At 47.6% G+C, this 106,510-nt stretch overlaps 5 protein-coding genes across 6 annotated transcripts; 3 read left to right on the top strand and 2 right to left on the bottom strand.

The window, feature by feature from the left end:
• Positions 1 to 3,301: 3,301 nt before the first annotated feature.
• On the bottom strand, positions 3,302 to 4,734 carry TOMM5 (translocase of outer mitochondrial membrane 5). The gene is made up of 2 exons (XM_075078719.1): positions 4,443 to 4,734; positions 3,302 to 3,782 (listed from the first exon to the last, which is right to left on the bottom strand). The coding sequence occupies exons 1-2, from the start codon at positions 4,561 to 4,563 to the stop codon at positions 3,748 to 3,750; spliced, it is 156 nt and encodes a 51-aa protein (XP_074934820.1). The 5' UTR covers positions 4,564 to 4,734; the 3' UTR covers positions 3,302 to 3,747.
• Positions 4,735 to 38,706: 33,972 nt separating this feature from the next.
• Positions 38,707 to 65,001, top strand: FRMPD1 (FERM and PDZ domain containing 1). 2 transcript variants are annotated; one of them, XM_075079271.1, is made up of 15 exons: positions 38,707 to 38,808; positions 39,620 to 39,777; positions 41,845 to 41,947; positions 42,353 to 42,398; positions 44,873 to 44,980; positions 49,078 to 49,173; positions 51,786 to 51,911; positions 53,030 to 53,149; positions 53,459 to 53,595; positions 54,416 to 54,542; positions 54,937 to 55,032; positions 56,264 to 56,446; positions 56,893 to 57,040; positions 57,747 to 58,550; positions 59,826 to 65,001. In XM_075079271.1, the coding sequence occupies exons 1-15, from the start codon at positions 38,708 to 38,710 to the stop codon at positions 62,168 to 62,170; spliced, it is 4,698 nt and encodes a 1,565-aa protein (XP_074935372.1). In that variant the 5' UTR covers position 38,707; the 3' UTR covers positions 62,171 to 65,001. The 2 variants fall into 2 exon arrangements, with proteins under 2 accessions (XP_074935372.1, XP_074935371.1); XM_075079270.1 differs by having other exon boundaries at positions 59,823 to 64,416.
• Positions 64,397 to 69,796, bottom strand: TRMT10B (tRNA methyltransferase 10B). The gene is made up of 8 exons (XM_075079274.1): positions 69,608 to 69,796; positions 69,376 to 69,484; positions 69,132 to 69,256; positions 68,350 to 68,502; positions 67,494 to 67,572; positions 66,581 to 66,648; positions 66,158 to 66,281; positions 64,397 to 65,128 (listed from the first exon to the last, which is right to left on the bottom strand). Exons 1-8 carry the CDS (start codon positions 69,758 to 69,760, stop codon positions 65,022 to 65,024), a joined length of 918 nt encoding a protein of 305 aa, XP_074935375.1. The 5' UTR covers positions 69,761 to 69,796; the 3' UTR covers positions 64,397 to 65,021.
• Position 69,797: 1 nt separating this feature from the next.
• On the top strand, positions 69,798 to 79,631 carry LOC142050546 (uncharacterized). The gene is made up of 5 exons (XM_075079275.1): positions 69,798 to 69,928; positions 73,025 to 73,189; positions 75,863 to 75,962; positions 78,517 to 78,647; positions 79,293 to 79,631. The coding sequence occupies exons 1-5, from the start codon at positions 69,878 to 69,880 to the stop codon at positions 79,575 to 79,577; spliced, it is 732 nt and encodes a 243-aa protein (XP_074935376.1). The 5' UTR covers positions 69,798 to 69,877; the 3' UTR covers positions 79,578 to 79,631.
• Positions 79,632 to 80,111: 480 nt separating this feature from the next.
• Positions 80,112 to 103,984, top strand: DCAF10 (DDB1 and CUL4 associated factor 10). Its single transcript, XM_075079273.1, has 7 exons — positions 80,112 to 80,490; positions 84,691 to 84,804; positions 94,456 to 94,653; positions 95,088 to 95,290; positions 96,101 to 96,208; positions 97,344 to 97,489; positions 100,255 to 103,984. The coding sequence occupies exons 1-7, from the start codon at positions 80,186 to 80,188 to the stop codon at positions 100,621 to 100,623; spliced, it is 1,443 nt and encodes a 480-aa protein (XP_074935374.1). The 5' UTR covers positions 80,112 to 80,185; the 3' UTR covers positions 100,624 to 103,984.
• The last annotated feature ends 2,526 nt before the right edge of the window (positions 103,985 to 106,510 follow it).

Consider the following 106,510-nt stretch of genomic DNA (forward strand, 5'->3'; position numbering starts at 1 on the left):
AGATGAGGAGTTAGAGACCCAAACTTGAGATAAACATGGAAAGAATTTGTGAATAGAAGCCTGGTTAGTGCTGGCAAACTATACTTTGCTGGCAAGCTTCTGTATTTTAGGTACAAAGCTATAATGATGGTAATGTTATTTTAGAAAATGCCAAGACACTGAAATAGCTGCTCTGAGGAGCATGGGTGCATGGAGGTGTCATGTTGAGATGGTCACATGCTGGACTTCGGAACATCTTTGTTTTCATTCCTATGTCCTTTACCTAAAGTAAGCCTGCAACCTGCTTGCATCAAGTTAACTGTAGTCAAATGGACAAGGACTCCACGCTGAAAGTTTTGACACAGGCCTAGACTGTCTCCAATACTAGGACTTGCATCACAGGCAGATGATGGAGGTCCCTGAGACACAGCAGAAAGAAAATTCTCTTATTAAGAGCCCAGAATGTAAAGGGGGAAAGAGTATCTTCCTCCTACTGCCAACAGTCATAGTCACCTGAGAAAAGGTACCTACAGGATAACCTGAGCTCTGAGCTTCATTAGGACTTACATTCTACTTGTTTTGTTATCCTGACCCTATACTTGAAAGAGGCACTCTGCTTCTGCTTGGAAGTTCTGTAGCTGTTTCTCCAGGGTCTGAGATCACACAGCAGCACATCTTGTACTTTAGCAGGACAGGCCATAGAAGTGAAGAGGGAACAGATAGGAGTCATTGGCCGGACTGCAGCCTGACATCCCTCCCCCCGCCCCCCCGCCGCTGCATCTCTCTCTCCTCCTTGGAGAAGAAACATGCAGTTGCTTGGCATATCAGAGACTGCAGAAAACCACAGTCACAAGAAAAACGTCAACCATTTATTTTCTTCTATTTTAATAAGAGGATGCCTTCATCTGTCAATGTGCCTGAAAGCAACTTCCTAGAAGAGTCTTTAACAGCTCCCAACAGCCAGTTTGAACTCACACTTGAGCAAGTATATTTCTTCACTATGTAGAACTGCTGACAGGTCAGCTGTGTGTAAGCCTTGAAACATGCTTGGAAGTGGACAAAAATGAGGTGCCATATACACAATTTTAAGGACACAGTAAAGTGAAACTGGCTTGCTAGAGACCTTCACATCCCTAAACTTCCTGAGGACTCTAGAGCCCCACCTCTGACCCTGCACATAGGCCCAAGATCAAAAGGGATACCAGTGTCCCAGTCTCCATAGCTGGGCAGAAGATAGGAGGGGAGACCTTACTGCTCTCTACAACTACCTGAAAGGAGGTTGTAGCGAGGCACAGGTCAGTCTCTCCTCCCAAGTAACAAGCGATAGGACAAGAGGAAACAGCCTCAAGCTGCACATGGGGAAGTTTAGGTTGGATATTAGGAAAAACTTCACTGAAAGGGTTGCCAAACATTGAAACAGGCTGCCCAGAGAGGCGGTTGAGTCTCCATCCCTGGAGGTCTTTAAAAGAAGGTTAGACGTGGTGCTTGAGGATATGGTTTAGTGGTGGACTTGGCAGTGATAGGTTAGTGGTTGGACTCAATGATCTTAATGGTCTTTTCCAACCTTAATGATTCTATGATTCTATGACTGCAGATTCTGGCTGGCCGAGGCAGAGCCAAACTCTTTAATGTATCTCATTACTCCCATCATCAACATTGTAACTTCAGTGCAGTTACCTGCTCCATTAGTCAACTGGATAATATTCAATTATTCAACTACAATTTAGTAACTGCACTTGTTCCATTTTACAAAGATGTCAGAGAAAATGAGCTCAGGAATATCCTTGCTTTCATTTCTCAGTAAAATCCGGAGAATTAAATAGGACTGGGTTATTTCATTTGACTGTAGTGAGCATCCAAGGCTCCAGGGCCATGTGCCAGCTCTTGTAAGAAGTCTCCAAATTACTTGGCTACGCTTCCAAATTAACACCCAGCTTCCAAGCCTCCCATTCATGAACTGCACTTTCATCCCCTGCCTGTCTTGGGGAGGCTTTTTAAAATACATCTGGCCTGAAGCTAAGAGGCAATATACAGTCCTCAGTGTTTGTCTGCACTCCCTCTTTATCTGTCCCTCTTCCAGCTCCAAACCTACATATGCTTCAAGAACAGCTTTCTGCAGGTGAGCTCAAGCTCTGGCCAAAATGGGAAGATAGACATTTCCAAGGGTCAGTCTCTCCATTGTCTGTAATTCCTCTCTTCTCTGATGCCAGCCAGCAATAAAGCTCTGCCTGAACTGACCTAACAATCTTTTCCCCCTTGCTTCTCATAGAAGAATTTGCAATCACAAGATCTGGTCAAGCACAACGAATATTCCACGATGCTTCATACTGGTACCGTGCTCTCAGCCAAGGGCACAGTACAGTGGAAGAACAGATTCTTCCTTCAGCTCAGCAAGCAAGCAGTACAAAAAAGCAAGCAGTGCATTTGCTGCAAGTGGCTCTGCAGGCACTTCCCTAACACTAGGTGAAAATCATTTCAAGGAGTTAAATACAAGCCTGAGAAACATTTAGGTCTCTCTGGAGACTTGGTGTGCAGCTGATGTAAGGATATAAAGTCAAATCCTAGATATACCTTTTAAGGCTTAGACAGAGAAGTAACCCAAAATGGCTGAAAATCCAATTCCTGCTTTGGCAACTCAGTTCAGGGTCTTCTTTAACAGATGCATACTAGTAAGCATCAACCCCAGAGCTTATGAAATCACTTTTGGAGAGGACAATCACAAGCCTCTTCACAAATCAAGCTGCTTCTCTAAGGAAATACCCCCTATTTTGACATCAGTGTAAGCAGTACAAGATAAGAATATTGCAGGTGGCCTCTGAGTAAAAAGGACCACTCCTGAACTACCAGAACACAGCAATTTGTCATGGTAAAAAGAGCTCAGTTCAGGATATGACAAAACACCACGAGTACTGGCATGAGGCAGTAACAGGCATTGTAAAAAATTCTACTGTGACTAAAATTAAGTAACTAGCTCACAGAAGAAATATGGCATTGTCCTGCTTTACTTTGCATAAATTCAAGATCCAGGAGGTTCTAACTGAAGGGGAAACTAGCACAGGCCTGCTGGATAAAGCTGAGCTGCCCTTCCCCCTTTTATTTCTGAGTCTTAACTATACATTCATGTTTCACAGCTGAGTTGCTACACATTTAGCAACCTGAAAAACACATCATTGCCTTGTCTTTTTCACTCTCCTTGCCTTCCCTCAATACAAGTTGATTTTAAAGATGGAGGTGAAAGCAAGCTTAAGGCAACAGCAAGGGAAATAATACCAAATGACCTTTAGTTTAAGTGATGATTTTTAAAATTAAATCACTACCAGAGTTAAGTGACACAACTGCTCTTCCATTTATTTAAAAATCAAACTGCTTTTGAACTGGATTCATTAAACACTTCATTTTTCATACAGGTTCAGTAAGGTTGATAGCCATAGCATGTGGCAGTTTAGAGGTAGCTGCATCACAAAATGACTTGTTAGTGGTTAACACTTTGTACAAAATGGAGACTAAATTTTTTTTAAGCAGCACAAGAAATGCTTCATCACAAATCATTGCTTGATGATACTAGGGGGTGTTCTGTGACCACAATTCATCTGCAGGACAACAGATGTCTTCCCCATATTAGGCTATCATTTTCAGGTCAGACATACTTAAATATTTTTAAACCATTTAGTACTGGATGCCTGCTTCTGGCACAATGTTTAATTAACAAAGAGGGCAAAACAGCTACAGTCCATTTTATGTTTTCATATACTGCATCTTCTTAAGTGTTCATATACTGTCCAGCTTCTTCAGGATGAAAGGAGCTGAAAAGAGAAAGCAGCATGAACTTAACTCAGCAGAAGAAAACAAGAAGTCTGCAGCAAGTCTGTGGTGAAACCGCAGCACATTTATGCGGCATTTAAACTATTCAGACTCCGGGTGAAATACCACCCTCTGCCTCCCACATGGTCCATTCTCTCCCTGCATGATTGCTTTGACACGTGAGGCAGCATGATTCAAGGGAGGCAATCAGGTATGCCTGCTTATGCTGCAGATCAGAGCCTTGCACCTGTTCTCGACACCACTGGCGGCGGGGGGCACCCAAACATGACTTTTCGTTTGCTGAACAGAAGGGCAACCCGCAAGGAAAGTTGCAAGCCTCTGATGCCACACCCTAAAGCACTGCCTACAAGACAGATAGTCTGGCCCTCTTTCCTTCACGCTCTAACGAAGTACAGAAGCACTGTTGCGCGCCCAAGCCTAGCCTTTCAGGCGCCTCAGGCCCCCGCTGGCGCTCTGGAAACCCCGCTGCGGTGACGAGCCTCCCCTGCTCCCCGGAGACGCGCCCAGCCACCGGCGGCTCTCCGCCACAGCTCCCGCGGGCACAGAGGCGGCTAAAGACGCCCCTGCGGCACACCGATCCGCCCCGTCCTGGGGCGTGCAGGCCCCGCTCCGGCCCCGGCCGCTACCCCCCAGGATCTTACTGATCCGCAGCAGCGCAACATAGATGAGGAAGTTGCGGACTGAGGTGAGGACGTCGCGGCGCATCTTCCGCTTCAGCTCCTCCGGGTCCATCTTGGGGCCCAGGCCCTCGATGCGGAACATGCCAGCAGCCCACTGCACCACCACCCCTACAGCTCGCAAGGAGGGACACGCGCCGCCGCGGGAAGGGAGGCCGGCTCACGTGATGAAGGCGGGCCCTGGCGGCGACGCATGCGCCCGGAGGGGCGGCGGGGCTACGCCGGCCCAAGTGGAGCGGAGGGATGGGGGTTGGCGTCTCCTCGCCTGGGGTCCTTGAAGGGAGAGTGCTCTGCTGCTGCTGTCCATGCCGCTGCCGCTGCCGCCGGGGGGACTCTGTCGGCCCGCAGCCGTGGGGAGGCGCGCTGCAAACGCACCCTCAGGGTCCTTCTGGCGGGGCTGCAGGGAGACCTGCTGTGCCGGCGGGACGGGGCAACCTCCCAGACGTGCGGCCCTGCGGCGCGGTCCTCCGTTCGGAGGGGATGCGGCGGCCGGGCGCCAGCTGGGTGGCCTTTACTTCTGCAAACTGACTTGGTTCCCCTTCTCGTTCAGCAGTTTCTGCTACTTGCCATATGGGACTCCATACAGCAGCCTTCCATCTCCGATACTTTCCCACCAAATGACAGGACCTATCAGTGAACAGCGCATATTGCTTCTTATTTTCTGGCAGTTTGTTACATGGTGGGGCTTCTTCAGCACGTGTCACCTCCTCTGGTGATATTCCAAAATCTTCACCTTCTGGCCAGTCCATGATCACTTCCAAGATTCCTGGGCAACTGGGGTTTCCTGTCTGAGCTTGTTGCGTGATCAGTGCAAACCATTTACTCCATGTAGCATCAGTTGCACGATGTGTAGAGGGGACCCTCCCTCTACATATACAATATCCAACCCAGCTCCAGCAGTCGGGGTGCCAGGAGGAGCTGTACTTCAGTACCAACCATGTCTGAAGCAGCTCAAACTACTTCATATACTGCCAATATCCCTTTTTCAGTTGGAGTATAGTGGGCTTCAGACCCTCTGTATCCACAACTCCAAGACCCTACGTGTTGCCTTGAGTCTCCCGTGGTGCTTTCTGCATTCTCCCCAGCAGCGGTGTAGAGCACATTTTTTACATCTTGTCCCACCTGGACTGGCCCAAGGGCTACTGCATGGACTATCTCCTGTTTAACCTGTTCAAAGGCCTGTTGTTGCTCAGGGCCCCATTTGAAATCATTCTTCTTCCGGGCCACTTGATAGAGGGGGCTTATGATCAGACTGTAATGTGGAATATGCATTCTCCAAAAACCCACAACACCCAAGAAAGCTTGTGTTTCCTTTTTGCTAGTTGGTGGAGACATGGCTGCTATTTTGTTGATCACATCCATTGGAATCTGACAACGTCCATCTTGCCATTTGATTCCTAAAAATTGGATCTCCTGTGCAGGTCCCTTTACTTTGTTTTGTGGTGAAACTGGCTTTTAGAAGGATTTGGACTATTTTCTTCCCTTTCTCAAAAACGTCTCCTGCTGTGTTGGCCCACACAAGGATATCATCAATGTATTGTAGGTGTTCTGGAGCTTCTCCCTGTTCCAGTACAGTCTGAATCAGTCCATGGCAAATGGTAGGACTGTGTTTCCACCCCTGGGGCAGTCGATTCCAGGTGTACTGGACGCCCCTCCAAGTGAAAGCAAACTGTGGCCTGCACTCTGCTGCCAGAGGGATTGAGAAGAATGCATTAGCGATATCAGCTGTGGCATGCCATTTGGCTGCCTTGGACTCCAGTTCGTATTGAAGTTCTAGCATGTCTGGCACAGCAGCACTCAGTGGGTGAGTGACTTCATTCAGGCCACGATAGTCTACTGTTAGCCTCCACTCTCCATTAGACTTCCGCACTGGCCGTGTGGAACTATTAAAGGATGAGCCGGTCTTACTGATCATTCCTTGGCTCTCTAAGCAATGACTGAGCTCATGGATGGGAATCGGGGAGTCTCGGTGCAATATTGCTGCCAGGTCACTGTTGTGGCGATCAGCACCTCTTGTTCTTTGATCCTCAGCAACCCCACAACAGAAGGGCCCTCCGAGAGACCAGGCAAGGTGGACAGCTATTTACTTTCCTCCGTCTCCAAGGCAGCTACACCGAAAGTCCACCACTGGTACCCTTCTGGGCACTTGGAATATCCTTTCCTGAGACAGTCTATGCCAGCGATTCACGGAGCCTCTGGGCCAGTCACAATGGGGTGCTTTTGCCACTCATTCCCGGTTAGGCTCACTTCAGCCTCCAAAACAGTTAGCTCTTGGGATCCCCGTCACACCAGCAATGCTGATGGGCTCTGCCCCTATATTGTTTGATGGCATTAGGGTGCACTGTGCACCAGTGTCCACTAAGGCTTTATACTCCTGCGGGTCAGATGTGCCAGGCTATCGGATCCACACAGCCCAGTAAGCCTGGTTATCGCTTTCCTCCACCTGGCTGGAGGCAGGGCCCCTCTAGTCCTGATCGCAGTATTTGCCACTCACTTCTGGTAAATGCAAATCAGAAACATGTCTATTAAGCTCAGAGAAAAAAAATCTGTCCTTCTACTCTGTCTGGAGAACTGCTTACTGGAAACTGGAGCAGCATCTTTCCTGGAAACCACCCCCCGAGTGATTGTTTTATCTTGCAACTCACGTACTCATGCTTCTAGGCAAGGTAGGTTTTCCATCCCAGTTCCTCATCTCCTCTCTGTGGTCACACAGGTAAAACAATAGGGTGGCCCATAGTGTGTATCCTCTCTCTTGAGCAGAGGGACACTTACTCCTAACGGCTGAGATGCTGGTCCGTACAGGTGAGGAGTAGGAGATAGCTTCTTTGAGCTGCTGAACCATCCGGGACAGTTTTTCTACAGCCAAGACAAAGGAGGAAGAGATATTTGCTTCGTAATCCCATAGTTTATCAATCACATCCGCCACCGTTGGTGCTTCTTCGTCTTTCTAGGACATTATGGCCAATGAGTTGGCATATGATAATGGTGCACTCTGTACAAGCTTCTGCCACATGGATCATGTGCACTGGGCTTCATCTGGATCTTTGGATGGCCGTTGATCATCCAGGTCACCATAAATCACCTCAAGCATGGCTAATTCCCTCAGGTACTGGATACCTTTCTCCATGGTTGTCCATTTTCCTAGGCAATATATAACATCTTCCTTGAAGGGATACCTTTCTCTCACACTGGACAGGAGTTGCCTCCACAGGCTGAGGGCTTGTGTCCCTTTTCCAATTGCTTTGTCAATGCCCTCTTCCCTAGAAAGGGATCCCAATTGTTTGGCTTCCTTCCCCTCTAATTCCAGGCTACTGGCCCATTATGCCAGCATCATAGCAGCCAGGTGAGAATGTGCTCACCTGAATGATGGCCAAAATCTTTTCACATATCTCACAGCTCACTCAAGGATAGGGTTTGGGTGGTTCTGTTTCTTGTATTAGTTGTTCCTTTTCCTCCTCCTCTCCTCATGATGGCCCTGCTCTTCCATCATCTCTGAGTTGACTTTTTCTTCCAAGATTTCTTCTTGTGTATAGGGGTGATGGATGCTGGCACAGATTGATCCTCTGGTTCAGCTGCAGTACCTGTCGCCAGAGCTGGAGTGGCTGCGACTGTGGTATGTGTTGCAGAGTTGGGGTGGCCGCCGTACATGTCACTGGAGTTTAAGTGGTCATGGTGCCTGTCTCTGGAGTTGGAATAGCCTTAGTGCCTGTTTTCCCTTTCTTTGTCTTATGTTCGGAGGCCTTCTCTTCCCCTTGGGAGCACTGAATACTGGTTGAACAGGGGTCAGTAAGCATGGGTCAGGCCCCAGCATGTTGCAGTGATCTGTGTCTCTCTGGAGTTGCTGGGGTGACAACATGCTTCCTCCAAATATTCTACTAGTTTTTCAGGATTCTGCACTTGTTCAGGGGTGAAGTTCCAGAGCACTGGAGGTGCCCACCGTGCTAGGTATTTGCCCATACTATTCCAATATGCCCTGCCACTCATAACTGTTGAGCTCTGGGGCAGATGTCTGGTGATATTTTTTAATTGCCTATTAACCTTAGAGAAAACTGAAACAATCTGCCAAAGAAATACCAATAGATGTATCTTAACTTCCCAAGGATGTTCAAGATACTGAAAAGGTGTTGCAATGAAAGAGCAGGCTTTATAGAAGATGGTAGCTAAGGTGCCATTCTGTATTTCCTCCATAAAAAAACTCTCAGAGGAGGAGGTATAATTGCTAATTGTGTCCAGGAGGTGGTACCCAATGTACAGTAACGGCTTGAATATAAACTTCAAATACCAAATAAAACTCAAGGCCAGTGTTTTAAAAACAACTCTGCCAGGCAAAACATCACTAATCACAGCAGACCACAAAAACCAACACCAATCTTGAACAGACACAGCAAATACAAGACCATGGTGCAGACTGGATAAACTAATATTGAGAACAGAGTCTATGCAGTGACCAGCAACTGTTATTATCTCAAACCCTTTGTGCCCTATGTTGGGCGCCAGGAAGGACTGTCGTGGTTTAGTCCCAGCCGGCAATTAAACACCACGCAGCCACTCGCTCACTCCCCCCACCCCTGTAGGTTGGGGGAGAGAATTGGAAGCGCAAAAGCAAGAAAACTCGTGGGTTGCGATAAGAACAGTTTAATAATTAAAATAAAATAGTAATGTAATGATAATAATCACAAAAATGATAACATGCTAAAAAGGAAAATAACAAGAGAAAGAAATGAAGCCTGGAAAAAAGGAAAACAAAAAGCCACAAGCGATGCAACCTCTCACCATCTGGCAACCAATGCTGCCAGTCCCTGGCCAGCTCTTCCCAATTAATATAGTGGACATGACATTACATGATATAGAATATCGCTTTGGCCACTTTGGATCCACTCTCTTAGCTGTGTCCCCTCCCCTCCTGGCTTCTTGTGCACCTGGCAGAGTATGGGAACCTAGAAAAGTCCATGACTACTTAGCAACAGTTAAAACATCAGTGTGTTATCAACATTATTTTCATACGAAGTCCAAAGCACAGCACTGTGCCAGCTGCAGTGAAGAAAATTACAGTATAGTAGGGAGCAGACATAGACCAGCCCTACATAGTAATGCACAGAGAAACTGTACTATGCCTGTCAACTCTGTTGCAAGTAATAGTGCTTGGAACATCTGTTACTGACAAGGTCTGTGGCTAATGATGGTTCCCAAGGAGCGGGAGATACATCTGAATGATGGATAGCAGACCAGATGCTTGTCTTGGTGATGGGAATGCATCATATGGGATGGGGAGGTGGACACAGATGAAACAGAGCCTGCTTTTGTGGATTACACCTTTCGACTCTTCAAAGCACATCACAGCACAACAGCCTCAAACTCAGCAACTCTGGCCATGTCATCACATCCCCTGCTGCAAAGTCCACTGGCTTCCCCATCTGTGTGGTACTACTGTGTGAGGCGTGCATGAGAACACAGTCCTGAAAAGCAAACTAGTCTCGATGTGTTTGATCACTGGAGAGAGAGGCTTATAGCTGCACCAGGCAGGAGCAGAGGTTACTTTGCTGGCCCTTCGGAACTCTTCCAAGTGCCTGTCTCCTGCGTCATCCATTTGCAATGGGTCTTAATAGATACCTGTTTTTTTCTAATTGCAGTAAAGAATTTGTGTGACACTGAGTCAATGTTCATCTGGCTCTGCTAGCTTTCCTGAATGATGCACCGTCTCCTGAATTATGCACCGTTGTCTTTGGTACCACTGCTGATCTGCAGTTTGTTACTGCTTCAGCTAGTAACTGACTTATCTGTGCTGCTTCATTTAGTACGAGGAGCCTTCACCCCAACACGGGACTTCATCGTACAAGTTGTTGTACAAAGGCAACTGCCATTCCCAAACAAATCCAGGGAGACCGTTGGAGGCCAGGAATATTTAGCAGGTACAGAGGCTGAAAGGGCCAGGGATCTTGGCTTTGGAGAGGCCTCTTGCCAATCACAAAGCCCCCTCTCTGGGAGCTGGTCACTGGAAGCTGGGCCGTGGATGAGTTTCAGTCAGGATAATGGATGACATGAATGCTGACTTGAATTGTGCCTTTTTTTTAGGGGTAGGAGCTGGTTTAGGCCTGAGACCAGGCTCACTCAGAGAAGTGTGTATGCAGTCCTCAGCCCTCACCCTTGACCTCCATCTGCACCATACAGGCTTCAGCCAGCCAAGCCCTACATTTCCTGCCCACGGCAGGCAGGCAGCAATGCTTTCAGGAGGACTCTTCGAATGCCAGGAATACTGCCAGAGATGGACAAAGGTGCTAGTGATGCCTGGAGAGGATCAAGCAAGCAGGCGGTGTCTTGTGGCTCTTCCTACCACCCTCACAAGACATCTAGGTTCCACAGCCCACCCTGCTCTGCCTGTGCTCCTTGGGATGAGGCAATGCACAGCAGGCAGATAACTAAAAAAAAGGGATTTCTCTGAGCTTAAGCTGCCTATGAGGCAAAGCCAATTACAGAGCACTGCTTTCATTGTGCAAGTGATTAATGGGGCTAATTACATCTCCCACTGGCTGGGGGAGCTTTTTTGCTTTTCTGTGCTACCTCAAGGGCCCTACCCAACTTTGCAAAGGATGACCAAGGGGAGTGTTCCCGAACCACCCTACTCACAGCATATTTGCAGGACATTTGATCCCAGTCCCCAGTACAAATGAAGGGGCAACCTCTTCTGGTCATAGAAGTTGTGAGACTGCCCTCCTGAGAGCTTTATAGGAGGAAAATACAACAGAACTGCCCAGATCTGCAGCTGACATAAACTAGCCTTGCTCTGCTGGCTTCCAGAAAATCTCAAGGTTTAATTCTGAACAGTGGTTTTCTCTGATCTTTGCTAGCAGGTCCCCAGCCCATCTTGGCAGAAAAGCAAGGAGCATCGTCCTACATTTCAAGGCTGCTGTTCTTCCCAATCTTGGTTTGTATTTGAAAAGCAGAAGTGATGCCGTTTCCTCAAGCATTGCTCTGGAGAAGATAAAGGACCTTAGGCAAATCTGGGCAAAGCTGAATCAAACATGACACAGTATTGAAAAGAGAGTGGAGCAAGGAGAAGACAAAAAAATGCTGTTAAGGAGCAATGTGAGTGAGGACTCTGCCAGGACATTGACTGGAAAGTTGGTACCCCAAGTTGTTCCACTGGAGCTACGCATTCTTCTTGTCCTTTTGTAAGATGTGGGATTAGAATCATTTAGAATCAATTAGAAACATTTCCTTTGGGAGACATCCACATTGGCTAGGCAGGAGTCTTCAGATGTGGAGCAACTGGCAAGGAACAGAAGGCTTTGGCTTTCAGTTTTGACAGCAGCATGAAAAACTTCCTGAGCTGTTCTTGAAATGTTTGTGGCAATTTTCCAGAGTGCCCTCCAACCTCTACACTGTGCAGTTTTGACAGCTCATACCATGTCTTAGTTTTACTCAGTCCTGTAACTGCATGATAATTTTACTGTTCATTTCCTGGGTCTACAGGCAGGTTGCTAGCCACTGACTGGGCACTCAGCAGAACATGGATGACAGCACAACATGGTGTGTGGAATGGCTGCATATGGCAGGTAGCAGTGTGAAAAGCTGACAAAAGTTGCAGATAATGCCACAAGGGACAGCTGGATCTCCCAAGAGGTTACGGGCAGTGGTGTGGGGAAAGGCCACACTTGACAGATAACTGGAGTTAGGTGAGCAGTTCTGCAGTAACTGTGTCAGTAGTAGACATAGTGCCAAGATAACATATGCAACAGTATCATAAATACCAAACTGGACACAGATGTTAAAAAAACCCCTATGATGCCAATGGGGAAAATATAGTTAGAAGCCAGTTGTTCCTTTGGGACAAGACTGGGACAAACAAAGGAAGCACAAGGATTGTGAAGAGGAGGGTCAAGAAGCAGGAAAAGGGCGTACCAAGGTACACAGATACTGTGGCCAGTGCTGCATGGAGGAAGCAGTCAAGCAGCCCTGTGTGTGATCACCATTCTAGAGCAGAATCTTAAAACAAACCTGTTGTTTTGGCTATAGAATGCATATCAAACCTGCTGTCCTGGTCAGGAGGATGAAGGGGAAGGCAGGTTGCTTTGCCTAACAGACTTGAGAGCACCCAGTGAATGGATTGACCTTCCCAGTATTACCATGTAGATGCACCTTCTAGGTGTGATGGCTTTGGCAGCTACCTATCACTTCCTAACACTGTTTAAAAACAGGTTAAGTTTTTTCTATCCTTGCTGAGAAAAGATTGACAAGGTGACACAGAATAAGAATTTGCACTGGTTTACATACCAATCTAGCAAGGAAACCAGTTGATTCCACGTGTCCACCAGTTAAGGTCCGCATAAGCCAAGGTGCATTTCACATACTGAGAATAGGCATGGTCTGGCTGCCTCTTAACCTCAGTGACAAAATCACCAAGAAGCAGACCCAGGTCCAGGCATCCCGCTGCATGCACAATAAAGAAAGCAACATTCTTTTGTGCCTACGATTCAGATAACTTGTTTGTGCCTGAGTGAGGAGCTTTAGTTCTGACTTCCTGCCATTGCTGTGGGTGGAATCTGCAGGATCTAGGTGCAAGCAAGCTCTACAGGCCAAGGAACAGAGACTTCAGGTGAAAGTGGCAGGATTGTTTGCTGGGTGGGAATACAGAGAAGAGGGACTGGCTGGGCAAGGCTGTCCGGGGACCTGAGCTAGGACATGCTAGTGAAAACTCGGACTTCCTGCCCCAGGGGTTCTCCCCCTCCCATGAAGTGCTGGCACCGGTGCTCAGGTAAGACACAAGTAGTGCAGAAGGCAGGGAAGAAATAGTGCCCAGACATTAAATCTGCCATTGAGTGTCTTTTCTGACACCTCATGCAGGTTTGTGGGGGGTAAGGAACTCACCAAGGTGGCTTGATCCTCCTCAGTGAAGATGTTTTGTGAAGTGGTCCTCCATACACTGTTCTGGGGTGTTTCTCCAGGGCTGCTTCCACATCCTGGAGATGGCTCATCAGCCAGTTGAAAGGACAGCACGGCCTTCCTTTAGGCAAGGCAGCATTAGGCTGCCCTGGCCCCTTGAGCATCTACCAGTAAGATCCATAAAGTGCTAGAAACCTGCCCTCCTGGAGTTGGATCAGGATGTTTATTACTGATGCACATCAAAGGTGTTTTAAAGGCCATGGGGAAGCCTTGCAGAAGCACTAGGGGGAGGCAAAGTAGATAGTGCTGGAGCCTTGGTGCTACCGACCATGTTGACCCTTTTATCCCATCAAAAGAATCGATACATAGAATAACAGTAGCATTTGTCTTTGTGCAAACAAAAATACTTTGTCTGGCCAATAAATTTCAGCTTGCCATTCTGTAGTCTTACTCTATGGGCTCCACACAGTCAGGTAGACTGTGCAGAGATACATTTTCTGGGCTTCATCAAACCATCCCAAAAAACAAATTAATGTTACTGCCAATTCAAACTGAAGGGACAGTTCCCACCCACCCCACTGATGCCTCCCAGCTTCTCAGGCCTGGTGTAAAGGGCTATGCCAGCTCTCCTAGTGCATGGGTGCACAAATAGTGTGCATGGCCCTTGCTGCTGGAGTCTGATTCTCAGGGCATTGGCTCACCAGCACCTTGCAGCTGTAGCATCCATACTCACTGCTTTCAGTTCAGCTGGTCTAAAACCAGATGTGGCTAAAGACCAGATGTATGTTGGGTCTAGGACTGACAGATCTACTGCAGGCAGTGCTGCAGAGGCACATGAGAAGTTATGGGTATCTACCCAGGCTTAGCCAGGGCAAAGGGTGTCTGAGTTAGGCTGGCTTAGGCTCATTCATTTAATGCAAGGCAGGTTTCCCACATAAAGGAGAATGATTTGGCAGCCCCTCCCAAAGATGACTGCCCTGGCAGTATTGCCTAAGAAGCTTGGTCTGACTTTTCAGGCCACAGGCTGTTTCATTTCAGGACAGTCACTAGTGAACAGCTTTCCACTTTATTTCCTGTGTTTTCTAGCCTTGATCTGCAGCCTCTGGTGTGAAGGTCAGGAAAGATGACAAGGGCTGTTATATAGGATTGTGCAAATTCCCAGCAAGTTTTTCTGTTCAAATGGTGCGTAGCTAAATGCAGCTGTTCATGGTGTCTGGAGCAGCTGTACAGCGAAATCAGTGCCCGTTGCTTACTCAGAAGTCATACTGTCCAGGCCTACAGTAACAGATGCCCAGAGATGGCATTGTCTTCCATCCAGTCATGCCCTCTCCTCAGTTCTGAGGCAGGTAACATCACCCTCACCTCACTGCAAATAAAAAGTCTGCAAGATAGACACATGACTATACGTGGTTAGAGCTCTGCCTCTGACTTCACTAGGTCTTAAGTCTTTTCAATTAATTCCAGCCAGAAGCTCTGGTATGGTTTGCAGCTAATGGCAGCTACTTAGGGCCAGGAAAGTCAGCACTGCCTATCACACCTTTCCAGCAGGACTCTTGATGACTGTACAAGGGGGAAGACTCTCTGGCACAGATAACTTCATTGAATGACAGACTCCAAAATAGAAACTGCATCTACTCCTTCTAACACTGTGCTGTAGCAGAGCTGTCAGCTGGATGGCTAATCCAAATGGTTAATGGCAAGGAGCTTAAGCCGAGAAAGACTTTTAGAAATACATCACACTGACCTCTTCCAGGAACAAGTTAGGAGACTGCATAGATTCTTGTGCAGGGGTACATTTGGCATAGTACTGCTGGGGAGAGTGACATCCTTAGCTGACACTAGGACTGTGGGAGAAATGTTATTTTTCTGCAGAGCAAGTAACAAGAAATAAGGTAGCGTTCAGGCCCACAGGGTATCCTGCTTGTTTTGTAAACTGGGTGATAAAAAGGGGCAAAACCACACCAGAGCAGACTCTCCAGCAATGTAAATCCACATAGTGCTGTTAAAAAATGGCAGAACAACTCCAGGGCAGGAGGACTCATGCCCTCACCTCATCTCTGCTTTGATGTGGACACAATGAAAAGGCACAGTGGAGCCCAGAGAGACACAGTGTGAAGAGACAGTGCCATCCACATGACTGGCTGAGTCTTTAGGGTACCTTGGGCTGGAAGTCTCCCACTTCACAGTAGTGTTGTGCTTCTCCCCAGCTCCCTGATCCCCTTTGCTGTGGGTCGTATCTCCCCAGCAGCCTCACCAGCTACATCCTGCTTGATGGGGACCTGGGGCAGGAAGACAGTCCCTGAAATGTAGCAGGAAGAAAAGGAGCAGCAGGAGAGTGCTCTCCTGAGTACTGGTCTGGCCTCTGCCCTGGGACCTTTGCATGCTCACCACTTGTCTTGACACCTTGAAAGCGGCACCTTGGGCCAGACTGTGACACAGAAAACCATAGGCTGGTTTTCTGTGATAGAATTTCCTTTACCATCAGAGGTTACCATCCCACCGGCCATCCCCAAGCCAGCAGCCTGGCAGCCCTGCCTCAGTGATGGCAGCTTGGTGTATGACAATGTGGCTTTAGTTCAGTCCTTTCCTCACTGCCTGGATTGGCAGGCAAGTTAGCACTCAGGCATCAGAGCTGACTTTTCTCCTCTGAGAGGGAGCGCACCCCCAACAAGGAGTTCTTCTGCTTCTTCTGGCCACTTCTTCAGGCCACCTCTGGCTCTTCTCTGAAAGCCCGGAGCTATTCCTGTTGTGGTTGCTCCCCAGACCTGGAAGGAGACCGGCACAGCAGCCTCAGACTGCAGCATGCAAGGGGCTAGTGGCAATGCTCCAGCCTCCACTACCTGCTTCTGCCAGACCACTGGAACTGGTTTACCAGCAAAGAAATCATCTTTAGCTGCTCCCTGTCAGGGAACGCTGACAGGACCACTGTAGATGGTCCCTCAGGAAAACTGCTAGAAGTGGAGTTGAATAAGCTAGCAGGACAGACTGCACTGACCTAGGGCAGGGCATGTCCAGAAAAGCATCATGACCAGAAAATCATTTATACACTGCCGGCCCTTTTTATCTCCTTATCCCTCTGTTTTCCCACGCTTGTTCTCTGCAAACCATGTTGATGCCTGCATTTCCCTGCATTTGGTTCCTTCTCTGGCTATCCTGTAATAAGCCTGGTGCAATTCTAGAATGCTCTTCCCTTCCACGCTGTAGTGTCTCCCTTAGCCCTGGCAGTGACCCCTGGGGCTGTGAGGTGCTCAGGGGAGGCTGCGTGTCGCCAGCCCATGGGGCTGAGCTTCCCTGGGACTGGGAGGAGCTGGGTGGGGACTCATGGCTGTGAGGGTGACACTAGGGATTTCCTGCAGCTTGGGGCTCTTGTGTGTGCAGACAAGCTTTTCGTCACCAAAGTTTGCTCTCCCAAGCTGCGATCTTTCTTCTCTGAGAGAGACAATACTGAAAGCGATATTATTTGACCAGTCATATCGGAATCCACCTCAGTCAGCCCATGTGAGGCCAGATAGTTTGAAATCACACATCAGTTCTCAATTCTGGCATCCCAGGGATGTCCCCAAGACTCCAGGTCTGTTTTATCACCCTTCAGCCAGTTGTATCATTCTGCTGTGGTCTGGGTCTACGGCACAAAGGGTTCATGGTGCCCTGGCAGTCCTAGCACTGCAAGGGAAGATGTCTCTTCCTACTGTCTCCCATTAACCTTGGGAGGAGCAGAATGTGGCTCTGCCAACAAGTGGCTCTCCTGCTCGTGGAGCTGCACAAGCTTCTGCCCAACTCCCTGTGCTGCTTTCTATGCTCAGGTGGTGAAACCAGCCCTAAAAGCTTCAGTTGGAAGTGAAGAGAAACATTAAAAAGCAATGCCAGAGCCTCAAGGCAAACATTTCAGACTTACCATCCATTTGTCTATTATCTGGGACAGGGAGAGAAAGCTAACAGGAAATATGATCCCTAGAAACTGTTACACATGATCACAGCATGTTCTGTCCATGCACCAGGCAGCTGAACATGATTTCTGATGTCTTCAAAAGGTTTAATGCACTGACCTTTATGCTGAAGGGAACCAGAAATGGGATATATTTGTATAGTTTGTCTGTATCACTTTAAGCAGCAATTGTTACTCTAAGTAGAATATTATGCTACCTGTGTGCACAGTTTGAGTGAGTTTGAACCTTCAGGAGAAATGTTTTCTGGTCACTTATATCATTAACAGAAGTGTTTCTCTTGTCATGCTCTCTCCTTTTTGCCTTCTAGCACAGATTAAAAAATGTGGGTTCCTTTTTGAGCTGTCATTGAAGTACATTGTTAAAGGTGTAAGAAGGAGGATGGAAATTTCATGGGCAAATTGTGGACTGTTTGTACATGAGTTTGGCTCTCATGTATTTGAGCTTTTCTGCTTCATCTGTTCATTTGTCTGTTCCTTGCTAAGGGATCTGAAAGCTTAGAGCAGGATGCCTGCACAGCAGGCTTTGTAGCTTCTCAGCAGTGTCGCATGGCCTGGTTTGCTGTCCACACTCAAGAAGCCAACTATTAGCAAGAGCATCATAGTGTGCTGTAAACAGGCAGGACATGCACTTCTTAAGCAGACAGAGGCAGGCAATCTACAGGAGAGATTCAGAGAGATGCCGTGGCTCAACCTACGGCCTGGCCTGCCGTACTGGTCTTCTCAAAGGGGAGAGAAAGCTGGTGCACACAGAAAGGCTTGGTCAGATACATGCCCTTCTCAGGTGACATTTCTCTGGATGGACTCCAGTGCAAACATCTCTGCAACGTGTCTTTCTCACCTCTTTGTCTTCTGAGCTGCTTTGTCTTCCTCTGGTCACACATGCCATGTTGTATTTTAAGAAGATATTATGGGTGGCTGCATGGTTTTAGCTGGGATAGAGTTAATTTTCTTCACTGCAGCTGACATAGTGCTGTGCTTTGGACTTAGTGTGAAAAGAATGTTGATAACACACCAATGTTTTAGTTGTTGCTGGGTAGTGCTTATTCTAGTCATGGACTTTTCTAGCTTCCCGTGCTCTGCTGGGTGCACAAGAAGCTGGGAGGGGAGGGGGCACTGCTAAGAGAGGAGATTCAAACTGGCCAAAGGGATATTCCATATCATGTAACATCATGCCCAGTATGTTAACTGGGAGGAGCTGGCTGCAGGAAGGAGACAGCAATCATGGCTTGGGAACAGGCAGCATTGGTTGGCGGGTGGTGAGCAGTTGTATCATTTGTGTTTCTGGTTTTTTCTTTTTCTTTCCTTTTCCATTTTGTTATGTTATCATTATTGTTATTATTATCATAATCGTTATTTTTATAATGATTTTATTGTAATTATTAAACTGTTCTTATCTCAACCCACAAGTTGGTTTTTTTGTGGTTTTGCTCTTCTGATTGTCTCCCCTGTCCCACAGGGGTAGGGGGAGCGAGCGAGCGGCTGTGTGGTGTTTAGTTGCCGACTGAGGCTGAACCACAACAGCAGCATAAAAAAAAAGCATGGCCAGCAGGTCAAGGGAGGTGATTCTGCCCATTTATTCTGCTTTGGTAAGACCCCACCTGGAGCAATATGTCCAGCTCTGGTGTCCCCAGTGCAAGAAAGACATGGCCTGTTAGAGCAGATCGAGAGGAGGGCCACAAAAATGATCAGAGGGATGGAACACTTCTCCTCTAAAGAAAGGCTGAGAGATTTGGGGTTGTGTAGCCTGGAGAAGACAAGGCTCCAGAGAGACCTAGTTGCAGCCTTTCAGTATATAACGGGGCTGATAAGAAAGATAGGGACAGGCTTTTTAATGGGGCCTGTAGCAATAGGACAAGGGGTAATGGTTTTAAACTAAAAGAAGTTATATTCAGACTGGATATAAGGAAGACATTTTTTACCATGAAGGTGGAGAAACACTGGAAGAGGTTGCTCAGAGAGGCTGTAGATGCCCCATCCCTGGAAGCATTCAAGGTCAGGTTGAACAAGACTCTGAGCAACCTGATCTAGCTGAAGATGTCCCTGCTTATGGAAGGGGGGTTGGACCAGATGACCTTTAAAGGTATCTGCCAAACCAAACCATTCTATGATTCTAAGGTAGTTCGGATCACGCACATAATGCTCAATGACCTTTGATGGGTCAAACCTCATCAGACAAATGGGCTGGGTTGCAGCAGCAGAATGACATGGCCAATCATACATAGAGGGCTGAAGGATAAAAGTGTGCCTTGTCTGCAGCTTTATCCTGCAGAAGGCCAGGCAGAGTGTCAGGGAGCTTGAGCTGGTCCTCCACAGCTCATGGAACCAAAAACCTGCAGCACACAGACACTCAAACATGGCTGAGCAGCCCTGCCACATCCAGACTAAGAAACTCTCAGAGAGGGGCTGACTAATCTGCTAAGTTCCATTTTTCAAGTATGTGAAATGTGAACGTTTTTTCCTCCTTCACAAAATCTTAGTCATTCTTCTTCAGCAGACACAGCTTTCTGGATCCTTAAGCCCAGCAATTCTAGAACAATTACCTGGATCATGGAACATGGAGATGGGTTCACAGGTTCAGCTCATGACTAGGAAGGGCTCCCAGGGATTTGGTATTCTTACATTCTTCATAGGAACAGCTTGGCAGGCAAGCAGCAAAGAGTTGGAAGCTTCCAAATAGTTTTGAAATGTTTTCCCAGACAGAAGGCTTTTTTAAGTCAGCTGTGACATGATCAAAACATGGGCAATGAATAATGCTATTTAGAGACAAAATGTCTTGTAACTTTCTGGACAAATGTTCCCCAGGCTTCTGAAACTTACAGTAATCAGAGAAGAAAAACCATATGCTCAGTTCCACCACACACAGGCACAAATCTAATACATTTTGCAGCTTGGCATGAAGCACTGATTTCTCGTGTTAGTGAATACCACTTTTAATCCCGAGGAAAGACAGCTATGTCTTAATTTCTTTTTTGAATTGAGCTTCTGCTTCCTGTGATGATAGCTTTGAAAACACCATCCAAGGGCACTCGTAGGAAGGGAAGTATGGTGCAGATTGTCCAGGAAAGCTGCATGAATCAGCAGTTGATGCAAAACCTTTTCCTGGGCACTGTTTAATGTTATATTACTGACAGATGTCAGGCCCCAGCCTCATTTTTGGTTAAGTTCAGTGACCACAAAGTAGTACTGATCATGAAACTCAGTTTTTACATCAGCAGAAAAGAAAAATAATCGTAGTTTCTGTGGGAGAGTTGATCTGGGGGAAGAGCTGCCCCTGAAAAAGGAGCAGAAAGAGCAGCAAAAGTAAAAGCAGAAGGACCCGCAGTGCAGAGTTACTCTGGCTAATTAGGGAGTATGAAAGAGCAAAACCAGAAAGACACAAAACAGAAAAAATCAATACCTTTCAGTAGGTGAGTCTTCATTTCCTGACCAGTCCTGTGCTAAATAAAGAGCTGCAGGCAGTAGCAGAGGAGTTTAAACACAGAGCAGGGCAGTTTTACAGCAAAGCCTGGTGTCAGAGAAGGAAAGGAAGAGCTGACACAGTGGATGTGGGTTCCTGTGTTCCCGTTTGTGTGGTGCGTAATGAAAGCTACACAGTGCCAGGCAACCTCCAAGCAGCTTTGCACCCACTTTCTTTGCCCTTGGCACCACCAAGCCATTTATGCCCAGAGTACCAGTAGCACTGCACACTGTGTTACATGATAAAAGTGGCTCTGCACACCCACAGAGGAGCACAGAGAGGAAATGGCAGAGTGGGAAACCCAAATGATACTCTGCACTTTCTACTCCCAGGCCCATACAGGAGTCATCAGCCCATCAGAGATGCACCTCCACAAGCCACACAGGCCATTGGGTACACAAATTAGGGACACAGAGGAAGGGAAATCCTGCTCAGGGCCCTTCCAGGGCTGTCCCAGGGAAGGCTCAGCCCCACAGTCCAGGCATGAAACCTATCAAAATGATTCAACATCTGAGCACCCTTGGGACCAAGGGGGGTCCCTATCATCAACATGGGACATGCTGTGGGGTGCAGGGGAAGATCATTTCAGGATTGCACAGGCTTATTACAGGATACACAGTGGAGGAACCAAATGTGGGGAAAGGCAGGCATCAGCATGGTTTGGGGAGAAAAACATGGGAGAAGAGGGATAAGAAGCTCAGGCAGGTTAATCCTGCTATACTATCAACAGAGAGGAAGTGGAGCAAGTCATGGATGTTACAACGGAACGAAGCTGCGTCAGGGGAAGTTCAGACTGGACATTAGGAAAAGGTTCTTCACTGAGAGAGTGGTCAACCACTGGAACAGGCTCCCCAGGAAAGTAGTCACGGCACCAACCCTGTCAGAGTTCGAGGAGCATCTGGGCAACACTCTTAGTCACATAGTTTAGTTTTAGGTAGTTTCTATGATTCTTAGGAGTAAAAAGGGCCAGCAGCATGTAAATGGTTTTCTGGTCAGGATGCTTGTCTGGCCATGCCCTGGACCAGGTCAGTGCAGTCTGTCCTGCTGGCTTATTCAACTCCACTTCTAGTGTTTTTCCTGCATGAGGGTCTCTCTATGTGGCATGTGCATGTGTATCAGAGTGGCCCATGTGTCAGTGGTGCAGCACCTGGAGTGGTGTGGGTGTGCAAGCCAGTGTTCAAGTGCTGCTGACAATCCAGCTGGACAAGCAGCTAGGGATTTAGAGGTGTGAGTCTGTAGGGATGAGACCACCAGAGGGACTGGCTACTGGAGGGACCAGGGCAGTCCTGGGCAGCTCTCTAATGTCTGCGTGTCTGTGCTGGTGTGTGCAAGAAGGTCTGATCCAGCAGCTGGAGTGGAGCCATGGCCTCTGGGACTTGTATGTGCTTGAAGGTGCCAGCACCTGGGGAGACTGGGACCCAGGGCAGCTACCTGGCTGACAGTATCAGTGCCTGGCAGCTGGAGGGACCCACATTGTACACACAAACACACACATCCACACACATATATATATATATGTGTGTTTCCCACTAGGGGACCTTTATGCTGATCAACCAGAGAGGAGAACAAGTTGAGGCTGCTGGTGCTGTTTCTATTTGTGTGGTCATTGAGAGTATGTCAGTATTGCTCTGTGTGGATGGCCATGTAGGTACACACTGTAGGCCTGTGTTTTTATATGTGCCTTTGGGGAATACATTCTCAGTCTCCCTGCTGGTTGGACACAGGGGCAAGGAGGTGCAGCAGCTTTGCCTTTATCAGGATGCTGGATTTGGCCTCTCCAAAACATTGCAGAGGCTGGGAAAACCTGGGACTTCCTTGGAAATGTGGTGTAGAGTCAGAAAGAGCCACTCAAAGCCAGTGCAGGTGCAGCAGAGGTGGTGTGTGGTCACGTGCGGGGCAAGAGGGGCCAGACTGGCTGCAGCCAGGCGCCGTCCTTCGGCTGCCCAATTTTCTGTGCAAATGGGACGGCCTTAGTTGTCTTTAGTGGCGCGGTTGTGGTGGGTCCAAAGGCGGGTTCTCTTTGGGGACATGCCGCCCACCACGAAGGGGCGAGCGGGAGGGGAGGGAAGGGGGGGCAGCGAGCAGGGCACAGGTGGTCCGCCCCCCGGGCGGGCGGGGCGGCGGCCCCGGGGAGGTGCCGCGCCGCGCCGCGCCCCGCCGCCACGGCCCCGCCTCCCCGGACAGAGGCCGCACCTTCCCCGCCGCTGCCGGCGCTGGCTCTGCGCTCCGCTCCCGGCAGCAGGTAACGGGAGAGCCGCTCTCTGCAGCGGCGGCGGGATTGGGCGTACTGTCCCAGGAGCACCGGAACTGCGGGACCCCCCGGCCTCGGGCGGAGGCGGCCCAGGGAGACCCCGGCAGCGCGGGCTCTTGCAGGGGCCGCGCCCCACGGCTGCCCCGCGGGGCTCCCCGGGCGGGTCTCCCCGCCCTGCAGGAGCCCCCGCCGCGGAGCGGGCTGGGCGGCGCGGGGCCGGCGGGGCGGTCGGGGCCGCGGGGTGGCTCGTGGCGGCCGCGGAGCTGCTCCCGCTGTGGGAGCGGGCGGGCTAGGGCCGGCCCTCGGGCCGCCGCGTTGGGCTCCCTGCGCCTCCTCGGGCGCTGCCGCCGCTCCCCGCGGGCGTGCCCGCGCGCGGCGGACTGGGTCCCGCTCGGTCCCGCTCGGTCCCGCGGCCGACGGAGGTGTGGAGCAGCGCCTGTCAGCCGAGAAGGTCAAAACTGGCGTTTTGGCTGAAAGAGGTGTTGCAGTAAGTAGTACTGCTGTTTTTGCTCCGCATCGACCGTTTCTCAAAAGCCACGTGTTAAATTGCTTTGCTGCTGGAGTTTATAGCCAACTCCAGGGATGTCTGCCCCTGAACCGTCTGTCATCAAAGAAATGAGTGCTGCCGCACAGGCTTAGCTGGTGGCGGCCGGGCTGAAAGAGTGGGAGAGATTGTGCCACACTAACACAGGGGTCTAGCAGGAAGACAGCGGCTTTGGGGTTTGGTCTAGTATCCTGCTTTTATCTTTTATCAAGAAATACCTGCTTTGCTGGGTGGCAGCTGCTTCTGCTATGTCTGTGTGAATGAAATGTTCATGACCTTAAATTTTATGTGCCACTCTTTTCATTTAGGTGACTTGTTTAGTGGTTTCTGGCCTGGTCTTGCCCAAAAAATAGTTTTCTTTTTCATGGGAAGAAGATATATGTGCTCCCCCACCCACCAAACAACAAAACAAGCAAACAAAAAGCCCCTAACACCTCTCTGTTGTGGAATTCACAGTCAATTATTTTGGCTTTTTAACCACAATGGGAAAATATTGTGAGAGAAATTTCACCTGAGTTCAAGGGAGCAGAAGGCTGAGTGGCTTTAACATGCAAGCATGAGGTGCAGCACTCTGTGGAGAGTTCCTTCATTGCCAAGGGCAGTGGTCTTGCTGAGCAAAGGCAGGATCTCTGTGGGGCAGCTGGAGCACAGAGATCAGAACTCTCTGAAGGACAGCAGATAAGGTCAGAGTGGCAGTGGGTGTTTGTCTTGTAGGTGTTTACAGATTTGTGTTGCTGGCTGAAGTGATTGGATTTGCTCTATCTGTATACATTCATGATGGCTAACTACTGAAGACACCTGCCAGCTTCTGCCTGGATAGCCTGTTCTGGATGTGCACGTTGATGTCCACCTCTTGAGCATCATGCATTTTTGCAAACCCTCTGCAACAGCTTGCCAGTGGCTCCCTTGTTGAAGGCAGGTTTACTACAGTAGTGGGAAACTATCTAAAGTTTCTCCTTCCTGGCAGATCTGTCAGAGACTTAACCCACCAGTGAGATGTGGGAGATAATGCTGAATGGTTTAAAGGGGTTATAAGAAAAGAAATGTTAGGATACCAAATTAGTTATGGGTGTTTTGTCCTTGAGGAGCAGTTCTGCTGGCCCAGAAGAACCTGCAGAATGGAAACGGAAATGCCAGTCATGTTAGATAGGAAGCCCTCAGTGAACCATTTGTTCTGTGTTACCACTTTTTGTGGTGCTGTTCCCACTCCCATATGGGGCAAGGCAGAGAGAGAAATGTTCAGAGGGCTATCATACAACCTGATAAAAATCCAAGCTGGAAAAGAAAAAAATTATGGAAGTCTACAAGGCAGCATTTCATTCTCCCTGCGTAAAGTTCAGCTGACATCAGCTAGAGAGGCACCTAACCCTTGCTCCATCCCTCCATTTGTGAATCAGCTTGAGCAGCTCTGGCAAGACTGATGAGTAAGCTCTGGGACAAAATTGGGTAGGAAGGCCAAAAGCAAGGATGCACTGGAATCATTGCAAGGACACAACGCAGCTCGAAGAGGAGGCTGGTCCTCTATCCAACCCCATGATACTAAAGAGGTAGTAGGTTAATGTCGAGACAGGTCTTTCTCAGACAAGAGTAGAGGGATAGGAGGGCTCTGGGTGGACAGGGAGCTTGGAAGAAGCTAGTGAAGCCTCCCAGGAAATGGCAGGTGAAGTTCTCTTACACCAAAGCTTCTCGGTCATGTCCTGTACCACCTGCTACCGCTATGGGAAAGAGTGGCTCAGCAGCAGAAATGGCAGTGTTTGGGTGCAGCTGGGCTTGCAGCCAAGTGTGGAGCTTGCTGTGGTGGTCACTCCTTTGCTTCTCTAATTTAGCAGGCACATGGCACGTATTTCCAAGTGTAGTGCTGCCTGATTTATCCTGGATTTCACTCCTCTAAGTCTAAGTAAATTGCCCTCTAAATGCTTGCTAAGCAAGCTGCTAGCAAATAGTGCAGTGTGTTTAATGCTGTTTAGTTATCTGGGCTCTAATGATTGTAAAGAGCCTGGCGTTTTTAATGCTGAAGACAAGCTCTTAGGCTTTTGTGAAATGGCTGTATATGCAGCATGAAATTCCTGAATCAATATTTTTTTCCAGTGCATATATTTTCCCTTTCTTTACTCTTCCTCTCTTGGTGTTTGCCAAAAGGCTGTGCAGAAGTGGTTTCCCAGCCTGTAGCTGTCGTGCATGGTGAAATCAGAGGCACACACATACAGGTCATCTTTACCAGCAGGTATGGAGGAACTCGTTGCATTGCCTGCCCTGAGCTTGTATACGTTAAGGTGAGTTTTCTTCTATGCAAACAATCCCAGGAAGACACTAGAAATACTCCAGGGTGCTGACTTTACAGGCATGTGTCTTGGTTCAAGGTCTGCACCAGGACACAGAGATCAGTGTCAATATGTGGATTTCTGCACAGAATCATTTTTTTTCCTGTTGTGCAAATTGCAAGTGGCATTAAAGTGTTACTAATGGGGCGAGCTGCTCGATTTTGTGGTATTGTGTGTACAGGGGCTGGGGAAGAGGATCTGACTACACACTCAGAGGCAATTCTTTTCATCCCTGTGAAAAGAAATTACTCTTGGAAAGATAAGTCAGGAAATTAGAGGGGAACATTCCTTCTGTGCTGGCAGTTCTTGACCAGAGAGATATAGCTGAAGGGATGAAATTCTTCACACACTTCCACACAAGTCTATTTTTAGAAGTGAAAGCTATTCAGGAGGAAAAGTATTGATTTTTCTCCTTTCTACCTTGAACATCCTGTTTATCATTTTCTTCCATTTGTGCTTAATGGACCATACACAAAGCTATTCTTACTTCTCCCCTTGTACTCAAAATGTAAGAGCCAGGCAATTTGCTAAAACAATTTTTATTTGGTGCCTGAAGTTTTTGCATGCTATGTCCAGAATCCCATATTTTAAAACTAATTAAGATGTGAAGCCTCTGTGCAGGAAGCCAGAGCACAATGAGGGTGTAATAGTACAGGCCAGACTTGCAAATGATTTCAGAAAGAAAGGTAATAGTTGGCAGTGCCCTGCAGATTGGCTGGGGTGAGCAGCAGTGAATGGTTAACTTGTGTTCCTGGTCACTAATGACTTCTGTTCACCAACAGTATGTCTAGTCAAGCTAAAAGAGACAAAGGGACCATCTTCACAAATATCTGGGAGCAATAAGTGTGATCTGGCAGCGCTGGTCACCCTGCTTCTCTGATGTTTGTCTGTTCTCAGGCAAACTACAAGATGTACTCCTGCCTCCCTGGGTCTGGCCAGGTGATACTTGGCTTTTGCTTAAAGATGCCACATGATGGATTCTTTTGGGCCTCTTGGAGGACAGCCGTGCTAGGTGATTGATACAGAAGGAGCAGCTCATTTGGAGCTTCAAGTCCATCCTTCGGCTTGCCAGCAGCCACTGGTCACTTCTGTTGTTCTGCTGCAACAAGGCCCCGCTCCAGGGCTGGGTGTGGGGCCACCTTGCCAGCAGCGCTGGCATCAGGACCAGGCAGTGCTGAGTCTGTGTCCCTGCGGGTAAACCACCTGTCTGCAGGTTGCATGGGGTCTCATGCCATTCCTCTCCTCCATGGGCACCTCGTTCCCAGGCCGTGCTGCTCCCAGGGTGCATCTGCTGCATGTCAGGTTCCCCTGTGAAGAGCACCTGAAGGGAATGGCTGGGGCTCTGAGAAGCTTTGTCCCAAGTGGCATGCACCTGTGAAGATACTGTGGTCTTTCAGAGCCAGAGTGTCTCTGCGTAAAACCTGACCAGTGCTGTGGGAAAGAGGAAGGTTGGAGGACTCAGGTATTCAGAATGTGCAAGTACAGGCAGCACAGGCTGTCTCTGGATGTGTCCCTGCTGTTCCTGGGAAGCCTCATCTGTGTTCAGCAATTCCATCATGCAGGGTTCAGCAGCACCATGGCCTAAAGCAGAATCTCTCATCTTCCCTGGATTGCCAAATGCTCAGAATTCTCCAGCTGACTGGTTTTGACTTACGGCAGGTGGAAAGTTTCTTTTCCCCTTCCTTCTTTTCCCCTTCCTTCTTTTCCCCTTCCTTCTTTTCCCCTTCCTTCTTTTCCCCTTCCTTCTTTTCCCCTTCCTTCTTTTCCCCTTCCTTCTTTTCCCCTTCCTTCTTTTCCCCTTCCTTCTTTTCCCCTTCCTTCTTTTCCCCTTCCTTCTTTTCCCCTTCCTTCTTTTCCCCTTCCTTCTTTTCCCCTTCCTTCTTTTCCCCTTCCTTCTTTTCCCCTTCCTTCTTTTCCCCTTCCTTCTTTTCCCCTTCCTTCTTTTCCCCTTCCTTCTTTTCCCCTTCCTTCTTTTCCCCTTCCTTCTTTTCCCCTTCCTTCTTTTCCCCTTCCTTCTTTTCCCCTTCCTTCTTTTCCCCTTCCTTCTTTTCCCCTTCCTTCTTTTCCCCTTCCTTCTTTTCCCCTTCCTTCTTTTCCCCTTCCTTCTTTTCCCCTTCCTTCTTTTCCCCTTCCTTCTTTTCCCCTTCCTTCTTTTCCCCTTCCTTCTTTTCCCCTTCCTTCTTTTCCCCTTCCTTCTTTTCCCCTTCCTTCTTTTCCCCTTCCTTCTTTTCCCCTTCCTTCTTTTCCCCTTCCTTCTTTTCCCCTTCCTTCTTTTCCCCTTCCTTCTTTTCCCCTTCCTTCTTTTCCCCTTCCTTCTTTTCCCCTTCCTTCTTTTCCCCTTCCTTCTTTTCCCCTTCCTTCTTTTCCCCTTCCTTCTTTTCCCCTTCCTTCTTTTCCCCTTCCTTCTTTTCCCCTTCCTTCTTTTCCCCTTCCTTCTTTTCCCCTTCCTTCTTTTCCCCTTCCTTCTTTTCCCCTTCCTTCTTTTCCCCTTCCTTCTTTTCCCCTTCCTTCTTTTCCCCTTCCTTCTTTTCCCCTTCCTTCTTTTCCCCTTCCTTCTTTTCCCCTTCCTTCTTTTCCCCTTCCTTCTTTTCCCCTTCCTTCTTTTCCCCTTCCTTCTTTTCCCCTTCCTTCTTTTCCCCTTCCTTCTTTTCCCCTTCCTTCTTTTCCCCTTCCTTCTTTTCCCCTTCCTTCTTTTCCCCTTCCTTCTTTTCCCCTTCCTTCTTTTCCCCTTCCTTCTTTTCCCCTTCCTTCTTTTCCCCTTCCTTCTTTTCCCCTTCCTTCTTTTCCCCTTCCTTCTTTTCCCCTTCCTTCTTTTCCCCTTCCTTCTTTTCCCCTTCCTTCTTTTCCCCTTCCTTCTTTTCCCCTTCCTTCTTTTCCCCTTCCTTCTTTTCCCCTTCCTTCTTTTCCCCTTCCTTCTTTTCCCCTTCCTTCTTTTCCCCTTCCTTCTTTTCCCCTGGCAGCAGCCGTCTGTAGGTGAAAACCTGGGGTTCCAATAACATTAAAAAGCAACAGTGCTTTTTTTTTTTTTTTTTCTGGGCAGGCTTGTAGTGGTGGTAATTCTTTTCCTGATATTACAAAGAAGTGCTGAGCATCAAAGGTTTTTCCATTTTGGATGAGAAGGAAATAATTCTAGGACTTGGCAGCACTTTGTGGGAACTGAAGCTGGGGCACATGATGTTTCTGACATGGATTGCACCTCCTGAAACACTTCATGGCTTTCTTACCACATGATGTGCTCCTTTAAGACTGAAGGATATAGTGCATTGTGGGAAAAGTCCGGTCAAGGACTGTGACTTCTTAAGTAGCTGCAGAAGGTGTCAGAAATGACAGTCCCTCAAGATGCTGCACTCTGTCCAGTTCACACAGTGTGGGTCCATTTTCCTGAGGTCAGAAGCTAACTCTGAGGATGGGCTGCTGAGTGGGCATGGTGGTTGTCTGTCACTTTGTTGCTTAAGCTGCAATGAGCCACTCAAGCGCAAAGTGCCTTCATTCTATATCAACAAAAGCCTAAAACCCAAGATGCATTGATGGCTTGATGAAAAATTAATTAAGTCAGACTGGTGCTTTTGCCAAAGGTAGTTGGTTACAATAGCTGACAAGCCACAACTTGCTCACCTGTTCACTGAAAGCATGGGAATCCAAGGTGGTGACTGTACACAGTGGTGCTGTAATCGGATGGTGCTGAACCTGCCTGGTCTTGCTTGGCAGAGATCATGTGTTTCTGGCACAGCACACATTTTCTTTTCTGGCTGCCAATGGCAGTAGATGAACCAGAGAATGTTCAGAAGACTAGGATTGTGCTGGTGTGCTGCCCCTGACCCTCCTGGAGAGATGTGGCCCATGCTTCTGCACAGTTCTAGCTCACAAGCTTGCTGACCCACTGGCTGGTGCTGTAGGGCTCCTTCCCTTTTTAACCAAGTCTAAGCTCCTCATTTTCTGGGTCGCAGCTCAGCTTGCCTAACCTGGAGACGCTGGGCTGAAAAGCTCAGGACTGCCACATGGTCAGAAGGACATCAGCTTGGCTGTGAAGTCCTTGTTAAGAGAGCAAGCCATCCTGCGGTACCAAAGCAATTAGAACCAGGGTCCCAGAGGTGATCAGACAAGCAGCTGACATAAAAGTGTGGAGGATAGACACTGCTGAACAGACCTCAATCCCATTAGTGACATCTGGCAGTACTGGGTGGGGTCATGGGTTGTTTTCTTTGTGAGGAGAAGCAGTGCTGCTGTAACGTGTGAGGGGACTGACAGCATGACACACACAAATGTTTGTGGCCTTGGGGAGGATCCTGCTCTGGACCCTCCTCCTTGGGCAATGGGATGAGCCCCAGATGGGCCCATGATGAGGTAGCCGAGGAGGGGGTTTGCCTGCCACCCCAAGCATAGTCTTGCTTCCATTTGCTCCTTTACTTTAAGTTACTGCCTTCTGCCTAATGGTGGGAGGGTACAGGATCGCTTTGATCTTGTGTTTTTTCTGGTGGATGTTTACATCTCTCTTAGGAAGGACAGAGGGCTGTTCCACCAGCACGTTCAGCCTTTTCAGCAATAAAAGCTACAGTTTGGATACTGGCAGGACTGTGGACTTATATTCCTCTACTCTGCCATGGTAAGGCAAAGGTGAAGTAAGACATGATGAAATGCACAACCCTGTCTTGTATTTTTCACAGCTTGTTCTGGAAGTTGGCTTCCACAGTTGTAGTGTGCAGCATCCTCATAGCAAGGCATGCACAGCACAGACGCCTCTGCTTTTTGTCCAGGGGAACTGCTGAAGTTCAACATCACTGTGATTACTTTGAAGCCCAAGTGCTCTGGTCTGGTACTAGCCATCAGTCAAAGGATAAGAGGAAAGTTAAGACACTGAGGCTGCATTAGCAGAAATGAAGGGTGTTAGTACCAGCAGTCTTGCTGCTTTTGGGAGACTCATCAGCCCCATAAAGGAATATTTGCAAGAGGACACAAGGCCATCTTTGAAGCTGGGAGCCCCTCCTGAGGAACAGCAGACTCCTTTTTAAAGATCTAACCCAGTGCGCAGGTTTTGACCGTTTGTCCAAAAAGAGTTTTGGTTTCAATGAAAAGCAAAGGGGACCAGCACAGAGTACTGTATTTACACTTCAGGCCACTCACTGCCATTGAATCTTACTGCCTTTATTTTCAACACCACAAATTTTGCCTGCAAGCCCTAAAGCTTTTCCGGTTAAGGGAGACAGATGTGTTGAACTTGTAGACACATCTGCAAAAGGAATGGTCTCCCCCACAGCTGCTATGGAGGTTGCTGCTAGTGTTAGGGTCCCTGGCATGGTAGGGTGGCCAGAGGCAGGGTTTCTGTCTTCCTTGATCAAACCACCTTGTTGCACATGGTGAGGCCTCCTGTGAGGGCTGCATAGGATTAGCTGGAGCTTAAGAGGCCAGAGCTGCCTGCTGTCCTGATTATCTCTGCCGTAAGTATTACCGTAGAGTAGCTGGGGAGCTGACCTGAAGATGGGACATGGAAGAAGCCTTAAAGGCCCTTTACTCCCTTAGTAAAGTCACATATGAGGCAGGAGTACTGCATTAATCTTTGTGTAGCTGTACTGGCTCCTGATATGTGCTCCTCAAACCCAACAGAGAGCAAGTTAAAATAATTGGGTACCTGCTTCCAAGCCTGGCTTCATCTTCCATTGGCACCATCAGCAGGGCTGGCAGCAACAGTGGTAAGGCAAATGCTGGTCATCTGCTTTTCTGGTAGAAGAGAGTATTTTGTAAAGAAGAAAATGTAGTTGTTCTGCATCTGCTCTAAATACACATATTCTCACGGTAATATTTGTGTCATAGCTGCTGATTCCCAGTATTTAGAACAAATTAGGCCCCAAATTTCAGGACATTTAAAACCAACAAAAAAACTTGAATTCTTCTCTATTTCCCTCGTAAGGACACACCTGGGATCATGAATAAAGGGTGATCAAGGGTGGTTTTGTTGCCCCTGTAAAGGTCAGATACTTCACTCTCATGGTAAAAATTAAACCGAATATGAAACTTCCAGCCATCAGTATAACTCTAGATCAGGGTCTCTGGGAACATCAGTATGCAGGTGGCTGGGCTGTAATGGGTTGTTACTGCTGATGTGAAGATGTTGTGTTCCAGAAAGATCTTGTATGTGCACCCTCTGTGTTGCACACAGCTGGGTGTCCTCCCCTCCCCTGCTGAGTCCACTCACCTTATGTCCACAGGAGGTTTTGGGAGCTTTGTTGAGAGGTGCAGGTGCAAGGGAGTCCTGAAAGGCAGAAGAAAGGAATGTTCCTCAGCTGGCTTGATGACCTCTGGCAATGTCTGTGGGAGAAGGTGGAAGATGGGACATCTTTCTCACTGTGTCCCAGTTCTTGGAGCTCAGCACGGACAGCTGGAATCAGACCTGCCCCTGATCTCCTCCCATCTACTTCCCCCTAGGCTTCCCGTTTTTCTGGTTGCTCTCAGGTAGCCTGTCTAATATCTCTGGCAGAATCAAAAAGCTGTATAAGAAAAGCCACCATGCTGAATATCCTGAAGTGAGCCAGAGGTAATTTAACCTAGGTTATCCTTGTTCTCTCTGCTGGTTACTCTGAGGAAGTCTGGATTTTGGCGTGGTGTTGTCTCAGCAGTGTGTGCTCTTGCAAGGTGCGATGGGAAGAAAATTGCAGCAGAAGAGCAAGGATTGTGTTCCCACCGATGGTTAGATCCTTCTTAGCCTTCAAGGGGTGCTTGCCACATGCATAATGCTCTGTATGTTGAAGCCTTGTGGCATGGGCAGTGAGCAAGTGAATCACAAGCAGCAGACCTCTGTTCACCCTGAGGAGCACTGAAGTGTCCCAGCTTTTTGTCAGTATCCATTACTGTACTGTGCTTTAGGGGCTGGGGGAGGACAGTGCACATTATACACTATTTGGATTGTATTATTGCCTTCCTTGAGATTGCCACACTACTGACTGGCATCCATTACAAGAAGTACTTACTTAGATGCTTCCAAAAGCACAAATGAGTGAAGATACGGGTGGACCACATCCAGAACTGTTTTATGACAGCTTATTGCAACTTATTTCTGTTCATGCAGTTCTCTGCCATCATTGAGTGGAGACCTGCTGATTCTCACTACTGCTTCTGCTGTTTTGATAGTAGTGAACACTTTAAAACAAAGATGTAATTTCATAATTAACCAGTAAAACTTTAGTAAATCAGAAAACTTCAGTTTGATGAATTAATGTTTTCCATGTAAGGACGTGAAAAAAAATGAGGTATTCTCCTTGAAAGCTGGTTTGATTGTTTGGGTTTTTTTTTTCCCCTTGCCAGTCAATACTGGGCTAGCTGGCTGAATACTCCTCCATTTGGTGCCTTCTGTGTGATTGTGCAGTCAGCACACACTTCTTCACAGCGTCATCTCCTCGTGTGGTGGGCTGCTACCAACTTTCCACTCCACTTTGGGGCAGACAAGAACTGAGTGATGTGAGATCAGGTCTATGTTGTCCTTATTTGCAGCAGGGATGGAATATATGAACCTGCTGTGCTGCTGCAGTGGCTGAAAGGGAGGCTGTGGAAAAGGAGGCTGGTGGGGAAGCAGTATTCTTGCTGCTGTGGCAGGGTGCATGATTTACAGAGAGTGAAGGGTGGCAGTTCTCCTTGTCCTCTGCTCCTCCATGCAGGAGACAATGCACATCCCAACACTGTCTGTTGTACCACCATGTGGTTGCATGCTCTGAGCTTTGCCAAGGCCCTGATCTTCATGTTACTGTTGTTCCTGAAGAGCCAGAATCACCCACCCAGGTTTCCTTTGAGACCCCAAGCAATCGCTGTCTAGATGGGTCAGTTGGCCATGCAAATACCTGGCAAGTCTGTTTCCTATGAGAGATTTTAAGGATCTTTGTGTATTAGGATCCCAGCTCACTCAAGCTGCTTAGTGACGTGCTGAAGGGCTTGGCTCAAAAATAGTTGCAAAAGGGCAGGGTGGAGGAGGACTCAGGTCTGAGCTTTTGTAGGACATCTTTGAAGCAAGGAAGAGGTGCCAGCTGTACATGCATGACGGGTCTGTGCAAAAGGCTGGATAATACTGTCCCACTCAGCACACATGCAGGTGTTTATGTGCCCTGGGGGGTCACCATGAGAAAGAAGGCAGCTACTTTGTGTTTTCACAGATTCACAGAATGGTATAGGTTGGAAAAGACCTCTAAAATCATGCAGTCCAACTGTAAACCTAACACTGCCAGTTCACCACTAAGCCATGTCCCTAAGCACCACATCCAAACATCTTTTGAATACCTCCAGGGATGGTTGCTCAACCACTTCCCTGGGCAGCCTGTTCAAATCCATGACAACCCTTTCAGTGAAGTAATATTTCCTAATATTCAGTCTAAAACTCCCCTGGCACAGCTTGAGGCCATTTCCTGTCATTGTATCACTCATTACTTGGGAGAAGAGACTGACCCCCACCTCGCTACAACCTCCTTTCAGGTAGTTGTAGAGAGCGATAAGGTTTCCCCTCAGCTTCCTCTTCTCCAGACTGAACCACCCCAGTTCCCTCAGCCGTACCTCATAAGACTTGTGCTCTAGACCCTTCCCCAGCTTTGTTGCCCTTCTCTGGACACACTCCAGCACCTCAATGTCCTTCTTGTACTGAGGGGCCCAAAACTGAACACAATATTCAAGGTGTGGCCTCACCAGTGCTGGGTACAAGGGGCGTGATCACCTCCCTACTCCTGCTGGCCACACTATTCCTGATACAAGCCAGGATGCCATTGGCCTTCTTGGCCACCTGGGCACACTGCTGGCTCATGTTCAGCCAGCTGTCAACCAACACCCCCAGGTCCTTTTCCTCCAGGCAGTTCTCCAGCTGCTCTTCCCCAAGCCTGTAGCATTGCATGGGTTTGTTGTGACCGAAGTGTAGGACCTGGCACTTGGCCTTGTTGAACCCCATACAACTGGCCTCCGGCCATCGATCCAGCCTGTCCGGATCCCTCTGTAGAGCCTTCCTACCCTTGAGCAGATCAACATTCCTGCCCAGCTTGGTGTCATGTGCAAACTTACTGAGGGTGCACGCAATCCCCTTATCCAGATCATTGATAAAGATGTTAAACAGAACCAGCCCCAACACTGAGACCTGGGGAACAGCACTTGTGAAGAGCAGCCATCTGGATTTCACTCTGTTCACCACAACTTTTCGGGCCTGGCCATCCAGCCATTATTTTTACCCAGTGAAGAGTACACCTGTCCAAACCATGAGCAGCCAGTTTTTCCAGGAGAATTCTCTGGGAGCATTTGGCACTATTATAGGAGAATATCTGCCTAAACTGCCTCTCCTAAGTCTCCTATTGTTTGGCTCAAAAATTCTGGTTTGGAACAAAAAATTTGCATCTTTTTTTCTCTTCCAGTATTCCATTTTGGGTTTTTTAAGCATTTATGCTTGTTCTTCAAGCTTTTCCTCCTTGTCCTGCAGGTTGAGACTTTCTTCATAAATTCTGTTTTGTGAAGCACAGCAGAAGCGTAGAAAGGAAAGGCTGTCCCTTCTGTAAAGAAATAAAAGATATGGGGCAGGGGTAGAGGGTGGAACTGCACATGGAGGTAATGAGAAAGCCCCAGAGAACAACTGATCTCAGTGCATCAGTAGCTGAAGCAGGTGACTTCTAGGCATCGAAACAGAGAGCCTCTTAGGAGGAAGAACCAGCTGCAAGCAGGACATTCCCCATGGCTCCAAGAGGAATGTTAGAGCATTTGAAGGGATGTGGGAAAGCCAAAGAACTTTATGCTACTCAGAAGAGAGATTAATTCAAATTCAGAAGGTGGTTGCAGTGTCTATGGAGCCAACTGTCAGAAACACTGAAATTCTGAGACTAAAAGGGAACATACTAAGCATAGACCTTGCTTAGGCAAGACCAAGCTCAGGCCTTGGTTTGATATGTCCTCTGTGTGTCTTTCAAGCTGCAGAACTGCTGTGCTTCTACTTGTTCTGTACTGGGTTATTTCCCAGTCACCTTCTGGAAAGTGAGCAGATTTCCCATCTCTACAAGCTCTAGTTTACTTCAGAGAACACAGCCTGATTTCAAGGGTACTCATTTTTCGTTCAGAGATGCTGCTCAGAGGCAGATATCGGAGCAGTGTGGCTGAAGGAGCAGTTTTGAATTGTGTGGCATAAGAAAGAACAGCCAAGAGAATACTCAGTGAAAGAACTCCTGGTTGAATTTCATGGTCCTGTTTTCTGTCCATTGCTACACAGGCCAGTAGTGAAATGGGCCAGAAATGGGCCTCCATCCCTGGGACGGAAAGAGACATCAGCAAATGTTGGTCTTGTCGTCTCGTCCTTGTTAGAAAACATGAGTTAGGGGGAGTGTTGTCTGTTGGGAGGGTGCTGAGGAGAAGAGGTGCAGCTGTTGTTTTGTGCCTCATTTATGTCAGCTTCCAGCCATCTCTCTTATATCTTGTTATTCTGAAGTTAACTTACTAATATTTCTGCTACAGCAGAGCTCCTGCAATGGACCAGCAGCCTGCTGTCCTGTGCACTGTTCCAGCATAACAATGTCCTCAGTGTGCAGAACTTACTGCCTGAGCAGAAGACACAAGAGAGAAGCTCAGGACACACAAATCTTGCAAGTTGACCAGAAGACATAGGGTGAAAGGTGGCTATAATAATTCTGTTTCCTTGCTGAAATACGAGTTTATATTCTTCATGACTTCTTGTAGATGCAGACGTATTTTCTGTTTCATTTTGTGTTTTCTTCACTTGCAGCCCACAGTTTTTTTTCCAGTGTTTGAATGAGTAATGAAAATTATATGTGGCAACAGGCGTTCCGTGTCTTGGAAGGCGCAATGTTACAGTGGCAAATGACCTGATTTGATAGAGGAATTGTAGACCGTCAGGTTCAGTTTGGGGTCTGGAAGCTGATGTAGCCTTTACATCTTCAGAAGAAGGAATGTTTTTAGGTGTAATTAAAGTCAATGAATCAACCACATTTGAGCCAAACCCTCTAATGAGGCAGTTCTTCAGGTCAGTAGGACTAAAAACATGCCAACAACAGCAGAGGGTACATGCACAAGGAGCAGGTTGGGTGAGTTACTATTTTCATATTGTTGAACTAGAGCTTTTAAAAGGAAGATACAGGGTGAGCCACTCACTTTACTGATTCCTGGAATGACATATATTTGCAGAGCTCCAGGACTGGTAGACGTCAGTACACTGGACCAGTTTTATCAAAGGCAAATTTGAGCTTATGGCCTTAGTTTAGAAACTGCTTCTGCTAGTGCAAATAGCAATGTGCAGCAGTTTGTACTAGCCACTCAGTTTCTTGCTTCATTACTACTCTCTGTAGAATTTCTGTGGCTATATTAATCTGAGAGGATATCTGTCACAGGGAGGGAATACACCAGCTCTCTGCCTCCCCAAGGCAGCCAGGAGTTGGCTGTAAACCTCATTGTTGTGCCCTGAAGTGTCTGGCCCACTGAGGCTGAAGGCTATGTATTTGTCCCTGAAATAATGGTCAAAGGAAGAAGCGTGTCTAGTTTGGATCAATGTACAGGTGGGTGTTACCAAACTTAACTGTTCAGAGATCCCAGACTAAAATAGAGAAGGGCTTTCCTATGACCAGATACGATAGCTTTCTCTTCTTGAGAAAACACATCAGTGTATCCAGAAACCATGAAAAATTAGTACAGAGGTTAATCATAGAATCATAGAATCATTAATCGTTAATTCCTGCCCAACTTGGTGTCATCTGCAAACTTACTGAGGGTGCACTCAATCCCCTTATCTGTATCATTGATAAAGATATTAAACAAGACTGGCCCCAATACTGAGCCCTGGGGAACCCTGCTCGTGACTGGCTGCCAACTAGATTTCACTCTGTTCACCACAACTCTCTAGTGTCAGCCATCCAGCCAGTTTTTTACCCAGTGAAGAGTAGACCCATCCAAGCCATGAACTGCCAGCTTCTCTAGTAGGATGCTGTGGGAGACAGTGCCAAAGGCTTTGCTAAAGTCCAGGTAGGCAACATCCACAGCCTTTCCCTCATCCACTAGGTGGGTCACCCTGTCATAGAAGGAGGTCAGGTTGGTCAGGCAGGACCTGCCTTTCATTAAGCCATGCTGACTGGGCCTGACCCCCTGGTTGTCCTGCATGTGCTTGGTGAGCTCACTCAAGATGAACACTCCATAACCTTCCCTGGTACCAAGGTCAGGCTGACAGGCCTGTAGTTCCCTGGATCCGCCTTCCAGCCCTTTTTGTAGATGGGTGTCACATCAGCAAGCTTCCAGTCGTCTGGGACCTACCCTGTTAACCAGGACTGCTGGTAAATGGTGGGGAGTGGCTTGGCAAGCTCCTCTGTCATCCCCCTCAGTGCTCTCAGGTGGATCCCATCCAGCCCCATAGACTTGCAAGTGTCCAGGTGGAGCAGCAGGTCGTAAACTGCTTCCTCCTGGATTAAGGGGGGTTTATTCGGCAATCTGTCCCTACCTTCCAGCTCCAGGGACTGAATACCCTGTGCGTAACTGGTCTTACTGTTAAAGATTGAGGCAAGGAAGGCATTTAGTACCTCAGGGTACCTAAGGGGTACTGCAGGGTACCTAATGGGTCATTCTCTGCCATGAGAAGCTAATGCACTATGACCACCAACAGGGCATAACCAAAAGCAGCAGTCAGGGAAGACTGCATGTTAAAAGGAAGCACAGTAAGTATTACAGATGGTAACATTATCTGTTAAAGCACATGGTCTTCTCAAAGTGCCAATGGATCTCTTTGTTACAAAAGAGTTGTGAATTGGCATTGGTAAGCCTGAACAGTGTCTAGAAAATTTCCTCAATCTTTTATCATTCTGTTTTCCTGTGATTTCGGCACTTTCAGGTAGATGGAAGTTTTGGAGACTAACTTAATCCGGACACGCAAAGCATGTGGAATAGAGCAAATGGTAGCGAAATGGCTTCATCGCTCTCGGGATGGCTCATCCAGGTAAACATGTTTTTTTGTGAAAGGAATATCTGTTGATTACCTTTGATCAGAGGCAGCACAAGCTTGTTGCCAACAAACAAGGGCAGTCACAGATTGCAGATCTTCTTGTTTCAGTTGTTCTTGGGAAATATGCACACAGTAGTCCCTAGAAAAAAACCCAGTGTTTTTAAGCATCCCCCTTGGTTTACAGGGACCGATGATCCTCCTTTCACCAATCCTGGTTTTGTGAGCCACATCTGCAGAAATACAATACTGCTCAATGTGAAATGTGCTCTTTTTGAAGATGGGGTTGAACTTCTCTCTGTATTTTGACATTGACATTGGCCCATGTTTTTAGGGCAAAACTGGGTTGCATTTACAAGGGATCCTGGCCCACAGCTGCTTGACTTTCCTAAGGTCTGTGATTCAAAATTAAGCTGGGCTGGATCCTGGCAGAAGCAGAGCGCTGTAAATTCTCTCGCTGCCTTGCTGGGTAGAGGTGTTGCTGTGATCTGTGGAGGTCAGGGCTCGGTGCAGGGCACACCTGGAGTTCTGCCTCCATGTGACCACTGGGCTGGGGTGGCTGAAAGAGTTGTGGTTACAACCAGCTGGTGCCACTGGGCTGATGTCTTCAGCTTTCTGTGGAGCCTGGGGGATCCCTGCTGGTCTGCACGGTGCAGAGCCACCCATGGGTATCCAGAGAAGTGCTGGCCTTTGTTTACTGGTGCAGCCCACTGAAAGTTGCGGGGTGTGTATGTGTGTGGATCTATTCCCCTTCAGTAAAGTGTATTCTGACTGTATCTTAAATAATCACTGACTTCTTGTCTCACAGGAGCAGGCCATCTATGACAGACAGCACCAGTGACGGCAGTGGCCAGCCTGCCAGCCATGTCAAACTTACTGTCACAGTATACAAAGATTTGGTCCTCCATCACTATGGCTTTGAGATTTGTCCAAACCTTCCTCTTACGATTGCGTCTGTCACTGCAGGTAAGCACTGTTTCCTTCTCCCTACAACCACAGGTGTGAGGAGCCTAAACTTTCCCAGATGGCCTTAAAGATGAACTCCTGCCAGGTATTCATGAGTTTCTCAGGTACCCCTGGCTGGCATGTGATCCTTGAATGCTGAGGGCAAAACCTGTGTGTCTGTGGCGTGCAGAGTGCTTGAACATCTACCTGATTCTGATGGCATGGAAGAAATCTAAGCCAATGGCAGCTTCACCACTAATCCTTTGCCTGCACTTTGGCACAGCTGACCTTCAGGGTTACAAAGATCTGCTTCAAAGCAAAGTTCTTTCTGGTGTTTGATCTGAAATGCAGAGGGAGAATTTAATCTAATCTTGGTTCTTATTCTGTATTGGCCCCGGTGATCTGTTGTCGAAAATGCTGTCTGAGCTTACAGCCCTGTAATGCAGAGAGGATCACTGCTAGTTATAGGCAGCCCAGGGGAAATTCTGCTGAAGTCAAGCAGATCAACTCTTCCAGTTGTAAAAGGGAGGGGTATAACTCTGCTTTTAAGGTGGCTTGGGGGTTTTGAATAAAAAACTGTGAATCTGTTTTTTATTTACTTTTTCTTTTCAATGGGTACACAAAAATGCCTGTTTTTTGCATGTCAGTGTGAGTGTGACAGCCAGAGAAAGACTGTGCCTGAGCTGTGCGTGTAGGTGTTGTGGAGGGTGTGGCTGGAGGGCTGGCCTGGACTCTGCCTCTGGCTGCCCATGTGGGTTGTGGCATGTGGCATGTGGGTTGTGGCCAGCTGCTTGGGGGAACGGCCTGTCCAAGCACTCTGCTTGTGGGATGTTTCGCATAAAGGCACTATGGTATGGTCACTGTCCTTTCACAGTGCTTTTGAGTGAAATTTTCTCTTTTTACCCCTTTCATGTGAAACGTGGCTAAATTAGCCAAGAGTCTTGGGGTCTAAGAAGTGGGGAAAGAGGTTTTGTGTTACGTTTTTCTTTTTCCTAATCAGAAAGAATCAACATTTTTTTAAAACTGAGGCACAAAGGAACCTGTCCTTTTAAGTCCTGTCCTTAGCTGTGGGAGCCCATGGCTGAAGGCCCTTATTGCCTTTGTGTTTTGGCTTTCCTGTATGCTCCCTGATGCCAGGATCTCCCTGAGGGACAGGTGGTGGGTGGTAGGTGGGTTTTCAGGCAAACCTATCTGACAGAGAAATTCAGTAGTGTGCCTTGGCCAGCAGACTGATCGTGGTGGAGCTGGAGACTGCATGCATGCTCCTCCTTCTCAGACCAGCAGTCCACCTGCTCCTTAGCCCCTTGGGTCCTGTGGCTGCCACTCTCCTGGAAAGCAAAGCTCAGAATCCATCTTTTTCTCATGTTATGGGTCCTCCCAGTGGATAGCGTAGTTAAGGAGACCTCCTCCGTGTCGTTCCAAGTTGCAGAGGGGACTCACCATGCTGGGAATCAAGCCCACATCTCCCAGAGACTGCTGCAGCACCTTGGTCTGGACAGCAGCATGCTGGGAGTGCGAGCCGTGGCCTGTGGTCAGCCGCTGGGATGTAACCAGCAGGGTCAGGCCAGGTGCAGACCCCACAAAGAGGGAGTACTGTGCTGCGGCACCTGCCCAAGGCCCCTGGGAGGCCTCTGGGGAGGGGCAAGGGACTGCGAAGGAAAAAAAGAAAAAGCAGAAGAACATTCTTCCCAAACGGAACGGCAAAGCAGTGCTGCTACCCCCAGCCCTTCTGTGGTTTCCCAAGAGCCTGTGGGCCCTCCAGCTGCACCCTGGGTAGGCAGTGTGTGAGGACGGTGTGGTAAGCTGTGGCAAGGGAAAAGGCATGCACAAGAGTGATCTTCTGTAGTGCAAGGGCAACTTGTGGGGCTGGAGAGCAGCCTGGGTGAGGCAGCATGGACATGGCCAGTGGTACCCCAGCTGGTATCAGGGCCCAGCATCCTTTGGCCGCTTTTTATTTTCCCATCCAGAGGCAGTTGCTGAGGCAAGTGGGTGCCAGGTAAGAAGAGGGGCTTGCAGTGAGCATCCCTCATGGGAGCAGTCCTGCCAGCGTGGTGCTGTCCTGACTAATAGTGTGCTGGTTGCGCACAGGGAGCACCGCTGAAGGGAAGCTGCAGACGGGTGACCAGCTCCTTCTGATAAATTCTACCATGGTGGACAACGTGTCTGTCGAACAAGCGGCTGACATCATCAGGTATGGTCCCACGTGGCCCGCAGGGATGAGGTGGCAGAGGGCTGAGAAGAGAGGTGCAGAGACTGGGTCTCACCCAGGGTTGCAAAAGTGCACAGCTGTGTGGGGCTGTGGAGGAGGACCTCGCTGTCTCCCGGGGTTCTGCGCTTGGTGGGTGCCTGCCCCCCAGGGATGAGTCCCAGTGGCAGCCAGTCCTGCAGCTGAAGGGCCCAGCAGCCCAGGAGAGAGGGGATCCCCTGCTTTCCTGTACCATGGTGGTGCTTGGTGGGCTGCACCCTGCCTGGCTGAGAGACTTCCCTTACGGGGGGGGCAGAGGGGCCAAAGAACTCGCTGGCGCATCTGCTGTGACAGTGGAGAGGAAGGTGCAAGCAGCTGCTGACCCTGGCTGACTGCCTGTCTCTCTTACAGGGAGGCCGGTGACGAGCTCCTCCTAACTGTCCTGCGCTGCACATCGGTAAATGGCCTTTCTTCAGCACTCTCAGCACTCCCAGCAGCACTGACCAGATGTCCATGGCTGGCAGTGCAGCCCGCAGGGAAGGTGGGGTGGGTGGGCCAGCATGCAGGACGCAAGGGCCTGACCAAAGCCACGAGGGAGCTGCGAGTGCCCTCTGCTTTCACACACACCCATTGAAGAGGTTTTGGGTAGAATCAGTGGTAACTCCTCACAGCTTCCCTGTCATACAGAGAGGCTCGCTGAATGGTTTGAGACCAATTCCCTGGAGCTGGGGGCTCCATCAGGAGCTGTGAGGGCCCAGTGGGCTCCACAGGGGCCAGGAGGCCACAATGACTGGGATGCAGGCAGGTCTACTCAGCCAGCTGTGGACCGACCACAAGAACAGCCTGGAGTGCTTCTCACGTGCTAGGGCTGTCTCGGGTGTGGGGACCCCCTGGACATGAAAGGCACGTTCTGAGGCTGCAGGCCCAGCGTCTGTCCTAGGTGCTCCCTGGAAGCTCTTGAGGTTTTCCATTTTGAGTGCTGGAAAATTTTATCCCTTTTTCTCCAGGCTCCATCTGTTTGAGGGTTGGGACCTGGGTGTGGATCATACTTTGGGAACAGAAGTGAAATTTTAGTATGAAACTTTGGTGCTGATTGCCCATTCCTGTGGCATAGAATTCCCCAGGAGGCACGAACTGCTGACATGATGTGTTTATCCATGTGGATTTCAATGTGTGTAAAAGCTGAGCTGCAAAGCAAGGACAAAATTGGGTTTGTGTGCTTTTTGGCTTCTTGTGATGTATGAAAGTGGCCTGAGGGGGATTTACCCCTGCCCCGCCCCAACCCAGAAAGCATTTTGAGAGTGTTTTTCATTTGTTTGGAGGGTTTTTTAGTTTTATTCATTCTTACAAACAAGAATGGTGAGTCCTTGAGAAAACTTACTGGAACTTTCAGGTTTAAGGTCATGAGGTTTCTTGGCCATTCAGTAAAAGTACATTAAAGAGAAAAATCTCTGAAATATATTTTTCCTGCCCAAAGTTTCCAAGGTGTTGGCATTCAATGAATGTGCACAAAGCCAAAGTAAAGAGAACTGTAAGCAAACCCACTGTCTTCCCTCTTTTGTTAATCTGATCTCCCTTGCCTAGCACATTGACCATCAGTCTTGCCAGTGCTTGAGCTGACTCTGGAGATCAAGGAAAAAAAATCAGAGTTAGTTATGCAAGACCTGAATGCCTGCCAAAAAGGGGAAGATGCAATGGCTTTTCAGAGAGAAAAGGACTTGGAAAACCCTTCACAGGATTTGGAATACCCTTCACAGGCCTTCATGCATTGTTGAGAAGCAAATGGGGCATGAACCCATTTTTGTTTTTTCCTTTGCAGGTCACTTTAAGGACACGTCCAAATACAGCCAAGGCTGATCTTGGGTTTGGGGTTGGCTCTTGCCCCACTCTGAAGGCAGCTGTGCTTAGCGCTGAGAGGTAACACCTCCCATCAACAGATACCAGACCCTCTGCCGGGGCTGCCCTGGCCACACTAGAAAGGATTTAGGAGGCCTTGGCCCTCCTCTGGGCAGCTGCGGGGCGTGATGGTCCATACAGCCTGGCAGACTCTGGAAGGGCTTGCTGCCCAGGCACAGAGGCTCCTGCCTGCCTTCCTTTCTCCATCCTTGCCAAATGGCCTTGGGCAAGATTGGGCTGTGGCAGGTTGGGACAGCATCTGTACCTCTGGCAAGAGTGTAGGAATTGCTGTACTTTGAAGTTGTCTGGAAGGATACTGAGGGATACTGCCTCTGTTCTTCTTAGGGAATATCATGCTTTACAAGAGCAGAACATTTGGGCACAAGAACTCAGTGGTTCCTAGGCTCATGTGGTGCCTCGTGAGCTTGGTAGGCCCCTGCCATGATGAAAGCATGGTTATGTGACAACAGTGCAAAGAAGTCAGGTTGGCTTTTTAGTCTTGGGCTGTTTTCTTAAACATTTGCAATATGAGAGTATACTCTAGAAACCCCACTGAGCTGGAAAGTGCTGCATACATGGGTGTGTTCTTGCAATACACTGACAGGGGTTTTTGTTTATCACTGCAAGGCACTCTGTATGTGTTGGTTTACAGTACTATGTAGCCCCACTGCAAGGCAGCTGTGCATAGACTAACAGCTGTTCTGCAGGATCCTGGCTTTGTTGCAGGAGTTGGGAACATGCCTAAACACAGTAACTAGTTAACAGGCAGTGAAATTAGGAGTGTGTACAGCTTGTGTTGTACATGTGTCCAGTTGTTGGACAGCTGCGTTCAGGTTCAGAAAGCAGCCACCACTCAGGTCAAAAAGGTCTGTAGGAAGCCTGGAGGCTGAGAGGCTCCTAACAACACCTATTCCTGTAAGAGCGAGGCATTGTGGTGTGAGCAGCTTCAGCACCCCTGCCTGTACTGTGGGCCTCTGCTTCTCATACGTAACTGCAACAGACTGAACTGCCAACTGAGTGCTATTGTTTTTTCAGGGCGGGCCTAAGTCATCATTTCTTACTGCAGAGAAGAGAGCAAGGCTAAAAACAAACCCTGTGAAAGTACGCTTCGCGGAGGAAGTGCTGGTGAATGGACACACACAGGTCAGTGGGGCATGGCTGCAGCCAGGTGCTGTGGGCACCACATGCTCGGAAGGAATGGGTCACTCCTGCAGACAGACGCCAGGCTGGGTTAACAGGGCAATGACCTACAGAGTGGCTGCACCCTCAGTGTGCTAGTGTGCCCTGGGTATGCATCCAGGTATCTGCTCCCAACTGGTTTCCTAGGCTCACTGGTGATCGGGGGGAAGTACTGGCATTTTCAGAGGATTTTACCTTTGATTTGCTTAATTAGACTAATGGAAAATACCTGCATGTACTACTTTTGTCTTTTTACCATCAGGTAAACTTTAAACCAGCATTACACAGCTTTGGGATGTAGTAGTCATATCCTGAAGTGCTCGTCTCTCCATAGTAAACCTAGACTGAAGTTTGGTCATGACAGATCGAACTCTAAAGATGAGAGGTGAATCCTGCTGCTGATGCCAGGTTTATTTGCTGTCAAAGTAGCTGGGGTACCTCTTCCTGGCCTTCAGTGGTGTTCAGGTAGCATTGTGTTCAGGGAGTTCGGTACTGGTGACTTTGCTTTGCTGTTTAAATTTGACATATGTTCTCTAGCTGATAGGGTGACAGCTTGTTGTGTTTCATATTCTTGCAGAGAGTTTCCACAGAGCATTTGCAGCTGCCTCCATAATAGACCATCTGTAAACTGAGCCAATCTGTTCTTACGTGCAACAAGATCATGGCTTACTGGAGGAATGCTGCAAATTTATAACAGGGTTTCTAGCATTGATAACAAATGAGCTGGGTAGATATGGGTCTGCCTGTAGTAGAAAAGGCCAAGCAGTGAGAACACTTGTAGCTTCCCTGAAGTGAGAACAGCTCTTAAATGGCTCCTTTTTCTTTCTGTGTAACTTAGTTGAATGTGGTTGGGATGGACTGGGGTCAGTTGGGAGTCTTTAACTCTGTTGAGTTTTCCTTTTTCCCTTTGGAATGAAAAATTTCAGCAGTCAAAACCCCCCAGTCCTGTTCCCTACTCATTAGTGCTGTTCAGTTTTTCAGGTCTGATGAAATCTTGCTTCCTTGTACTTTGCAGTGATTATGAACCAGCCACTAGGCCTTTTTCTTCTTTTCTAGGCTTCTCTTGTTTCCCATCTCTGGTGGTAGGGAGTTCTCCTGGCTCAGCTCAGGCAGAGCTTCCCTGTGGCAGATGTTTCCTCTTCTGCCTTTGCACCAGGGCAGAGATGTAGCCAGAGATGCTATGGGTGTCACCAGTCTATTAACAGGCGCAGTGATAATGCTTTGGCAACTGTGCCTGACTGCAGACATGTTGGGACTCCTGCTCTTTCTTTGGCCTGCTCTCCAGAGCAGGAGAGCATCAGATGTGACTCCTGACACATTTGCCAGTAAGTCTCTCTAGACTCTGGGATCCTTTCCTTCCTGCCAAGTTGTTGTCAGATATGCTGGAGCTGCTGCACGGCTCATCTCTACTCTACCAAGAGCTGTGTTCACATCCCTCAGATCTTAATGACAGGTCTGTCTGGGATCCTGCCCAAGCATTATGGCAGCTGGGCGACTCTTCCCAAATAGAAGCCAGGTACTGGACCCTTCACGTGGTTGAGAGATGTGACACACAGGACACAGAGCTCACAAGGCGGGGAATAGGAGGATGTGCTCTGGAAGTGGTACCAGGCAGACATGACTGAGAGGCCTAGGGCAAGCCTGACTGTGGGATACAGCCAGACCTGAAAATGCCAGAAGTCTCTGCTTTTTCTTAGTTGGATGTCCACACTAGTATCTGCCTGGGAGCTTCCATAGAGCTGTTTCAGCCAGAGCCTGGGCACTGGTGTTGCAGCCCATGGAAGTCTCAGATCTGTGCCATTCACTTACTGATTGCAAGGTAGGTCTTGAGAAGTCCAAAGAAGGCACTTCCAGAGGGAACACTGTACTTTGCACTTCCTATGAAGCCTCTATCAATATTCTGCACTTTTGAAAGTGCAGAGGAGGGACACAATCAATAAATAGTTTGCCATTCATTTAATGAGAACATAAAGGTAAGAGAAATTCATTTGTGTGTTGGGGTCCCACTGGTGTTAGCTTACCTTTTCACCAGTTGGATACAGACCTTGTTTTGAACTGTAAAATATTAGCACAAAGGAAGAGTAAATAAATTTGTTGCATATTTATGACTTCTTTTTGGGAAAGCACTATTCACCATAGAAAGCAGCTACTCTGCTTGAGTGTTTTAGAGCTGCTCTCATTTCAGCGAACTGATGTATTAAGACAGGCAAAATAGGTATTATGGTCCTGAAAGACTGCGAAGCCTCCTGTTTCAGCAAATATACTACTCTTGTCATCTTAATGGAGCATTGGTAAATGATCTTTGTGGCAACTGGAAGGAACCCAGAGGCTGCCTTCTGCAGTTGAAACCTGAAACTCCAGTTTGGGAATATAAATTGTTAATAAGCCTCAATTCTATCCAGCCTCCATTTTCTGTTGCAAACTTATTATGTATTTCCATATAACTGACAGGTCCCTCAGGATCCTCAGGTCAGCATCCATCAGTCTATTATCAGGAGCTATGGGCCTCACTGTAACATGGACCTAGCATGTAACAGGGGTACAGTTGCTTAAGTCATAACAGAACCTTTCACAATCAATTCATAGTAGTCTATTAGAGCCTGGTCAAAAGGAGACAAATCCTACCTAGGTGTTCTGGCCAGCTAGTTGGATCTGACAAGGAGAGTGGTGGTACTTAATTTTTGTATGATTTATCTATATAGAGTTTAAGTTCTGCAATGTGCTGGTTGTTAAAGGACCCATTTGTATGGTAACCTGTAGCTGTAGTGCTACCAGAGAAAATGTGCAGTTGGTGTAAACCAGCATCACTTTTCTGAATTTTCTGAAGTTTGGGAGGACCCAAAGCCTGTCAAAGACGTGATGTGTTCATGCTACTTAGCACAAAGGAGTTAGAGCTTGAGTTCAGGAATCCTGGCAATGTTCACTCTCTTTTTTTCCTCAGTGATGACTGTAGGAAGCTTGAACCCCACAATACAGGGAGGGGAAGAACAAGCAGTAAGATTCAGAAGTGTTTTGTTTGTTCTTGTAGTACTTCCAGGGTATGTAGGTTCTCTATCAAGAGGGACCAAGGTTGTAAGATTTATAAGGTGTCGCACAGCAAATGAAACATATGAAAGATCACCTTAGAAATGCAATTTTAACCTTGAGACTGTCATGACAGGTAGATAAACTCTTTAAGATTGGAGGAACATGCTGGTCCCAGAACATAAGAAAGATATGCTGAATGGGAAGTCCACAGGTGGAGGAGTAAACCTTCTCAGCACTAAGCAACAAGAAGAATAAGGCTGAAAACAAGAAGGAAGGTGCAAATGAGCTCTACTAAAGGAGTAAGGTGGAAAGCTGGAAGGTGCAGCTCTAGACAGCCCCAGAAAGACAGAGGCCAAGTTCCCAGATCCTTCTCAGAGCACCAGATGGAGGTGCTTTTGCTAGGGGAGTCATTGCTTTGTCTAATGCATTTGAGACCTATCTCAAGAAACTCTGGTGACATCATCTCCTCTTTGGAAAGCCCCAGAGTCACAAATCTTAGAGGAATGCTCAATAAAAGTACCACTGCATGTTTAGCTGAATCCTACAGCCTTCCTGTGGTGTGCAAAATCTATTCATGGTAGCATTGAGGGTTTGTGTAGCTCTTGAGTTGGTCGTGGCTGCTACTAGTGGGAAGGTGGCAGTGTGGGGGTTAGTGCTGCCTGGTGCCCACTAATGGAAAGACGTCTTTTCTGTGAGACATTGATGCTTTTCTGGTAATGAGCAGGGAGGATGGCTCTCAGGTTTCAGTATTTTCCAGATCTTCCTATGCCACGTGGGAACTGAACAGTGGCATATCTGGAACATGTGCAGCTATTGCACTGGCTGCAGTGTTGTGGGAGAGGCATTTGTTATGCTCTCTTTCCCTTGTTCCGTGCCAGAAGCGTAATCAGGGAATAAAGCTTGGTGCCACAGAAGAAGATTGCAAAATCAAAGAAAGATTTTCATTTATACCAGGATGTGCTGTGCCAGGCAGAACAGCCTGACGCCTGGAGGCTTAAAGTCCAAGGATTAGTGCTGTTCCTTTTGTTCTGCAGGGGAATTCTCTTCTTTATATGCCCAACATTCTCAAGGTGTACTTGGAAAACGGACAGACGAAGGCTTTCAGGTTTGAGACGAGCACTACTGTGAAGGTAATGATGCTTGGTTATCTGTCTTTGTTCCCACCACCTGAACTCAATCCAGTAGCAAAGGTGGATGCAGTGGAACTTGCAACCTCTTGGCTGCCAGCTAGTGGGAACAAGATTGTCGGCTGATGCTGAGCATGCTGGATTTTCCATGCACCTCCTGTAGAGGAGGTGTTGCTTTCATTCACCTCTGTTTTCTTCTCAGCAACCAATTTTCACAGAACTTGCAGGAACTTGGCTATGAGACCACTACAGCTTTGTGAAGTGTGATTGAAGCTGGGCAAGAAGCCACAGGTTGGTGAGGCACTGGTAAATCAGCAGCTGTCCACACAAATGTTGCTTTCCTTGGAAACTACATGGCAGAATGAAGAGGAGGTTGTTTAATATAGCAGTGACAGTGTGCATCCCTGAGAGAGAGAGCAAGTCTCCTGGCTTGGGACCTGGACAGCACAGTCCAGGTTTGGATATCATGTGAACTCAGCAAGTGCTACTGTGCCAGTTGTTACATAAAGTGCCTGCCTGTATTCCAGCCTCATTTCTGCACTGGTGAAGACATTTCCCTGTGGAGACGTGAAAACTGATTAACCCCTCAAGATGGAAAAGCAGTACCACCTCCATAGCATCACTTGTGCTAGGAGGCATTATAGACAGGTTATCGTCATTTTCTTCAAAATGCAAGGCGCTGCTCTCCAGAGCCATTAATCTAGTACTTTCCATAATTGCCATGGTTAGACACAGGCTTACAAACTTTAAGTTTTTCTAGGCTGATCTTTTCTAGCAACTCTTTAGAGTTGCTTGGTGTTTATGTTGGAGTTAATAAGATTTCCCTGTGCACAGTGACTGGAGGCCATCATTTCTTTAAAAGATATATGATGTTGTGGTTTAGACCCAGCCAGCAGCTAAGCACAATACAGCGGCTTGCTCACTGCCCCGCAGTATGATGGGGGAGTGAATCAGAAGAGTAAAAGTGAGAAAACTTGTGGGTTGAGATAAAGACAGCTTAATAGGTAAAGCAAAATCCGTGCATGCAAGCAAAGCAAAACAAGTTCGTTGACTCCTTCCCATGGGCAGGCAGGTGTTCAGCCACCTCCAGGAAAGCAGGGCTCCATCATGCATAACAGTTACTTGGAAAGACAAACACCATCACTCTGGATGTCCCCCCTTCCTTCTTATTCCCCCAGCTTTATATACTCAGCACGATGTCATATGGTGTGGGACATCCTTGGGGTCAGTTGGGGTCAGCCATCCTGGCTGTGCCCCCTCCCAGCTTCTTGTGCCCCTGGCAAGGCATGGGGAACTGAAGAAGTCCTTGAGTAGTGTAAGTGCTACTTAGCCACAACTAAAACATCTCCGCGTTATCAACGTTATTTTTAGCACAAATCCAAAACATGGCCCATACTAGCTATATGAAGAAAATTAACTCTGTCCCAGCTGAAATCAGGACAGGTGTCCTACAGCAGTGCAGTTACTATGGAAAAGATGCACAATGGACAGACATTCTGGAGTTATTAGGCTGAAAGCATATTAAGGGGAAAAGCAAGGAGATTTTATTTATAACGTACTGAAAACTTTACTCAAAAATGAGGCATTTATTGTCTAGTTCATCCAAACTTCACAAAGCTATTGTGGTCTCTCATGTGAGTAAGTCTCTGCAAGTCTTGGGACTTGGAGGGCAGAGAAAAAGAAAATAAATAAAGCAAGGACCTGGAACAATTTTTTCCCTACTGGAGTTGAGTACAACCCTCACCCATGTCCGCACAGAAACACTCAAATGGGTAAAATGTTTCCTATGGTAGGTGTTCTCAGACATTCCTCTGCTCTTTGAGAGATCCTTGCTTAAAACCGAAATGAGTCATTTATGTTTATCTCAAGAGGCTTGAGTGAGTCAAAGGAGTTCTCTTTAAATTTGTACTCAGTCAAGCCTTATGTAATGTTTTCTGTTTGGCAGAAATAAAACTAGTTATTTTCATGACATAGTATTCCAGCAGAATTCTCCATACAACTGAAACACTTGTTTGTTGGTGGGGAGAAGTGTTTTTCACCAGTTCTTTGTAGTTCCTTCAAAAGCATCATAGAGTTCTAGAAAGCTAGAATGGTTAACACCAAACATTTGGATGAAGGGTGACAGAAAGTGCTCAACAGCACCAAACTACAAACTGTAAGGTTGAAACTTTCAGCACGAAGCAGAAGAATTTTGTTGCTGAGACTTCCAGCTGGGATAGCACAGCTGCTAACTGCCAAGCTTGTGCTTGGTGTTCCAAAGTGGTGGCCATCTCCCATACCTCTACTTCTGATAAACTTGCAGGCTTTCTCTAACCTTGAGACCTCAGAGGTTTGTCTAGGTCAATGTGTTCAGAAGCTGTCAGTGAAGAGGGAAAGGCAGTATATCATATAGGTGCTGTTTTCCTGTGAAACAGTGCTAAAAATTTTGCTCTGTGTTGCAGCACCAAGCATGTTTTGACTGTGGACAGCTTTGTGTCTGGCCACTGCAATTTCAGTGTCGTCCTACATGGTTGCCAGCAGCAGGCTACAATCATCCACATTCATGCAGTGTGCTAGCAGTGCTCAGCAACTGTGTCTAAATTCTGTTTGACCATCTATGTGCCTTCCATTCCCAGGATATTGTTCTTACCTTGAAGGAGAAGCTCTCTATCCGGAACATCGCACACTTTGCCCTCGCTCTGGAGGAGCAGTACAATGTGGCCAAGATTCACCTGCTGCATGAGGAAGAGCTCATCGAGCAGGTGAGGAGAACCCCTCACATGCCCCCACAGCCATGCTGGAGGGGGGGCACCAGCACCAATGAATTGCAGCCAGTGAGGTGCAGAGAGAGCTCAGCTCTGCAGGTGTCACAAGAGGGAGTGAGCTTGGCCCGATCTCCAGAGTTGCTGTCCTCTTTTCTCTGCCTATTGCATGTGTTACCACTGCATTAACCAGAGCCCCTGAAGAAATGGTACTTTCAGAAGCATCTCGCTCTGTTTAGAGCGCCCACAGGAAAAACTGTGGGCTTGGACTGTATAGAGCAATCGGGAATCAGCATGCTTCATGCTACCTGTCAGATAGGCCCATCTACAGAGGACTGTTTGAGAAAATCTTAAAGTAGCTCGTACCCAGTTATTTACAGTTCTCTAGGTAGTCAGAGAGTTAACCCAGCCAAGTACCACTTTAAATTCTAAATGAAAAGTTTGTGTCCTGCAGACATGAGGTTAGCTCTGTTAGTAGTTCTGTTGCTTTGCTAGTAATTCTGGGCTAATCTAATTTGTGAGAATGTGCCTGTTTGGGAGTCTCATCTCCATGCTGTTGACTGTTGGTTGGTGAGCACATTGAGTCCATTGAGCACATGTGCCTGAAAATGTCTGCTTTGTTTCAGTTAGTAAGCCTGTATGGGATATGCCCAGAATAAAATATGCTAATGTATAACCCAGGGGTCTTAACATTGTATTGACATTATAATGATGATCCAAGTGTCTGTTTAGGGCTGCTATATCTTATGACTGAACTTAAAAGCAGAGAAGCTTGCCCCTTCCTCTGTCATTATCATATGACCTTGAAGACTCTGTCGTGCTTATACTGCAAGTATGTGAGACCAATGGATAATTAATGAAGTTTTGTTGTCAAAGGACTTCCAAGCCTACTGCAGGGAGAAGCAAAAACCAGAAAAAGAATCAAATATAAAATTACAAACACTAGCAATGTCTCCTTGTATTTGCTAAGGACAATGGCTAATCTGCAGCCATCCCACTTGCCAGTAGATTTAAATTATTTCTGTGAGTTCATACAAGCCAGAGGCTTACTATTCATTTATGAAGGGGGGGACTACAGCAGTAGCTAGCTGTGGCATGATGCTGTTTGTCTGTTGCAGGTGGTCCAAAAAAGAGAATCTCAGGACTACCGGTGCCTCTTCAGAGTTTGCTTTGTCCCAAAGGATCCCTTAGACCTCCTGCAGGAAGACCCAGTTGCCTTCGAATATCTCTACCTGCAGGTGAAATCGAGGCATTCCATGCTTCAGGATCTATTCTCACCCAATTCTCATTTCTGCTTTAAACCAAAGTGTACTTCTGGCCAGTTCAATTATATGAATGTGAAATGCAGAGCACTTAAGAACAGAGCATTTGGATTCAACTTGCCTTAAATTCTTGAATCAATTTAATATGCTTCACTTTTTAACAGAGTGAGGTTGAAATGAGCTGAGTGGATCCCTTTATTTGACGCATGGTAGTCATATTAGAGGTCTTATTCTGACTTTTCTTGAGCTTCCATTATCATGCTAACTCAGCTCTGTTTGTTCCAGAGCTGCAGCGATGTGCTTCAGGAAAGATTTGCTGTGGAAATGAAATGCAGCGTGGCATTACGTCTGGCTGCTCTGCATATACAGGAGAGGATCTATGCTTGTGCTCAGCCGCAGAAAGTATCCTTGAAATACATTGAGTAAGTTCCCAAATTTCTGTGTTATGTTGTGACTAAGCCTGCCAAAAGGAGGAGTCGGCTAAAAGTGGCATCTATGTTTGCCTGGTGTTTAGCTCTGGATAGAAGACCTCTGACCCAAAGAGACTGTGGTCTCAGTTGTGCCAGTCATTGTAGGGTGAGGTGGCTTCTCCCTGTCTCTAACCTGCTGAGCTTCTTGAATAATATGGACAGTATAACATCTGGGCCTGCAGATCTGGGAGTTTCTGATCTGCAGCTAGAGCAGGGATATGAAAACTGCAAATCTGTTGCATAGTTATGGTTACCCAGGCTACTCCTGCCAGTATGCTAAGACTTGCATGCTGTAGTTGAGATAAAGGATAATCATCAACTTTGTATGGCCAGTACTTCACATCTCTTCATCCACCAGAACTCTATCAGGAACATCTGATTTCAGTATAAGTGACAGGTCCTGTGAAGTAATGGGACCTGGAAAAAAAATAGCAGAAAATGCTTTCACAAGCAGTAGGTGTGCTGTGCTGATTAAGCTTGTAGATTGTCTCCTGTATAACCATATAAAAACAGGCATTCTGCATGAAAGTGTGTGCTTCTCCCACCCCACCTCCTGACCCAGTAGCAAATGCACATAGAAGTGAATTCAGGTGAGGTAGTCATGTTGCATGAGCTGTCCAGACATGTTACAGCACCCTAAGGCTTGGTGTATCCTGGACTGGTTGGTGCCTTTGCCCTTCCCTGCCTCTGACCAACTGTCCTTCTGCACATTCCTACATTACCGGGACTACATAGCTGGGACCTCCTTTGCTCACTTCTGTCTTTTTGGCAGGAGGGACTGGGGAATTGAAAACTTCATCTCACCAACTTTGCTTCAAAACATGAGAGGAAAGGATATCAAGAAAGCCATCAGCTACCACATGAAGCGGAACCAGGTGCTACTGGACCCTCGGCAGAAGGTAGTGTGCATCCCCTGGGTTCAAGGTGCCTCCCAGGATGGTGGCAGCATCTCTCAGGGCCAAAGAGGCAATGTTTTTCCTCCATGGGTCTCCTCTCTGTAGGACCACCTGGGGCTTTTCTCCTATCTTTTCCTCTTGTAACTTCCTCTGCTGCGCATGCACCCTAACTTCCCTGCACAGTGAGTTCTGTTGCAGTTTCTTTGTGGGTTGCCAGATGGCAAATGTGGTAATGTGGCATGGTCCTGTACGGATCTGTTGCTGATCCAGACCAAGCTAGATGTGTTGGTCAAATACTAAGTCCTGTATGAAAAAACCATCTAGCTTACAGGCTACCTGTCAAACCTTATTCAACCGTCACATTTCTAAACAGTATTTCTTCTCTTGCAAAATGAAGCATATGCTTGCAGCAGTCCAAGTGCGCCTGAGCTACCTGCAAATACTGGGAGACCTGAAGATGTACAATGGGAAGATCTTTAATGCCACCCTGATGGTATGAGTGCTGTTTATTTATGTAATTGGGTTTTGCCATACTGTCTTACTGCCTTGCTTTGTGCATATCTTACTTGGTCAATAAGTGCAAAGATAGGGCAGAAGAAGCAATTTTAACCCTTTTTCTTCCCCACTGGGTAAGATCATATCTTAACCAAAGCAAACCCTATCTCAAGCAGAAATGTTTAAATATTTTTTCTAAATTGCTTGTTGATGTGAGACTAGCAACCTCTTACTGAGTCTCCCTCCCTGTCTTTGCTTTGATGCTCGTAGAAAATGTAACATTAGCTCTGGTGATGCTGTTTCAGCATTTTCACTTTTTCCTGGCCTGGGACGTCATGGTAAATACTCATAAGTGACTCTGTTAGGGTAACTCAGCATAGTTCCATTGAAGTGAATAACATACCAGCCTACACAAAAATAACATATTTTTCTAATCGAAAGTTGTGACTGTTGCTGTGTCTAGCTTTTCTATATTGTAAAGTACTTAAGAGATCTGGGGGTGTGTGTGGAAAACTCTTGAAAAGATACTGGCCATGTTTAAACCTTAATGTAAAAAAAGAACATGGCTCTTTTCACAAAAGGTTTCTTGTTTGGTTGGTTTTTTATTGCCTGTCCCCACTTGGCTCTGTACTGAACTGTAGACCACAAGCTATTTTGTACAGAGAGCTGAGCAGCGCAGGCAGTTCTGTACCAGAGGAGAACCTTACTAATGGGTTGCAGTAATGTCTAGGTTTACACTTGTATGCAAATTTAAATACTTCTGCCAAATTTTATGGGTGTTAATTCACTTTTTTAAGTGTCTGATCCTAACAGAAAGTGTTGACATTTCTTCCAATACTAAAAACACCTTCCTGAGGTTTCTAGTCAGCTCCAGTAGGTCTCACTAGGTCCATCTGGCGCAGCCTGCCAGGTGACGCTTCTGATAGCAACCTGCTGCTGACCACCTCTTTGGATCTGCTAGATGGCTGGTGCATCTCTGGGGCCACCTGCCTTGGGGGCACAAGGGAACTGGCAGTTCCCAAGTCAGAGAGGAGAACGGCTGGGAGCAGGTGACCTGACAGCCTGTAAGTAACAAGGGGCACAGCCTTTGCAGCTGGTTGCAGCCCAGTTGTAGAGTCCAATGTTAAAAGATACCACACAAGATTGGGTGACTGAGGAGTCCCTGCCCAGCACAGGTGAATGGGTTCCTGCTCCAATTTTGGCTACAGATTTAACCTCTCCCCCTACAGCTACAGGACAGAGAATCATATGTTGCCTTGCTGGTGGGTGCCAAGTACGGGGTGAGCCAGATTATCAATAATAAACTCAACATCATAACAAGTTTGGCAGAGTTTGCAAACATCAGCAGGGTGGAGCTTACAGAGGAGTCTGAAAAAGTGAGCATGGTGAAAATCTACCTGCAGGATCTGAAGGTAAGCGGTGCTTTCATGATGGCCAGTGTGTGGCTGTGTCAGGGCCAGAGAACAAGGGGGGGAGTCCTTCACACCATCTATTCTTTTCAAAATCTGACATGTAGCTGATGGTGTCATCAGTACAAAAGGCTTAGAACAGACTTGGAAGGGAAAGCTTGTAGGAAGAATACAAAATTACTGAAGAAATGTGATTGTTCCTGCTGTCCTCCATCAGAGAGACATATCAAAGAAACAAAATATGAGAAAAACAGTTTCTCTTCTTTGTGCCCTGTGCAAAACCAGAGTGCTGTGCAATGGTGGCGGTACAGGAGAGAGGGAATGTCTTTGCAGTGTGGACGATGTTCCTGCTGATTGTGGTACAAGCAATATTTGTCTGTTCTAACATTTTTTACTGTTTTCTACCTCCCTCCCTGCCCCCCCCCCCCCAAAAAAAAAAAAAAAAAAAGCTGCTGACTCTGCTGCTGGAATCAACCAGTGCAAAAGATCTTGTCTGCCTCGTCATTGGCTATTACAGACTGTTCGTGGATGCAAATGTCTCCATATTTACCTGGGGAGAGAAAAAACAGCAACTGCACCGTGTCTCAGCTGAAGAAGGTTTAAAAAAAGACCCGCCATTTTTTTGCCAAAGGATGGGGAGAAAGTGGGTGGATCATCCAGCATTAGAGGTGTCATTCCTTCCTGGGAATAACATCATGCTAGAAAAGTAACCCAGGGGTGTGCAGTGGCATCTGCAAATTATTAAGACTGTCAGCCTTGTTGCAGGGGGTGCCAGGTTTCCATCAACCCCAGATGTGTCAGGCAGGAGAAGAGCAGCAGTGATGGTTAGCTTTTCCCAAGAAGTGAAGGCCGAGTGCCTGTTATCAAAGTGGCCAATGTCCCACTGAGCACTTGTGCTCTTCTACCAACCTCCTGAACAACTTCCCCTCTGCTGGCATACCTTGGCCAGGAGAGAGAGGATCTGTTTGCCATGTTTTCCTGTCCCTCATCAGGATAACTCCAGCCTTCCTAGGGGTTGCAGGCTGAGGCTTTTGGCAATGAGTTAGCTGGGTGCTGTTCTGCCGCTCCTTTGGCACTGCTCTGCAGTAAAACCAGGCAAAGCAGGCAGGAGGGACCAAGCCTCCACTGACAGGTTATGGCCCTGCCAGTCGGATTGCATCTTCACCTTGTTTGCTGATGAACAAGTGAGGACAGAGCTCTCTGGACTTTGAGTCCCGGCTGTGCAGACAAATTCATGACCCTTGTCTGGCTGTTCCTCCTTGCCACTGCAAAGGACTGGCTGATAGATATGTTTAAATTCCAGGGTATGAATCTCGAACCTGCAGTGACTCTGAAGACTCCTGGGAGCTGGATTCCTCCTCAGAGCATTGCTTGGGCACCCGTATATCATACAGCAGCACCCATCCTGTGTGCAGCGAGGAGGAGCTGGGAGAAGTCCACAGCCTGGAGAAGGACAGCACAAAGCCCCAAGCTGGAGAGAGTTACCAATGCGATGGAGGTGGCAATGCAACAGACAGCACGTCTGAGGCTTCAGATTCAGCCAACACCGAGAGCCGAGGGTTTAAGACAAGTGGCTCCAGTGACTCTATGGATGCACTGGAGGAAGATGAGTTGGAGGCATGCTCTTCCTCCAGGCCGGAGTTCTTCCACTTCTACACACCAACAGTGCAGGAGATGAGTGGTTCAGACAAGAACCTCTTCCCCATTTGTGCTGCAAGAGGCTCCAGGAGAGCAGATAGCAGAGACTACTTCTGTTTCTTGCAAGTACCACATGCACAGGAGCCTGGGTGTGAAGACAGCCCCTCTGAGCAGAGAGTGGAGGACATTGATCCATCTGTGCTGGAGCCCAACCGGTCTGAGATAAACACCATGGGCTATTACAGCCTGTGCTACAGTGTATCCCCTGCAGGCAGCATGGAGAGGAGCAACATCAGTCACAGCCCTCAGAAAAGTCCTTGGAAAGATGGGTCTGCCCAGGAAGAGGCACCATGTGGAGCAGAGGCAAGTGACCTAATTTTGGACCCACCCCCCGGCTTTGGTGACACCAGTTCTGAGGAAGAGTTCTATGATGCTGCAGACAGGCTCAGCCCTCCAGATGCCCTGGCAGGTAAATCACACCCACTGACTGCCGGTCACCTTCCTTCCACCTTCTGGGCTAGGGTGTTGCCTGTTTCCCTTGTCAGTCTTCCTGGAGGGATCATCTTTTTAGCTCTTCATAGTTTTCGCAATATTTTTGAAGGACCTTTGAATACCCATTCTCCATAAGCCACTCTTCAGCAGAAATACAGTGGATGTGCACACGGGTCAGAGCTGCCACTTTGCAGGGAGATTTGTCATCACATCCAAGCATTGGATCCCAGAAAAAGTCAGGTTTAAAATTAGTTTGGCATTCTGGCAAGTCCACAGGTTTCTGCAGGAATTCCAGAATACTGATGTATGGCTTTACCTAATCCTGAAGTCAACATGCTGCATAAGTAAGTTCTGCGCATCCTTCTGTGCAGCTGAATCTTTGGTGATGAAAAGAGTTGTAAGTCCCGGAACATAGGAAAGATGCGTGTCCTTGCGCTGACAGGGAGCTTTATGGCAAATGTTCCCACTGTCAGGCAGTACCTTCACTCTGCTATCTTTCCTCAGGTTGAGGAGAGCTAAAAGTTGTAAGACATTATTTTTCCATGCACCCCCAAGATCAAAAATAATTTTCAGGTTGGGGCATGTTACGTAACTCAGTCAAGGAGTCCTGTGGCTGAGCAGCTCCCTGGTAGTTTTATTTTTTAAGAAAGGAGAAGATTCTTGCTTCTGAAATAATCTCTTTCAACATTAGCTGAACCTCTTAACAATTTGTTTTGTGTAGTTAGAACAATTTTGGGTTTTGCTTTCATGCATGGTAACAATACCATGTTCAGACAAAAAATTGTAATCTCAGGAAAATTTTATCATCTAAATATCCAGGCTGGGAATTTCTGGTAACGTTTCTATCCAATGTTAATAAATCTACAGCTGTAGGCAGTGGTCGCTATAGCTGCTGCTAATATCACCAAATTTAACTTGAGAATTATAGCTGTACCTGCAGTCAGATCAAGTGACTCCAGTAAACAAGGGTAGAGACTATCCAGCGCCCTGTATCACTAATCCTGGACTTCAGTTTTGCAACTGCAGGCCCAGACTCTTTATTTTTCTTGACATAGCTGGTTCCAAGTAGATGCTTGACCCTACCATAAGAGACAGTTTCCTTTGGCACTTGGGAGCCAGGCTTTGCTGCCAAACATCTATGTCTGCAATTGCAGGACCTGTGTTAAGGGCTTTTTGGCCCATTGCGTAGATGCATGGATATTCTTCTGCCTGGTGCTATTTCCTGACCTGTGTGTTTCTTACTTGCCAGCAGGCTACAATATGACATCCCAGGAGGGTATAGACAACTCCTCTGGCATCCTAAAGAAACCAAGGTGCTACACCCTTGGGGAAAACCTGACAACAAGGCAGACAGCAAGGGAGAAACAAAGAAAGGAGAAGGAGCTGACATATGCCAAGAGCCTGAGGAAGAGAAGATCTTTCCTGAAAACCAATTACACCTCACAGGTCACTTTCCCCTTGGCTTTGCCGAGCTCTCTGCAGAGCTGCTGCTCTTGGCCACTCCCCCCACCACTCCTACCTCAGCCCCCCACTCCACTCTCCTCAGAGAACATGAAGACAGATGCAGAGCTGGGACTTCCTCCTGCCACCCAGGCCCAGAGAGACACTGCTAGCACAAACCCATCCTCTGACCTGATGGAAATGGAGCCTGACACCATGGAAACAAAATCAGTGACTGACTCGGTGGTTTCTTCCATTTCAGCTGTTCGCCTGCAGGGTGACCAGCACAGGGAGGAGACTGCAGGCAATGCCATACATGTGAACAGTGGCCTCCAACCTTCACATGCTGTACATCCACCTTTCTTGTCCCTAGAGGGAGCTGTGTCCCTCCCTGGGGGGCAAAACAGAGCTTCCCAGGAAAGTTCCTCCATGAAGAGAAATACTGGGTGTCTGAGTGAGGAGAGCTGTGTGACCAGCAGAGGCTGGATGTCCCAAGTGGTACTGGAGGAGGTGGGTGAGGTGGTGGCAGCCCAGCACAGAGCTGGTGATGTACCCCCATTCCTGGGCCAAGAGGTGATCTGCCCTGCTAATGAACACACCCTGCCGCCATCAGCTCGTGGCCCCAGCGTGGCCTCTGCCCATGAGGTGGCCCAGGACCAGCAACTGCTCCGCACTGCTGGGAGGCAAGCAGCATGTGAGGAGCCTGTCCCAGCTCCCTGTGAAGAAAGAAAACCTAATCATTCCAGCCATGCTGAAAACAGCAGTGACGGTGCCTTGTCACCAGCAAAAAACAGACAAGTGATAAACAAGGAGGCCTTATGGAAAGTGCACAGTAAAAATCACATGGGTTTTCCAGATGCAACCCAGCTGTTAACAGATTGCAGCAGCACTTCAGGGGTTATAACTCGCCTCTCCTGGCTTTCATTTGGGGTGAGAACAGACCTCACATCACCCAGCCCATCTCAGGAAAGGGCAGATATCCCACTAGAGGTTTTGGCCTCTCAGAAGACCAGTTGCTGCCTGGGGATTGATGCTATCAGGAGGGAGATGCAGACATCCCCAGCTGGACCACCCTTTGACAGAGAGTTGGTAAGCAGCCAGGGGCTGGATGAAGGAGAGCCCAGAAAAGAAGCAGGAAATGTGGCTCACAAACAGCCATGGCCTATTCAGACTCTGCTTCCCAGAGAACAGGCTGCTGTGTTGAGGAAGGTTTCTCCTCTGACTCCATCTCTAGGGCTTTCCACCTCCTCAAGCTCAATTCCCATGGACTCCTTGGGGGAAAGAGCAGGAGACCATGGGGCTTCAAAACACTCCTTCTTCTGCTTTAACCAGAAGAAGGATGAGCAGACCCGTTCAAACCCTATCATGACTAGGTCCTTGGGTTTTTCCACAGGGAAGACAACATCGCCACCACAGCTTGGGATGGACAAATGCAGTTGCCAGCTGTCCTATATCAGCTGCTTCCACAGGCCTGATGACAGTAGGGAGTCTGAAACCACTATCCCCATGTGCAGCATGTTTCTGAGACCCCTCACCACCCCACCATCCAGCAGCTGTAGTCTTCCTGGGACCCCTGTGGACAGCTACCCAGTCTCCGTTGCTAGGGATGTGGCATGGTGGGACTCTCATATCCAAGCCCTCAGCCGGCTGAAGGACCAAGCACAGATGAGCCCTGCAGATTTCTCCTGCTTCCTAGCCTATACCACAGAGCTTCAGGTGCTTGTGGGGAAGCTTTCTGGGAACCAAGCAACCCACCTGCAAGACCGATGTGCAGAGGAGGGTGCTGAGAGCAAGGGTGCCCTTGGCTTAGCCTCCCAGGACCTGCTGTCCAGTTGCCAGGACTTCCTGAAAACAGACCAGCCCCTCAAAGAGCTGCAGGGTGTGCTAAGGGTGACATTCGACCACCTGGTTCAGCTGGCAGTGGCCTGCTTCCAGGTGACACACTGCCAGCTGTGCAGGCAGAGGCAGCACGAGCTTGGGGCTGCACTCATGGATGTGGTAGCCACTTACCACCAGCTTGTGCAGGCTGTTCACCAGCAGCTTCACAGGCAAGGCTGCCCAGACCTGGGTACCAAGCTCCTCGCCCGCCAACACACAGCCCTTACAGCTGCCATGTTTTGTCTCATGCAGCAGTTCAGGGTACACCCATTGTTGTGACAGGGTTTGGTGGCACACAGGTGCACTGCGTGGGGAAGAGCCCAGCCATGTTCCTGCTGTCCACTACCACATGCTCCGCTACAGGATGTTTTGCCCCACAGCTTGAGAATGGTCATAGAAGGGTGTGTCTATGCATGTCTGCTTAGCTCCGCTAAAAGCCACCCTGTCCAGGGTGTGGTCATGGGCCAGGGCATAGCGCCCTCCAGCCTAGCTTTGTGTAAGTCTGTGTACACAATTCAGATGTAATATGCAAACTCATAGAGTACTTCAGTGGCTTATGTATCTGCCTGGGGTTTGCCCCTCACCTCCAAAAGGCCTTACAGGTGGCCAGTCTCAAGGTGTTGTCTTAGCCTTCTTCTGTCACCTGTGGAGAAGGACAGCTTTTTGGCATGCCTTTTCTCCCATTGCTTAGTCTCCAGGCAGACTGTGGAGTAGAGTGATGTCAAATCCCACTCATGCTTGACAAGAAGGAACCCAGGCTGCTTTGTCCACCTTCTGTGGCTGAGAGTATGTCTGGACTTTGAACGGAAACCAATCTGGGAACAAAGCTATCCTGTATTTAACTGCTTTTCCTTGCAAGGGCGGAAGAGAAGGTTGTCCCAGGTGAGGGAGACGCCACCATATCCTGCTTTTCTGATACGCTGTCTGTGTGTCAGCCAGCTCTTCTATTTCCATTTGCTGATGCTTGAGAGAGTCCCTGATTAACCCCCTCCATGCTACTTAAGGATCCTTATCTTCCAGAAGGAATAAATAAGTCCTGAGACTGAAATGACACCTTCACAGCTGTGGAGATGACCCATGATCCTGGTGTCCTTAAGCAAGGGCAAGCCCCTTTTCCGAACATCTTCAGTAACTCTTTTTCCATCATGTGTGGTACATCCCTAGCTAGTTATGAGCTGTCTGCCCTTAAAGGATATCCAGCTATACACCCCTGGTGAATCAGCACTCTAGTGCTGGAGGCATGACCTCGGCATCCTCTGATGAAGAGGGCAGAGGCTGGTCCCTGACTGCTGGTGTCTAACTGAAGGCTTGTTCGGGAGCAGCTGCTTTCTCTGAGGGAAGCCTGCAGCAGGTGTGCTGTGTGACAAGCTGGCACTGCAGCAGGTCAGTTGCTGCCACTGAGTGTGCTCAGGATGGAGCAGTCTGCACCAGGGAGCAGAGAAGCATTGGCTGGCCAGCTCTGCCCATACACACTACATCTCCCCAAGCACCTGGGAAGCATGGGGACAGGATTGTCCTGTGGCTCCGCAACATCTGAGGGAGGCCACCCCTACCTTTTGCTCATTCTTTAATTCTTCCAGAGGGGCTAAAGGGCAAGTCCTTGCAGCTGAACTGTGGTGTGGAAAACAATGGAAGCTGGGACAGAAGGGAGTGCTGCAGCGCTCCCTAACCAGGCAGACTCTTAACAGCCAGGCAAGCAAACACAAGAATTTGGCAACCTTTAGCAGTCCTACACCAAATCCTCCACAGCCGCTACTGTAAGCGGCAAGCTAGCTAACCAAGGGGAGTCTGCTTTCCTGGCCACAGAGGGGCCAGGGTGGCTTAAGTACCTGCAGCCACTGGGGAAGGTAGCACTGCCAGGTGGTTTGGGTTAGTGTATGCCACTGGCTAGCAAAGTCAGGGGCTCAGAAACTTCAAGTCTCTTACACTGAAGCCCAAGTGCAGACCTCCGATTACAGACCAACAGCTGATGAGGAGAGGGACACAGAGTAAGAACTGGAGGCACCCCTGGGACACCAAAAGAGCCCATAGGGCATAGCAGAGCAAAAGGCACCGGCAAACACAAATTCAGGCTGTGTGGGGAGCAACAGCTTGTATCCACCAACAGTTTCTGTTGCAGGAGGCCTGACTGACACTATCTTATAGGCACTGAATTCCAGGTGTAAAAGGCTCTTGCTGTGAAGGAGAAATGAAAACACATAAGCATATGAGATAGGAATTTACCTCAGAAGACCTTCATATCTTTCCACGGTGGTTAGACATAGTCATTGACTGTGAGGGTTTGGGGTTGTTTTTTTTTAGCAACAGTGGCTGAGGTAATAGACTGACTTAGATGCATCAAGAAATGCTTTCTGCTGTGGCCGTGAAATATGTCACTGCTATTTGTGCAGGGCCCAGTCAAATCCCAGGTACCTTACCAGGAGGAACATCAGGGTTAATGAACTTCACACATCAGTGTATGATGATGTGCCATGCATGCATGCATCAGTAACTGTAAAGACACAATGACAGTTTAAAAGTAACATTTTATTTTAGATTAGATGCACAGGATTAGCTAGAGGCTTCTACAGCTCACCAAGTCTTCAACTTCTTTGAAGTTGTTTGGACATGGCACACCTGGAATCTGCTTCTCCACTGGGGAATCACTTCCCACCTTGTGATCCCCAATTGAAACACCACTGTCCTTTTCATGGGAAGGACTTTTCCTTGCCAGTGAGCTTTGCCATTCTAACTTCACCTTACTTATAGTTTAATCAGGTGAAAGAAATACCTTAAAGCTCTCCTCTGTATCCCAGAACAAGTATAGATGCAAGAGTCAGAAACACTCAAACAACCAAGTGCAAAGTAGGAAAACTGTATTCCTGTCAGTTTTTACTTGATTGCAGGGCTCCATCGCCTTATAGTTTTGTGTTCAAGGGGAAAAGTAATTTCCAGCATTCTACTGCTGAGGTAGAATGTGTCACTCTCAACAAGGCCCTTAAACAAGATTTCAGCAGAGCTGTTTTCTCTATGCACATTCATGCCAGTGCCTCTGCTTCAAATTTGGAGTTTGCCTCTCTTGTCTGCACAGTTCCTTAACATCACAAAATAAAGAGTTTTCTTGTGCGTTGTCATGCTGAGGTATTTCCACTTATTTCACTGCATCTCGTAGCACATAGCCTTTTCCAGATGAGACTCCAGCTTTCAAGGCCGCTGGCCAGCTTTGGGTATCATAGTAAGTTGATAAGACATCAAAGACTGTCAGGAACAAGAGAGATGTACAATGCTGTGATAGCAGTATCGATAGTAAACTCTATAATACACACGCCACTGGCTGCAAAACACAAGGGTTTGCATTCCCTCTCATTTAAAATCTGATGAACAAGTGTTTGAGGCAGCTCATCTAAGGAGCAAATGACTATTTTGAAGATGACTTTTGGAACTCTGGCTAGGAAAAGCAGATACAACTGAAGCAAGCTGCCCCCTGTCACCATTTTGACTAACCTGTACTGCTTTGTCCATGCTGCTGATGACAGTACACATTCTGGGTCATACCTACTCTGCTTCCACCACTGCTTCTCAAGATGGTGTGTCTCTGTATTGGAGCTCCCTTGGGGGGCACAGTGGTCTCTAGCAGTTACGGTTGGTGCTCTGCAGAGCCCCCTGCCAGCTCCTCTGCCTTGTGCTGATGAAGACGGCAATGAAGTCCTCACACCAGAGGTAAGAACTTACTAGAGCTGGCCTCCTAGGGCATGAGCCCCTCCATAGTCCCTAGCAGAGGCATGTTCACATTGCAAAGCCACAGACTGCCAGCAGACGAGGAGGAGCACAGGCACATCCATGGGTGTGACCAGCTGGCCCAGCCCATGGCCATGACATGGAGCCATCACAGTGGTACAGCACACAAATGCTCTAACCTGGTGTTTTGAGCCTTGCCTTGATTGAGCCTGACAGAGGCCTGACAACTTCTGTCCTTCTCCCTTGCCTGGGACCTTGTGCGAGTTGTAGCGACAGCCGCCTCCTCCCATCTCCCCACACTAACTGTTCACTGCTTCATGCAAAGCAAAAGTTATGCAAGTCCTGCCCCTCTGAGAATGGGCTGATGCAGAGAATCACACAAAAACTTAAAATGGGGGCAGCAGGGTAAAACCTAGTAAGAGAAACCTCTGTCCCAGTGTTTCCCCCATTACTCAGCACCAGGCCTCCATTTTGAAAACTCTGCTGCTTGATAGCCTCCCCGCCTTCCTCCAGCCCAGGCATGTAACAGGACATGGCTCAGCCTCTCACCTTGATTAATTGCCAGTGTCTCTGAGTGGTAGTTCTTGGTATTAACATTTTTCACCATGTACTCGCGAATGGGGAGGCGGGCTGTTTGCAAGGACTGCTCTTGTGCCCTTTGCAGAGTCAGCTTCTGCAGGGGAAACAAGAACAAGTTGGCCAAACTTGCACATGCATAGCATGCATATAATTTTGGGTACAATCAGCTACGAAGCCAAAAACTGTTCTGGGGCTCATTTCACGCAGACTGCTGCAGTCTCTCTCACGTGGTGCTGGATCCAGGCAGAACCTTGAGGAAAAACAGACGGTGGCACAATACTGATGTCTCAAATCGAGGCAGCAGCGCCACTGAGTGCCACCAATGGGATGTCTCTGCTCTCATGAGAGAATGGGGCAGCCAGCACTCTCAGGTTCCAACAGGCTACTACTCACCTTGTGAATACTTTCATCCACCAGGCCTCCGAGGATGTACACTTTATTTGGATCTATATCTTCAAGCACTAGAAACAAGAAAGCACTTGCTCACCACCATACAACAGTAAAATCCTGCGCTACAACACTTCCCAAGCAAGATCGGTGAGAAAGCTGTAGCCAGTCACCCTTCACCCTGGAGCCTCAGACCGTGAAGCACGCTGAGACTTCAGAGACAGAAGCGTCTGCCTGAACCTGCAGTCAGACTGAAATGAGGAGATCAGACATAGGCTGAAAGCACAGAGTGTCAGAGATACCATATATTGCTGCCTTTAACATTGGCTGTTCTGAGATGTAGCTGATCTTTTCAGTCTGATCCCAATCTGCTCTGCAGATGCCTCCCCACTGTCAAGATAATGTACTAAAACCTTCCACCACCCTTACCAGATTCTTTATCGAAGTAAGGCACTTGCCTAAAACAAGAAAGGGATCTACGTCTCCAGGAACATGAGGCTGGTTAGAAATGGAGGAAGAGGAGAAAATAAACACAGCAGCAAATTAAGCAATAAAGGGGACATTGTAGCTCCTGTGTTACTTCAGAGACAGGTGTAATCTAGACTGTATTCAAAAGTGCCACACCATCTCCACTTCGCCACTTCGTAGTATTACAAACTGCAGGGGGTTCTATATACAGGTTTTAAGTCTCCTGCAGGTCACACACAGTCCTGACTCAAAACCTCATTCCCTGTGAAAACAGGCTGAAATATGAATAGATTTAGCATCAGACCTAAGTACACAGTATATCTCATGCAATTTGAGACAGTGAATGCTTGGAATTGAATCACCTGGAGTCTGAAACACTCTCAGAATGAAAAGCTTAAAAATCAACCTTTTGCCCTAGTTCCCCTGTGACTAAAGCAAGTAAAATATTTACCATTCTCAGAGTCAGGAGTGAGATAAACAATTGCATCTAAAGGAAACAGGTCCAGGTAACTTTCTTGAGTTGTATCCATCTGAATAATGAAAGACAGGAAAAGAAGCAGCCCATTAGCCCAAACTTCATCTGCCGGAACAAAACCCACTCTCAGACACAGAAATATATTGGAACTGACACTACTGCCTTAGGCGTTTAAGCTCCTACAGATAGAGAATTTTTTTTTAATTTGGAAAATGTTTCTATATGGGCACTGAACAATACATATTTCAAAATCCATTAAATTATCTTCTCAACAAAATCCCTATACACGGTTTGACTGAGATCAGCAATAATTACCTAATTTTAAACGAGATTCTCATTTTTGACAGATGCAAGAATCTCCACGTCAGGTGGTTTTCTCCCCTCACTGTTACCCGCTGCAGCCCACATGAAGTACAGAACACATGGCTCAATGTCACTGTTGTAACGTGTATGTGTGGGTCTCGTCCTCAAGTCAGACCAAGGTCGGTACAAAAACTCAGGACAGGAATGTGTGATGTGCCCAAAGTCTGACCAAGCTTATGTGTCTGCCTGTCCCCAATAACACAGGTGTCTTTGCAGAATTAGTGTCTGTAGAAGGAACTCTCCTTCTGCAGGCAGGAGGGCCAAAGCTCTAACCAGAAGGCCTTGTGCATCACCCTATTATCTGTCAGTTCTTGTCTCCTGCCAAAGGGCAAGAAGATCTGACCTTAACCACTATCACTCAACTGCATTCCCACCACCTGAGCCCAACTCAGCCTGTGTTGGATCAACACTGAGCACCAGCATTGTGGGTCCGGGGTGCTATGAGCCTTGAGTGGTCAGAAACCCTTACCAAATAATTGGAGAAGCCGTCGTTCATGCGAAAACACTCCTCATAGATCAAGGACCCCACCACAAACTCCGTCAGACAGAGCCAAAATGGCTTCTTGGCCCGTCTGTTTGCCCCGTAGAGTCTCCTGATCTGCGAGGCGAGGCGGCTTGTTTCCTTCCAACAAATAACAAGCACAGTGACCCACAAGTCTAGGAGCAGGGGGTAACACAGCTCTGTTCGGGTCCTGCAGACATCCATCACACCTGTGTCACTGGCCAGTTGCTGAGACTCTGAAAACGCTGTTCCTGGGGAACAGAGCTCAGCTGCCTCTGGGTCTCAAGGAAACCAAGCAAGCCAGGTGTGCAGCCAAACAATGCTGGACACCAGGCAGACGGGAGCAGGGCCAGGATGGTGGAGGGACAGGCAGAGATGGGAGGGGCCTGCATCCCCCGCCCCAAGGCTGAGCTCAGGAGAGCTGCTGTTTGTGCACCCTCATACAGCCCGGCTCTAGGTGAGCTGGAGGGTTTCTCAGTTCCCCAGCACAGCTAAAAGAAACCAGTGACCTACCCCAGCCACCTCCTCTCCCTCTGCTTCTTCCCTGCAAACAGCACCTTCCAGAAGCAGCACAGGGCAGGATGCTTTACAGAGCAGAAGCAGATAGGGACAGATGGGTGAGAAAAGCAGCATTCAGGCCACGTCGAGGCTACAATGAGGCACGTCCTCAGGATCTTCGAGAAGCTTCCAGACCCCACAAGGGACTGCGTCGGCAGGCAACGGCAGGGAAGGTGTAGAAGACCCCCTACCTTCTGTGTCATGCAGTTGGCCACGCCGAGGTCCACGCAGAGCCGGGGCCCCGACACCTTGGCTTCCAGAAGGCGCTCCTTGGCAAGGGCGGCCAAAGCCCTCCCGCCATCCCGGCTGGCAGCCCCTGGGAGGCAGAGCGGAGACAGGTTAGCGCGGGCCCCGGCGGGGCCTCGCCCGCCCCTGACCCGGCCTGCAGCTCCCGCCAGGAGCCCCTCGTGGGGGGCGCGCCGCACCGCCCCTCACCTGGGCCCTCGGCCCACCGGGCCCTGCTCCTCTCCCGCTCCTGCCGCCGCTTCCCCTTCTTCGCCGCCAGCACCCGCTCCCAGCGCCTCCGCTTCCTCAGCACGTTCCTCTGTGGGAGTAGCGGGGCCTCAGGCCTGCGGCCCTCCTGCCGCTGAGCCCGCGGGGCTGCCCCGCCGCCGGCGGCGGAGCGGAGCCCTGCCTCGCCGGCCCCCGCCGCGCCCCCGGCACCTACCGAGCACCGCGCCGTGCCGCCCGCCCGCCCCGCGCCGGGACCGAAGGCCGAGGGCTCGATCCGCAGCAGGCGGAGGGCCTCGCAGGCCACCGCCACATCACCCTCAGGCTCCACCGATGAGCACCCACCGCCGTCCGCACCGTCGCCCGCCATCACGGCCGCTTTCCCCTCCGGGGCGGGGCCGGAGCCAGGGCGGGGCGGTGCCGTGTCCCGCCCGCCTGCGCCCGCGTCGGCGGCCCTGCCCGGTGGCCCGCGAGGGGAAGAGGGGCCATGAGCGGCTCCCTGCTGCGCGGCCTGTGGCTGCGCCGCGCCCGCCCGCCCGTGAGTAGCGGCTCGGGCACGGGACCCTGCCGGGGGATGCGGGCCGGGGCGGGGGACGCGCGCTGCAGGCGGGAGAAGCCGCCCCGCGGCGCGGTGAGGGCGGCTCCGGGCCGAAGGCGGCGGGCGGGTGCGGGGATCGCCCGCCCGGCGGCCCTCGGGCGCTGCCGGATCTTGCCATGCCCCCCGGGCGGCCCCCGACGGCGGCCCCGAGCGGGACCCGGAGTGCCCCTGGCCGCCCGGCGGCGGGGCGGAGAAGACTCGCTGGCCACGGCCGCTGTGGCCTCCGCGGAGCCGTCGCGTCTCATGGAGGCCAGCGGCTCCCACCTCTTGACGGTTTCTCTTTTTCACTTGGGGCGTCTTAGGCCATCGCAAAGGGAGGGTGAATCCATCGGGCACGTGCAAACCGTCCGTGAAGCTGCTGCGCCGTGTCACACACCCTGCGTCCTCTGTACCCTAACGTTTTCTCTTCCAGTAATAGGAAAACCCACCAGACCTTTGTGCTGATGTGTACAGGTCTGGTCTTCAACCAGGTGCATGGCTGACCTTCACGTGATGGGAATCTTTGCTTTCAGTGGCCCTAAGGCTGTAAGCCTGTTGCTCATTTCACCCATCTACTTACCTTCAGAAGTTTAATTTCTGAGATGGTTTTCCCGTTTATACTTGCTTTAGTGTTTTTCTTAGGTGGTACCGGGATACGTTCTCTGGGAAACAGCATGTATGGCTGTTCCAGTGTCTTCCTCCCTCATCGCAGCAAGTTGAGGTGTCTCTGCCCCAGTTATCATTGCTACTTGTTTATGCTGCAGTATTGTGTTGGCATTTCAGGCCAGAACTCAAATCTATGCCAAGCAAAAACACTTGGAGAATGTGTGACCCAACAGGTTTAGTTTTTACCCAAAAATTGTGGGGGACACCATGCGGTGTTGGGGATGACTGGGGATCATGCAGTGTTCCTGGGAACATTGAGAACTGCTATGGTGCCTGCCAGAGAGCCGGGAAGCTGCTCGAGGCACCCTCCCAGCAGCGTGTGAGTGTTAAAGGAAAAGCCACAGCCTGAGCATTCACACACCATTCAGGGAGTTGCACACACCGAGACTAACTGCTAGGACTAGAGTCTCTTCACAGCCGCAGCTCCACTGAGTCAACAGGTGCCCCTTTTTGACTCCTCCCTCATACACACTCACTCTCAGGCGCTTTTTCTCCTCTCAGGCTTGACCCTAGGTTTCCCTGAAGCAGAGTCTTGGCATAACATATGCCAGACAAATGTACTGAGTGGTACAGCAGTAAAGAAGAGCTCAAGCTGGGTGCCTCTGGAGAACGACCCTGAACAGAGAAATCCCTGAGCAATTATACCCTTACAGTCTAAGTTCCCCTCCCCTCACTCCAACAGTAATGTTTGGGTCCAGAGTCTTCTTGTTCCTTATTAGATCCTTTCTTTGTCTCCAGACAGGAGATTCCTTTTCTTGTCTTAATGGATGCAGCTTCTGCTGATGGTTGTAGCTATTTATCGATCATATATAAATTTACACATGTTCCTTTTCTAGGTTAAGTGTAGGTGGGCCATCCACCTTGGTAAAGACTGGTGATAATTGTCTTTTTGGCAAGAATGGTGACACATTATGATACCAAGGCCCAATTCATCCCTACTTACTCTCACACTCATTATCACAAGCTTTTGTCACCCTCGGCTTTTCTAGCGGGGGTCTGGCTCCTGCCTTAGGTAGAAAGGAAAGTTCAGTTTATATACAGGTCATCAAACGACACATTTCACCCACATCAGCTGGTTCGTTTTGCCAACATAAAGTGAGGGTGAGCAAAAGCCAGAGAGCAGCATCCTCCAGGGCTGTCAGACTACTGGGCCCAGCCAAAACCTGTGGGCACAGGCGCCGGGCAACAACACAATCTCAGTGCTGGAAATTTGTTTCACCTTTGGGATCAGTGAAGCCAATTGTTAGGGAGGAAGGAACTATAACTCCCTTAATGCTTGGGCAGAGGTCAACTCAGTTACCCCGAAGGGCATCCAACAGGACCATGAGGAGGTGTGACCTCTGCATCTCTGCCCTCTTAGTAACTGTGATCCCATCTTAAAAGAGTCATAGTTACTCCCTCCAGATCTGTCTGGTTTGCACTGGTTTTGGGGCCTTCCTTCATATAGCTAAGTAAAAGTTCAGTATAAGGTCAGTGTGTTGAGGTAAAAGTTCATAGCTTGTGGCCTGAGGCTCGCTACTAATTCTATTGTTGGATTCCGTTTGAGCTAGAAAGTAACTTCTACAACAGGTGGGACACCTGGGATCTGCTCCCATGCCTGCAGCGAATGCCCAACACCAAGTCACTCCACTCTCTGGCCCAGCCCACCCATCTGTAGGATGCAGCTGCTTTTGTAAAGCCCTTTGCTACGCAGCTAAAAAGCTAACAAGGCCTATAGCCTAGACACTGCAAGACCACAACTTCTTTGCACAGTAATGGAGCATTACAAAGGGTGATACAGTCTTCTCAGTACCAAACCTTTTCCAGTGGTTCAGGCATAACAGTGCTGTTTACTTCAGGCCTCCCAGAAGGTGCCAGTGATTGTTCTGAAGGAAGGAAGGTAGCTTCGCCTGGAGGAAGGCTGATTTGCAGAAAAAAAGGCCTTGAATTTATTCTTCAAGCTCCTTTCTTGAAGGAGATCTGTTAGGGCTGCTGCTGGATGTCCATGTGGTGTTGCTGTGTGCAGACTGGTGGGAAACACCTTTCAAGCTTGGGAGATGCTGCAGGTTCAGCGTTGGTGCTGATGGGCTGATCCATGGCTGGTGACAACTGCAAGGAGCAGGAGCTGTGGCCTGCAGCTGAGATGGTGCATAGCAGGGGGGCAAGGGAAGGTGATGTTTGCCAGATGCCCACACAGCAGCTTAGGGCAACAGCCAGGAAAGCACCTTGGATTTCCTTTCCCAGAGTGCCTGTGGCACTGCTAACGGAGCAGTGAGAGTCTTAAAGGGACAGAGGCGCCCCGAGTACTGTCAGAAAAGCAGGAGTAGCTGAGGAGAAGTGCTCGCTCCCCAGGCTGCCGAGATGATACGTGTCTTTCCAAATAACAAACTTTACTCCCTCCTTTCTCCCCAGCTTCTGCCTCTCCTAGCCTCACTAGGAGGACTCTGGAGGCAGCCCCAGGTGGCGTACAGCACCAAGGAAGAGAGTGCTGCAAGACCTGTTGGGCGGTACCCAGTACCCAATAAGAAGGACATGCCGTATGACATTGTGGAGCTTATGGAGGAAGTAGAAATGAAGGTAAAGGAGTTCTGCTGCAAAACTTTGTTGGTGGAAAGGGTCCAAAGTCCAAGTGTATTACATATCCTAAAAGAGCAGATCTGACCCAGTTAGGTCTAAAAAAAACCTGATAGGGAGACTGAGGTGAGCTGCACTTCTTGCAAAGCTCCTTCCAGTCTACAGGATGGGATTTTGCTGGAAATCCTGCAGTGTGTTGGCAGGATTGTAAGTCTCCCTGGTTCCACAAGACTAGTGGGTTATTTCAGATGGTGTCTTATGCATAGGATTAGCTGGAACACTGACATGTATTTGTTTTTCTGGGAGAGCATCTGTGTTTACTTGATGCTCTATTAAGAGTGTTTTTAACACTTTTATTGGATAAAAATGAGAGGAGCTGTTTTGATGACAGTAGTAAAAGGCTCAGGGTGTATTTCTACTTTAGAGCTTTTTTTCTCCAGTGCTAAACGGGCTGCACAGTGGCAGAACAGTAAGCTTAATGCAGAATGGTGTATAAAGGGAAAAAGAGGGAATTGGACAAGAGTTTCCTTCCCTGCTGTTGCAGAGCAGAAATGCCAGACAGATCTTCCTAAACAGCTAAAACACTTCTGTGGAGACTTATCTCTTCCAAGGCCTTCCTGTCAGGGGAGTGCTGGTCCATCCCTCCCTGTCCTTCCTGCTAGCCTGTTGAATCTGTGCTCTGCTATCATTGCAGTGGCCCCGGTGAAGTATGCATAATAATGAAAGGAGTCAGCAGGCTTGAGGGTAAATATGATGTACAGAGGAAGAGTCAGCTCAAATTTCACATGCAAACTCCTGTGTGTCAGTGCACTGAAGGTGTCAGCAAAGACCTATGTATAGGATCCAATCAACCTAGCAGACTGATATCCAAACAGTGCTACAAACCTCTCCTGCCAGAGGTTCCTAGGTAAACCAATGGGTTGTGGATGTGTCATGCACTGTTCCCGGATTGTTATTGACAGCAAGACAGATTCTGTCTGTCAATGTGCTTCACTGACAAGATGCCAAGCGGTTAACACATACCACAATTTTATTAAGCTTTCCACTGTCCTTAAGCAAGTCACTTTAACCTATATAGTAAACCAAATACATAATAAGATAGAAATCAGTAGAGCAAGACACATGAAATTGGGGGAAGAGGGATACAACCTGCTCAGTGTTCCAGTAGTTTGTGGCAAGGTCAAAGGTGATGGGGGTCTCAGAGCAGCTGAGAGGGAATTCCACCAAGTTACTCCCATGCTCCGACTTCATAGCTGGCGTGAAGCCCCCACTCTCCACGTATCTTTGTACCCAGAGTCTGAATTGCCGCAGCACACCCTGCTACAACTCCTGGAGCTGAACAGGGGCTGTTTGGGGTGGATAAATGAGGGGCGAGGAGGGAGGAAGGCCTCATGGGTCGGCAAAAATGTTCACTCTTCTGTAATTTAAAGGAACCACACAGCTAAACCCTCAACCGTGAGTTGTGCTTGTGATTAGTCTTCAGTTGCAAGTGGGTGGCAGCTTCTTGATTTGGTGTAAATATTTCCCTCAGGGTGTTCTGTTAGAAACTGTCTCGGCTCTTGACGTAAGTTTAGGCCTAGTTTTCTGGCAGCTGATTAAGCAGTGTAGGGAGTGGCAGAGGCTTGTTATCGGAGTCTGCACAGTTGGGACTGTGGTCTAAGCAAGGGGCAACCACCAAGCCTTCACCTAGTTCCACCCCTCACCTCAGCCTCATCGTGGAGTTCCCTCTTCAGCAGACCCCTGACATTAGTCTGGCCCAGGGTCAGGACCCCACAGGATGAAGACAGAACAGCCTCGTCTTGGTTTACTGATAGTGAGCAGACGGATGAGACAGGAAGGCAGCACAGGCAATTGTGTGGCAGTGGAGGGGGGTTGCCAGAAGGGTCTGTTACACCTGGGCTACTCTCCTTTTCCGTAAACACACTGAAGAACAGCAGCCGGTAAGCTGATGGAGCCTGCAGGCAGTTAGCACAATGACAGCGAACCCAGAATGTTTAGAACTGCAGCAGGCAGCCAGGCACCGAGGCTGAACACCAACTGATAAATGCCAACTGCCTGGAACCCAGGCACAGGTGGGTGCTGCATCAGCTGACCCTGCATGTGACAGGCAGCAAGCAATTTTCTGGGAAAGGCAGCCCCACACACCATCACAGAGATGGTCTGGGCATTGCAGTTATCACGGGCAGAATGGGGAGAGAAGCAGAGCAGCATTGTTGTGCCAGCATATACATACACTGTGTGCTGGCTCCTCAAATGGCGTGCTATTCAGATTGGGCTGGCCCTGTCTGGTGTCCTGTAAGCTTGGAGGGAAGAGGAGAGTTACAGAAGGTTTAGGATGGTCAAATGGGTGTAGCAGCATCTTTGCAGGGAGACCAAGTGGAGACAGCCTCTCAGATTGGAAAGGAGCTTGCCTATGTGACTGTGGTCATTACTGCTGTGGCTGAAGTGAGCAGGGCAATCAATCATGCCATGAAACAGCAGCAACAGCTAATTAAGAACCACATTGTTACATGTTCAGTCGTATATATAACTGGGCTCAAAGGGCAAGAGAATGGGTCTGCAGAGATTTCCCAGCACTGTTGTGCTAACAAATGGTTTGCTAAGCCTAGTGCATTGATGTCACCCTCTTTGCTCTGTGTTAAGTTACAGTTCTTATTTTTCTTTTCCCTTGAACAGACTGGATTTCTGCCCAATGTGTTCAAAGCCATGTCTCACCGACCTGCTGAATTCAGAGCTTTTTTTGCTTATTACAATGCCATTATGAACAAAGACACAGGTAAATCATACAACCACCTCTAAACTGCCCTTCCTTTTGTAGATGCGAAAAGTTGCTAGAAGCAACATTTCTGACATCCTCGGGTGTGTTGCCTCACCATGCCTTCTCCCAGTCCATAATAATAGCTGGCAGAGGCTGGAACAGCGCAGCAGCTTCTGGTTTTGCTCATATTGCATACAGCTTCCTATTCTTTACCTTGTGGCTAAAAAGCAGCTCTCAAGCCAAGCTCTGCTGCCTCACTGCACCATGCTCTGTGTCACGACAAAGAAAGGATGGGCTGCTGCCTAAGATAAGCTGGGAGCTGAGTGTGCTGGAAGGGCACAGGCAGAGGCAGCGGTTTCATGGGCAAGGCTGCAGCCCCATACTACCAGAGCAAGGCAAGTAGGGTAGGTCTGGCAGTGGTGACCAGGGCCAGCCGGCATTCTGGATTTCCTAGGCAAGTCCATGGGGATGAGGCAGACCCAAGATCAAGCCAGGAAGTTGACCTGGGGGTCAGTCAGGGTCCAGACCAGCAGGGTTACACAGCCAGGCACTGCAGCTGCAGCGTGGCTCAGACGGGGTCACAGCCAATGGCCCAGCATAAAACACCTCCCAGGGGAGGGACAGGTCATTGCTGACCCTGCCTGCAGCTCTTCCTTCACAACAGTTCTTGGCAATGAGCTGCCCATAAACCGTGCACAAAATTTGTGTGAGGGAGGCTGTGCCCCCTGGGCTGTGATGTGCTACGCTGAGGACTTTGAACCCAGGGCTGTCTGTATCCTGCAGCATCAGGGAGAGGTCTGAGGTGGTTGCTGCACACTGCGATGCCTGTGCAGCAGGTGGCCTCTGGGTGCCCCAGTGTGGAGATGAGGGAGAGCTGGCTGCAGCAGTGCTGCTGGGCAGGGCTGTAAGAAACTCTGCATGGCTCTCCAGCCTTTGAGGAAATGCAGTCTGAGGACAGCCTGTTCCTCCCTCATACTTCCCGTGGTACAGGGCACTGAGGAGCCTGTTCTTTTGCTCTGATGGTAAATTAGTAAAACAAGGTTTTTGTAAAATAAGCTGGTGCACGTAGACTGCTCCTCCTGCTACTGGGAGATGAGAGCTCGGGAGGAGTGTCTTGGCAAGATCTGGAGGCAGTGAGGAGTGCAGCCTTATGCGTCTCCCACATGGTACATGCAGTCTCTGTGTGAAGCTTTCCCTCTCCTTGTGCTGCTGGAGTGGAGCTGTGCCCCTAGCTGTACAAGGGTCTGTTTTTCCCTTCTCATTCCCATGCTTCCTTTTTGACTTGAAGAGTAGGACTATTTTGGATCCCACCCTTTTCAGCATCTCTCCTACAGGATCATGGCATTGCCACCTTCTGGTGCTGAACCAGAGCAAGAAGGCCTCTTCTCCTGACTCATCCGTACCCAGGAGGTTTTAACAGTGTCTTTCATGCTCTTAGAAGGCACTGGTTTTATGGAAATATTTTCAAAGTCCAGTAAAGCAGCAGCTTTTCTGGGGAGGAGGAGGGACTCTGACCTTCCCTGTGAAGTGCAGTTTTGAAAAAACCCTGATTATCTCAAAAAAGACAAAGAGCATGAGTGCTGATATGCAGCCAGGCAAGTTCTTCAGATCCTATGCACAGTCCTGTTGTGAAGCTGTTTGTGAAAATTATTAGGATTGATTCTGAGTATAACAAAGCACATCTTTATTTTCAGCAGCTTCTTTAGAGCAGTCACACTCTGTAGAAGTTGTTGTTTGTCTGTCTGGTGGTCACTAGGAGTTCTCAAAGCCCCAGTCCTAGGGTACCTCATTGTTCCTTTTGTTTTTTTCTTTCTGCCTTCAAAAGTTGCCAATAATGTTTACTTACTGAAACCTGCTTAGTGGGTTTTAGAACACTGCACTTTTCTGTAAAAGCAGCAATAAAGCATCAGAGGAAGAACAGACAACACTCTCCCTAGCCATTTGCCCTGAGACATACACGGAGAAGTACCAACCAAGCTTCCTACTCTGTGAGCAAGTAATTTTGCTCCCCTGAGTTTTCGTGTTATGTTGAACTGATGTTTCCCTGTTGACCAAATCTCATGTCCCTCATCCTCACTAGGTGCCTCACAAGCAACTATCCAGGTAAATTGGTTGCATGGATGCTCACAGAATCACAGAATGGTTTGGGTTGGAAGGGACCTTTAAGGGATCATCTAGTCCAACACCCCCCCCGCCATGGGCAGGGACATCTTTCAGTAGATCAGGGTGCTCAAAGCATAGTCCAACCTGACCTTGAACACTTCGCAGGTGGGACATCCACAGCTTCTCTGGACAGCCTCTCCCAGTGTCTCACCACCCTCACTGTAAAACATTTTTTCCTTATGCCCAATCCAAACCTACCATCTTTCAATTCAGGACCATTGCCCCTTGTCATGTCACCTAAGAGCTTTGGTTGCAGTGTCTCCCTGGATGCTTTCTGGAGTGCTGTCTCCCAGGCTGTGCCACAGGCAGCTTGTACTCAGAGCCTTCCCCTCCCTGCTTCCCCAGTGATACTTGCTGTGGTGGACACTTTTAACAGCAAAGTGGGCCAAATCTTTTGCTGTCCCCGTAGGGCGACTCAGCAAGGCAGACAAAGAGCTCATAATTGTGGCTACAAGTGTTGTGAATAGATGTCCCTACTGTGTGGTTGCACATGGAGCACTTCATCGGATATATTCCAAGCAGCCAGCACTGGCTGACCAGGTCAGTGGGGTTACATCGTGCGTCCCGTCTCCTTCACATGGTCCCTTGGGAGGTGGGAATGGGCCTCTTATGCACCTGTGTTCTCACCTGAAGCTTTCATCCTTAATCTATATTTTGAACGTTTGATCTATGTGGTTCCCAGCAATTCTGAGCAATTTTGGCATGTCTGGGGCCCTAACTCAATACCTGGCTTACTAGGTTTATTGGTGAGCAGTCATACCAGTAGCTGGTGGGGGTAGGACCTCAAGGTGGGGGTCTGTGTATCGTCATACTCTTTTGCAGCAAGACGCGTGGAGGGATGGTTGGCTTGTGGAGCATTCATCCTGCTGCCGACATTCTTTGCTGTTTTAATTGCTCTGTGGAGGACCTTGCTACCGATGGGGAGCTGCAGCATCCTGGGTGTTGCATCCTGTTTCAAGAACTCCTCCATAGCCTGCTCAGCAAAACTGCCGCAGTCCCCAAGATGAGAAGGGCGGTAAAATAGATGAGTCTTTTGTCTGATGGTAGCCAGGCCATCTGCTTCGGGTGCTAAGTAAGAGCCTGCGTACTGCTAGCTCTTTGGTTTGCGGAGCTAAGAAGGTGGTTAGCCAGTTAGATTGTGTGCTGTGTCCATCTGTCCTACCTCTGGTTTCTGCCTTCTCACAGGTCATTGTGAACTGGAAACTGGCTGACCTAAGTGACCGGGAGCTGGCAATGCTGGAGTTTGCTCTTGCAGTCTGTCGAGCTGATAACATCACTGAAGAGCATTTCCAGAAGCTGGAAAGGCATGGTTTTGACCGTGAAGACGCCTGGGACATAGGCATGATTTCTGCTTTTTTTGCTATGTCTAATCGCATAGCTCATTATATTGACCTGCGCCCAAACAAGGAATTCTACACCATGGGCAGGATGCCCCACGGAGAGGAGGAGGAGGAACCTGAGCATGCCTGACATGGATCACTGACGCCTACGTACCTGAAAGATTGATCAAGTTCTTAATTCTCATGCTAGTGTGGCTCATTTCTGAATGCGTAAGAGGGTTAAAAAATTGCCAGATGGAAGGCACGAGTGGTGGGCTTCCCTTTTCCTCAGGGTTTGGGCTGACTCCCGTGCTCCTGAGCTCCTGACACGGCTGGAAGGGCATTGCTTTGGTCTGGGGACTGGCAGTGCGGGTGACGAGCTCGCTGGGCCCCACTGTGAGTTTACAGGAGCTGTCCCGCGGCGTTCTGCCGGCTCCGCGGTGTGAGGTCTAACGCGCCTCGTTACAGCCCGGCGTGCTGCACCCACTGCCGCGGGTGGCCGGGGGCTAGCGGCTCGCAGGGCCCGGGGAGGCCGCGGCTGGAGACAGGGCTAGACGGGCAATGGGCTTGGCGCGGCTCCGCCGCCATGCGTGGCCCCGGCGGGCGGGGGCAGCGGTCACGTGGCTCGAGCCGCGCCGTCAGGGGCGGTCCCGCGCGAGGGCGGTGGCGCGCTGGGCTGGGCGGGGCGTCGGGCGCGCAGGCGCGGTGCCGCTGGCGAAGGGCAGGGGGAGGCGCGGCCATGCCCGCGCCCGGCGAGCCATGAGCGCCCAAAAGGAGGCCCTCCGGGCGGGGTCCGGCGGCCGCCCGGCGGCTCCGGGGCCTGACTCTCCTGTCGGCATGGAGCCGGCGCTGCCGCCCGCCTCCCCGCGGGCGGTGCCGGAGGGCGGCGGCATCTTCGGGTGGCTACGCGGGCGCTGCCTGGGCCGCAGCGCCGCCGTGGACCCGGCGCGGGACACCTTCCGCGCCATGACCGGACTGTACGGCTCCATCCAGCCCGCCGACTCGGTGTACCTCAGCACCCGCACGCACGGCGCCGTCTTCAACCTCGAGTATTCACCTGACGGGTAGGGGCCGTGCGTGGATCTCCCGGCTCCCCCGCGGCTGCCTGCCGCTGCTCCCGCCGGAGCCCGCGCCGCCTGTGCCGGGACGGCGCCCCACTGCCCGCCCGTTGCCGAGCGCCTGGCTGGGCTGCGGGAGGACGCGGGGTGCCCCGGCCTGCAGGAGCCGGGTCGGGCCCGGCAGGCGGCACCCGCCCCGGCGCTCTGTGCCCGGTCTGGGAGGGGGGAGGCGTTTCTGTGGCGGCCCTGTGTGCCCGCGGCGGGGGGACCGTGAGGCTCACCTGGAGGAGCAACGCGGCGGGGACAGAACCCGGCTCGTCGGGCCTGGGCGGGAGGCCCCGGCGCTGCGCGGCGAGCGCCCGGCTCCGCGGCTCCTGCAGCGCCGTGAAGCCCTTGGGCTGTGAGACGCCTGGTTGGCCTTTCGCCGCAGGCTGGCGGCTGCCTTGCAGGCAGTAGGCACAGAACAGCACAGGTGGAGCAAGAGAGCGGCACCGGGGAGGGGTCCCCGGGACCGGGTGCGCTTCCCGCTGCCTGGCGGTGCTCCCGGCTTCTCTGTGGTCCTTCGCGCAGGAGGAGGGGAGACGATAAACTGCGGCACCAGGTCGAGAACAGAGTGCTGGAGCCGTTTTTTAAACTCGCAAATCTGTTAATGTCAGATTTCCTTGAAGAGCTAAGTTTCTTTTTGAAATGCATTACTTATTTATTCACTTAAGGTTCCGTGGATTTTGTAGGTCTGCACTGACGAGTTTAGAAGCGTCCTGTTGTATGCTGTGTAACAGTGTAGACAAAAGCAGGTGACAGTTGGATTAATTTAGAATAAAGGTAGTCTTGGCACACCAGCTCAAAGCAGAGTGAGCTCAGTTCAGAGTTTTTGCATATTTGTATCTTGCAGTATGCTTGTATGTGAAGTTTTCTTGGCAGGAGGACCTTGCAAGCTAGGGTGGTCTCACTGGTGTTATCAGTTTGGATAGTCAGAATTGAAATCTGTTATCCTTGATGGCTGGTCAGCTTTTTCAGTGAGTTTTTGTCAGACCAGAGTTCTGGTTTCCATGAACATCTGAACTCATGACAATTTTTCCACGGTTGTGCTGTAGAGCCAAAGTTCAACTCCTTGTTTGTGCATCCTTTTTTTTTTTTTTTTTAAAGGGCAAGGTTAAGCTCCAGAAACTATCAAAACCATCCTCAGGTGACTGTTGTTGGAAAGTGGTTGCTTTCATAGATCCCCAGCCAGGCGTGCTTAAGGCTCTTGAGGCACAGGGTTCTTTCTACAGTATGTGGTGTGAAGAGGTCAGGTTGGATCGCTCTGCTGGCTTAGCCGCAGTGAACTAAATTGGAAACACCCACATGTGGATGTTCTGTACCCATGTAGAAAGTGTCAGCTACAGTAGCAGTACAGCTGGGCTGTGGTTTCAGGCTATTCATGCAAGCTTCTGGCAGAAGGTGTAATTTTGCATTCCTCCTTTGTACCTGATGCTCATGAGGCTAGACGGTGCGCGAAACCTTCCGTATCTGGAAACTAACCCAGCACAAAGGTTCTTGTGTCAAAGGGATGCATCCATGGACCTGGTGTTAAATGTGGCTGCAGTGTTTGGCCCAGCAGACTGCAAGTGGAATTGGGCATAGGTTAGCACCATGGCACTGAACCTCAATTGCCTTAATAACAAATGCAACAGCCCAGACCTTGCTCACTTCTGTGTGATTCTTTGCTGGTTAGGGTCAGCTTAGAGCAGTCACAGACCTGCCCTAACCTATGCTGGCCCGTCCTATGAAGTGGAGCCTTCTGGTCTCTTTGTAGCCTTTCCCAAGAGACCTGACCATGGTCAGCAGTGCTGCATCCCTGTTCCTTGCCCCTTCTGCAGCTTCTGGCCCCTCAAAGCACTGTTCTGGGGACATGGTGGGGATCTTGTCTTGGGTTGTGTGTGCACTGCTCGTTGGGTCTGGCCTGCCTGTGGGGAACTACTCCTCAGGGGCTTGCTTTGTGGACTGAGGGGTCGCTGGGGCGTGCTGCCCTCTTGCTGTAACACTGCTGTCCTGGTCAGAGTTGCTGCAGTGTTGGGGGAACCTCTAAGCCTTCCTGGAGGTTGGCCTCACTAATTTAGCAGGGCAAACTTCACTGTCACATCATTGTGCTTAATCAGACTTTTTTCAACATACATGAACCCAGTAAACATCGATACCCTAGGAGAAGCTGGCACAGAGCTAGACAGCCTGCGCAAGCTGTGGATGGTTGATGTTTTCTGTCCCTGTTGGGACCCCTGTGAACTCTGCAGACGTCTCTCTGGTCTCATTCACACAGAAAGTGTATCCTGGACAAGGTTTCTGATTTTCTTTTTTTTCTCCTCTGAGAAAAGCAGTAAATAAATACACATAGATCTTCATGTGGGGAGGAGAAGGAGCTTTAAAAAGGAGGTAATACCCTTGGAACTGTAGTTCCTGGAAGTTGTTCTGGTTTCAGCAAGTGAATTATGTGGTACAGTAATATACAAAATCTTGCTCCAGACTTTTCTGTGTCCTCAGAGTAGTAATGGTAGCATGGTTTAATGTCTGTTGTGAGATTAATCTCAAAAAACATGGATAACAATTAGGCATGTTCCCAGCTTAAGCCTCTGCTAATGCCCAATTTAGACTGATGCCTGTGCCTCATTATTGCTGCTTTTGACAATCACTTCCATAAAAACACAAATACATTTAGAAAACAACACTTTTTGTCAGAGAACTCTTTCTTTGTAGTTAATAACATGTGATGTCTGATACCAATCCTCTGACTTCTTGCTGTCTTAAAAAGCAAAACTTCTAAATCTAAACCTTATATAAGCTTTTAGTGGAAAAAAAAATTAGTTGCAGAAAAGGTAGATATTTTAAATAAACTTTTGAATCAGTCTCATTTCTGCCTTCAGCATTTACTGGCTTCATGCTATTCTGATGTAGAAAAAATGCAGGCAGTCAGCAGAGCTGTTTAACTAGTTGGATTATTGGGGAAGGGTGCTATTCTTTAGAGTTTGCTTTAAAAATTCTGCACCTGAATACGCGGTCTGAATGTCATCTTTATGGTGCTTTTGGGTGGATGCCAAACTAAATAGCCATCAAAGTCAGCATTACGGAAGGAGATGAGGAAACGGTATGCCTTTACCCTGAAGAAGTTGGACTGGCTGACTTACAAAGTGGTGGTGTAGCTGGGGTAGCATTTCTAAAGGTTGTAGAGGAATATTGTACTTGATAAGGGAGTGAGATTGAAAGGGTTCTTGCCGTATGTTGTCCTCTTTAATAAGGGTTAATGCAGTGTCAGAATGTAAAAGGTGGCTTGCAGCTTGTTGCCTCTTGTGCGTGAGCTGGCTGCCAGCACTCAAAGCTTTCTCAGTACAGCCTCTGTCAGACCCCTGCATTTTACAGAGTCTTCAGCTGATTATAAGACACCCTGAAAAGCAAACTACCATGTTGCAGAACCCCCCGAAATGTGTTGCCAGTGAATGGACAGAGGGAGACCACAACATGGACACAGTCATATAGGAAAATCTGCAGTGGAATTTCAGAGTAGATGACTTTCTACTTACCCTTGGGTGCTGTTATCTCCCCCCTCCTTTCCTGCAGCATTAAGCAAATATCCTCACATGAACAAAGCAGTGTGCTTCATGCCAGAGCTTGATTCTTCTTTTTTCCCCAGACAGGAACCACTGAGTTCATGTACCTGCGCTGTAGTGATGGGACAAATCAGACTCAAGTAACTTCTAAAAATACCACTGATGTAAACTCCATTAAGTGTGATTTATTTTTTTTCTAAATAATGCCATCTTTGTGTCTATGAAGTGCATAGCTGTTACAAAACGACCACCTTGCATGTTAAAAGTGAGATAAAAGATCATGTGGTCTGTCCAGCAAATGCACCAGTTTTACATCAGTTTTACATTCATTATGCCAGCAGCCAGGCAGAATAGTCATGGTCTCCTGAAAAGGAGTTAGAGAAGTTAACTTCTCCAGAATAGAACAACATGCTGTTTTCTTCTACGTTTTTTGAATATTAGGTGCTTGAGAAGAGACATCTGGAAGAAGGCAATAAAAAATACAGATACAGTGTAAACAGAAAGCCAAGCTATGTAATGGTGAAACTGAGCTTCTGTGAGGATAGGGAATGTAGGCTAGCTGGGTGCGCACAGGTGTAATTTCTTTTACTGAATACAAATGTTTCTGCTTTGCTCTACTCCCTTGCAGGTCAGTGTTGACTGTTGCTTGTGAACAGACTGAAGTACTGCTTTTTGACCCAATATCTTCAAAGCACATCAAAACTCTCTCTGAAGCTCATGAAGACTGTGTAAATAATATCAGGTAGGTCAGAAGGAATACAAAAACCTCATGTTTTGTCTTACCATAGATGCTTTTTTTTTATGACAGTGTGTCATGGTTTTAGCTGGGATAGAGTTAATTTTCTTCACTGTAGCTGACATAGTGCTGTGCTTTGGACTTAGTGTGAAAAGAATGTTGATAACACACCGCTGTTTTAGTTGTTGCTGGGTAGTGCTTGTACTAGTCAAGGACTTTTTGAGCTTCCCGTGCTCTGCCAGGTGCACAAGGAGCCAGGAGGGGAGGGGGCACAGCTAAGAGAGTGGATTCAAACTGGCTGAAGAGATCACAGAATCACAGGTTGGGAGGGACCTCAGGGATCATCTAGTCCAACCTTTCTGGGAAGACCAGAGTCTAAACAAGATGGCCCAGCACCCTGTCCAGACAACTCTTGAAGGTGTCCAATGTGGCCAAGTCAACCCCTTCCCTGGGGAGATTATTCCAATGGTTGACTGTCCTCCCTGTGAAAAATTTCCCCCTCGTGTCCAATCAGAATCTCCCCAAGAGCAACTTGTGTCCATTCCCCCTTGTCCTCTCCACGTGACTCCGTGTAAAAAGGGAGTCTCCATCTTCTTTGTACCTACCCCTTAATTACTGGTACATGGTGATGAGATCCCTTCTGAGCCTCCTTTTCTCAAGGCTGAACAAACGCAGCTCTCCCAGCCTATCCTCGTATGGCAGCTTCCCAGTCCTCTGATCATCTTGGTGGCCCTTCTCTGGACCCCTTCCAGCCTGGCCACATCCTTTTTGTATAGCAGGGACCAGAACTGTACGCAGTACTCCAGGTGTGGCCTGACAAGCGCTGAGTAGAGCAGGATGATGACTTCTTTCTCTCTGCTGGCGATGCCCTTGTTGATGCAACCCAGCATCCTGTTGGCCTTCTTAGCCGCAGCAGCCACTGTTCGCTCACGCTGAGCTTCCTGTCCACGAGGACCCCCAGGTCCCTTCCCACAGAGCTGCTCTCCAGCCGGGTGGATCCCAGTCTGTGCTGCACTCCTGGATTATGTTTTCCCAGGTGCATGATTTTACACTTTTCCTTGTTGAACTTCATAAGGTTCTTGCTGGCCCACTCCTCCAGCCTATCCAGATCTCCCTGCAGAGCAGCTCTCCCTTCTGGAGTGTCTACTTCCCCACTCAACTTGGTGTCATCAGCAAACTTCATCAGGCTACATTTGATGCCGTTATCCAGATCACTTATAAAGATGTTGAATAACATTGGGCCCAATATTGATCCCTGGGGGACTCTACTAGTGACAGGTTGCCAGTTTGAGAAGGAGCTATTTACCACCACCCTTTGGGTGCAGCCTGTCAGCCAATTCCCCACCCACTGCACAGACCACTTGTCTAGGCCATAACACATCAATTTCTCCAGGAGGAGGCTATAGGGGACCGTATCAAAGGCCTTGGAGAAGTCCAGGTAAACAATGTCCACTGCCCACCCCATGTCAACCAGGCAAGTCACTTTGTCACAGAAGGCCACCAGGTTTGTCAAGCACGATCTGCCTTTAGTGAAGCCATGTTGGCTTTTCCCAATCACGTGCTTCAATTGACTTGTGATGGCCCCCAGGAGGATTCGTTCCATAACTTTCCCAGTGATTGAAGTAAGGCTGATGGGCCTACGGTTACCCGTATCCGCTCTTGGGCCTTTCTTGTAGACAGGGGTAACATTTGCCTTCCTCCAGTCCTCTGGGACATCCCCCGTTCTCCATGACTTCTCAAAGATTATGGAGAGTGGCCTTGCGATGATGTCAGCTGTATCATGTAATGTCATGCCCAGTATGTTAACTGGGAGGAGCTGGCAGGGGGAGGCAGGCAGCAATCATGGCTCGGGGACCAGCAGTGTCGGTTGGCAGGTGGTGAGCAGTTGTATCGTTTGTGGTTTTGGTTTTTTCCCTTTTCACTTTTCCTTTTTATTGCATTATCATTATTATCATAATTGTAATCATTATATCATTATTATTTTATCTTAATTATTAAACTGTTCTTATCTCAACCCACAAGTATTTTTTTGGTTTTGCTTTTTCGATTCTCTCTCCCATCCCACAGGGGTAGGGGAGTGAGCGAGTGGCTGCGTGGTGTTTAGTTGCCAACTGTGGCTGAACCACAACACAGTGTGATAAGCTTGTGTTAAAGATGCACCTTCTTTGGGAGAGTGGGCTTTGTGAAGCCATTAGGCTGCAATTTGCTTTGTGCTATTCTCCTTCTAATTGGTGTTGGAGGTGGGGAAAGGCTGGAAAGGAGAAGAGGATGAATGTGAGCATGGTGGTGGTATAATGCTGGCAGGCAGTTTTGTTGATGGAGGAGCTGCAGTTTACAGGAGGGGAAGAGAATTATCACATGCTTTAACTGGCCTTTGGAATGCCCTGAATGAACACTGTAGATCAGAGTGTAACAAGATCAGAGTGTAACAAGTAGTGTGTGATTTATGTTTGAAGTGCAAGTCCAAGACCATAGCAAGATGAGATATATATATTAATATGGCTGGTATTTTGAATCGTAAGAGTAACTGTCATAGTTGCGTAGAAATTTCCAGACAAAGATTGGCTGCTTTAAATGCAGGTATGATATAGAAGATCTGGGGAAGTAAAATGGCTTCTGCAATTCAACTTAAACTCAGTCTTTATGGTTTAAATCCTTTGCCTGTTTCTCAGGATGAAGTGGGAAACAGCAAGCACAGGAACTTAAATCATTAGTATTGTTGTAATGATTTTCATTTAAATTCTATTATGTTTAGCTGTTCTGGGTCTGAGGATTGACTTTCATACATGAACTTAAGACACTTCTTAACCTTGTGGACAGTATTGTAGCCTCTCTTTACTCAGAGTCTCAAAGGAAAAAAAAAAGACCACTCAAAAACCAAACCTAAACAAAAAAAAAACCAAGAAAACTGTAGAAGCAATCTGAGCATTTCCCCTCAAAAGAGCTGAATAAAATGTGGGGTGCCAATGTCTTTATGCATTCTGCAGATAAATTGATGTTTTTCACAAGCTGCCTGTCCTTTTTAGAAGAGACTTGAAGTTTTACATCAGTTGGATGTCTTCTAGAAAAGCTAAGGTAAAAGCTGGGTCTAGCTGACACAAATGGAAGGGGAGATGTTGAGAACATCCTTTTCTATAAGGAAATACAGCTTTTCACGTCTTGCATATCAGTGGTTGTCCTTTAAATGTGTTTAGTTTTTACATAAAGCTAGGTGAGAAATAAAGCTGTGTTGTCATGAATCTGAAGGCAAAGGTAAACTAGATTTATTTTTTGTTATAGATCCCTAATTCAGTATCTGTTATTTACATTAGAAATCCTTTTGCTAGGGTTTCAAGTGAGTTACTCTGGGGCATGTTTTACAAAGAGCATTCTGTTGTAGGCTCCTTGACCAGTTGGCTGTGTCTGTTGCAGTCTGCTGTGCTGGTCTTGAAAATTTATCCCATTCCTTGGTGGAGAATAGCAGTGAAACTTCCTGCCACTCCCTTCCCTTATTCAAAGGATCTCCTTTCTTTCTACTTTGGCTGTCTGTGAGGCTTTGTAAGTCTGTTCTTGGTCCTTGCATGTTCTGTGTGTATTTTGATTTGTATAAAAATACCAGTTCTATGTCCAAGAAGATAACTCTCAGGTGTACTGATGATCACCAGACGAGACTAAAGTCCTTCCTAGCAACATGTAGTAAACTTTCTGCTTTCCTTTGAAACGATTCTTAAAGCTTTATTTTGTCTTTGTCAGATAGTGGTATCTTCTTCTGTTTTCCTGCGTGACCCCATTTGTTTGTTGTTAGAAACTTAGTTACAAGGAACTTAACTGTGTTCTGTAACACATGGTTTGTACAGCGTTACCTGGAGTATTGTTTCCGCTTAATGAGCAGGACTCAAGGCACTATACAACTACAGAAATTCATTGTAATAAGCACCAAAAATAAATACTATTACTGCTGTGCCCTATAGCAGGTGCTTCAGAGGTATGTATGAATAGGGAAGCGTGTAGTGGTCCTCTTCCAGTAGTGTCCCGGTTGCTAGGGATTTTTCTGTAATCACCTGATGCAGACATTTTTTTTCCACCTGAATTTGGTCAGGTTTTGAGCTTCCTTAAAACTCTCACATGGCAGAGCTCCATGGCACAAATGTGTATCAAGAAGTATTTAACAGTGTGTTTAGAGCTTGCTAGCTTAGTGTGAGGGCCATTAGTTTTCTTGTTTTCTTAAGCAGGAGGACAAGGAACAGCTAATCTGTATTTACTTTCTCTGTGTCAGTCAGTTTTATGTGCTTGAGTCATATGCACTTTCAGTTAGCTGTTTTTCAAGCGAATCCTAGTCTGCTTGGTCATTCCCTATATGAAAGCTGTTCAATACCATTCATATCCCTCTGTTTCTTCTGAAACCTGTTTGTGGTGGGTGAAGCAGGCTTGCCTGTGGCATCCAAGATAAAGGCAAGTGATGGATTTATACAAGCAAGAAGTGTACTCTGTTTTACTTTTGCTCTGAAAATCTGAAAGGTTGGATTCTTCCCATTGTAGTTGGTTATTTTTCATTGGAGTTGTTGCTATTTTTACATGATGTAGCGTGGTTCTAAGTCTAAAAGACAAAACACTGTTTCTAGGGGTAACTTACCGCATGTCGCTGTGTAGGGATCTCTTGCCTTAGTATTCATGTGCAGCTACTTCTGGTGTTTTTTGGATAGGTTTTCTCTTTTATGTCAGGTAAGGATTTTTTTCAAAATGCCTTCGTCAGACATGAATTCCAAACATAAAACAGCATGCTTTGCCCTTCTAAAAGTAAGGGCATGCATAAATTGCAGTGAGAATGGAGTAAGATAAACTTTGATCTGTGTAATGCAAACTAAATAATTTTATCCAGTGATTTTTCTTTGTGAACCAAATAACTTGTCAAAGTACACTTTCAAAGAAAGTTTCGTCTTCACTTGGTGGTTTTGAAGTCTTGCATTTCCTTCAGTAACCTTTAGACTCAATTTACTACCTAGCTATGTCTCTTTAGTGCTGGTTACAGCCCCTCTATCCCCTTCTGTCTGATGGAGTGTTTTTACATCAGATATTCTTTCCTTCTGTAATCACTTGAAGGTGGTCAAGCTGCCTCATAGTAGTTCAGGCAGGAGTGATACACACATTGAATTTTGGCTGAAGACCAGTGATTATCATGATAAAGAATTACCATCTGTACAGGCTAAGTACTTAACCTGATCAGTGTAGCAATCCAACTAGTATGACCCATATTCTTTTCCACTTTCTTATCTTCTGCCAGTATGACATTAGTGACTAGTCTGTCATCTGTTCAGAAAGCAGGGACTCAGCCTCTAAGCAGAACATACACAGTACAGATGGAGCACTAAGCACGTGATAAACTCACTGCTGTAAAAGAGTGTACTGTAGAACTGCAGGTCTGTAAATACCTTGTGAAATACAGAGCAGTAGGCTTGCTCTTCTTGCAGTAGAGTTAAACAGAATTTCGTATTATATTGCGGTTCAAACTGGAACGTCTCAAATCCTCAAATGTACATCTGTATTGAAGGAGTCCATACACTTGGGTAGCCTGTTCCACTTGTGCAGCTGCTGCCTCCAAAGATGATCTGAAATTCTCATCCTAAACAATGCTTTGCACTTGCACTTTGATATGCGCACCTGCTTTTGTGCATTTGAAAAGCCCAACTTCACATGCCTGCTTCAAACACATGAACTGTACTGTGGGGAAAGGAAAGGCAGAAACGTGGGAGCAAAAGGCCTTTGCTTCTTGATGGAGACTGAGACTGTTCAGGTGGTAAAAAAAATCCTTCCTGGATGCAGGAGGTCTTCATGGCTCTTCCTGGCTCCACAGCTGCAGTGTGCAGTGCTCCTGGGGCATTACGGAGCTGGATGGGCTCTGAAGCAAAAGATGGGCAAAGGTGAAATGAAATTAAGGGTCTAGGGAAATGTGCAAACAGTGGCAGTGTTCAGGTTTAAACATAGTACATGTTTCCAAGATAACAATACCATATCTAATGTAAGCCGTGTGGTTAGTAAAGCAAGCCATATTCCAGACAGTTAATCCGCTGGATTAAATCTCTTGGAAAAGCACCATTGTACATCCTGTGTAAAACCATGGGGCCAGCTTTTCAGCATCTTCAGTGCAGACATATGGTGTGCCTTAGGTGTCTGTACAGAGCTATGGCCACGTTAGTGTGGCAGAAGGTCTACTTGGAAAGGGCCTCTGGAGATCCATCATCTGTAAGTGTTGTGGTTTGGCCAGCAGCTCAGCCCCACACATTTGCTCGCTCACTCCCCCACTGGTGGGATGGGGGAGAGAATCAGAAGGGTAACGCTTGTGGGTTGGGATAGGAACAGTTTAATCATTCACATAAAATTTTAAAAACCTAACAAAAATGCAATGGAAAGGAAAAACAACAAGAGGCATGAAAGCGGGGGGGAGGGGAGAGGGACGAACCGCCGAAACAAACTGCCTGCGCCGCACCCGCTCGCCGCCCACCGCCCCTACGCCGCGCCGCTCCCGAGCCGCAACTGCCGCCCCTTATATACTGGTCATGGTGTCACGTGGTATGGAATGAACCTGCCATTGGCCAGTCGGGGTCAGCCGCCCCCACCACGGCCCTGCGCCTCCCAGCCCCCCGCCATGCGGCAGAGTGCGGGAAGCTGGAAAGGCAGCCGCCCTTCCACGGTGAGGAGAACTAACCCCTTCTCAGCCAAAACCAGCACATTCTCCACCCCTTATTCCATACTGTTTACACCATGCCCAGGTCCCATACAATGCAATACAACCGTACCAACCACCTCCCATCCCCTTCCCGTCCTTTAACATAATACACAGACATCATTCCCTTAGTTCATGGACCTTCCCTGTAAAATGTCCATAAAAACATCCATTGAGTTCACCCAGTCCATGACTCTGGGCTCCATCTGTCATATCAGTCTTTCAGGGCGGGAGAGATGGTGTGTGGGGCATTGGGTTGCTGCATACCAAAGTCGGTCTTTGTTCCATCACTGCTGCAGTTTGCTTGTTTCATCAAAGTTCATCTTCCATGGGTTGGGAGGCTTGTAGTCTGATATCATTGATACAGCACAGAGGTGACACACAATATTATACAGCAGTTCACATTGTGCCATTCAGTTCATTGACTGTTTTCACCCAAAATCAAATCCCCTTGAGGCACACATTGGATTTCTCCATCCTCCCGCATCACCCACCAAGTGCACCCAGGTCCTCGAGCAAAAGCAATCCCACGAATGGCTTTGCCTTTGCCTGAGGCAGGAAGGACCCAGACTGTGTTGCCCAGCGTACTTTTTGTGTGCACTACAGGGACTCCATCCCCTTCCACAGTATGAGGATTTCTGACTGGGCAGGGCCAGCTCGGTTGGCAGATCCCCTCCTGTTGACTAACCACGTGGCTTTTGCCAAATGTGTATCCCAGTGCTTGAATGTCCCACCCCCATTGCTCTCAGTGTAGTTTTTAACAGTCCATTGTACCCCTCCATTTTCCCAGAGGCTGGTGCGTGACAGGGAGTGTGATACACCCACTCAATGCCATGCTCTTTGGCCCAGGTGTCTATGAGGTTATTTCGGAAATGAGTCCCATTGCCTGACTCAGTTCTCTCTGGGGTGCCATGTCGCCACAGGACTTGTTTTTCCAGACCCAGGAGAGGGTTCCAGGCAGTGGTGTGGGGGACAGGAGATGTTTCCAGCCAGCCAGTCGTTATTTCTACCATTGTAAGCACATGGCACTTGCCTTGGCAGGTCTGTGGGAGTGTGATATAGTCGATTTACCAGGCCTCCCCATATTTGTATTTCAGCCATTGTCCCCCACACCACAGAGGCTTTACCCGCTTCGCTTGCTTGATTGCAGCGCATGTTTCACATTCGTGGATAACCTGTGCAACAGCGTCCATGGTCAAATCCACCCCTCGATCACAGGCCCATCTGTATGTTGCATCTCTCCCTTGATGGCCTGAGATGTCGTGGGCCCACCGAGCTAGAAATAGTTCACCCTTATGCTGCCAGTCCAGATCCACCTCAGCCACTTCAATCTTGGCAGCCTGATCCACCTGCTGGTTGTTTCGATGCTCTTCAGTGGCCCGACTCTTGGGGATGTGAGCATCCACATGCCATACCTTTACAACCAGGTTCTCTACCCGGGCAGCGATATCTTGCCACAATGTGACAGCCCAGATGGGTTTGCCTCTGCGCTGCCAGTTCTGCTTCCACTGCTGTAGCCAGCCCCACAGGGCATTTGCCACCATCCAGGAGTCAGTATAGAGATAGAGCACTGGCCACTTTTCCCGTTCAGCGATGTCTAAGGCCAGCTGGATGGCCTTTACCTCTGCAAACTGGCTCGATTCACCTTTTCCTTCAGCAGTTTCTGCTACTTGTCTTGTAGGACTCCATACAGCAGCCTTCTGCCTCCAGTGCTTTCCCACAAGGCGACAGGACCAGCACAAACAGCCTTCTGGGAAGAGCAGGGCTTCGGGTTGCTTCACTAACAGCCCAAAAAGCCTGGCACCGAAGTGTTTCCAGCACAGGTGGTTCCACCACTGTTGGTGACATGCTGGCTAGGCAGGGTGTTCCTGAAAGCAGGTTGCCGTTGATTGACTCCTATCATAGGCTTTGCAACGAGCTTTGCAGTGAGTAACTGATTTGGTTACCAGAGGGATTCATGTGAGCATTTGTTCCACTGGTAGTTTGGTGGTTGTGTGATCTTACACGATTCATTAAAAAAAACTAACAAAGAAAAAAACTTCTGCTATGCTTATGTGGGTTTGTGGGGTCCTGACTCTGGGACCAGACTAATGTTGGGCGTCTGATGAAGAGGGGAACTCCATGATGAGGCCGAGGTGAGGGGTGGAACTAGGTGAAGACTTGGTGGTGACTCCTTGCTTAGCCCTGAGCCCCAGCTGTGCAGACTCCGATAACTCATGGTTGAGGGTTTAGCTGTGTGGTTCCTTTAAATTACAGAAGAGTGAACATTTTTGCCGACCCATGAGGCCTTCCTCCCTCCTCGCCCCTCATTTATCCACCCCAAACAGCCCCTGTTCAGCTCCAGGAGTTGTAGCAGGGTGTGCTGCGGCAATTCAGACTCTGGGTACAAAGATACGTGGAGAGTGGGGGCTTCACGCCAGCTATGAAGTCGGAGCATGGGAGTAACTTGGTGGAATTCCCTCTCAGCTGCTCTGAGACCCCCATCACCTTTGACCTTGCCACAAACTACTGGAACACTGAGCAGGTTGTATCCCTCTTCCCCCAATTTCATGTATCTTGCTCTACCGATTTCTATCTTATTATGTATTTGGTTTACTATATAGGTTAAAGTGACTTGCTTAAGGACAGTGGAAAGCTTAATAAAATTGTGGTATGTGTTAACCGCTTGGCATCTTGTCAGTGAAGCACATTGACAGACAGAATCTGTCTTGCTGTCAATAACAATCCGGGAACAGTGCATGACAGGGTTTACTAGTATGCTACTACAGTTGTACTACTGGTTCATATCCTAACAGTACTTTTTTTTAAAGGAAATGTTTACAGGCAAATATTCTGCTGTATGTTAAGTTTTTTGTGTGGCCACTCTGTTTGTTTCTGTGTTAGCTTAAATTCCTGCTTAAGAATATTTAAATTAGAAAAGGCACTAAGCAGCCACAGTATTTTTCTCCCATTTTCAGGTTTCTAGATAATCGACTGTTTGCGACTTGTTCTGATGACACTACAATAGCACTTTGGGATTTGAGAAAGCTGAACACAAAAGTGTGCACTTTACATGGTCACACCAGCTGGGTTAAGAACATCGAGTATGATACCAATACGAGATTACTAGTAACATCAGGGTTTGATGGAAATGTGATCATCTGGGACACAAACAGGTATGTGGCTGTGCTCGTGCTGTTATGTTTCTAGAACACACAAGGATACGGTTCTTCTGTTCAAGATGGAAAACCTGCTTCCTTGAATGATGCTATAATCCATTCTTAGAATGGTTTGTTTCTGGCCCATATCAAGAACTTGCATCACCTTTATATGGTAACAGTCCAGTAGCTAAAAAGAGACCTTTTCTTGCTGACATGACAAAACGTAGTTCGTTCTTTTTGCAAAAGTTCTGTCTTCATTGTTGTGGTAGTATCAAAATGTGACTTCTGCTGTTTCATTAAAATCAGATTTAAATAGGATAAAGACAGTACTCAGAAAATGTTTTCAGATTAACAAGGATGCCTAGCACATCTTGGACTCTTCTGGACATTATTAAGGACTTGAGTCAGAGCTAATTGCAGCCATTTCTTCTGCTTTTTTCACTGTCCAGGTGCACAGAAGATGGATGTCCCCACAAGAAGTTTTTTCACACCCGTTTTCTTATGAGAATGAGGCTGACACCAGACTGTTCCAAAATGTTGATCTCAACTTCCTCTGGATATCTTCTGATTTTGCATGACCTTGATTTAAACAAATCTTTAGAGGTTGGCAGTTACCCAATTTTAAGAGCTAGAAGGACTACATCAAGTTCAGGTGAATGCTTGTGGAAAAGTCTATGGCAGCTTCTGGTAGAGGTGTTTTATGGGATACTTTTAACTAGCAAAAGAAGGCAGAGGTGGAGTCGGAAGGATTCTGCTGGGGAACTCTTTGGAACAGTAGCTGATCTGTTCAGGGGTCACACACGTCTGTACTGTTCAGTGGTATGTTCTGACTCAGGTAAAGTGTGTAGGGTGATTTTTGGTGTCAACACTTTAGCATTACAGGATATAGCACCCGTGGAATTTTGTCATCTCAAGCTGGCAGTCCCTAGCTTTATTATCTACTGTTCTTGGCCTTGTAATAAAAAAAACTTGAGCCGTGTTGAGTCAGCTGACTGGGAGCGCCAGCTACTACTCATGACTGTTATGTAGTGGTGTGGTTGCTCTCAACAGCAGGCCTGGAAGAATCACATGCTCTGAAATTTCACTGCTTGCTTCCTCCTGCTTTGTGGCAGTAACAGAGCAAAATACTGACAGAAACTCTGCCACTTGGAGTGTCAAGATGTAAGGGGAGTGACCTGGGGGAAAATTCATACCCCAGCTTCTAGTACTGACAGTGCATAAGAAGGAAAGAATGCATCTGGGCTCTTATTCCCAGCAGAGTTTGTGCTGGCTATTTATTTGTGTGAGGCACAAGTGGAATGGTACTTTTAGAGTATATGCTGAGCTTTGAAAAGTGTTTTCTGAACAAGATGCCTGGTTCTTACCCTTTATTTAGCATTTCTAAAGAGGATTAAGTGAGGGACATGCATAGTAAGTTGGCTGTGCTTAGTTGTTCTGTTCACATGGCTGATGCTGTTTACAGACATAACATCAGGTTCATCTGGTCCTCGATCTGTTGGATCACCGTGTCACCAGAGTGATTCAGGTCCATTGTCTGAGAAACACACCTCACGGTCCTCCCAGCGAGAAGGTAGGAAAAGGTTTTAAAAAAATTAAAAATCATAGACAGAAGAGGCCTGGGTATAACTGAAAAGCTGTGGTTTCGTCTCTGACTTTTTAAAAGAATAGTGTTGCTTTGATGTCTATTAAACCAATAAAATATCATAGCACACCAAAGTTGGGGGTCTAATCAGTTTTTTCCAAGAAATCTGATGACAGCAACAAGATCTTTATTTTATATTAGTACATTATTGTTGTTACACAGATGTACTTATTTTTCCTTATGTTTTTTCCTGGAACAAAGTTTGTGTGAATGACCTTTACGGGGGAAAAAAGAAAGAAAAAAAAAACAGAGCTGAACATAGCTGGTTTGCTTTTTGTTTTCCTTAATGATGGGAATATTTATCTGCAGTTTCTCCATGAGAAGTCAATAGCATCGAAAAAAGAATATGCAAACAGGTCTTAAACATGGACAGGGTGTTTTGTGAAGTTCTGATTACAAATCAAGTCCTACCTAACTCCAGAGCTATGACAACTGATGATCCTGTGATTAGCAGGCTTCCTCTGAATCCAGAATATGCTTTCAGAGAGTCAGTTTGAACTTGGCGAATTGGTAAATGCTTTGTGAATCACATGTAACTTTAAGTATAACGTTAGGTTTTAACAACTCATGGTTGTGAGATCCTCAAACATACTTAGGAGGAGGCTTATCTGGGTGCTTAGGCATGATTTACCTGTGAAAAGCTTTCTAGGGGTGAGGAGAAGGGAGGCAAGCTGCATACAGCTGAGCGGACTTTGGAAGGAATTTGGAAAGGACATAATACATGTTTGAGAACCAGTAGTTCTTACAAAAAAAACCCACTCTTTAGACTTTGCTTTAATGATAATGAAGAGCATGTATAGAAAGTTAACTCTGACTTAGTTCACAATATGAGGTGATTAGATGCAGGTCTTGGAAGGCAGATTTCAAAAATTTGAAATTTGGTATTAGCTTCAGTTGTTTGGATAACCTCTCTTTTGATTTATCCTTTCATAAAGGTGTGGTCTTTTCTACCAGTCAGATGCAAGTGTCACATGTTTGACCTTGTTGCAGCAGTAGGCTGATGAGAGAGGTGAAGATCAATGTATAGACTTCATTGAAACTTACAGTTGACTTCCCCTTTTAGGTGGGTCACCTAGAAATAGTTTGGAGGTCTTAACACCAGAGGTTCCTGGAGAAAGAGATCGAGGCAATTGCATTACATCACTACAGCTACATCCAAAAGGGTGGGCTACACTTCTTCGGTGCTCAAGTAATACGGATGACCAGGAGGTAAAACAAATACTTCTTCTCTAAAATACGTTGAGTAAGATATATTTGTCATAAAACTATATTGAAATTCTCCGTGTTTTGGGGTAAATTTGCATTTGAATAAATGAGCCAGCTATTTCTGCTTATAAATTTATTTTTTTTAATGACCTTGTATGACTTTGTATCCTGCACTCAGTGCCCCTGTTGCCCAGCTCTTTCACAGAAGGTATTTTATACTTCACAGGTCTGTTAGAAGTTTTCAAACAGTAGTTGTGCTGCCAAATATGTGACTTAAAAATATGTACCTGGCAAAATATAGGGGGTTTGAACTTGGAAAAGACAGAGGATTAGAGTCGTGTACTGGTTTAAGTTAAGCAGAGAAGCTCCTCTGAATTTCTCAAGTACCTTTGGAATGTTCTCTACCTCCTCTCTACCTCCATTAGTGCTCCAAGGATGAATGCTTTCCAAAGGCTGCTCCTATACTGCTGTGAAAAAACCTCATGGCATGTTTCAGCGTCTATTTAAAACTGCTATACCCTAGGTCTGAATATGATGAATTCCAGTGATGTTTATGTAACATCACAGTGCCTTGGTCTCAACTGTCATCCTAAAACTCTGTGTCATGGTTTGGCCGGCAGCTCAGCCCCACACAGTCGCTCGCTCACCCCCCACCGGTGTGATGGGGGAGAGAATCAGAAGGGTAATGCTCGTGGGTTGAGATAGGAACAGCTTAATCATTAAAATAAAATAAAATTTTAAAAACCCAACAAAAATGCAATGGAAAGGAAAATGACAAGAGGCGCGAAACCCGGGGGGAGGGTGGGGGGTGGGGGACGAACTGCCAAAACAAACTGCACGCCAACGCAGCCACTCACTGCCTGCCGACCCTACGCCGCGCCGCTCCCGAGCCGCAAACTGCCCCCCCTCAATATATTGGTCATGGTGTCACATGGTATGGAATGAACCTGCCATCGGCCAGTCGGGGTCAGTCGCCCCCACCACGGCCCTGCGCCTCCCAGCCCCCGCCATGTGGCAGAGCGCAGGAAGCCGGAAAGGTACCCCACCACCACAGGCACCACCACAGGCACCACCACAGGCACCACCACAGGCACCACAGTGAAGAGAATTAAACCCTTCTCAGCCAAAACCAGCACACTCTGCAACGTAAATATAAAGGGGGTATCAATGACCTTCCTGGCAGAATCCATTTCAGGTCTTTGCTTGAACTACTAAGTCATAAGACCAGCTACAGCTCATCTGCAACTTGGAGATTTCACTCTCCAAAATACCTCTTCAAAGAAGTAATGGCAGACTTTAAGGCCAGTGATGGATTATTTTTCCCCAGGTTCTGTTTTTGAAGTGTCACATAATAGCTGCTATATTGCACTGGGACCCTGTTTTAAGACAAACAGCAGTCTTTTCATTTTGTAAAAATGAAAGTTTTTTCATTATTTCTGAATGCATTACAAACTTCTTCATAAACTGTATACAAAAAGCAAGAGCATACAGGTTGTGTTTGGGAGGACCTGCTTTTGAAGAAGTAACTTCCAGGTTAACTAAATTTCACTTATAACTTTAAGCCCAAACAGAGACTTCAGAACACCTGGATTCAACCAGAAGGTCCTCTTGTGAGGACCATAGAGTTTTTTCCCTAGAGTTATTTCAAAAGTATTGATGAGAGTTGTGCAGACCGCTCTGCTTTTAAGACACAGAGGTTTTCCAAAACCACAAAGAATTCTTGGAATGCTTGATCAATAATAAACAGTTTAGCTGATTTGATAGCTCATGTAAATTGGGTTTGGTGTGGTTTTGGGTTTTTTTGGGTTTGGGGTTTTTTTGTTTATTTGTTTGAGTAGGTTTGGGGTTTTTTTTTAAGAAAGCGACTCTTTGTAACAGTAACCTCTTACAGATGTGTAGAGGACTGAATGGAAGCTTAGCAGATTTGTCATAAATTTTAATGCTGGTTCTCTAAAATTGTAATCAAGCTGCTATACAACACAGAATTTTTTGAAAGTGCAAATACTAATTGTCAGTATACACTAACCCAATATGACCTACTTAAAATTTCCTGTAGTCCTAGTGTCTGCCTTACTGTCTTCTATTAATATTCATTAGTATTGTTCCCTTTGTGTTTATTTCAGTAGAATACATGGAACAGAACCAAGAACATTTCTTTTGTCTTCTGGCTGGAATTGAATCTTTCAACATGATATAAACTTTGTCACAGAGCTGTTTTTGCATTTTGTTTGAGATTGGATAATTAGATTACACATTAAAATCCCTGGCTGTCTCTCAATTAACAAGCTGTCTATAGAGCTGTTCTTAACACTCCTTCAAAAATCTATTTCCCTCTTTTTTCAAGATTTCTTCCCTTTTCAATTTAAGGGCACAAAATGCCAATGGTCAGTCCTAAATTACAGCTGGCTGAGTTCTGCTTTTTTGTGGATTTCATTTAAATGTTTGCTAAATTAGAGCAGATGCCTGGCCAAAGGATTTGTCTGCTCTTTCCAGATAAAAACTAGATTTAAAAGATTATATCTAGCATCTTTTTAATTAAAAAAGCACCTTTGATGCTAGAGAGCTGTTTTGCTTAGACAGTTCAAAGTAGAGGAGATGCCAAAGAACTGGCCTGTTTTCAGTGTTTCTTAGTAGGTGCTTATCAAAGAGTAGATAAGCGATAGCATTGGTCATTCCTGTGTTATTCACTTAACATGCAGTGGGAGGGAATAAGTATTTGCAGTGCTTTACTCTTCTTTCAATATTCCTTTCTCTGCCTCTCCCTTTAGTGGACTTGCGTCTATGAATTCCAGGAAGGAGCCCCTGTGCGACCTGTCTCGCCTCGTTGTTCTCTGCGATTGACTCATTGCATTGAAGAAGCCAATGTGGGCCGGGGTTACATCAAAGAACTTTGTTTCAGTCCCGATGGCCGGATGATTTCATCCCCACATGGCTTTGGGATCCGCTTGTTGGGGTTTGATGCACACTGCAGCGAACTCGTTGACTGTTTGCCCAAAGAAGCCAGTCCCCTGAAAGAAATCCGTTCCCTCTACTCTCACAATGACGTGGTACTGACAACCAAGTTTTCTCCAACACACTGTCAGATCGCCTCGGGGTGCCTTAGTGGACGTGTTTCTCTGTATCAGCCAAAGTTTTAGGCACATCTTGCATCAACAGGACCTTCAGATGTTTGTGGTTTTTACTTCAGTTTAGTTGAAGTGTGTTCTTTCTGAAATATCTAAATCCAGATAAGATCATAGTTACTATGATCTCTGAACATGACAGTGGAACAAGTTTCCAGCCCAGCACTATATGTGTCTTCATACTGCATCCACAAGTCCATTTCCATGCACTGTGTTTTCAGCCTTCCAAGCAGACGTCTGCTCCTGCTGATCCTGTGCCATTGAGTCATTGTTCTGGTTTGTTTGTACCATAATAATTGTTGATAATTCCCTTCAATGCAACTTGAAGTGGGCTATATGAAATAAATGTAGAGGGGCAAGGGTAGCAGTTCAGCCAAAACTCGCCCAGGGTCCCTGAGTCCTCCACCTCCTTGTTCCAAAGGAGTTGGACTTCCTCACATATGCTTCCTTGGTCTTTTCTTTGCTGAAACTGCTATACATTGATTATTAGATAATGAGCTGCTTTTCTACATAACTGACAGTTAGCTACTGACACAGAAAGAAAATTCTATTTTCATTTTTATATTAATTTAGTTGTTTCTGATTGGCTAGAAAAATGAGGCAACTTACTGTTAATGTTTTGCTGCAGTTAAAACATTTGGTTTTCTGTGATTGCATATATTGTGTTTATTGCCAGAAGGAAGAGGTTCTGGATGGAGCTGGAGCTGCATTTTTTCCTCAGATAATTTAGAAGGCAAAGAGTGGGGCAGGGAAACAGGAGTTGAATGGGTGAAGACCCTGCCCTGTAACCACTGCAGGTGCACTGTTTGGATGTTTCGTACAACAGGGGTGTCCGTGGTTGGCCTCTCTTGGGCAACTTTGACTCCACAGCCACCAGGGTTTCTGTTGTAGGGAGCTTTCCACATTGGTAACGTAGAAAGCTTCATCCCACGTTTGAAACTTAACACTGCAGAATTTTCTGCTGATGTTAAGGCTATGTCCCACCTAACTGATCTTCACACCTTGCCTGCACCATTGCTGTGAGAGGAACTTGTCTGGGGTGTGTCCATAGTATCACCAGATGAGCCTTTCTTCACATGTACTGTCATTTTGAGAACGGATTGAAAGCATGCCTGTCCACAGTAAGATCTATCTGGCTTTAACTGGGCTTATCGTAAGATGTGAAAAATGTTAATGTTTATCATTAAATCCTGTATTAAGTATGAATGTCAAGTTTTAGCCCTCAAGTTAATTCCTCAAGGAAACCTTGTGAACACACAGTTATTTCAGTCCCATACATCCATATTGGTTTATAATATTCTCATCACTTAGATGTTCCTAGATCTTTTTTTTTAGTATTTCACTAAGGTTTTGTTGACCAATCACACACTCAATTCAGCAGAGTATTTTTCACTTTAATTGGCCAAGCCATGAAACATGGGGCCTAGTGACTGAATTAATAAAATATGCAAGTGTATCTGAGACCAGTTAGAAATGCATCACTTCCATTTCCACTCAGCTCCTTTTGCATGTGAACCTGAACCTACATCTGGGGCAGCTTGGATTTGTTGGTTTGTTAGAAAAATTTCAGGGGACTTCCCTTGTCTGTGACTTAAAGCAAAGTGAAATGTGCAGAAAACTTGAGGACAGGTGTGGAATACAAAATTTTTGTGCAAAAGAGGAGCTAAGCAACAAGGAGTTTTCAATTGGCCACGCTGTTTGGGGGTGGAGAGGGAAGAACAAAAAACAAACCAAAAAAAAACCAAAACAGTAGCAGTGTGTGTGGCAAAACTTATGGATACTGTATTCTTGACATTAGTCCAATGAAAGTGCTAAGTTTCCTTTTCCTGAGGTATTTTGAAACAGAATGCAGTGTGACTGTAGGAACACTTGCATTTCTCTGCATTCCCCTCCATTAAAAGTTGCGGCCTGTTAGGAATAAAGAAATGGGTTTTCCCCGCCCATCTCACACTGGACCGTAATGGCTTTTTCCCTAAGCTCTTGCTCTCCCTGCTTCTAGGCTGTGGTTTTCTCATTTAATGTTTTTCTAAACACCATTAAAAGGGACTACAGGTAGCATTTTGAAGAAATTTTAAATACTGTTCTCGCAGGCTTGAATCGTGTCCATTTTGGAGGTGAAGAATCACCCAAGAAATCAAAGCAGTTCTTGGGTCTGTCTGTTTGTTTTCATAGCTGGTTTTGGTTTTTCCTATCAGAAATTATGAGAGCTGGTACATGGCTTGTGACTTTAATTCTATGCCTGTTAATATGCACTGAGTGTTACTTTTTTAATTCTACCTCATAATATGCTGTTTTTTGCAGGAATATTGTGCTTAAACATTGGACACTAACTTTTCTGTATAAAGAACTCTTACTCCAAAGTGACACATGTCATCACATCTAGATACTACCTGCAATGCACAGCACCAAGAGTGGTGGGTTGACCAGCCCTGGCCAGCTCTGGAAACCAGGGCCACTGAGCAGGGGTGTAGGACTGATGCTCAAAGTCACCGAGTTAAGGGGTTTGATGATACATTGATACTTTGTAGCATGTCCAGCAGATGCATATTAAGATGGATTCTGTCCAGGTATGCTGTGGAAATGTTACCTAGTTCTGATTACACTTGTAATAAGTTTGAATAAGTAGGTAATCTTAGATTTTGATAATTTGATTATTCCTTTTCAACAATACTTGGAAATTTTCAGTGAAAGTTAGTTTGTTTTACATAGGAGGTTCATGTAACACTTCTTGAAACACTATTCAATAGGTTGTAACTGATATGCCTTGCAGCTTTGTCTTGGTGGAAGGAGTGATTTTCAGTTGGCTTTCTGAATAATACTACCTTGCCTTATTGAATTAATGAAGTAATTTGTTGATGAGCTTTGGGTTCCTTCTAGATAGTTAAAAAAAAGAGGTTTCTCTTACTGTTATGTTTCAAAAGGTGAATTCTTAATATTACAGAACTATACAACTGTCTGAAACAAATATAAGAAAATATTTCAAAGGGTATATGAAAGCCTGCACTAACAGAGAAGTATGGTAGTGGCTTATACCAGCGGTTTCTTTAAACTAATTTACTTTCAAACGTTGAAGTATTACATCACTTGATAAATTTTACAGTATTTCTACTGAAGATAGAGCTCCCTGTTTGATTGTAAAGCATGCAGTATGTCTTTTAAATGCATGGTTTCATATTCATCAACTTCTGTAGTAAAAGAATTCTTCCATTCACAGCATGGCTGATCAGCAGAAGCAGATACACTGCATAATTAAGATCTATGTAGGAATGTCAACATGTAGCAGCATCTACAGGAACTGAACTAGTGTTTGAAGCTAGTAATCCTTTTGTAATAGTCCAGTGACTGTATCTTGTGGAGTAAATGCATTTTCTGAGTATACCGTTAGAGGTCAGTCTTTAAATCACTGCAGCACTGTTAAACATTTGTGGGAAGGGGGAGAGAAACTATTAATGGAACTATACAATGACATTCATGTATATGTACTTTCCCTATATGAGGGGTGTGTGTGTATATTTCAGTAGATATATAGTCACAGGGCATCAGTCCACTTGTCAAACATGGGTAGTTCAGGGAAAAATGCATAACCTCCAAACAGAACTATTGGGGATAGGAAGAAAAGCACAGTGATATAGACAGAGACACACACACGCGCGTACATTTGTTTGCACTCTTGGAGTCTTGGTAAGGACAGTTTCATTGCCTACTACCAGAATGAGAATGTAAGCATCAGGTTTTTCTGGGGTTTTCGGGGTGGGGGGATTGGTTGATTTTGGTGGGGGCTTATTTTGTTTGTTTGTTGGTGTTGGGTTGGTTTTTCTTTTCTTTTTAATTTGGGTAATATGATGTGGAGAAGGTCCTGATACTATAAAACATGGGTCTGTTGCTCTATGAAATGTGAACTTCTAGAAAAAAATACACTTGCCAAATGAAAGCTTTTAGGAAATCTAGTTTACAAGATTCTTAAAAGCTGGAGCAAAAGGAAAAAGTCAACAGCCCATAATATTTTTGTCCTGCAGGATCATTTCCTGATCTTAGTCAAAGGTGCATTTTCTTAAGCACTAAGTATCTGCAGTTAAGCATAAGGTTTTTAATACAAGAACAAATTGTGCATGTAGAATATTTTGAAATACCTGAGATTTCATAGTAAAAATTGTAGCCTTTTAATACCGTATAGAAAGTATTGGAACTGCTCTGAAAGTATTGTACTTACAGCCGTATAGTAACTTACTATTTGTGGACAGTTTCTCTTGCTTGCATAATAAATTAAACATTTATTAATTCAATGAATTAAAACCTATTTTAATGTATTTGTCTTACACTGAGCTCTGTTCTGTAATGCTCCCTGCAACCTAGAAGGAAAAAACAGTGCTTAGAGCAAAACCACCTCTGTACACAGGTCTCTTTCCCTCCATGGGTTTCTTGGCTACTGTCCTTACCATCAAGCATGCTTGTGAGAAGAAACATCTCAGTCATTAAGCCTAGAAAGCAAGAGGTATGTTGGGCTAGTATAATTACAAAGTGTAATTAACCATTCCATTGCCTGAGGTGCAGTACCCATGGGGCAGAGAGTTGCTGTTCAAACAGCAAACCCTTGAAGGCAGCACTGATTTTGTAAAATTTTGCTGAAGGAGTCTTGCAGTGATGAGCAGGCAACTATGTGCACACAGGGGTCAGCCTGAAACGGAAAACTAGCCTGCCTCCTCGGCCACGGATAGCTGTGTGTGAGGCAGAGGGGTGTGGGTTGCTCATGCCAAGGGTGACTGCCTTGCTGCAGTTGCAAAGGTTTGGGCTCCAGCAAAGCCACTAGGCACGGTGACAACAGCACCTGCCCAAAACCAGACTCTGCCTCAACATCACCTGAGGAGCAGCTACATGTCAGTGTCATGCAGAACTGATGGCATGCACAAGACACTGCATGCTCAGGGCATCTGCTGTTGCATTTGTTGTAAGTGAGGCCTCAGCACACACAGACTCCCACATGCCCACAGCTGGATCTAAAGCAGGCGGTAGATTTCCTCAGCTGCTTAGCTTGCATTCCTTTGCCCCAGCACAAACGTGCACGTGTTGTTGCCCTGGCTTTGTTATAAAGGGGATAATACTACGCTGCTGCTGCAGTTCTCAGGCTTGTGCACCAGACCTAGCTGTAGCACTTTTTTCCATCACATTTTCCTGAAAATGCAATAAAAAGTCAAAATTTGACTCTGAACCTCTTATCCATACAACAGCCATGTTTCATGCAGACCACCAGAGCAGGCACTGGTAAAAAGTCTGTACCCTGCCTAACGTAACATGTTACATCCAGTTTACCTACCCTGGTGCTGCAAAATGCTGCTTGGGCGTGTCAGCGCTTGTGGCTGTTGCCCCTTCTTTCTACACTCCATTGTAAATGAGGAGAACGCTGTCTCTCTCTAGGTGTAAGACATGTGATGGCATTAGTTGCTATTAAAAAAAAAGAAAACAAACCCATGAACTGAACTATCACAGACTACTCATGATACTGATTTCTCCTAGCTTGCCTTTTCCAGCCATGCTCTCATTTCAGACCTGCTGAGAGCTCTTGCCTTCATACTAGTTTACTTTGCAAAAGCCTGTGTTCTTCCTTGCCCAGCCCCACCCCCACCCCCACCCCGCTAAGAACTGGCCAAACGTGATTACCTGATTAGCATAAAATAGGTATACGAGGTCTTTGGAACAGAAATATGCCTCAAAGGGACAGAACAGTATTTTGCAATACTGCCATCCTTCACTCAAAGTAGTTACTAACCAAAGTCTCTTTCTGTAGTATGCCTGTTATTGTTGGTGGAATTCACTGTCCCTTCTTTAGCTGGAAATGATGGCTGTAGCCCACCAAGAACAGCAACTGCTGCACCAGCAATCATTCTTAAAATCCTACCTTAGGCAT

The sequence above is a fragment of the Phalacrocorax aristotelis genome, chromosome Z (genome assembly GCF_949628215.1).
Source record: "Phalacrocorax aristotelis chromosome Z, bGulAri2.1, whole genome shotgun sequence".
NCBI classification, from domain to species: Eukaryota; Metazoa; Chordata; class Aves; order Suliformes; family Phalacrocoracidae; genus Phalacrocorax; species Phalacrocorax aristotelis.

Excerpts from the sequence above, each read along its gene's own strand:
- TOMM5 (XM_075078719.1), bottom strand. The coding sequence starts at position 4,563 with ATGTTCCGCATCGAGGGCCTGGGCCCCAAGATGGACCCGGAGGAGCTG. Across the intron at positions 3,783-4,442 it reads TGTTGCGCTGCTGCGGATCA|CTCCTTTCATCCTGAAGAAG; the intron begins GTAAGATCCTGG and ends TTCTCTTTTCAG.
- FRMPD1 (XM_075079270.1), top strand. The coding sequence starts at position 38,708 with ATGGAAGTTTTGGAGACTAACTTAATCCGGACACGCAAAGCATGTGGA. Across the intron at positions 49,174-51,785 it reads AGACGAGCACTACTGTGAAG|GATATTGTTCTTACCTTGAA; the intron begins GTAATGATGCTT and ends TTCCATTCCCAG. Across the intron at positions 57,041-57,746 it reads CCGTGTCTCAGCTGAAGAAG|GGTATGAATCTCGAACCTGC; the intron begins GTTTAAAAAAAG and ends TTTAAATTCCAG.
- TRMT10B (XM_075079274.1), bottom strand. The coding sequence starts at position 69,760 with ATGGCGGGCGACGGTGCGGACGGCGGTGGGTGCTCATCGGTGGAGCCT. Across the intron at positions 69,257-69,375 it reads CCGGTGGGCCGAGGGCCCAG|GGGCTGCCAGCCGGGATGGC; the intron begins GTGAGGGGCGGT and ends TCTGCCTCCCAG. Across the intron at positions 67,573-68,349 it reads ACGGCTTCTCCAATTATTTG|ATGGATACAACTCAAGAAAG; the intron begins GTAAGGGTTTCT and ends TTCATTATTCAG.
- LOC142050546 (XM_075079275.1), top strand. The coding sequence starts at position 69,878 with ATGAGCGGCTCCCTGCTGCGCGGCCTGTGGCTGCGCCGCGCCCGCCCG. Across the intron at positions 73,190-75,862 it reads TGGAGGAAGTAGAAATGAAG|ACTGGATTTCTGCCCAATGT; the intron begins GTAAAGGAGTTC and ends TCCCTTGAACAG. Across the intron at positions 78,648-79,292 it reads AGCCAGCACTGGCTGACCAG|GTCATTGTGAACTGGAAACT; the intron begins GTCAGTGGGGTT and ends GCCTTCTCACAG.
- DCAF10 (XM_075079273.1), top strand. The coding sequence starts at position 80,186 with ATGAGCGCCCAAAAGGAGGCCCTCCGGGCGGGGTCCGGCGGCCGCCCG. Across the intron at positions 94,654-95,087 it reads ATCATCTGGGACACAAACAG|GTGCACAGAAGATGGATGTC; the intron begins GTATGTGGCTGT and ends TTCACTGTCCAG. Across the intron at positions 96,209-97,343 it reads ACGGTCCTCCCAGCGAGAAG|GTGGGTCACCTAGAAATAGT; the intron begins GTAGGAAAAGGT and ends TTCCCCTTTTAG.